The following is a 143,855-nucleotide window of genomic DNA, read 5'->3' as shown; positions in this document are numbered from 1 at the left end:
TCTAACTAAAACCTGTTTTTTTCATGAATGCCGCGTATACTAGTACTCTAAAATTAAAAATGAACATTAACTAATCTTTTAAATTGGCTTAGAGATTTAGCTTCTCTCACATCACAGGGTACGCTGTTCCAAAGAACTGCTCCACTATAAATGAAAATAAGTTCGCGGAAACGGGAGAAATAGTTTGTTAACAGAGTCCCTCAGGGTTAATTGTCAAATAAATATTTTTTTTTAGGTGTTAATTAATGATAATTAATTATTAGGTTTTCTTAACTTTACTTAATCTTAGTTGAATAGATTTTAATTCATATTTTTTTCTTAGTCTCCCCAATTAGTAGGACACTTGTGCTCGGCTATCCAGATTTGAGACTTAAATAAAGTTGTTATTTAGTAACGCGTTTCATTTCGTTTAACAAATTTAGAGGATAAATATTCAGGAACAAGACCATGTAAAGACTTGTATACCATTAAACCTTTATGTATTCGAACTGATTGAGTGCTCAAGTCTTTCCAATTGAGTTGTCTAATTAAACGTTAGAAATAACGTTTAAATAGTTAGAAATGGTTAAAATTCTGTAGCCTGTCAAATGATGTTAGTTTCAGTGCCGTGAACGCTTTTAGACCGAGAATAGCTGGCCCTGGAGTATCTGTGACGTAAAAAATGCAGTTTATCTTCTTCTCTTTGTACTTGCAAGGGATGTCTATAGTGCCAAGCTGCTTGATTATAGACCCCCCGTATGCTGAAAGGACGGCTTTGTTCTTTAACAGTGCTTCTGATTTGGGATTTCCTTCGTCGTCAAACTTCTCTGGGGCGATTATGCGCAGTAGCCTTACGGGTAAAACATTGCTCTGTTCGCCCATATCTACTTTACATTGAAGATTAATTTTCCGCTTCTTTTCTGGCTGAGTTATCTCAAGTGTTGCAAAGGCTTCGTCGCGCATATCCTCAATCGTCTGGATAACTTTTTTGACGACCGACTTCGTTCCTTCGTTAAGTTGTTTCCGTTTGCCGGATCGGTAAACAGATTGCCAATGATTAACTTTGCCACATTTTCGACATGATGTACCGTAGGCTGGACATTTGTTCCTCGGGTGTTGTTTTCCACAGTTGTTACAGGACTCCCTTTCTTGTTCCCTACGAATGGCATTAATACTCCTGTCTTTTTGAAAGTTTCTGCTACTTCCTGCTAGTGTCTTCATGTGTTTACTTGTTGCCTCGTGGCTCCTTGCAATCTCAATAGCGGCCGCAAGGGTTAGTGATTTGTCTCGACTTATGAGAGACTTTTGAACATCAGGATTTCTTGATCCCCAAATAAGCTGATCTAGGACTCTACCTTCAATTTTGGCGTTGTCGCGAAATTGGCACTTCGCTGCTAGATATTTCAATCTTGAAATAAAATCCTCCACTGGCTCGCCTTGCTCTTGTCGTATTCCTTGAAGCATGTATCTATGAATTCGATGACTCGTTTTTGGCTCCAATTGATTTTCGAACCGTTCGAAAATTATGTCCGGCTTTTTCCTGTCTTCCTCCTATGTGAATGCCCAGCTGTTGTATATATCCAAACCTTTTTCTACCGACCAGAGTAGGATGTAGCTCACTTTTTCTTCGTCGTCGGTGTCTTTGAGAACGCTTGAAAACATAAGCTGGCAATTTTTCTTGAATCTTGCGAATGCAGTTATTGGGTCAGGGGCGTCCCAGTCCATCTGCGGCGATGTGAAAGACGTTGCTGCTGTCATCATTCGCTTGTGTTGACCTCTCTCGATTTAACTTTAAGGATTATTCTTGTAAAACGCTGCCAACATGTAATATGTTGTCGAAGACTTATTTCATCCGACTCCTGCCCACAGGCCGCGTGTGCTTTCTGCATTTACATAAATGTGTTAGCCTACTTAAATATGCGTATACAAAATATAACATATAATAGATGCTGTCGAGATGCTGTTCATGTTCATGGTGGAACTTGTACACGGCAGCTGCTGAAATGGACTTCTTGTAGGTGTACTTTGCTGAACGGCAGGTGGTTGTAATCCTGCATCTCTTTAAAAAGCCACTGTCAAAACGTGATTTACTGATGGCTGATTTTGATATCTTCGTAAGCTCGCTTCATTGCGGTGGCCAGATATTGCTACCACCTCTCGATCTTTTACTCCAGCGTTGGCCCACATGGTTATGGCTGTCGCTGTCACAGAATGGTTGGTGTAGGTACGGTACAGACCTGCTTCGGCACTGATTTCTTTCATTAATGAAGACAACTTGTTCTTTCCGAATGGCCGATTTTCATACCACACTTCATCTGAAGGGCGCCAATTTCTCTTCGGATACTGAAATAGTGCATCGCATTGTGGATTGAGCTTTGTGAGGAAGACTTCCAGAGCAGAATAGCCGTCGGTTGGACAGCTGGTTTTGTACATTCGGCCATTTTTTTCGAAGCTCTCCACTTCTGAAATTCCCCCTAGATGGTTCTTTGTCGTTTCGTCGTGCGTCATGGTAACGAAAGGGCAGCCCCTTTCATCTGTCTCAAACGCAAAGCTTGTTTTCTTGAGGTTTCTCTGGCCTTCAAACCCACGACGACACCAAAAAAGAGAAACATAAAACCAGACGTTTCTCAAGAGAGACAGCGGCTTGGTGAGTGAAAAAATTACACTTTTTTTTAGCTTGGCCAGGTCTTCTTTTTCTATTGCTGGTTTGTTTGGTTTAAGAGGACAAAACGTGGGCCGGTCGTGAGTAAACCTTATTCCTAAACTGTGTGGTGGTGTTCCGGTTTAGATATCTCTCAATGCCATTTCTTAGGACAAGAGTCGCGCGGCTGTGATTTTCCCCTTCTATATCTCTTGCTTCGGCGTAGAATTGCCTAAGATTCATGTCCATCCTTTTGACCGCCATTTCCGCCAGACTTACGTCAATAGCCTTTTGTTTACTCCACTCTAGCTGAACAGAGAAAGGGGAATTGTGATTTGAGCAGTTAATATCAAATGCCTTGTACTTGGGTTGAAATTAGTTTTAACTGTTTTAAACGCTTCAAGTTATTTGTAAACAACTTGACTTTGGCATGACCTTTAATAAATGACAAATTTTGCACTGTTTATATCAATACTGTTTGAGCCGTTTATTTTATAAAATAACAGTTTCAGTGAAAAGCTAGACTAAAAGATTATTCATGTAATGAAAACCAACCTGTGAATACGGAAACTGCCCACTGTGTTTTGTATGGAGCCAATTTGCATGAATTCAGTTTTAGCAGTGTTCAAAGTAAATTTATTGGAAATAAGCCGTTTGTTTAGGTTGTTTAAATCGTGATTCAGATTTGACTGTATTGAATTCATATCAACTCCAGCATAAGTGATGTGGGTATCATCAGCATACATCCTAGGCTGGCACGAAGTTAGGCAGTTTGGCAAGTCACTGAGCTAACATTGAGTCCAGCACAGTTAATTTCTCCTCATGTGGCAACTTCAATAATAATCGAAAGGACCCTTATAAGATTACTGTTTATCTTATACAACAATAGAATCAAAATCTTCGGACAAAAATTATTTAATGCTGTGGGCTGCCGGCTGTAACTGTTCGACTGTTGCGCCGCGATGCTTAAAGGAAGGAATGCAGAAAAACGAACCAAAACCTCGAATTTCGTTTCGCCGAAAATTTTACATAAAGGAGTACAAAGAACTCGAGCGCTTTGGAGAGTAAAGCAGAGATCAAAATAAATTGGAGCAACTGAAACGAAATCAATCAGTCCGATTTGCCTGGTCTGATGTATTTTGAATACGCCAGGACTTTCATTCCAGCGTGAATATTCTGTTAAACTAATCAGATCGCAAGACTAAACAATAGAAGCGCCTGTAAACAATAACACATGGCCGCAAAGCTGAATGGGTGAAACGGGGCCTTTAACAAACAACTTAAAAATGTTTATTTAACATTCTTATTATAATTTTCATCAACCTTGTTTGAAATAGTCTTCTAAATTCAAACTTCGTGTCGTTGTTTTGAAATGGCTTATCGTTTTCTTTTTATATGACCAGGTACTCTTTCAACTTACCCCGCTGGTTATCGTGCATGCAGATGTCTCCACAGATTTTACCGCCTGGATCGTTTTGGTCCTTGCTCAGAATGTCCGGCCCAAGGAATAAATTGCGTCAACGACACAGCGTTACTAGCGCCCGAATATTACTGGAAATGGCCGAACGAAACTAACAAGGAAATTTATAAGAATTTCGTTAAAAACATTAACGCTGTCGATAGTAAATACGACAACAATTTTAACAGATTTCCAGGACCGCTGCCAAAGCCACTACAATGTCCCTATACTGGTTCTTGTACTGGTGGAATCAACTCATCATGTCACGTCGGATACAAAGGAACCTTGTGTGCAATGTGCTCTAATAATCACTACTTTCGATTTAACACATGCCTGGAATGCCCAAAAATGGTTGTTACTATCATTTCATGTGTTGTGGTAGTTTTCGCCTTTGTTGCTGTGTTTCTACTGGTTCTCTGGGGAGACTCAAGACGCACAGAAGACAATCGCACCGTTGCAGATGTTGTCATGTCTTGTTGCAAAATTGTAATTGGATTTTACCAAGTTATTTCTGGTATCTTCTCAGCACTGGTGCGTGTTCAGTGGCCAATAGTATTGATCTCTATGGAAAAATATTTGAAGTTTGTTGAAGGAAATATTTTCCAATTTGCACCATTAAGCTGCATTCAAACTGGATTAAGACCAGATCCATTCTTAGAATTTGTATTAGCCATAAGCACTAACATTTTAGTTGTTTTACTGGTTTTCCTGTACCTCTTCCTAAAGAAACACTATATAAACAAGAAGGAAATTTTTATGAGCCAAAAGATAAGGAAAATATCGCATTTAAAGAAATCATGCTATCGCAATATATTATTATTTCTTCTGTTATCATACCCAATGACAAGCAAGAAGATTATCCACATTCTCCCTTTGCCTGGAGTATGTGTCAACATCTGCTTTAACCAAAAAAATACCGATTGTGTTTCCCTTCTGAGGGCTGATCACTCCATCCATTGCTTCACCGCTCGACATAATGTCTTCTGGAAAATCGCTGCTGCATTTTCACTCTATCCCATAGCGTTCCCTCTACTTATTCTATTCCTCGTTTACAAGTACCGGCATTCGGAAACAGAAGAAGAAGTTGTTTTTGGCTTCAGAGTGTTTTTCGAAAACTACAAAGAGAGATATTGGTTTTGGGAGACAATTGAAATGTACAGAAAGCTTATTCTTATTTCATTGATCCCTCTTTTCGGATCGGAGAGTCGCTCGCAGATTGCCCTAACCTTGGTGACAGCAAGTGCATCAGGAATTTCCTACACGCTCTTTCGACCAATTAAAGGGAAACTTGAAGATCGCCTCCAAACATTTGTGTTATGGATAATATTCTTCAACGTTTGCCTTGGTGCAATATATTCTGAGAATAACGTCCACGGAAATCACAACAGAGAAAGGGGATCCGTCTTTATAAATGTCTTGTTCGTGATCCTTAACGGTTCCGTGCTGATTTTTGCTCTTGGTAAGTCTCATCTTACAAAGATTTTAAGGTTTTAGTCATCATAACCCTTCTAAGTTGCAATGGCATTTATGGAACGTTACTTATAATGTCTGTTTATTAGTTTCGTGCAACTCTAATGACTCACCAGTCGTGTGTGATTTAACGTTCTATGTCATTAAGTCACTAAGAGTATCGGTGCACTTTTACAGCATTATTATGCTCTTTGTGTGTGCAATAGTTGGGGGTTAGTTTGCAAGGATCTTCGAAAGTTCTGTTTCTTTCCCCCGCCACACCATAGTTAATTGAAGGCAATGGTCATGAAACCTGACAAACGTCTTTGTTTTATGTTTTTGTTTGCCTATTTGGCCTTGACCCTGCAGAAACAACGATAGAATTTGGAATGTCTTGGAGCAACTGACCAATCGAAATGTTTTAATTAAGATATTCAACTGTGGTGTGAACGTTAAAACAAAGGATTGTGCAGGGTCGCAGCCCTTCCAACATAAACTGCAGCACACTTAGTGACGAACTTGACTAAATTAATTAAATTAACAATGTTTATGCAAGAAACAGCTCAACGGCTAAAAACTGGGTGTTGCTGAGTTGCAAGGCAAGTTCAAGAAAACGGTTTACACTTTGCAAAGTTCAAAAATTGGTTGCCACGTTTCCGCAATTGTTGCAAATTGTAGCACCAAAAGGCAAACTGATAGACAGCCTTTATTCTCGCGCAATGAAAGTTGAAGCTGCAATATCTGTAGAGCGCTTTACACATACGTTTGGCCAAAGCTTACTTTTAACGATGCTATAACGTTTGTCAATTTTCCTGCTCTAAGACATCCTTGGACTGGTGTCCTTAGGCAGCGTACAATGTCTCCGTAGTGTAGTATTTCCAAGGAGGCAAAAAGGATCAATTTAAGAACGAGCCCAAGCAAATCTGCGTTATCGGGCCCATACAGAAGCCTTTGCTTATCACCATGGCTTCAATGCTCCACTGTACTGTCTTAGTCATGATCATCCAACAAGATTGGCAAAGCAGTGAAGAATGTTCCAAAGCATGCCACATTGTCTTGCAGTGCCAACTCATAGATTTTAGCCGTTAGCTACACGAGATAGAACAAGTGCAATCAGGAGTGTATCTTTTGAGCGTAAAAAATGTATTCTTTATTAAGTAATCTACATATTCCCCATTTATAAATAAATTAAAGAGTATAATTATAATGGCGATGATAAAGATCAAGAGAGGATGAAGGTAAGAGAGGTAATGCCCCATATAGGCCCTATTCCCATCGTAATCCCTCTAAAGTTATTTTTAGATTTTCCGCGAGATCCAGTGTCCCAAGAGGGCTAGGTGATAGCCAATCATATCTCATGAATTTTACCCACGTTGACAGCTTAGTCGATTCCCACGCAATGCTACGCGTCTTTCGCGAATTGATCTAAAAACAAAATGGCGGAACATGCATACAGAAAGCGGTGCCTGGATATGTTTTATGGACGAATGCGAGTTTAAAGTGGTTGTATTTGGACAACGCAAATTGGAAAAGAATCGCTCCGGCATGATTTGTTTTAGAGCCCAGCTGTGCGGAAATTATGCAAGAATATTACAATACAATTAGCTGGCGAAAATTGAAAGCCGTGATTGAACAGACAAATACAAACATCTCAACCTAGGCACGAATTTCGATATTTTACCGCAGTGAGTACAAAATCCCTACAGTAATTGAAATCTACGTTTTATTTACTTTCTAATCACGTATGTAGTTAAGAGATTCGTTGGAAGAAACGCGAGAACAAATCTTTTTTCATGCAAGAGTATTACATTTAGCTCTCGAAACATTGACACCCGCAATTGAACAGACGAGTATAAACATCACAACCCCCGGCAGAAATTTTGACATTTTTATCTCAGTGAGTTCAAAATCCCTTTGGTCATTGAATTCTACATTCCACTAGCTTTTTAATTACGCTGTAGTTAAGCGATTGGCCGGAAGAAACGCGAGAAACAAATCTTTTTTCATGCAAGAGTGTTACATTATAATAGCTGTCAAAACATTGAAAGCCGCGATTGAACAGACGAGTATAAACATCACAACCTCCGGCAAGAATTTTGATATTTTTATCGCAGTGAGTCCAAAATTCCGTCAGTCATTGAAATTTACGTTCTATTTACTTTTAAATCACGTATGTAGTTAAGAGATTCGTTGGAAGAAACGCGAGAAATAAACCTTTTTTACATTTAGCTGTCAAAACCGCGATTGAACAGACGAGTATAAACATCACAACCTTGGCACGAATTTTGAAATTTTTATCCCACTGAGTTCACATCCCTTTGGTCATTGAAATGTACATTCCATTAGCTTTCTAATCACGCATGTAGCCAAGAGATTCATTAAAAGAAAGGCGAGAAACAAATTTTAGCTTTTTTATGCAAGAGTGTTACATTATATTTGAATTGAAGCCGCGATTGAACAGACGAGTATAAAGATCACAACCGCGGCACGAAAATTTTGATATTTTTGTCACAGTGAGTTTAAAATCTCTTCGGACATTCAAATCTTCATTTTATTAGCTTTCAAATCACGTGTATTTCTTAGAGATTCGTTGGAAGTAACGCGAGAAACAATTTCTTTTATGGAAGTGTATGATTGTGATTAGCCGTTGTAAAATTAAAAACGGTGAAAGACACGTAACGCGCGAGGTAACATTATCCGCGAGAAAATCGATACCTTCTAAAAATAACTTCAGAGGGATTACGATGGGGATAGGGCCTATATGGGGGATTACCTCTCTTACCTTCATCCTCTCTTGTAAAGATATAGTATGGCATAGATTCAGAACAAAGTGTAACGGGAAGGATAAGGATACGGCTTGAGTGTCCATTGTTCAACACGGGAAGGGGACAACAAATTGCAAGTGATTTTTTTATTTCCTTTATTGCAAAAAAAAAATTATAATTAAAAATGATTTTTTTGTCTTGTTAGGTAAAGGAATCCTTTACCTAAAATCTACATGGAGAAAGGTGTCTTCTTGCCCAAGGCGTGGCTTCCAACTGATCGCCCGTGGTTGTTTGGGCTGTTGTAGAAGAGAAAGTCGACTGGTTTCTATGGAAAATTTTCCTCAGTGGGGCATTGGAGAAGAGTTATACATTGCAGACTAATGACTCATAAGCTGTATAAACATCGTCTGCACATATCATGCTAGGCCCGATTTCGTCCGCTCCCTAGGTCCGGCTTTCCTCCCCGAGAAGAGACGGCTGGACGCGTGAGCGGTCGATCATGTATGTACGTGCCGTAAATTTAATTTATGTGGAACTACTTATCACCGAAAAGGACGTCCCATGCCAATCACATGCCAGACAAGATCAACAAACGTAAGCAGAGAGACGCCAAAACTGTTAAGACTGAAAGTATAATTTCGCGCAATCTGAGCCGCTGAGATAGTTTCTTCTAGCGCGACTAGCGGGTAATGTTGAAGAAAACTTCACTTTTCTTCGGGTGTTTGCTTTGTGATACAGAGCAAAGTGAAAGTCAAAAGAGAACTAGTCTCAAATGTAAAGTTAAGATATCACGAGCGGCCGATGCTTTGGACTTTGCGCTGATACTTGTGTATCGATCGCTGCTAGAAAAACATCGAACACCTTGAATAATGTCAAGAGGAAGTGAGAGTACTCAAGAATGAAATCAAGAGCAGTTTCGCTTCGGAAAACCGGGGTTTAAACATGTCGTGCCGTCTGATTCTTATATTTCGCCTAACATTGTTGCACCGAACAAGTTGTCGTCATTTTACAAACCCGAGACCAAAGATATCTGAGAGGAATAGAGTATAAATTTTACAAGCCATTACAAGGACAGCTTGCGCTGCTAGACCTGTGGCATTTTTTTAGATTTGTGGGCTCGGATTATTTGACGGTGACCCCAATAGATTTCAAATATTTGACTTGATCCATACATCAGCGACGTTAACGACGAAAAAACGACAGCTCATAAAGCAACGGCGAGGTACGTGTAAGTTTTTTCCCCACAATTAAAAAAAAGCTCCTTACATTGTCAAATACCATTTGCGCCTGAAAGCCTAGCCGTCATAAGATGGGGATGTCTATTAGGAGAAAATGAAATCATTGCAGAGGCAATCTGTTGAAATTTAAATGTGTCTCAAAAAACATTCTTCAAATGAAATTCATACTGGAATGGGAAACCTAAACGGTAGTCACAGTTGTATCCACATCAACCTATTTCAAAGTAATAACTATTTGGTCCAGTCTCAGAATATTAAGTGTCACAGGAAAGTAATAGAAAGAGAATAGTATTTTATCGTTTCTCTAAAGATCAAGTCTATACAAGTATATATGTGTGTAATTGACCACTCTCCTAGGGGCTTTTCAGGGTCAATGAACAACACTTTGTGGGGAACTTTGCCAGACTACTTTATTGCCGGATTTCATATCGTAGGGAACTGGGTATGAGTCTGTGTATTATGGGATATGGGACATAACACTCCCACAGCCAGAAAGACCACACCGAATTTTATAAAATCCTCAAGTTTGGTGGGATTTGGGCCAATATTGAACGAGATACAGCCGTTCAAAAATATTAAAATTTTACTAAGGAGTGTATGGATAGCCGGACGCGACGGACAATTTGTCCGGCGTCCGTATGTGTTTCATAATAAAATTTGGATTCTTTTGAACGGCTGTATCTCGTCTAATATTGGCTTGATTAACACCAAACTTGATGATGTTGTAAAGTTTGGTGTGTTCTTTCTGGCTATGTGGGTGTTAGTCTCATATCCCATAATACATAGACTCATACCCAGTCCCCCACGATATGAAATCCGGCAATGGCGCAAATGGCAGCCGTGTAGTTTACAATCTTAACTGAAACGGAAAAGTAATTTACACAGGTGCCCCCAGAACAGAATGGCTAATGAGTAAGGCTAGACCACAACACGGGGAACTTCGTCACATAAGACGCTCTTGGAAAAAAAATTGCATTGTGTCCAATACGTTGCCTAACGCTGTGTCGTCTAGGTTTTGTGTCTCTCGGCTGACGACATCGACTGGCTGGATGGAGAAGACGAAGCTCGGTTGATGCAGAATTACTCTCGTTTTAATCTTAGCAATAGAACTTTACTCTCTGTTTTGTGTTTTTGTATTCTTTTTAAAACAGCGCCTTCAGACAGATTCCTTATTACAACATGAAGCAGCTGAAAAATAAATATATATATTTAGCCAAGCCGAAAAGCGAAACTTCAAAATTCCTATTTTATAGAATTTATCTAAGTCTGCTTATTGTATGAATGTAATAACCTTACAAATTCCTTATCCTTTCTGAAGTTATAAATGTATATATTTCAATGCATATACAAACTGATTATGCGTCGGCGGAAAATGTTTTGAACAAGCTGTTCCTGTCGATCGTGCGAGTTCACAGTGCTGAATTCCGATGACATTTGAGACTATATAGTCGTGGATGAAGTAATTAAGTTCTTAACTTTGTACGTGTGTAAAGCTTGAAATAGGCATCCTAAGTGATACTAAAGAAGGAAATAACAGTTCATAGAGCAGCCACGTGACTTTTACAGGGGTCTCCCACAAGGCATTACAGGGTGGAGGATATTTTGTATATATGCATTAATGAAACGACAAAATTCAGAGCAGTTGATCCAGAGAGGCCGAAGACTAGAGGGAGACCGCCCAGACATCACCATCCACTTCTTCAAAAGGAGAAAGAGCTAGAATCTATTGTCCGCAGAATATTACCCAAAGTGATTGCAGATTTCGTGCGCCCCACAGGCTCACGGCTAGCAGACCTGTACGGTTTGCCTAAGACGCACAAAGAACATCTGGCTATGCGACCCATCTTATCTGCCACACAAACGTATAGTTATAGGTTAGCAAAATGGTTAGAGGAGAAGCTACAGCCATTGTCCTATAACAAATACACAATAACTAACACCTTTGATTTTGCGAGCGAGATTCGGGAACTACAGATCAACAGTGGCGATATTCTTGTGTCATATGATGTTTCCTCGCTATTTACCAACGTGCCCCTAGAGGAAACCATACAGATACTTGCTGATAAAGCTTTCACAGATAACTGGTTCAGCAAAACCCACCAATTGAACCTTAGCAGAATGGACCTTGTAGATCTTCTCAGAGCATCCACCAAAGATCAGCTGTTTCAATTCAACGGCCAACTTTACGAACAAACCGATGGCGTCGCCATGGGTTCGCCACTCGGGCCACTCCCTGCCAATGTCTTCATGGGATCCATTGAAGAAACCCTAGAGCTTGCAGGAAAAATGCCTCCTTTTTACAAGAGGTACGTCGACGATACTCTGACAATAATGCCGGACACAAAATCAGCGGCTAATTTTCTCCAGGTTCTTAACAACTGCCACACATCTGTGAAGTTCACCATGGAAACAGAGGTTAATGGTCTGCTACCCTTTCTTGGAATGCAGCTCGTTAACAGAGCTCCCCAAATTGAGACCAAGGTCTACATAAAACCTACTAACACGAGTCTTTTGCTTCACTACCAAAGTCACGTCGATATGCGCTATAAACGAGGGCTTTGAGAACCATGCTTGATCGTGCGTATCGCTTATCATCGTGTTGGTCGTACTTCTCTGAAGAATGTGACCGTTTGAAAGCTGTGTTCACCCGGTTGAAATACCCACAACAACTTATCAACACCACCGTTAGGAGTTTTGTAGCCTCTAAGGCTGAAGGTACTCAACCAATACCTGCCCCAAGAGACAGTCCAACTGTCCGAATAGTCCTGCCTTTCAAAGATCAGGCTTCTGCTGAACAGCTCAAAGATCTTAGCCAGAAGATTGACACAGTCATCCAACCGATTTTTGTTGGTAACAAAATCCAACAAGAACTAAAGATAAAGGAGAGAAAACCATCTATTGTAAATCAGAATTGTGTTGTTTATAAATATCAATGTGACTTGTGTGATGCAAGTTATGTAGGGTTTACACTTCGGCATTTACACCAGCGCGTGGTCGAGCATAAATACCAATCTTCTTCCATTGGCAAGCACTTTCTTAATGAACACCGTAATGTCCCTAAAGACCTTGACAGAAATTTTTCTGTCCTTAAGAAGTGCATGAATAAGTTCGATTGCTTAGTTTACGAAATGTTGCTAATTAGAGAGTTAACACCATCTCTCAATGTCCAATCGGACTCAATTCAAGCTAAACTATTTACGTGACATTATATATTCAGACATTATGTTAATTTTTTGGTGAACTATTTCTGACATTGACTTCAATTATTTCTATCACTTCGAACTTGATAATGGCGTCATGACGACCCCGAAACGTTGTTCCTTTTTATCGTTTATCTTTACTTGTCTATGATCAATATAATGAAGCTTTTAATTAATGTTTGTATACAGCTATTTCAATTAACGTTGTCGGATCAAAGCATAAAACTACAGGACAAGACCGCAAGGTTATATGGGATTTTTTTATGAATAAATTTCATCAAAATCAGCTATGCATCGCCCGTACAGTGAAGATCTACGGTGGCGAGCCTTTTGGATGAAAGAAATTAAAGGATATCAAGTGGATGAAGTGGCAGCTGCTTTGAGGATGCCACCAAGAACTTTCGAGCGATATGTCTCAAAAGTTTTAAATTTCGGAGAAGCGAAAGCAAATACCATCGGAAGACCGATAAACAGTGTGGCCAGGCATCCGCACGTGGAATTTTTGATTATGGAAGCAATGCTTAAATGCTCTGCAAAGCCACTACGGAACTTAAGCAACGACGACCCCGACGACAACGACAACGCCGCAAAACAATAGGTTTAATGAGCAAAAACAATCGCTCTGCATGTGAGCTTTAAATTTTGATACATTTCTATGCAAAACAACAACGTGAAATGACCAAATTCAACGTTCTGTGGAGAACGTAAACACCAGACGGTGAATTTTTAATTCTCTTTCTTAACTCGAATGCTACGCGTGCCAATTTGTTTCCTGGGTAGTTCGCAATTTTTTGTTGGAGGGGTTGAAATAATCGCGAAGTAGAACAAACGAAATGAAGTTATACTTTCAAGTTACTTTTTTGTTGATGTCGCCGTTGTCGTTGCTTAAGTTTCCTACTGTCAGAAATTACCGGCAACGAAGTGTACACTGCGAGGTTTTGTTTTTCGCTTTTAAAACACGCAAACAAACGTTTAATTACAGTGTTTCCTTTCCTCCTACTTGACTCAACTCCGAAAATACTACCCATATTACCTTTCGGTCTTGTCTTTAAGCTTGAAGCTTTCATCCGACAACGTTAATTGAAATAGCTGTAAAACTATCAGTAAAAAGGTAGCAACTATTTGAATTTTGGCATTTTTAACTATATTTTGGGATTCTAAACAGCAAAATTTTCAGCATTTTTAAAGCACGATCGGGACAGGCCTACTTAAAATATGACTTAGAATTTCAAGCTAGGCTTCCGTAACAGAATTAAAAAAAAAACAGACCCATTAAACATGTTTCCTTTCGTATATTTTTAAATAACTCGAGAGCACTGCTACTGTCTTTGCTTACTGTACACTGATTTGAATGCGTAGCTTTTGATTATGTGTAACCTAATTTGTTTTTTAAACGACTGTATAAACCCGAAAAGCATTCTGAGCGTTTAGGAAAACAACATTGATCTATTAGTAGTGCGGCTTTAAGCTAAATTTCGAGCGTTTACATCAGAGTGTTAATCACTCGGCGGACACTTTCCGACAACATTAAAACAAATCATAGAAAGCAAGGGGAGGTAGTTTATTGGCATTTATTTTTATGGTAAGTCGGTATACAACTTTCTTTGCTGAACTAATTAAATTCAGTTGGCTAGAAACACACGTATCAAAATAAACCTGTTTAACCAGGTGTTTAACCTTTTAGTATTAGAGTAAATCAAGTCACTGTTCTCCTAACTGGACTATTGCTGTGGAGGACAGCCACTCCCTGTATTCCACATTGAAGGTGTAATATAGAATTAATTAATGTATCCTTGCCACAACATCAACGCAGAAGAATACGTACTGCTCTTCATTGTACAGTTTCCATGTCCCTTTGACCGTCATCTATTATTTTAAGAAAAAAAATGCAATGCATTATGGTCAGAAATAAACAGCTGATTGTTCTGCAAATTTTTCTCCTAGGTAATCAACGAGCGATATAATAAATTAGTCCCAAAAATGTTCTGAGTTCTTTCTCCCTGTAGGTTTTGTGATATTTGAATAGATTAATTTTACTCGCACCTAATTCAATTCAGTTTTATAGATGAAAGTCTGACCTGCACTCTGTTTGACTGTTAGGGCATTCTCCACTCAAAACAAAGTGTATTAGTTTGTGCTTGTGTACCGGGTTAGTTTGCATCAACAATGTTTTTCGTTTTGTTTTATTTTGGTTTTTGTCGTTGTTGTCGTTTTTGTGTTTTTGCTACTTAAGGGGCGGGTTTCAATTACAGTAGAATGGGAGTGGGGGGACCGTCAGATACGCCATAGCAGTCCGTACTCTCATCTATATCAGGCTCATAGTCGGGCCGAGACCTTCACCGAGGCAATAAAAAAACCCTGTACACCATATTTATTTCCGTGAGCGATTTCACTTATTTGGCCTATCTTTCGAATAGAACCTCTCATGATCCAAAGCTGGAAGACCTGTTTACTCATACGTTTTTCCGTGTTGCCTAAAAACGTTTAAGGTCAACATTAAAAACTTAAAAATAACTTTTACATAAACGTGAAAACGCAAATATGTACTTGCTCGCCACATACTGATCTTGCTCAGGTTTGGCAGTAGTACATATTGACGTAATGAGTGTCAGCAAGCTGTGGAGTGGATTTTTCCATTCCGGATCTTACATTAACAACCACCATGGATAGCTATCTTTCTTGACTTGCTTCAAAACTATTCTATTTTTCTTAAGTCTCAGTCTCCATTAAAAGGTCTTAGCATTCATTCAACAAAATTTCGAGCACCTCGAAGGTGCCGAACTTAGAAATTTCCACAGAGGCCGTTGATTTTCTTTATGCTGGCTACGGACCTGTAACACTTGCAAACTCTCTGAAAACAGGCAGCCCAAGTTCGCGTCACTAGAGAGCGTAAAATAATTAATCATTAGTGGGCATGATGACCTTTGAGTGCAAGCAGCCATTGAGAATTTAAATGCATTATAAGACTTTGTATGGGAAATAAAATACTGTCGATTATGAAGTTTAAAAAACGCTAAATTTAACTTTCATTCAAAACGAATAAAACTGCCAAGTTCGCGGCGTTACTAGAGCTGAGAGCGTGTGATAATTAATAACTAGTGAGACGATGACCTTTGAGTGCAAGCGGTATTGGGTTACGGGCAGCCGTTGAGAAGACTTTGTATGGGAAATAAAATACCGACAATTCTGACGCTTGAAAAAAAGCTAAATTTAACTTTCATTCAATAAAATGAATAAAACTGACTCACCTCTGGTGTATTCTTGTGCGTTTTCGGGTTTATTTTGCCGTTTCGGGCATTCTTTGAAATCACTGTCATTCCCCTCATAAGACGGAGTCAAGGCAGCACACTAAAATTTCGATCGTAAGCTCACGTAGTCCGCTCAGAGGCGGTTTGCGCCTCGAAAATCTATCCCAGCCGCGATTTTTTCACGCAAAGCTAAAGCCCCATCATTCACAAACCTCGGTGAATGTTTTGTCGTCATAAATCCCCACGCTCTTTGCTGGAAATGAGCATTTTCTGCTTCCGATTCCACGATACCGTCGTTTCTCCAACAGCTGATGATTTTGAAAATGGTCACGAAGCTTAGGTCCGAGGTCAAATTAACTCCACCCGATGGGGTAGAGTCATTTCATGTACAGCACTTAGCCCATCCCCACAGCGGCATCTCTGACCGCTTCATAATTCATTGTAAAGGTAAGGCTATCCTCTGAGTACTCGTAATTGGATAAAAGCCTGTGAGAAAAAACTTCGAATAAGCATTTCCCGACACGCAATTTCAAGATTCAAAATGTGGGGATGGGCTAAGTGCTGTACATGAAATGACTGTACCCCATCGGGTGGAGTTAATTTGACCTCGGACCCAAGCTCCGTGACCATTTTCAAAATCATCAGCTGTTGGAGGAACGACGCTATCGGGGAATCGGAAGCAGAAAATGCTCATGTCCAGCCAAGTGAGTGGGGATTTTTGACGATGAAACATTCACCGAGGTTTGCGAATGATGGGGCTTTAGCTTTGCGTGAAAAAATCGCGGCTGGGGTGGAAATTGGAGGAGCAAACCGCCTCTGAGCGGACTACGTGAGCTTACGATCGAAATTTTAGTGTGCTGCCTTGACTCCGTCTTATGAGGGGAATGACAGTGATTTCAAGGAACGCTCGAAACGGTGAAATAGGCTACAAAATTCACAAGGATACACCAGAGGTGAGTCAGTTTTATTCTTTTTATTGAATGAAAGTTAAATTTAGCGTTTTTTAAGGGTAAAAATCGTCGGTATTTTATTTCCCATACAAAGTCTTATTATGCGTTCAAATTCTCAACGGCTGCCCGTAATCCAATACCGCTTGCATTCAAAGGTCGTCGTCTCATTAGTTATTAATTATCACTCGCTCTCAGCTCTAGTAACGCCGCGAACTTGGCAGTTTTATTGAATGAAAGTTAAATTTAGCGTTTTTTAAACTTCATAATCGACAGTATTTTATTTTCCATACAAAGTCTTGTAACGCGTTTTAATTCTCAATGGCTGCTTGCACTCAAAGGTCATCATGCCCACTAGTAAATAATTATTACACGCTCTCTAGTGACGCGAACTTGGGCTGCCTGTGCTCTGAAGGGACATGAAGGGCCTTTGTTAAAAATATATATATTCTTTCCAAACGATTAAATTACAGTTACTGAAAGGAGCAAACTAACTGACTACACAGTGGGATACTGCGGGAAGACTTCTTCCATACTTCTTTCAGTCTTTCGTCCTTTCGGCAACGAGGACGAAATCACGAGACGAACACATCATATAGACTCGGCCTAATCCTGCCCGGTCTGCTCATGATTGTTCACCAGCGTTGCTATAAATTTGTTTGCCTTTCATTTACAAAACCTTTCCTGTCCTTTTTATTCACTGAGTAAACAACATTCTCGTGAAAGAACCTTCAGGCTGGACCATCCAGCAACTAAGATAAAACATTTGCTATGCTTACCTGGAAACCAGGAGAAGATTCTCTCATGATATCTGCGTACTTCAACACAAATGTTTCTAGAGAAGGGTGTAAACTGACTGATCAGTCTTAGATGATGAAAAAAAGAGAAAAATAAATACGATCGTTGCAAACGGCCGCTATAAACTACGAGGACAAAATCAGCTACATGCTGTGATCACTTCAGCTATCAGGATAATTGATATTACACTTCAACAAAAGGGACAAATTAACTGAGTCCCATCAAGGCACATAGAGCATATTTGACGTATTTATTGAATTGGTTGTATTGAACGCGAAAAGAAAGCTATAATTTACCGCTTGCATACGAACTAATACTGCACTGCAAAAGTCTCTGCTGTTAGGCAAATGAAATTGGAGAGATCGTTTTTATCCGTCTAGTTTTAAGTTCTATGTTCCTGAGATGATATTGGCTTTTAACCTAAGGGAGTGAGGGTTACTCCTCTATCTAAGCTATATAGGTAGGTGCGGTGCCAAAGGGAATGGTTTTGAGCCGTTTTGGTCGAAATAGGGTGAAGATTTTAATCATTTTGTAAGGGTGCTTGAAATCTGGATTGAACGGATTCCCTAATAAAACAAGAAATCGAAAACGGGAATTCGTTTTGTTTCTCGGCGCCAAGAAATCCTTCCTCGAGGTGGATTCAATTAAGAAATCCAACTCTGGGGTTTTACTGGATTTCCTTCTTTTAGGTTCTTTTGGGAATTAAATCCAAACAAGGTGCTGCAAAACTGTTCTCGTGAACTGCGGTCTTTTATCTGCTGAATATGCATTTTACCCTACTCCTTCTCGAGCAACCAAACATTTGCCACGAACGTTTCTTAAAACTGGGTCGAAATTAAAAAAGAGTACGTTTAAACACTCTCTCAGCTCATCCGAAAATGACTACGAAAACAATCCGGACTATAACTCCGTACCATCATCTCGATTTTTTAATCGATTCAGGGGACATGCACCTACTCTTTCCAAGCAGAGCAAGCAGCAGAGCATCATCTGCTACATTATTGCCCCTTTTCTTGCAGTTCGCTTTGAATAGTTTTATGAAACAACTCTTCAAAAAATAACATCATCATAGGCAGTGCCCTCTACCTTTGGTCCGCCATGTTCATCACAAGACCACTGCCCATGAGAACAATTTTGCAAATCCTTATCCTGATTTCCCAAACAGAACCAAAAGAAGTAAATCCATGAAATCCGGAGTAGGGTTTCTTAATTGAAGTCCACTACTACTTGGTTTTCATGTGTTATTGTTTTAGGTTCAGGATTTGGAGAGTTGAGCCCCACAGCCAAACAAAAATATATGATAAGACCTTCCTCCCCCACCCTTCTTCCCATCCTCCCCACCCCCTCCCCCACGTCCTTCTGTGTCTTTATTTCGTTGATTAGCTCTCTTACCCCCTGCCGGTATGCTACAAATGTTTTTGATCTTGTGGCACATGTCATCCCTGCCTCCGAGTATGTTTCGGCCTCCAGGTTCAGACACTTCAAATTGTGATGATACGGCAAAAATGTCCTCAGCTGTTCGAGAAGGGTAAATAAATATTACTAAGTTAAGGGAATTGCAAAGTATGGTTCACTTTATTGGCTACTAGTCATGATGAGCTGGCTCTCGAAGGCCTGAAAACTACATAGCTTGCCTCATGCATGCTTCAATTCCATACATTGAATAGCACCAAGAGCGGATTATACCCTCTCTTGATTGCGCATACTCGAAGGGTCGACTCCAGTTGTTTTTGATCCCCTATGGTTAGTTTCCCAAAGACATTTTTTATTTTTTTATTTTGCAAAAGTCAAAAATGGAATTTTTTTTGTTTCAGTCTTATGGCTACTAGGAGTGGAAATGAAGCAGTAGATATTATATAATTTCTGCGTTACCTTCATATCTTGTTAGAAACTAATAACACAGGAATGGGAACCTAAGTGAACGCCGGGCGTGTTCGCCTTAGAGTCAGCACGACTACAAACTATAAATAATATAAAAATAAAACTTTTGAGTATAAATGGGGAACTTCAATTGGTTTTGGTGACTACTCAGACTTAGAGTGTTTTTCATTTGAGTATGGTAAGACCAAAATCAAAGTAATTACTCTGGCCAATTACGAGAGATGTGAATAGGACAATGAACCAATCAAAACTCGACGCAAATACATGCAACCAGCGCCAAGTGCAGGAAAACACGTGCAAGCAAGTCACGATTGGTTTTAGTTGAGCTCTTCATTGGTTGAGAAAGTAGCACGAGTGTTGCAAGCCAAACAGGGAGCGAAGCAAAGCAAAACAAAAGAAATTACCAATTTAATTTCGACAAACAATTTACAACCGCTCTAGTTTTAACCTTAATTGCATCATTTGACGCATGCCAAAACGATGGATAACAGCTGACAGTCTATCAGTAAGGAACAGATATGCAGCGTGCTGCTGCTTATATCGCTTGATTTACTTTACCGGGGGTGAACGTAATAGTAACGTTGAAGGGTTTTCCAGATGGAATGAAGGGCCGTGGATAGATCTTGATCGCTGCAGTCTTGTCCGTATGAGGACCTGTAAAGAGGTTTAATGTCATTAGAGCTTTAACCTAACCTGCCGTCCACGTATTATTATTATTATTATTATTATTATTATTATTATTATTATTATTATTATTATTATTATTATTATTATTATTATTATTATATAGATGCCTCGCCAAAATCTAGGTCCTATGATTTTTATACATACTTTTTCTTGATTCTTTTTTTTATGATATAGTTTGATGGGTTCTTTTTAGGTAAAAATCAATGAATAATAATAATATTGTTGTAATTCGATGAGATTTTTTTCCCCTTTTCTTCAAAAAAAAAATGTGCTTAAAATAGTCTTTTTTTTGTTGAAAAGAATTGTAAATAAGTTTTAATAGTTACTTTTAACCTGTAAATAACATTTTACTTGGAATATTTTAATAAAGAGATTTTTTATTATTTTTATTATTTTTATTATTATTATTATTATTATTATTATTAATATTATTACTATTTATAATATATACTCTTGTAATTGCGAGTGATTTTCTCTCTCGACACCCTAGTCTAACCCGTGGACTTTGGTGTATTTTGTTAATGTCCTTTTGATGGTCTCACGGGGTCTTTCTGTGAGAATTCATAGCCTAGCCTACGAAGCTATAGTTTCCTTTCCAAACAAACACAAGAAAAGAACTAAAGCTACTCGCCCTCCCCTCCCATTTTTCTTTTACTTCTTTTCTTGCTCTCCTATTTTTTTTAACTTCTTTTGTCCCTCGATCCATGCCTTCACTCGCCTCAAGTGTGGAGGTGTCATTGTTGATGACTGATTTAAAGCAATTTAGCTGCGCTTGTCACACAATACAAACAATTTAAACAATGTTCATTTTTGCAACACATGAGCAGTGGTAGCGTTTGGTTCCCTTACGTACTTTCCTTTAATGATCAACCTCCTGCTGTCTATTAAAGGGAGGGAGTTTTGATTCATTTAAAAATCGAAATTCTTGTGTGCGATTGTTTTGAGGAAACAACACATACATACAAGCTCCAACCTTGATACAGAAGAGCAACCAAGTTTCATTTCTAAAAGTATTTGACGCATTTCAAAACGATGGATTACAGCTCACAGTCTGTCAGTAGGGAATCGATTGTAGCGCGCTCCTGCTCATGTCACTTGATTTACCTTACTAGGGGTGAAAGTGACAGTAACGCTTAAAGAATCAAATTGAAGTAACTAGCACCCTGAACTAGTATAAGAAGTATGAAATCACGTGAAGCCATGGGGAGAAACCTCCTTTTATGATTGGCTCTCTTATCATGAAATGAAAATGAAAATGGGAATGAAAGCTACAAAGAGCATTCAGGAGTAATGACAACTATACTTCAACAAAGTATAATTATACGAAGAAGACCAACAGCGCGAATTGACTTCCCGGTGGAACTTGACACTTTTTCTATGAACAAGAACATGTAACATGAAAATGAACTCAAAGCTGATATCCAATGCATCTTATTATCAATGCGATAAAGAGCTGAGTTTCTAACACGTCTAAAGAAGCAATGGTGCTGCATCGCTGCGGAAGTGGGAAGGAATATTTGGTTTTATGGAGTGAGTTAATTGCGTTCGACGAAGGAAGAACGCTTCCTAATCTTCTGGGCTGCCTGTGATCGCGTAGGAACCCTGTGCATGCAAGCGAAAGCTAACCCGTGTTTTTTCGTTCGATCGGCCGGCCGTTCACTTTTTCAGAGCCATTTTGAATGACGTCACAATTTCGTTACGCAAAGCATCACCATCAGACAGTACTTTGGAGATTAAACCAAAATTTTCTTCTTCTCGTCTAGCTTTTCTATTCTGTGCATTTCTCTTATTTTCTTTTTTTTTTTTTTTTTGAACGTTTTTTTGATTTAAACTTCAGAATGTGTCCACGAAACATATCCTTAAAGTGCTATTCAACTACAGAATCAAATTGTCAGTTCTTTTTCAAGAAATCGTATCTTACATATGTTGCCAAAGATTCTGTTCCTGGATACCACTACTTTAAGAAGATATGTTCATTTATGGACATGAGCCACTGTATCACTGGAGAGATGTTCCTTGAATATTTAAAAGGAGCCTGTAAAGAAAATGGTGAAAGTGGCACACTCCGCGACTACTGAAGCACACTGAAGAGAACAATGCTGTGAGAAGATTGAAGTACATGTTGCGAGGCCATTTCCTGACAACGAAAGTGATGGACATCATTACCTTCCTTTGTCTAAAACCCCAGCAAACAATAGGCTTGTCGATGATTACGTGCTAAGGGTACCGCTGAAAGCAGCATACGCATCAGGGCAGTGCTCCTTGGATGATCCCACCAGTAACTTGAAATTTGTTGTGGCTGAGGGATGCATGAAAGACTATTTGGAGCATTTGACATTACTCGATCTTAAGAAAGACAAAAGAAAGAAGGAAAAGACTGGTTAAAAAGTCAGCTGAGGCAAGCAAGACATACCAAGAGTATGATTGGAATGCGATGTTTAAAGATGGCTCCCTTAGTAAGCAGACAATAGCAGTTATCGATAAATACGTGATGTCACGGGCTTCGCACTGCATCAAACAAGCATGCAAAGCTAATGGAGGTGCAAAGGCACATTATTCAACAACAGATACAGAGTTTTACACAAGAAGATGAAAGTCCACTCTGCAGTAGTGAAAATGAAGAGGAATACTTATCTTCTGATGATAAAAGCGTTCAAACAGACTATGTCCTTGCCGAGATTGGCCCGAGCTCAGAGGATGATGATGATGAAGGGGATGATATTCAGATCACAGTAACAACTACTACATCTGGGAGGAGGGCTACTCGCTATTTGCTATAAATAATTCAGTGAGTTTTATTCGGTTGTATTAAAACTGTTTCTGTAGTTGAGGGTGGGTCATCTTATTTCATGCACAGACTTGAAGGGGGGCCACTTATGTTATGCAGTGGCAAGAACAGGCCCACGAGAAATTATGTATAAGAAAATTAAAATGCACCAGCCCCCCCCCCCCCCCCCCTCCCTTAACCTCTAATAAATGACCGGTCCCTTAGAGGTTTTGCTCTTTCACTCTCCGACGAACAAGGACATACACGGGATCATTTGCGATGAACAATACGGTAGCACACAGTTTTTCTCTCTCTGAATTCATGAGGTCTCTATAATAATTTTTTATGCTTGTACAAGGCTTTCAATATGCTAATTAGATCGGAACATTCAAAATGTTTATCGCTTCATAGTGGTTGGATTTTCGCGTACATCAAGCTTACATCCAAAATGTTTATTGCTTCATAGCAGCGAAATTTTCGCGTAGAGTATCAAAAATATATTTCTTGTTGCAAGTAAAGAGTAGTAGCAATTAAAGCAAGTAGTGTAACGTCTCAGTAACATTTTCATCTCTCTGTATTCTTGAGGTGTCGAGCAATAGATTTTTATACTTGTGTCTTAGACAGTCAATATGCTAATTAGATCCCAATCTGAAAAATGTTTATCGCTTCTTAGAGGCGGAAATTTCGCGTAAAGTATAAAAAAGTACCTTTCTCGTAGCAAATAGAAATATATAGTCTATCGCCTGTGGTAGTATTTTTATTTCTGTGTTAGATTTTTATGCTTGTTAACACGCGCATTTGGTTATCTGAGATCAAGACTTTCAATATGCTAATTAGATCTCCACATTCAAAAAGTTTATCGCTTCATAGCAGCGGGATGTTCGCGTAGCGTATAAGAAATACCTTGAAATCTTGTTGTTAGTAAATAGTAGTAGCAAGTAGAAATAAAAGTATACCGTGTTGTGTTAAAGTACGTTCTTCAATGATTAAAGACGTTACGAAAATAATTTGCAAATATCATGCAACCTTAATTATAATTTTTCTCTGTCAAATCTGTCACGCACTCGGGTTTGCCCCTGATCTCGTAGCTTCAGGGTGGAAGAGTGAAATAATCCCTCATGCTCCAGATGTTTCTTCACCCTCAAAGTTAAGATTTTTATTTGCCCATTAATTTTGCCTTATTCAGGCTGGGTAACCAGCAGTAAAACTGTGGTTATTAATTTGGAAAGGAAACTTCAAATATTCTGTGAAGATGATGATTATTGCAATAAAGAAAAGTTGCACAAAGAGTAAAACGAACGAAATAAGTCAAATTAAAACGAACAGGAAAGCGCCCACCATACCTAAGTTTTGTCCTATGTAAGGAATCGAACGCACTCCAATAATCTGTGATTACTACTAGTAACTAAAGGTAATTTGGCAAATGCAAAGAGATCTTTTAACCGCTAGTCCATCGGCAGAGAGATGATCAATAAGTCTGTTGACTAATCAGTCAGTGCATCAGTCGGCTGTTACTGTCAGTCAGTTTGTCTTTCTGTCGGTGACAGAGTTAACCGGTGGATCGCTTGCTCCTTCCCTCTACCCGTCCGTTTAACCGTCGTGATGAAACAAAACACAAAAACTAATGATGATTGTGATGTCAAAATGGGGAGTCAAGATAGTACGAAACAACGCAGTTCAGAAAAAGACCATTATATAACCGCTCTTAAAGAAGGGCCCTTGAAAACTTTTCTTCAGATTAACATTCACAGTTTCCACTAGGAGAATCTTACCGCACAGTTTCAGGCTAATGATTTCCAGTCCTGGGGGCAAATCCTTACCACTTGTGATGGAGAATCTAAGCAGTACCCCAAGTGTTATGGTAAGAAGCAGGTAATGGCAGTATACAGACATTCTCTTTCTTTCTTGATACTCAGCTGAAAGAACATAATACAGTCAGTAAAAATTGGGTTACATGAGCCATCAAGTATTGAGAGGAATCGACGTAACAGGAAATCGTCACTGAAATAACTAATGAGAAAGCAAAACACTGTCATTTCAAAATGCACATTTAAAATTGAACACATCTTTCAGGAAGCTTAGGCCTGGTCGAGACGCCGCGGCACTCATGTGCCGAACCTTATTCATTTAAGTTCGACTCTGGAGCGACTCTGGAGCGACTTAAGGGCGGCGACTGAATCAGACGGCGTACTCTCTGCCGCACCAAATTCGTAAAACCTTTTAGAAAAGAAGTAAACAGTTTTCACTGAGACAGAAAGACAGGAATTCTGTAAAAACATACGGCTGATCTGGTTTAGTAATCGCTACATAACAATACAGACTAAACTTTATCGGTTTTATCGGTGATTCTCAATGACTTTTTCCGATAGTTTTAGCTTTAAATTCTACATTTCGAGGATGAAAACAGCAGGTAAAACAGATTTATGGCAAAGCAATTCTCTCTAAATAAATCACAAAGCCTACCGAAATGAAAGCCAAACCGGACGAGACGCAAGAGAGTCAAGCGACAGTCACGCTTGTACTTACTTCACGGTTAAAAATGCATGTGTGACTTGTCACGATATGGAGCTTTGGGACAATCGCAATCACCGGCAAACAATTGGTAATTTATGCATTAGGTTCGGCACATGAGAGGAGCGGCGCCCCAGTGTCGCATAATGCGGTAGACTCCGTCGAACTCAACGATGTTGGCCGTACCAAACTTATTCAGACGCCGCTCTTTTGCCGGACTTAATTCATCATATATACTATTTACAACTAGTGATTTCAATATGAAAGTGGGTGCTGGCGAAGTGGGATAAAGTTGTGGGGATTTAATTAAACAGTGAATGGGTTTGGAAAAGGCGGTCGACTTTGAGGGTAGGGAGAGTAGGTTTCAGTTGGATGAGTTGTAAAAATCATGACTACAGCAAGCATTGGTTTTGAAAATGGGTCATGGTAGGTTTAGTGATTTGTATAACCCACATTGGGGAAGAAATGTTGAAAACGCTTCTTTTTTGTGGGATGGGGGTGTTGGTGAAGTGGACGGATCAGCCGCCCCGAACGGCACAGATTTGGAATTATTTGCCTCCACGAGCAAAGAACTCGAGTGAAGCGTTTGATTTCAGAGTGAAGCAATCATCTGATTTCACAGTTACACAGTTCGCTTCGACGAGCGATCGACATGTTTTCAATTCTTTTGCCTCAACGGACAAACTTACGGACCGAAAGAGCATGACTCAACGGTCGAATTATCCTGCACAAACTCCACAGATTTTGAATGATTGGGCTCCACGGGTAAAGAACTCGTGTGAAAGTACAACGAGTCAATTCAATTTCAATTCAATTCAATTTATTTGCCATTAACAAAAAAATACAACATAAATACATTATAGACGACACGCAATATTCTTACTATTACAATATTCATACATGACTATTTACAATATTAAATGTGTTAAAGGCTAGGAAGCCTATATAGAAGCCGGGGGCTTATTAACTATAGGCTTCCTAGAACTATTGGATAAACCATAGAAGTTAAGGGTACTGATTGAAATTTCCAATTAAATTTTTTTTTTAAAAGAAGAAAAAAAAAAAAGGAAAGGAAGAAAAAAAAGAAAAGGTAAAGAAAAGGTGTGTAGCTCAACAAAGAGTCAATTTAACTTAGAAGGAATTTTTTAAGTCTTTTGCCAAACAAACTGATAGTTTCACTGTTTTGAATTTCACGACTTAGCGAGTTGAAAAACGAAGGACCTTGAAACCGAATTGAGAATTTTCGAAGATTAGTTCGACAATAAGGTATATAGAAAAGGTTGGAATTTCTTGTTTTATAAGAATGTATTTGACTTGCAAGAGTAAACATATCACGAAAATAATTTGGAAGTAAGCTTCTTTTAAAAAGATACATAAATTTACCTATTTGGTATAAATAAATGTCAGAGAATTTTAAAATCTCCTGTTCTTTAAAAAGAACACCGGTATGAGCATCAAAAGAAACTTTTGATATTATTCTAATTATCTTCTTTTGCAGAACAATAATCCGATTTAAATTAGACTGATACGTCGATCCCCACACAGAAACGCAATAAATTAAGTAAGGGTAAACTAGACTATAGTACAAGGAACGTAAGGAGGTTTTGGGGAGGCAAAAAACTAGACTTATAAATAATACCTATTGATTTTGATATTTTTCTAGAAACACTAAGAATGTGAGGCTTCCATGACAAATGCTCATCGAGGATAACACCTAAAAATACTGTTTCTTTCACACGTTTAATTGCATTGTTGTCAATTTGAATAGATATATCAAGTGTTTGCCTCCTTTGGGGTGGTCTAAAAACCATAAAATTTGATTTTTTAAAGTTAATGGACAGTTTGTTTGCTCGACACCAATGAGTTAATTTAAGCATTTCAGAATTCAAGATTCCAGGAAGCAAGTTAAAATCTTTGTGGGAGAAAAATATGTTTGTATCATCTGCAAAAAGAATAAAGTCCACGACCTTCGACACGTTACACAGATCATTTATATAGAGTAGGAAAAGTAGGGGACCTAGTATAGAACCCTGAGGCACCCCGCACTTAATTTCGCAAGACTCCGACCTAACGCCATTAAATTCCACATATTGTTGTCTATTGCTTAGATAGCTTTCGAACCATCTAAGTGGAGTGCCACGAACACCATAATGCTCTAATTTCGAAATCAAAATGTTATGATCAACGGTGTCAAAGGCCTTGGACAAGTCTATAAAAATACCAACTGTGCATTCCTTATTGTCAATGGCGGAAGAGATTTTGTCATATAAACAAGCAAGAGCATAAGCGGTGGAGTGATGCTTGCGAAAACCATACTGATTGTCAGAGAGAATGTTATGATTATTAAGAAACATTAAAAGACGATTGTACATTACTCTCTCTAGGATTTTAGAGAATGCTGGTAAAACAGACACCGGTCGGTAGTTCGTAAATATATCCTGCTCACCAGATTTAAATAAAGGAATAACTCGAGCAATTTTTAATTGTTTTGGTACAATTCCAGAAGTGATGGATAAGTTAATTATGCATGTAAGAGGTGAAATAATTAAATCGATAGATTCTTTAATTAGGTTCATAGAAATGTTGTCATAACCTATAGCAGTACCTGAACGACAAGTGCTACATATTTCAATAATTTCTTGCTCATTTACAGCATCTAGAAATATTGAATTAACTAGTTTTGGAGGTAAAAAAGAATTGTGCGACTTTTCTGATACAGGAATTTTGCTAGCTAAATTGGGGCCAATATTAGTAAAATATTTACAAAAGAAATTAGCTATATCTTTTGGATTGGAAATTTCTCGAGAATCTGCCCTAAATATAGATGGCAAGCTACGCTTTCCTTTATTTCTATTAAGGATTTCATTTAGAACTTTCCAGGTAGCCTTGACATTTGATTTTAATTTTTCAATTTGTTTTTCATAATATAAACGTTTAGCAACTCGAAGAGAATGAGTAAGTTTGTTTTTGTACGACTTATATGCATTTTCATTGGAAGAGTTAGGGTTATTAAGAAAAGAATGATATAACATATTTTTCTTCCTTATGGATTTAGCCAGTCCTTTAGTAAACCAAGGCTTACAAAGATTGAACCGTTTCGCTTTCATTTTTTTGAGTGGAAAACATTTATCATAAACTGTAGTATACTTTCCAACAAAGAGTTCATAAGCGCAGGAAGGATCATTTAAACCAGGCATTTCAGTCCAGTTTATCTTACCTAACTCGTCTTTAAATACACTTAGATTATGCGCATTTTTTTCACGAAAAAATACGCATTTATTCTTATCACTGGTAGTATTATTATACAAAATAAGTGAAAATATCGGTAAATGGTCAGATATGTCATTGAGAAAAAGACCGCTTATTGAGGGACGAAGTGGATCGTTCGTGAAAATATTATCTATTAACGAAGCTTTGTTCGCCGTAATTCTAGTGGGACGTGTTGTTAGTGGAAAAAACATCCTAGAGTACAACAAATCTAAGAAATCACTTGTCGCTTTATGACAATGATGGTTAATTAGATTTAAATTCCAGTCACCCATTAAAAATACAAGCTTATTTTCCTTGGAAATTTTCCCAAGTACTAGATCCAAGTCAGACAGAAATTCATGTAACTTCGAGTCGGGTGGTCGATAGATAATGCCGACAATTATGTTCTTTACTTTTGTCCTATTAATTTCAACAAACAAGGATTCAGCAGATTTGTCCCCAGGGAATGCTAGATCATGACGTTCTTTGTAATTTAAATGCTCACAAATGTAAAGGCCAACACCTCCACCAATGCGATCAACTCTAGGTTTATGCAAAAAATTGTAACCCGCTATATCGGAAAAATGATAACAATCATCAAGCCAAGTCTCAGAAATCCCAATGATAGGAAATTTCACTACAAGTTGGCCTAGAAAATTTGTAAGCTTATCAAATTTATTATTTAAACTACGAATGTTCATATGAAGGAACGAAAGGCTAGATTCAAGGGTACTGCATTTTAAATTTAGGCGACTTTGGTTTTCGGCTAACATGTTTTTGAAGCTATCTTCAGTATAGTATTCACAGCTATTGTTTTTTAAATAAAAATTCATATCTGGATCATTGTCTTTACAAAGACTGAAATTTTTATAGGATTCACATAACAAGGGATTAAACTTTAACTGAGCTAATCTATCAGGATCAAAATTGATGGTACCGCCATTCATAAATTCAATGAGAGTTAGCCGAAATTCATCATCGTCCAAATTATAAAATGGCATGGATGATAAACTAGTCATCTGATTTATCGCGAATGACTAAGCGATCGAGTACAAAATAGGCAATTTTACCCGCCTGCTTAGCAGCTTTAAACTTCTCAAGGTGAGCCTCCCGCTTTTTCAGAGTTGCGAACGCGATATCCTCACTGATGTGTAATCCAACGGGCTTTTCTTTCCGAGCTTTTCTTAGAACTTGCTCACGTTGCTTCCAGTCGCGAAGACGGCACACTATTGTGCGTGGCTCATTTGCCTTTGATTTCACAGTTGAGTGGTTCGCAGATTTTGAATTATTAGCCTCCACGGTATTTTTTCTATTTGCTGTCTTTATTTGCTTCTGTAATCATTCATCAAGGTCACGAACGGAAAGAGATCCGATTTGTGTTTGGCTGCTTTTATAGATCCACCGCTTGAGAATTGAGATCACTTTCCACGGGAAAATTTTATCACGATCTTACTCACAGAGTCCACAGACGGTTTCGAGGCGCAGTTGACTTTGCCATAAAACAAATAGGTAAGTATTCCTAAATATTTTTATTTCCTAGATGTCTTCATTTGCTTGTGAATATTCATCAAGGTCAAGAAACGGATCAATGATGAATCCCGTGGAAAGTGATATCTTTCCGTTCGTGACCTTCTGATGAATGATTACAAAAGCAAACGTCAACTGCACCTCCTAACCGAAAGCGTCTGACAGCGTGCGATTCTCAAGTGCAAAGTGAGGTGTGCATCCCGGATTATATGTCAGCCATGTGATTTGCGCATGATTGTCGTCTCAACCATCCCGGATAATGCTCTACTGCGCAAGCTTCGAGTCTTACATCCGACAAAATTTTGGATTTTTTTTCCCTATTGACAAGAATAGTGTGCTGTCTCGCTAACGCTCGCCAGCAATAATAACACTATATCTTCACTACCAACTTTTTTACAATATTATAACTGACATTATTTACATTACAGTTCAAAAGCCACTTACATTGCACTACTAAAAAGGTATCTAGATAACAACCCATCCACACACTCCTCTAGTTTTTGTTTTTATTGTTAATTATTTACAATATTGCAGTATGAACAGGTAAGCGAAAAAGAAACGATCGAAAGAAAAAAGACAAAAATAGAACAACAAAAAAAAGTAGTGGAAAGCGATTCAAGGGGTCCCTCAAATGACTGACTACGTCTTCGATGAATTTGTTGCGATAAGTGGTTCCCATTTAATCTTGAAGTTCTTTAGATAACCTTATTCCTTGGCAATATCATATTCGATGCGAGCTTTTTCGTGTAATTCCGTTTCAAAGATGGGGAAGAGAAGGGGTGCCTCGTCTAGACTGCAACGATATATATCAAATTTGGCAACTTTGAATTGTCTATCACACCGTATAGAACATTAGCGGGTGTAAGGTTGAATTCAATCTGGGTGTTTCGAAGCCACCATTCCCGAAAAGCTACTGTAATTGGACAGTGAAAGAGCAGATGTAGAAGTGTCTCAGGATTTTCTTTACAAAAAAAACATTTATCGTCTTGTACACATGCTAGCGAGGCCAGGAAGGCTAATTTAAATGCATACAAAAGAATAACAATTAAGCCCTCCACTATGAAAGAGGTCAATGGAAAACGTGTCTCATAAGTAATGATTAAGGTTTATTAAAGTGCCTATCACCCTTACCCAATTCCTTTCATTCTCAAAAGTAGACGTAGAAAGGAAGCCAAAACAAACAAACTAATGAGATTTGAAGTTATTGTCGATTTTTAAAATGATCGAAGTCACAATTTCCGAAGTTAAAACCGTGCCATTAGAGGACTGGCACTAATGAGTTGTGACGTCGACCCGGTATCTTGATAACAAGCACGCAACAAAACGGCAGTGAATCGGAGTTAATTATACGCCAGTTGTTTGGGTTTCTGACCGATTTTTTTTTATCACAAAAGCCGAACACTGACTCCGAATCCGAGCAAAGCTACAACTCAGATGATTCAGAATTTAACTACAACCCCGGCTACGTGATTGACACGACGATCAAGCAGGGGCACCCAATGGGAGTTTTCTCTCAGATCCTTTGAAACGCTATTTTAGGCTATCTGGAGTGCCTTTAAAGCTCTATAGATTCATTTAAAGCTGCGCTATAATATTTTTATCTGTTCGGTCATTCTAGGGGAACTTAAGTCTTTTCGAAATTACTAGGGCATTTTTGTCCATTTCCCAAAAAACTTAGGTCTTATTTCCTTTCCGAAAATCTTAGCTGACCTTTTTTCGGTACCCGAAACGACATTTTTATCAATCCGAAAACACCAGGCCTTAAATTTCCCATATCACGAAAGTTCGAGGCGAAAATTATTTTTAGAAAATTGTAGGGGATTAAGGGCCTTCCGAACAGATAATTTACCGAAATGATCCGTTGGGTGCCCCTGATCAAGCACGTAAAATAGGAATGGAAGGCCTACAAAACTCCTACTCGCATGTTTAGCGCTTCTGTCTCAGTCTTTTGATCAATTTAGCTTCTTATATGCTTACAGCGGGTTGGCATGACGATTTGAAGGATTTGTATGATAATCATTGAATAAAACCATGTCCTTACATGTTTTGTATTTTGATCTCAAAGGACATTTCTGGGTTTTGAGTTCTGCGCTTAGCGCCCGCCGTTTATTTCACCCCTTTTGTTTCTGTTTAGCGACTGTCGTTCTTATGTCATTTCATTTTACGGGTATTTAGGTTTAGTTTGGCTCGTTTCGCGGTCCGGTGACAGTACAGCTTCTAGTTAGGATTTGAACCGTGTTATAATCTTGAACCTCCGAAAGCGACCGCTTTTGTTGTTATCTATGTTAGGATTTGAACTGTGTAATTACATCTTTATCTTACAGTTTTTGTATTGTCGGGCCCGGCCGTTTGTTTTGTGGCAAGGGGTTATGTCTCTGACCATTGCTATTTGTCTTTTGCTCCGTGTTTAAGTATTGTAGATTTCTTCGAGAGCTATGCAATGCGTGAAATTGAGGGCTTAAGTTTGTTTAGTTACGGTTTTGTTTTTTCATCGCCTCGCTTCGCACCGCTCTGAGGTTTGTGTTGCGGGAGCTTGCTATTTTCTAAATATCTGAAATCTTTCGGTTTTAAAAAATGTTTTACTGGGGCTGAGGGAAGTGAAAATAAGCAAGGTTTCTTCTATGAACTAGAGGCTTACCTTTTGTCAACGAAACCACCACATCGTGGTGCAAAAATTTTAGTTCGCGACAACATGCGGACCGCTGCGGAAACTGCTCTTAGTAGTGCATTTTTCGTGGCGTAAATACAAGCTTGTTCTGTTGATATTTTTGTCATTTTTAAGCTGTTTATCAGCTGAAATTAGTCTGGTAGTAAGAGAAATAAAACCGCACAACGATTGGAAAACCGTTGCGTGTGTTATTTTTCAAAATATTTCGATTTCGATTAAGAAGAGCCAACCTTTTGAAGCAGTATTTCAAACATGTCAATCGACCGACATGTTCGATTAACTCTTAACTTCGTTCTTCACAGACAAATTCAAGACTGAAGCTTTTTTAAAATAATGATGCGTTCTTCTTGGAAAGCCTACTCCCAGATTTATACACGTGGAATTGAGAGAGAAGAAGTACTAGCTTTATCATGTCACTGTGGCCCTTCATCCACTCGCCAAAACGTACAGACAGCAGTCTCAGAAGCAAAAGACTCAATTTGCCTCTTCGCATTCTTGAGACTCTAGACCAATTATAAATTAAGATCAGTTTACTATTTCAGTAGGTTTGTTTTGGCTGTACCTAAAGGTTTAAATAAAAAAAAAAGGAAACATTTTTTACCGCTCGTTCGCGGCGATGTTTGGCACTAGTTGAAATCAGTACACCTGGACTTGTGGTCACCGCTTTAGCATGGACAGTTGGTGTCACATTTATACCGTAATTATATTGCTACTCAGAAATCCCATTCAAACAACCATTGTATTATTTGTAAATTTTCAATATTTATACCGAAGATACCGAAGATATTTGTTTTTCATATACAAAACTCGACTGTCCAAATCACCAATTAATAGTTTTGGACAGCTCATTCTCGACCAATTAAAATGCGCGAAAAACAATAAAATCAAAATTGAACCAATCAGAATCCAGCACGGATTCGCTGTAGCAGCGCGAAGAAAAATCGCTGGTAAACACTTTCCAAAATGGCGAGTGATTTGCCAAATTTTGGGGTTTCCTTCGAGCTTTTTGATGAAGCTGTTCAACAAGAAATAGAACAAATAGGCGGCAGGTTTCCAAACATAGAGGGAGATGATTTAGAGAAAATGAGACTCGCAAACCAGAACAAAAACACCCAGAAAAGCACGTCGACGTGGTTGAATGTTTTCAACTCATGGAAAATCGCTGGCGGGGAAGAATGACCTTTAAAGGATTTTCCGTTCGAAGAACTAGACGCAGTTCTATGCAAGTTCTTTGCCGAAGTACGAAAAAAAGGATGGAGAAGAGTATGAGCCGGAGAGCTTGGCGGTAATGCAAGCCTCGCTCGACCGACATTTCAAAAACCTTGGCCGCCCATACAGCATTTTGCGTGACCGGCAATTCCAGCTTTTCGGACAACAACTCGAAGCGAAAGCAAGATACCTGAGGCAAAAAGGAATGGGAAAACGAAAACACGCAGCAAATGCACTCAGTGAAGATGACGAAGAACATCTCTGGGAAACGGGACATATTGGAAAGCATTCTGCACAAGCCCTGGTGAATGCAAACTTCAAAAATTTAACGGAGCATTTCGGTTTACGTGGGCGGCAAGAACACTATTCAATGCAAGTGGAGGATTTTAGCCTGATAACAAACCCTGATAAATCAGTGCGGTACGTGGCTTTCAAAGAGGGACCTACCAAAACTAGACAAGGAGGTCTTCGAGTCACTCACAGAGCTGCTCAGCCTAAAATGTTTGCAACTGGCGGTGAACGTTGCCCAGTAATGTTATTTGAAGAGCTATTGCAGCGAAGAACTCCTGATCTAAGAACCACCGGTCCGTTCTTTCTGGGAGTCATTCCAAAGCCAAAGACCGATGTCTGGTTCCGTAGACGGCGAATCGGAGAACACAAAATTGGAAACATTATGAAAGTTATGAGTGAGAGGTCTGGTTTGTCAGCAGCGACTGGAAAAAAGATCTCCAATCATTCAAGCAGAAAAACCTGTGTACAGAAGCTGAAAAGTGCTGGCGTCCCAAGAGATAAAATCATGGATGTGACGGGACACAGGAACATTCAAAGCCTGAATTCTTATGAAGGAGATAATGAAAACCAGTCCAGAGAATTGTCCAATATTATCAGCGGTATAAAACCAAATAATGGAAAGCTGCCCCTTCAGCCCTCAAAAATAAACCAGAGTCAGCAACAGTCATTAACCATTAAGAATACCTTCACAGGCACCGTAAAAAAAAAAAAAAGGATGAGTAGACCTCTTTGATTTTATCATTGGAACCCATGCTATGACATTCTGATTACCATGATGTAATATTTGTAGAATTGATTTGCTACCTTTTAAATTTGCATATTAATTGAAGTCATTGTTTTGGTTAATTTTTTTTGTGATGCCTCTTCGAGTCATCCCTCAAAATTGATATTTGAGATACAATTGCAGTCATTGCATATTAAAAATGCTTTCATAAGACATTATCATGGTAATTTTCATACAGAGTTGTTGTGAATTCATATTGAAATCATTGAATTGTATTGCAATATTCTTTAACAATAAAAATCAATTCTGTGCATTATTGTCTATGTTTTGAAATAATATATTCCTGACAAAATCAGCATTATTTTTTACCCTTAAATAATACACAATATAATTAATAGGTAATACATATACATATACATATCATCTCGTTTCAGCCTTGGGATGATTGGCTTGTTACCCACTTCATCATTAAATCAGAATTGACGCATGAAACCGTCGTTCGTGAAGTGCTTAGAGCATATTGACGAGTCTCCGTTTCAACTCCCATTTATCCGGCTTTTGTTTCATGAAATCGATCTACTTCTTTCTGCATTTCCTTGCTTCATCATTATCTAACGGTATAGAGTGCAGAACTATACCCTTCTACATATCTGAGAAGGCAGCACATTCACCTACCACATACCTTCTTGCCACATTCCAAATTCAGTACAGAGAATGTAGTGACCAATGAGAAATTCGCCTTGGTCGAGATACCAGGTCGACGTCACAAGCTTGTTAGTTCCCAGCCTCTCAACTGCTCGCAGAAAATGGCCTATTTTGGGGGATTTTGTCGTCTAATAAACACAAAACGAAACATGGAATACGATTTATTTCTTCGCAAAACGTCTTAGACATGCATAAATTTTCGAAATTCATTAAAACTGAGTTGGGGCGATAGGCCCTTTAAAAGGAGTCCCTTCAATGTTGGTTATTCCCTATAAATGAGAGGCATTCTTGCTTGGCGCTGGTTTGTTATTACTACAGTTTTTTATCCCCTCGCATAGTTCTCAAAGCATATACTCTTACAGTACAGTTAAATTTCATTTTTCAACGCAAATTAGCTCACTTCTATGTCGTAGATAAAAGGGTGCCTCGTCGGGAGAAGAAACGAACAGAGTAAATTTAGCCACTGGAAAAGAGATTCGAGTGCTGAAGTTTCGAGCGTTAGCCCTTCGTTAGAACGAAGTAATTATTTCTTGACAAAGGGTTAACTTGACAAAGGGTTAACCTGACAAAGGGTTAACCTCGAAACGTCAGCAATCGATCGAATTACTTTACGATGGCCAAATTATCTTGTCAACTCTGCTGATGAAACCAAACGTCCCCTTGATTTGGCCAGAGTCTTAAATAAACTTCCTTGGGAAATTTAAGAAAGTAACTCTTGTAGCCTATGATCTTTTTTAGGTGGTAGGGATCGTCATAGATCGTAGTCATGATTGCCCTTTTAATGTATTTTCTATTTGCAGTCGAGAAAGGTTAGTTTTAGCCAAAAAGATTCGCTTCTACTTTATTTTAATTTCCACCATTCTAGCCTGTCAAGAGAGGATGAAGGTAAGAGAGGTAATGCCCCATATAGGCCCTATGCCCATCGTAATCCCTCTAAAGTTATTTTTAGATTTTCCGCGAGATCCAGTGTCCCAAGAGGGCTAGGTGATAGCCAATCATATCTCATGAATTTTACCCACGTTGACAGCTTAGTCGATTCCCACGCAATGCTACGCGTCTTTCGCGAATTGATCTAAAAACAAAATGGCGGAACATGCATACAGAAAGCGGTGCCTGGATATGTTTTATGGACGAATGCGAGTTTAAAGTGGTTGTATTTGGACAACGCAAATTGGAAAAGAATCGCTCCGGCATGATTTGTTTTAGAGCCCAGCTGTGCGGAAATTATGCAAGAATATTACAATACAATTAGCTGGCGAAAATTGAAAGCCGTGATTGAACAGACAAATACAAACATCTCAACCTAGGCACGAATTTCGATATTTTACCGCAGTGAGTACAAAATCCCTACAGTAATTGAAATCTACGTTTTATTTACTTTCTAATCACGTATGTAGTTAAGAGATTCGTTGGAAGAAACGCGAGAACAAATCTTTTTTCATGCAAGAGTATTACATTTAGCTCTCGAAACATTGACACCCGCAATTGAACAGACGAGTATAAACATCACAACCCCCGGCAGAAATTTTGACATTTTTATCTCAGTGAGTTCAAGATCCCTTTGGTCATTGAATTCTACATTCCACTAGCTTTTTAATTACGCTGTAGTTAAGCGATTGGCCGGAAGAAACGCGAGAAACAAATCTTTTTTCATGCAAGAGTGTTACATTATAATAGCTGTCAAAACATTGAAAGCCGCGATTGAACAGACGAGTATAAACATCACAACCTCCGGCAAGAATTTTGATATTTTTATCGCAGTGAGTCCAAAATTCCGTCAGTCATTGAAATTTACGTTCTATTTACTTTTAAATCACGTATGTAGTTAAGAGATTCGTTGGAAGAAACGCGAGAAATAAACCTTTTTTACATTTAGCTGTCAAAACCGCGATTGAACAGACGAGTATAAACATCACAACCTTGGCACGAATTTTGAAATTTTTATCCCACTGAGTTCACATCCCTTTGGTCATTGAAATGTACATTCCATTAGCTTTCTAATCACGCATGTAGCCAAGAGATTCATTAAAAGAAAGGCGAGAAACAAATTTTAGCTTTTTTATGCAAGAGTGTTACATTATATTTGAATTGAAGCCGCGATTGAACAGACGAGTATAAAGATCACAACCGCGGCACGAAAATTTTGATATTTTTGTCACAGTGAGTTTAAAATCTCTTCGGACATTCAAATCTTCATTTTATTAGCTTTCAACTCACGTGTATTTCTTAGAGATTCGTTGGAAGTAACGCGAGAAACAATTTCTTTTATGGAAGTGTATGATTGTGATTAGCCGTTGTAAAATTAAAAACGGTGAAAGACACGTAACGCGCGAGGTAACATTATCCGCGAGAAAATCGATACCTTCTAAAAATAACTTCAGAGGGATTACGATGGGGATAGGGCCTATATGGGGGATTACCTCTCTTACCTTCATCCTCTCTTGAGCCTGTCAAATACACGTCATAAAAGGGAGAATCATAATAATCGAGTCTATACGGCTTCGAAGTTTAAGATCTTCCTGTAAATTTTCGCAAAGTTTACAGCTTGTTCATGCAAATTGAGCTTGCAGCTGCTTGAGTAAACGGTTCGATACCAGAAGCGGTAAAATGATTCGTGGACACGAAACTCATAGAAAGTATACTATTCTAGATATTTATGCCTTAAGATTTAATGTTTCAAATAATTCGAAATAAAGTCTACATTATTAACACAAATTTGGGCCAATTATTTAAGCAAAGACTAACTTAGGCCACGGCTTAAGACAATCAGTGGGTCCCCAAATCTGATTATAGGTGGTTTATTTTAAGAAGATACATAGCTTTCTAGTCTGGGATCGAAGCCTTATTGTTACCTTGAGTGGCAGACGATGTTTAGATATGACTGTTGGCAAAATTGAAAATGGCTTAAAACGCGTTTTTGTTAAACACAGTCTAAACTGTCTTTTAACAACTGACCCTTTTTAAAAAGTGTTTCCTTATATCATAAAAGCAACGCCAGTTACTCAATTTTGTTTCCATTAACTCAGGCGATGTTTCATTGTTGATGCCTGATTTAAAGAAATTTAGCTGAGCTTGTCCCACAATATCAACGATTTAAGCAATGTTCATTTTTGTATCACACTAACTGTTGGTAGCCTTTGGTTCCCTTATGTATTTGCTTTTAATGATTTACCTGCTGCTGTGTATTCGTTTAAAGATCGAAATCCTTGTGGGCGGTTGTTTGAGGAAACAAACACATGCATACAAGCTCGAAACTTGATAGAGCGTCGAAGTTTCATGTCATACACTGAAGGAAAGTCATTTTCCCTCATGCTTTTTCATGTACTCTTTGGTAAAGAGAATATTCGACGTTGACAACGATACTGTCCGTTTGCTAAATCAGGTCATGATTCATACGTTACTTCTGTGCCCCCCTTGGAAAACATGTGTCAGTACCTTCAATGTTTTTAATTCCCTAAACATGAGAGGCAATCTTGCTTGGCTCTGCTTTGTTATTACTACAGGCTTTATCCTTACGGATAGTTCGCTTGAATTTAAACAAGCAAAACAAATACGCATGCAGTACGTTTAAACCTTAAGCCGGCAAATCGGTAAACCGGAAAAAAGAAAACTGTGTTGTTTCGTCGGTCTGGGAGTAGAAACGATTGCTTGGTTCTACCAGGAGAGTTGGTATGGGAATTTGGCCACCGGGAAGGGATTCAAGCGCTGACGCTCCGAGCGCTAGCCCTTCGTCAGAATGAATTAATTATTTCTTGATTCACTCTGACTAAGTGTTAACCTCGAAACTTTAGCAATCGATCGAATCTCTTTACGATAGCCAAATTACCTTGTCAACTCTGTGATGAAACCAAACATTTCCATGATTTAGCCAAAGCTTTGGATAAACTTGCTTGGGAAAGTCAAGATCATGGAAGTAAATCTTATAGCCTTTTCACTTATAATAATATCTAGGGGTAAGATTTCATATCTCAGTTATATCTCCGAGTAAAAGACTAATGACAGTAACATTCACTGAAGGTTTTAAAAGTGGAAAACGAAAAATGCTTACCTTTCCTCGGTCGCCAATTCGCTAGCTTGTCTTTACTCGCTACCAACTAATTCAATATGTTTCTGAGATGCCTCATTCATATGATTAAATTCTCGACAGTTCGAACCAGAAAATTATCAAGCATATTAAGTTGTGGCTTAAATAAAAGTTTGTTTGCATAAGAAAACCAATCATATCTTCACGGATTTGGCATCCATACGAAAATACAATTGTGTCATTTCGAGTCTCCTCAGACAAAACAATATTTTTTCTAAAGATGGGTTTCTAGAACGAGGTATCATTTTCAAAGCAAAACACTTCTAACTCAACCGTGGTCTAGATTTGGATTCCTCAGGGCACACACACCCAAAACCTACTCGAGGAGTTCATTTGGCAAAAAGAAAAATCAAACTTTGCAGCCATATACAGTCAACTCTCGCCTTGGGGGCAGCTCGCTATCACGATCACGGACACTCCGATAATATGGACAGCAACTAAAACTCCGGCAAAAATGAAGTACAGACGTTTCACTGAAAAAAAAAATCCCCTTTATTACGGACTCTCGCTATTATAAAGGACACTACTTCACGGTCCCCAAGGTGTTTGCAACAAAGGGAGTTGACTGCACATCAGGCCAGTTTTGCTGTTATGTCGCGTGTCTTTGTGAATGATCTTTTTTAGGTCGCATTCTCGCAGTCATATATATATATTCATAGTCATTTATTTATAGATACCGTCATTATTTCCCTCTCACTTTGGTAGTTTTTATTCACGTTGCAAAGGTCCGTTTTAAACAAAAAGATTTACTTCCCTTTTATATTAATTTCCACTTTTACAGAGTATCAACTACACGTTAGCCAGTCAAAATAACCGAGATTATACGGCTTCCAAGTTTAAGACGTTTCGGTAAATCTTCGCTAAGTTTACATCTTTTTCATGTAAATTGAGCTTCAAGTTGTGTCTTTGCTTGAGTAAACGGTACGATACCAGTAGCGGTAAAATGATTCGTGGACTCGAAACTCATAGAAAGTAAATGTTTTTAGATGTTAATGCCCAAAAGATTACATTTCTTTTTTCTTTTTTTTTTAATAATTCAAAAGTCACAATACTAACACAAAGTGTTTTCTTTTAACGTAAAAACAACATCAGTTACTCAGTGTTTTGCTAAAATAGCTCAGGCGATGTTTCATTGCTGATGACTCATTTAAAGCAATTTAGCAGAGCTTGTCACACAAGGCAAATAATTTAAACAGTGTTCATTTTTGCAACACACAAGCTGTGGTAAGGTAGCCTTTGGTTCTCTTACATATTTGCCTTTAATGATTTACCTCCTGCTGTCCGTTAAATGGAGCGGGTTTTCGTTCATATAAAAATTGTTTTCATTTCCAACATTAAGGGGAAGTCGTTTACGATCATGCTTTTTTTTTTTCTGCATCTATGGTTTCGAAAATAAAATATTTGGCGTTTTCAACGAGTTAGCAGAGAGGTCCGGTGCTGCAGAAACTCGAAATTCAGCCCTAGCTTCAGTTAGAACTTCCCTTTACTTGTTCGTTCACCAGAAATCTTGGTTTTAGAAATCTGACCGAGCTTTGAGTCGCTTTACCTCCGTGTAAGTTGGTTTTGCTATCTATGAATATCTTAACCTTTGGAACTGTGTTCAATCTATTTAATATATCAATTAAATATATCGGTATATAGATTTTCACATCCTTGGAACTTAGATCCGTAAAATCCGTCAACCCATCATCCTGTTATGTGACGGAAAATATCTGCAAACTCTGGCCTTAAGGCCTGCAAGGCCCTTGGACTGGACGCTTAAAAATCCTAAAAAGAGGTTTGAATTCTAAGTGCACAATCCAGAATACCCAGGTTTCGAACATCCCCTTGTATAAAAAGACTATCGAACTGACAAGACATCTTGAATAATCTTAACCGTAACTTAAAAACTTTCAACTCGAGAGCTAATAATAATAATTTAATATCTATATTGCGCAAAATACCTGTAAATATGATCAAATGCGCAACGATTCATTTGCGTTTGGCCAATTCTCGATCCAGTTATCGCTTATAACCGTCGGCAATACGTCGGTACCAATGTATACTGGTATTAGTCTTATCTTCTTAAGCCTGTGGCTTGTACATGTATGCATAACGTCAGTTCAAACAATTTATTGGCCACTGCCAAACGTCTGTAACTGCACCGCTTTTGGCAAGATGAGATTTAATGTGAAATGTATCAGTTTTGGAAAAGTGCCCGACGGCATACCATCAAACACTTCCTTCCTGTAAGTGTAGATGTTTTGAAACATTTTCTGCACAATTTATAGGTGCCATTTACCCACAAAGTGAAGTGAAATGTTTGTGTATTTTTTGGGATCGTTTACTTGAAGTTTTTTCAAATTTTCAAGGCCTTGAATTATAAACGAGATGGCGAAACACAACCTAGAAATTCTTTTTTAATTCTGATCGATGTTATATATATTTTTTGCAGAAATCCTTCAGGGAATCATTTGATAGCGATTCATGAAGGTTCTTTTGGGAATCTTAATTTGCTACACAAACTGTAAATATTCGTCTATTTGTGTCTTATTGCCTAGCAGAACTTCTAGCTTCCGTAGATGCCTTAAACACACTGAATTTGCTAAAGTATATATGAAAGTATAGACGTAAGTTTCTATACTGTCAAAAATAACAAATACTCTTAGCTGACTTTGGTGAACGATAGGTTGTTTTCACAGGAATCTCTCTAGGAACCGATTGAAGTTTATTGCAAAGAATGCCTTTCAGAATCGGACGTCACTCAAAGTAATGTAAGGATATTCTCACACGTAATGACGATATTAAGTCAATGTCGAGTTTCAATAACTTCAAAGAAAACGTAATTCACAGAATGATTTTAACCTGCCATTTGCTCAGGACAATAGGTTTAGGTTTATATGACGTGGTATGACGTATTAGGCCCGTATATTGGGATCATTATTTGTCAGGGTACGTCAAAAAATATGAGGATCTTATAGACTTATACCAGGATTCCGTATACAGAACATATAAGGAATCAGACATACACTGGTCATTGTATAGTCTTTATACACCAACGCCATTTATATTTCAGTATATCTTTCCGTGCACATGATGTACAGTCGACGGGATCATTATTTGTCAGGGTACGCCAAAAAATATGAGGATCTTATAGACTTATACCAGGATTCCGTATACAGAACGTATGAGGAATCAGACATACACTGGTCATTGTATAGTCTTTATACACCAACGCCATTTATATTTCAGTATATCTTTCCGTGCACATGATGTACAGTCGACTCCTGATAACTCGAACCTTCAAGGGAAATTGAAAAAGGTTCGAGTTATCGGGAGTTTGAGTTATCGAGGGTAAAATTATATAGAAAATGACCTGAAAGGACAGGAAAATTGGTTCGCGTTAGCGCAAAGTTCGAGTTGGCGAGGGTTCGAGTTATCGGGAGTCGACTGTATTCCAACTTACTTGGCGATTTTTTTTTTTTTAATAGCGTGATTGCTCTAATCGCAGTCGCGTTAATCATATCTTTGATTAATGAGAAGTAATAAATAAATGAATAAATACACCACTGACTAACCTTATTTTTAGCCGTGCGTCCTTCGTAATTACCTCAGTGAACTTTGGGTTTCAATGTTTGAATATATTGCACTTGTATTTGACGATGGAAAAAAACCCTATGTATTGCGCCAGTTAAAAAATAATATCATCAGTTTACGGTGGTAATTTTTATAGCTTCGTGATTTAATTGAATTATTCTGTAAAAATTGCCAAATGTAAAATAAATTTTTGTTAATTTTGTAACATTATTATTGTCTCAGAAATCTTCGGGAAAAACTTTATTACAGGAGGATTTTATCTGCCGGAAAGCGTGCTCATCATGTGAGTTCTATCGTTCAACATTAAACCTTTTCATCCATTCCAACGCTATATGGCTTGGCCAAAACAGGCTAAGATTACTGCTTGCTAGACATTTGTTGGATTTCGACACAAAAAGAAAACTGATTCAAGATGGCAGATCCAATATGGCTTCCGTTTATAAATCATGTCGTACTGGTAATTGATCCCTTCAAGGGCCTTCAAGGGCTTCAAAAGAAACATCTAAGGACGTACTATCCACCTTCCGAGTCAGGGTTGGAGGGAAGGGAAGAAGCCCGCCCCGGGCCAAAGGAGACGAAAAAATCCGGTGTAAAATAGGGAAATGGGGTAAAGGACAATACCGAACAATAAGCCCTTCGTATTCAAAAAAAATATTGCGTGAAGACTTAACTCAATGGACTGTCTACTCAAACTTAGTAGAAACAACGAAAAAAAGACACTAGATTAATTGACTATTTTATTTAGTCGACATGCATCTTTCCTTTACCCATGCATAAAACAACCAACTACATGCGCCTTTCAATCATGGAGACCCTAATTATGCAACAATTAGTCACTTTCTTCAAGTGCGACTCGTTAGTTGGACTGTTTCGGCTTAAACCATGTTTCCAGGCTTTGACACATTTATCAGTATAAACTATATATCGTTAATGATACAAACGTCACATTTAGGTCATATCAGATAGCTAATTATTCGACTCTATTGATACAGTAGTTCATCCAGTTTGTTCTCTTTTTTTAGAAACCTACAAAGTAACGAAATCTCTTTTCGTGACTTAAAAGTGATTTTAAGAGGACATAAAAAAATACGTTCGTTGTAAGTGTTTTGCTTAAAATGGCAGGCGAATGAAACGTCACACAATGCCATCTAAGTTAGAGTTAGAAGTAGTTTGGACATATTTGTTTTTCCTTTCCTGTTTGTTTTTGTCTGTGATCAGCAATATTTTGGTGCTATCTGGCATCTATCTTCTCCGACAAAACCTATTTCAAGCCTCCTTACTTATCACTTCCAAATTTTTCATTTTTCATAGAAATGTTGATGAGAATCCAAGGATTGGCCCTGTTCTCACCTCAGACGTTTTTGCTAGCTTGTTAAAGATGGATTATCAGTAAGTTCTGAAAATGCCGCAAAAAGTTACAGCTTGTCACAAACTAACTGTTAATATGATTGTTTCTGAATTTTGTTATTCCTTTGTTATCTTCTAAGTCAATGACATACTGCAGCATTGAATTTATCGAAAGAGGATCATTGAGATCAATGCAGAATTTATCTTACATGCGAGTAGCCATGTCATACAACAAAATGAACGTCTTTTGCGTTTACCTCACCCTCAACGACAAAACAACAACAACAAACAAAACAAAACTCGTAAAAGAAATCCGAAATAATAATCGAGATAAGTACATTTGCTACGGTAACGCAGGTAGAATAGATTGGTGTTGCCACCGTAACAACAAGATTTCCCCGATATTCACTACTTATTGATACCTTAAAGGAATTCCAAATAACATAAAGAAGCAGATTCCTTTTCCTGTTCTTCACTCTAATTCAATGGTTTCATCTAAGTTGTAAAATGTTCGCAAGATCAGGCCCAATAATGCCTAACTAATAAAATCATGATATTCATATTTAGCTAAACCTAAAAGCGGAGCTCCAAAATTACTTTTTAATACCATTTCTGCTTATGGTTTCAGTATGAAGTAATAACCTTACAAATTCCTTATCCTTTCTGGACTTATATTTATTTTTAGTGCATATGCAGCAAACTATTTAGCAACAATAACAATTAAAATGTGAACTGTTATACTGTTCACATTTTAAATCCAAAAGAACCATTTTAATAGATCTAACATTCTAAGCTACATGATTATGTGGAGCTGGGTGTCTAAAAAAATATCAAAACATTGCGTACACTGTGGGTAAACATTCAGGAGGGTATGGGTTATTTATCGAGTTACGATAATTTTCTTCACGCTCAAGTCGAACTTAAAGCTATGGTGAGCCTTGAAAATAGCTTTACGTGGTCAGCGGCTGTTGATGAGATGGAAGAGCTTTTTTGCTAAAATAATGAAGACAGGCCAAACACGGCAACTATTGGTCGAGATAGGAAGAATATGACCTTCAAAGCTAATTTGCTCTTACGAGTACGTCTTTCAAAGATCTCCCTTTTCTGTACGAAAGTAGGGAAGGGTCTTTGTAGATGTCTCTTAGCAAAGGCTGATTTTCTATCAATTACGTGCCATTTACTCATCTGAATTGTTTTAGGTTAGGCACAAAAGGGCGATATTCCGTAACAAACGGCAAAATGTTTTTGCGCATTTTTTGTTTGTTTTGTAGTGCCGACATTCTTTGGCAGAAATTGACTGCTGAAAGAGTTTTATATATAAGGTTATCAAGGTAACTTCTGTAGCGTAATCTCTGCTTCAATAGAGTAATGTTTTTGCTTCAAATGTTATTTTTGTAAATTTTGTTCGGAGAAGTCTTGAGGATTCGCCTTCGATATGGCCTGTATTGGAAAGTTTCTGTCGGTTTGAAGTGCGTGTGCACATCAAGAATAGATTTTTTTTTTTTTTTTAACTTTTCGCATCGCAGGCAAGTATATTAAGTTGCTTCGAAAAAAAAAAAAAAAAAAGCACATTCCTCTTTTCCCGCCATATGGAAACCCGAATGACGCTAACGGGTTGTACACCATATATTTGATTCTGTACCAGAAATTTAGGTTGAATAGATTGCGCCCTTTAAATTTGGAAAACACGTCCGGTAGTAATTTTGATTGGTCGATGGAAACAATGGTACCTTGACGGTCTTGACAAAAAAGACACGAGGAGACCCCGCGAACAAATCTGTTTGCCCGTGGACAACTGGCCGATGGCCACCCGTGCCAGGGAACTTTTGTTACCCAGCGTACTATTCGAACGTTCAATATGGCGTTTTGGCCGCGGGTCTTTCGAAATTTCAGAAGCGAGCTGACTTGAAGATAATCTTTCTGGAGCAAACGTGATACGGCTTCAATTGAGTCGGAAATGGGCTGGAAGGATAGTTATTCATCTTTACTTTGATCCTATGAAGGAATTGGGACACTAGGGATGATTTCAACGGATTTATTCTGTTTCACGCTTCGGGCATGGCTGAGACTGTGTTCGGCCTTTCGTTATGCTTAGCAGTGGAAACCCGAATGACGCTAACTCACCGAAATCGCTTCGAATCGGCTTGAAAAGCTGGTAAATGACAAAGAATACAAAAAGAAACAGGGTAAGTTGACTTTTTATTGACAAAACAATGTTAGTTTCTGCCATTTTACACAAATCTTTTGTATTCCCATACAAATCCTTATAATTCAACGGTTCTCCGATATTGAGCTTGGGCTTCCTGTCATCAGAGCGCTGAGGGCACACAGCCACCAGCTTCGATCTGACAATAAACAGTCGTAGTTATGATAAGGATGAATCACGGAAACACAACGTCGTAAATTCTTTAGATGGTGCCACCCAATACTAGTATGATCATGACAAATGATCGTGTGATGAAATTCAAATACACCGAGATACTTCATACTATAGGCCAATTAGCTTAATCACAGCACAGAGAGCCATATCCTAAGACATTTTCAATCTACAAATTTGCAATGTATATTTAGCTTTAATTTCTTTATTCCTCAAGCTCAATTTAAGTTTTTTGTTGAATTGGATAAATAAAAGACTGTAGAAATTAAATTGACGAATTATTTGGTTTTTGAATTGTTGCTGAGTACACAAATATACCTGCCTGTCTTGGACTTCTTCCAGAGTCGCTTTTCTTCGCTTATTCCTTTCGTTAGATCTTATCAGGACTTCTTTTCATATTGTGGAAGAAAAGAGGAATGGGAAAAAGGCAACAAAAAATAACTCGCTCTGATCACAGGTCAACGTTCCTTAAATTTCTCTCGCAAATTAAAACAAAGACGCAAGTCTCCTTTAAACGGAAATCATAAACTGTGCAGTACAAATAATGTTTAAAGTCAATCTTGGCTCCAAAATGATCCTGCATCAAATGGTTCCAGTCTCGGGGTGGAAAACGCCAAGCCACGGAAAATCCATTCGGCTTTTTGCTTGATGGAGACAACTCCATGCCAAAAGAAATGGAAGCATTGTCTCACGCACAAAGATATCTTGTTCCAGAAGAACTTCACGTGGATAATTCCCTTACCTATAAAAAAGTAAGAAAACATGTGTGCATGCTCGTTTTTAGTTACGAAACTTAAAGGAGCTGTGGACGGTTTATAGGGATTTTAAGCTTCCCGGTTAACATTGCGAATTAAAACTAAGCACTATATCTTGTACATAAAATGCATGATATACTCTAAAAAAAAACAATTAAAGAGAAGGCTGTAATAAAAAAAAGAATTACAGTTTTTTTTTTTTTTTCAATTTCCAATCCATTTTCATTTTGTCCATCTTTAAACAAAGACACTCGTTATAATTTCAGGGAACACGTGTACTTTTCGCCTTATAATCATTAGGTTGTCATTGGCGTAAATGTTATTCTTGGCTCGGGGACAATATAAAATAATTAATACAAGCATCAAATATTCAAAATAAATGTTTTGAAACTACAGTTCCTTATTGGTTTTATAGTACAGTCTCAAATGCAACATTTTCTGGCCAAAAAAAGGAAAAATTTAAAAGTAAATTATACCATACTCGATAACGCAGTAAAACAAGCAAAGCGTCCTGCATTCTTTATTTTAGTCCGGGATTTCGGAAACAAATTGCAATAGGAGTGGAAAGTTTACTGCCATTTGCAATATATAGAGGGGTTAAAGTAGACAAGCTTCCGTGTTGATATTTAAAACGTTGCTTGTTATTCTTATACTACCTTATTGTACATTATTAGTACATTATGAGTCCATAGAAAAATGCCTTCTTCTTGTAAGTCTTACCCAATGCAACTAGCAACACCAAACTGTTGAGGGCCACGAACAAGATGTTAACCATCAAAGAGTCGTTTTCTTTGTCACTTTGAGTGGCATCACACGTGGTGTACATTGCTCCAAGGCACACGTCAAAAAAGATGACCCATAGTACAATGGTTTGGAGTCGATCTTCAAACTTGTTTTTAATTGGGCGGAAGAAGGTGTAGGCCACTCCAAACGCACTTACGGTGAAGACAGTGAAGCCAATCTGTGAAACACTCTCAGAATCAAAGATAAAGATTAAAGAGATTAGTATCAGTTTACGATACATCTCTGTTATCTCCCAAAACCAAAATTTGTTCTTATAATTTTCAAAAAAGACTTTCAATCCAAACGCCAATTCATTTTCAGTCCATGCATTGCGGTATTTGTAAACGAGAAACAGCATCAGTAGAGGAAATCCCACAGGATACAAGGCAAACACTGCTGCAATGGACCAGTACAACTTGTGTCGGGCAGTGAAACATTCGATGGAGTAATCGGCTTTCAGGAGGGAGATGGATTGATTCTTGTGATCTGTAAACCATTGTGTGACACATGCGCCTGGAAGGGGAAGAATTTGGATAATCGTCTTGCTTGTTACTGGATATGAAGCCAGCAGAAATAGGAACATGTTCCGGTAGCAGGACTTCTTTAAACAAGACACCGCCCGACGTTTTTCGCTGCAAGGAAAATCCTGATTTCGTTTAATATAGTGCTTCTTAACAAAGAGATAGCTTAAAACAAATAATACGACTACGACATTCACCGAAATAGCAAGGACGAATTTTAAGAACTGATCGAATCGCAGTTCTGAATGAATGCAGCTTAATGGAGCAAACTGAAAAATATTTCCGTCAAACAATTTTAAATATTTTTCCATTGAAATCAAAGCTACTGGCCACTTAACCCTAGCTAATGCCGAAAAAATACCAACAATAACTTGAAAAAATCCAATCACAATTTTGAAACACGACATGATGACATCTGCGACGGTACGATTATCCTCTGTTTTCTTTGAGTCGCCCCACAGAACCATCAGAAACACCACAACAAAGATTGCAAACACTACGATGAATGTAGTGATGGTAACAGTTAAACGTGGACATTTCAAGCAAGTGTTAAATCGTAGGTAGTAGCCATTCGTACAAGTAGCGCACAGGTCTCCTTCGTATCCTTCTTGGCATTCTGAGGCTATTCCACCCTTGCAGGAACCGGAATAAGGACATTTTACTGGTTTGGGTAGTGACACAGCACATTTGGAGAACTGTTCTTGGTAGTTAGGCCCAAAATAGTGGATGTTGCGGACAAAATTTGTATAAAACTTATGGTTACTTTGATTAGTCCATTTCCAGTAATAGTTAGGCGCCAGAATAGCTGTATCGTTTACACAGTTTATGCCGTGAGGTGGACAAGGTGCACAAGAGCCGAAACGATCCAGGCGGTAAAATCCGTGAAGACATCTGCATGCACGATAACCAGCGGTCTCATTAGAAAGGGTGCCTGTTGGTATAACAACAGAATCATGTTAAATAGTTACTGAAAAAAGTGCTTTAAAAAAGTGGCTTTGATCATTCCAATAACTATTTTTTACAGCTTTAAAATTCTGCATTAATGAGAAAGCCTGGGGGAGATGGTGGAAAATGATTGACATTATTATGATGGCAGTGACCACCAAGAAGAACAAGAACAAGACGGTGGCGGTGACAGTTAAATCCCGTTTAAAAGGTTTCAATATTTGCTTCAACACGTGTTCAACATAGTGGTTTAAAATCCCATTTATTATTTATATTTATTTATTTATGTAGATACCAACGGAGTGGTGGTAACGATGCTTACCGTATGGACACGCCCAACAGTCAGCTGGACTTTTACCAGGATGGCGTTCCACTGAGACGTAGGTCCCTGTGCTGCATCGCTTGCATTCAAGCTGTCCCATTTGGTCCTGATAAAAACCTCCTGAGAATTTAAAAGGGACAACGAACCTAAATCAAGTCTGGAAAATCATCGTCATCATCATCATCATCATCATCATCATCAGTTATTTTTCTTATTCTACAGGCGAAGACCATCAGTATATACCGAAAGATAATCGAGGCAGGTAGAAAAAGATAGATTCCACTATTTCATACACTACAGGATAGTTAAAAAATAAAAGCAACTGATTCTATAGCAAATTTGACGGAAGCCAATAAACAGCTAAATAATTAAATAATTAAAACTAGCCAATAAAAAAGTAAAGAAAGTTACTTACAAAAAGGGGGGAGTGCAACCATTCAGTCGTTTCTCAGTATACCTACCTACTGAAGCTTTGCTAAAAAAACACTGTGATTTGTAAAAGTGCCTCATTATGTTAATCACATCTTCCTTTTATTTTCATTCCTGAGAAAAGCTAATCCCCATAGTAAAATATTTTTAATTGCTGTCCTAATGATACAGAAGATAATTAATGAATGGAGAACGTGCTCCAAGGTCTAGTTCCTGAGAGCCCCATTAGGAAATCAAAAAGGGGAATACAAGAATAAAAAATACGAAGAGGTGAAAATGCAAAACAAAAATAATTAACAAAGGCGCGCATTGGAATTAATCTCTCAGTATAACATGATAAGGGAATAGGGATTTGTAGTTGTTGCTGTTGTTGTTGTTGTTGTTGTTGTTGTTGTTTTCTTTTTCTTCCTTTATTGTTTTGGGAACTCACCCGGGTGTTTGCTCTATGGGGGCCCATAACCGATCTAATTCTATCTTCTAATATTACCTGCAGGACACGCTTGACAAGAACCTATTTTGGTTTTAAGGTCGCTGAAATCATGAATATGAGAACCAACTGGGCAAAAGCTGCATTTACACTGTCTGTTCTCTCCTGCGCCTCTCCAGTGAGTACAACCGTTGCAGACAAACCCTGAATGTAGAAGGCCGCTACGGTAATTCAGTTCGTGTGGGGCAAGGGTGATATAAAAAGTTGCTGAAGGAGCGCACTGACTAAAAGGATGAAGAAAAAGGAATGTCAATATCAAAACAACAAAAAGGTTGTTCCGGAGACGGTGGGCGCTTCAGAGTAGTTTCCACCTCGAAATTGCGATTAATTCAAAAGGTTACGCTCTCAGAATTGGGAGATACCAATTATAAAATTGTAAAATCGTGCGCTGCGACCCATGCCGTATTTCGGACCTGACAAAGTCACACTGAGAGAGCCATGTGTTATTTGATGACCAAGCAAAACTCAGAAGATTAAGAGGTTATTGACGGCAATAGAAAAGTACGTAAATATGAGACATGGCACAGTGGAAACTCATACGACCATTAATCACTCAGACATACATACATACATACATACATACATACATACACTTTATTTAGACACGGTAAAAACATCAGTTACAAGATAAAAAGTTAACATTAAAACTGATTTACATGTTTAGCGTTTGGGAGTACGAGGAGGACAATTGGCGATCTACCTCAGTTCTAAAATTAGTAAAAGATCTTATGGCTCTGACGTTAGATGGAAGGCTGTTCCACAAATGTGCCCCATTGTAGCAGAAACTACGTTTCAAAAAATCGGTACGAGGCTTAGGCAGAGCTAATTTATTATCACTATTCCTAAGTCCATAGTCCGTGCTGAAGGGCTTGAATAGGCCTTTCAGGTACTCCGGAGACTGATCATTTAAAGTTTTAAACATCAATTTCATTTTTTGCTTTTTCCTTCTGGTACAGAGATTATCCCATCCCAGCTTACCGCGTAGGGCGGTAGCGCTAGAATAGTAATCAGACTTTGTCATGACCCGAATGGCGCAATTTTGTAGTTTTTGTAATTTGTCAGATAACTCGTTGCTGAAACTTGGCTTGGGAAAGCAATCATCATAGTTATCCCAATACACTTTATTTTTTTGGCTGCTTTGTCAAAATTTAACAAGGTCTGTCTAAATGAAAAACACCTCTCTCACGTACCAAAACAGCTGCTTACGGCGCTCAAAGAGAGTGATCATTTTCCGGAATCATCTAGTTAATTTTAGAAATAAAGAAACACAACCATGACAGTCCTGATATATAGGGTTCCAGATGCAGGAATCCTTAGAGAATATTAAAATAATAGGGATAAACTGGAAAAACAAGGATGAGACAGACCATACAAGGAGGCACATAATATCCAGTCAGTGTTACAAGATATCCTCGTGTTTCCCGGACTCAGGAGGTAGTATAGAAGCGAGTCTATGTTATGCAGCACCAATCGGAGTAGATCGTAGATCAAGTTGGATGGGCTAGGAAAACTAAGATATCTTCTTCACTGAGGTAGAAGAAAATTTCTTGCCCAAACGTTTGAACAACACTCTGTAATTAGGATAAGCAGTGAACAAACTGTTAGATGCACAAAGAAGTTAACCCAGATTCATCAGCCGGGTGAATGCAACATTACCATGAATGCAACTGAAAATATTCGGCCAGATAACCCAAGACGGGGCGCCGACCGTAGACACAAAAATTGCGATAGACCAGCATGGCCAAAGTCAGTAAACCAGATATACTTACATACTTGTAGAGTATCTCCCATGAGGAATTTCGCGAAGATTTTGGCATGCAATAGACCTGAAAGGAATTTAACTACCACTTTACATTGGAATACAAATGTCGCAGTGTGTTAACTGGATGTGATTGAAAGCAAACAAAAAAACTTAAATTAGGATAAAGAAGAAGATTCCAGGAAGTGTTAACCCTGTCGTTGCTGCTTATTTTATGCGTTCTGCCTGTATTTTGCTTTTATGCTATCTTATTTTGCTTCATCAGTAGCATCTTAAGCCGATAAAACTGTGAGAAATGTATGTCATTATGGAGAGCAAACTAGCCCTAAAATTGCAAGTGTAGTAGTACTAGATAAATACATTTGGAAAGTTTTTATATTGCTAGAGTTGTTATTACCATATATAATGATGGTACTTACACTTTGGTCTTTGGAGTAATTTCATCAAATATACCATCTGGTAATGAGGTTAGTGGATTATCAAAAAGAGTTCTGTGAGAAAGACAATCAACGAACCATGATCACTTCGCCCCGCAATAACAAGGGTACTCCGAACTTCAAAGTACAAACAATGATTGCGCTTTCACAGGCACCAGTCATAATTACGCATGCACTCCAGAAACTGTGAGAAGAAGAGTGGTACGAGAGCCTTTCCTATTTTAGGAGAAAATGAACGATAAAATACAACAAGAGTCGTTTCTCATACTGGAAGTACCGTCAAAAGCACAATTTTTTTTTAAGATTGTTATTGTCCTCCATTTGACTTAATTCTCGGCTAAAATGATAGAAAAGACCTTCAACTACAAAAAGCCGCCCTACCATCTCGAGAAAACCATCTTTTATTACTCTGAGTCAATCAGCCTTGAGACGCTTTGATTGAACTTTCAAGTTCGAATAGTCCGTCGTCATAAAAGTGTCTGGGCATTCTGTCCGATGTTGTGGCCTCGACACCTAACCTCGCTGTCACAGCCTAAACTCGCAAATTAGGAGGCATCTAAAAGTTCTAACTAGATGTAAGCCTGGAAAAAAATCTATTCCGCATAGGAAATCGTTTATACTTACAGTGAATTAAGATCACGGAGTCCGTTAAAGGCTTTTTCCCCAATGCGCTTGACTGCGTTGCTATGAAGAAACCTGAAACAGTAACATATACTATTATTAAGAAAGCGGCACCGAACTCGGCACATTAACCTCCTATGGAATTATTCATTGCATACCGGGTGTGTTATATTTAACCGTTAATGTGGTGTTTCTTACCAATAACCCATTTTACAGTTGTGTACTTGGTGACCTGGCCTTTGAGAAGAAGGAATACAGGGGTTGACGTTCATCGGTGATAGTCTTTATTTTCCCAGCCAAAGAGCAAATTTAAGTAAATTGCGAGATGATCTTTACTTGAATGTTTGAATGTTCACTACGATGACATTACGAGGTGAGTTATCAAGGAATCTTAAATCTATAGTTCTCCTTTACATATTTTACTCACAAAGATCGCAGACTCGGTACTTCAGCGAAAGCATCTTTGGGAATAACCGCCAGACTATTCTTAATCATCATTCTATTAAAAAGAAAATGGAACTTGAAACTAAGATATGTACAACATTGCTAATGTGTATACGTTATTTTACTGTATGGCGATGTTTACTGTCACAAACATTGTTTTTGTTATTCAAACGTGCCAAACATTTCTCGAATTCATTAATAATTCATGAAGAGGAAACAAAGGAAATCAGTACCGTGAAGGAGGTTTGGAAATGTCATCTTAATCATTATAAAATTTTGTGAACTTTTGCTTCGAATTTCTCCAAGAATTAGCAATAGTCTGAGAAGCTATGTCAAACACTCGAAAGAGTGTTTTCTCCTATTTCCAAACACCTCGAAGTTGGTTAAAAAAAAAAAAAGCGGCTGCGCCTCGTTTTTCCCACCTACTTCTCGGTGTTTGGAAATCGGAGGAAAAACTCTTCCTCGTGTTTGATCTATTACATCAAAGCATGACATAACGCAAAACTTCGCCATAAGCACTCGAGTTCACTCAAAAAGTCATTTTAGAGAGTATTCACTCTATAAGAGCGTATTGCACTGTACGTTGACCTGATTGGAATGGTTTTCATAATAGCATAATTGAATAATAAACTCTTCTTCGTTGCTTTGTAGATATTACTCGTCGACATTACATTTCACACATTGTCGTATTTTTCCTCGTCTGACAATAATGTTCATGATTATGATAAGGCAATGACAAGAGTAATGTCATAAGCCTTAAATAATCTGTCGATAATGATAATGACAGCGATAATAATCATGATATAATGATCGTGATATGATAAGCGGTATTAATAATACTCACACTGAGGTAATGAAATAAACTTACAATGTGATCAGATTTTTAAGTCCGGCAAAAGTGCGACGGCTGATATGGCTGATGTTGTTGAAGTTTAGATTCCTTTGAAAGAGTAAAAAACCGCAGAAAATGGAAGTAAAACAAAAGCTCAACACGAATTGAAGATGATACAAATGGCCTTTGTGTAGTGAGAAGGAATATTAAGGAGATCACTAGGCTTTACAATGCAGTTACTTTATTCATGATAGACGGGGCCAGTAGGCTGTTTTCATGTTCCTTGTGTAAACAATTCACAGCGTTTCGTGCGGAAATGTTAAAAAAGTTGTCTCGACTAAGGTAGCTCAAGTAGGCGGGTGACCCTTCTACCACAGACAACCTTACTTCATATAAATTGGCTTTAGTAAGAGTAGCTCACTGCCATTAAACTTGGACTCTGTCACTATTTCTAGCTTGTCCTTTGAGGGCTATGTGTTTCAGAGTTTTCAAAAACAATCTCTTAGACGTGGTGGTGGCACACGGATGTTGCACCGCGATTCATTAAAATGCGTGTTACTTGATGGCAGAGAACTGAAATCATTTGAATATTCTGAATGGTCTGTGAAACTACAGTGTAAAACTTTGAAGGTGGTAATTGTATATCGTCCCCCTTGCTCGCCACAGCATCAAGTCTCTTCCTCTGTGTTTTTTGAAGAGTTTTCCACCCTTCTGGAGAATACAGTTTTGTGTTTGGAACCTCTGCTTATTGTGGGTGACTTTAACTTCCACCTTTATGACCATCAGAATGCTGATACAAGAAGATTCTGCCAAATTTTGACAACTTTTGGTCTACAGCAGCATGTTTCTGCTCCTACTCATGTGTCTGGCCATACACTTGATCTCTTGATTAGTAGATCGGTTGCCGATTTTAGTCTTGGAGTTCCAATGGTCACATGTCTTATTTCGGATCACTATTCAGTTATTACCCACATTGGTTTTCCTAAACCTGCTTTAACATCTAAGCACCTATCCTATTGAAAGCTAAAAGATATAAATATCACTGATTTTCAATCTGATCTAATTTCATCATTGAAACTGCCACTTGCTTCGGATGGCCTGAATGAACTAGTACATGAATTTTGCAACGCCCTCATAACTACACTGGATCTTCATGCCCCTATGATATCCAAGGAAATTGTTGCTCGACCAAAAGCTCCCTGGTTTACTAATGAACTTAGAAATCTCAAAAGGAGACGCAGAAGATTGGAAAGATCAATGAGAAAATCTGGCCTTGAATCCGACAAACAAGCTTTTCGTGTAATCTGTCAGGAGTATTCTTCTCTTTCCAAGGCCTCTCGGTCTGCCTATTATTCTGGCCGTGTTTCTGAGTGCACTGGTGATACGCGAAAATTGTTTCAAATCGTCAAATCACTGTGTAAAAAAAGCTGTGGAAATACCCTTCCTCAGTTTACTAATCCTGTCTGTTTGGCAAATGAGTTTGGGGAATTTTATATCAAGAATCTTTATTTAATTTTGGAAAACATTGATGCTATCAATGTGGAGCCTCCTCTTCTGGACTGTCGCTGCGGTGATGTGAAATTAAGTCAATTTTCAGAATTGTCTGAAACCAATGTACGTCAGTTAATTAAAAGTTCTTCGAACGCTACATGTCAACTAGATCCTTTACCAACATGGCTATTCAAACTTTGCATTGATGCTCGGGCTTGTAAAGTCACTGATCTTGTAAATAACTCATTGACCAAAGGCTATGTACCTGATCAGTGGAAAACTGCACTAGTTACTCCTTTACAAAAGAAGGATGGAAGCGATACTGATTTCAAGGACTATAGACCAGTTAGTAACCTTCCATTTATTTCGAAAATTGTTGAAAAAGCTGTTGTCGATCAACTTCTACGTCATTGCGAAGAAAATGCTCTACTACCGGATTGTCAGTCAGCCTATCGTCGTTTTTCTTCCACTGAGACTGCCCTTCTTAAAGTCCAGAATGACATTTTGCTTAATATGGATAAGCAAGAAGTTACTCTTTCGGTTCTTTTGGACCTTAGTGCAGCATGTGATACATTTGACCACTCTTTACTGCTGAATACTTTAGAAAACGACTTTGGTGTAACGGACACTGCTCTTATGTCGTTTCAGTCTTACTTATCGGAAAGGAAGCAATGCATTGTTATAGAGAACAATCTCTCTGATGAATTCAACTTGTCTCGTGGAATACCTCAGGGAAGCTGTCTGGGCCCAGTCCTTTATTTATCTCTATGGATCTAAATTGTTTGAAGTCATAAGAAAACACTTTCCATCTGCTCATGCCTTTGCAGACGATACCCAGATTTACTTTTCTTTTAAACCGGAATCACAGCTGGCCCAGGATAATGCAGTTAGTGCGATTGAAAAGTGTGTCGCTTATATCCGTGCCTGGATGGTCTCTTATCGTCTTATGATAAATGACTCTAAAACTGAATTTCTGATTATCGGCTCCCGTGGTCAGCTGTCCAAAATAAATATCAATTCTATCATGGTTGGGGACTCCATCATTGAACCTGTAAAGAGTACCAGAAATCTGGGATCTTGGTTTAATGAGCACATGGCAATGGACATTCACATTGGAAACATTTGTAACAAAGCCTTGAAGGGTCTTTACAAGATTAGACAAATAAGAAAATTTCTTTCCACTGAGGCCACCAAGATATTAATTCATGCTTTTGTGACATCTCACTTGGATTATTGCAACTCTCTCCTTTCTGGACTTACAAAATATCAACTGGATCGGCTCCAAAAAGTCCTCAATGCTGCAGCTAGAGTCGTCTGTCTAGTACCCAAATTTAATCACATTTCACCCTATCTAAAAGATCTTCACTGGTTACCCGTAGAGTTTCGGATTAAATTCAAAATATTACTACTTATTTTCGAAGCGTTAAATGGTATCGCTCCACGTTATATCTGTGATCTCATCAGGGAAAAGGCATCAATCAGAAGCTCTTTGAGATCTAATGACCTCACTTTGTTAGAGGTGCCTCGAACCAAATGTAAGACTTTTGGTGATCGAGCATGCGCTTTTGCTGGTCCATCCAAGTGGAAAAGGCTTCCTCTGGCAATTAGCACTGCCGAGAACTTAAATACTTTCAAGAAACACTTGAAGACATTTTTGTTTAAAAAAGCATATGACATCTGATTATTTCCTACTTTGTTTATTTTATTTCTTACTTTTTTGTTTGATTGATTATTCTTAAATTTTATATTTTATTGATTTGACTAAATTTTTCGTTTTTATATTGTAAGCGCTTTTGAATATCATATAAAAAGCGCTATTTAAATTGATTATTATTATTATGATTATTATTAACTTGTAAATATCAATTTTGCTTGGAATATTATTATTATTATTATTATTATTATTATTATTATTATTATTATTATTATTATGCGCAGTAAAACTATCTTATGCACAGTATAAGAAGCACCACAGGGCGCGTAGCGTAACCTGTGAGCCAAGCGAAACTTAAAATATCACGTAAATTAATCAGTAAAATATATATACATATATTATTATTACTATTATTATTATTATTATTATTATTATTATTATTGTTATTATTATTATTATTATTATTATTATTATTATTATTATTATTATTATTATTATTATTATTATTAGACGCTTCTGTCATGGTTCAATATAAACACGGAATTCTGAATGGGATTAAAAGTAACCTGTGATTTCACTTACAAAAGGGCTAGAGTTTTGTATCCAAGGAACATGTCTTCTGGTATGGCTTCTATTTTGTTGAAGGATAAATCACTGCGATAAAATGATAAACTAATTTTAGGGCCCGTTTTTCTTTCTTCCTATTCTATTTTTTTAGGCGGGTGGGGGGACATCTCCTTATATTCCAAAATCAGAAAAAAATATAAATATAGTTGTCTTCCAAAAAAATTAATAAGATATTCGAGTCTTTAAATCTGGCCATTTTTATATATTTCGTTACTGGGCAACAGATACAACACAGTTTTTTTTTTCAGTGTATTGCTTTGTCAGAATACACAGAATATGCCCCCCCCCCCACCCCCCCAAAAAAAACCGCGCCTTTAATTAACAATCTGAATTAAATAAACCAGTATGAAGCTAAACAAATCCTGTATGTCAAAATGGACGGGAATCTTTGTCAATATGCTTATTAGACTACTCTAATTGTCCAAAGGGCGCTTCGTTTTTGGGGTATGTAAATCCAAATGGACCTTGTGACAGTGAACGACAACATCTTGGATGGGCAGAAAAGAAATCAAAGGCTTGGTTACCAATTCCCATACTTTTTCCCGTTGACACTTGTTTCCACATCTCAAACTGACCTTGGACACTTAATGAGGTTTACACGGTGTAGTATTCCTTATAGTCATAGGAATGATTTTCACGGGAATAGAAGACATTTATCAGGCAGAAAACTAAGTCAATATATAGAAATCAAGCTAGGCAAGGGGCATCGCTTTGGGGTTTGCAAGATACCTACAGTATTTAGGGTTAAACCGGAAGGTCTGGTATAAAAGGGGCATGGCCTGGCCGTTCTCACCTTCAGTTGACAGTCAACCATCAAAGCGTATACAACTGACAAACTGTATGTGTCTTTTTCTACGGCCCTTGTCAATAAAATTGGCTTACCTTTAGAACTTGATATCTCATGCTTATGTGGTGATATATATTATAAAATTTTAAGGTATATAATTTTTTCAGAGGACGCTTGAGTAAACAACTTGCCTCGACTTAACGGTGGCTAAATTTGCATCTCGCCCCTTCAATGCAAATGTGTGGAATGAAGGAAGGGCTTGTAATTTTATAGAGGAACTTCTTTTTTAAGTACTGATTCTAAAATAATTAGTTTTCGTTATTGTGATGGGTAACTCTATATTAAAAATTACTATCCTCGGGAGTTAGTCCAAGTTGTTGGTGTAGTGATTACGAATAAAAGAAATTAAACTAACGACGCAGGTTCGAAGCTTATATTGATGTATTTTCCCTCTTTTTCTCTTACGTTTGAAATAAGTTTTACTTAATATAATTTTAAGTGAATGTCCAAGGTCAGTTTCAGAGATGGAAACGAGTGTTAACTTACCCTAACATGCAATTATTTTGCGAGTTTGTAGTATGTTATGTTTCGTCCGCATTTCTGAGTAATCGCGACCTTGGGCCAAAGCAAACAGGTTTTTGCTCCTAAAAGGTGACTGTTTTTTTTTTTTTTTTTTCTGATCCTGGTAGCGTTTCTGTTTGTAGAAGGAAGCCGCGTTGGGTTTTCCAATAAAATACGGCCACCCACAAATTGAAATTTTACTCCCTTTCGATTTGTTAGATTTGAGGGACGAAGTCTTGCCTTACAAAACAATTATAAGGAAATGTATGTGAACTGAAAATCTCGCCTGTTAATCTGGTTTTGAACAATTGGCCCCAGAAGAATAATTCGATTGTGAAGTTGAATTCCAGCAAAACATTCGAATTGATGACAGTGCTACTACTATTACCGGGGTCACTTAGAACTGGCCAATCAGGTCACATTATGATACGAACAGTAGTTTTGAACTGTTGTTTTTCGTCTACTCGTGATTGGTTCAATTGACTTTGGTTGAAATTCATTGTTCTTGTCCTGCAATCTGATTGGCTAGTCTCGTTTAAGTGACCCCGTTTACAGTAGTCGCACTGTAAGACCGTAACACAAACTTCGCGCACAGTCATGGGCTAGTTATGTCCAACTTACATTAACCCGAGTACAGAAATGTTCCGAAATACATCCTTTGGCAGATAGGTAATCTGATTATTAGCCAATGACCTAAAAAAATTGAATTATCAGTTACAAAAGTCAAACCGTCGTACAATTTCATTGTCATGCAAGGGGGCATTACAACTAATAGCTGACTATTCTAATAGCTGATTATCCTCATTTTAAAACAGAGACAAAGAGCTCCAAACCTGATTTTTTTTATTTTACTTTTTATTATTATTTTAAGGGGAAAGTGATGGGGCCGCCAGACGACTTCTTGAGTTCATAAAGTACATTTGAAACATACCTCCACCTCGAGGGTCTAAATTCTGCTTTGACGAGACACCAACAACCAAATTTACAATTAAGTTATGGAGATAAATACAACATGCATAAATAAATTTTTGCATCATTATTCTGTTTATTTTTAACCTGCGTTTCCTTTCCAAGCAAGCACATTACCTGTTCATTATTCTAAACACAGCCAATAGCCTTGCTTATAGGCCCATGTTCAACCAAGAGGCATTGCGCACCGAGCTGAACTTTGCACAGTCGAAAATTCAGAAAAGTATCAGCGGGCACTAAATAGCAAAAGTAATCCACATTCATTGAGCTCATTTCCAGGAATATCACTAGTTTTCTTGTCATTAAGCTTTGTATAATATCCTCTCGCTTTATTTATGTGGATATTTTCAAGAACAGTCTTCCTGTGGAAAGGAAAATCAGAAAATCGTCGGTTGCTTCTAAGTAACATCTTGCGGTTGACAATGTAGTTGTACAGCTGTTATTCCGAAGGAATATATTCGTCTCAGAAACTCTTTGCATAGTTTTTAGTCTGAAACAAAGAAGCGGGAGGATTTCATGTCTCCATGCATGCATCTGTTGTAGCGATGTTCCTGATTTCTACCTTTGAAATTGATTTATACCGCTCAGGGTAGCCCCTTCAGATGTAAAAAGCTGTCTGTTATCAATGGGAGCCCCTCGCTATATCATCAAAGGTAGAAATAATTTCATGATAGTACCGATAGACCAGTTCGGCGTAGTGCGCTATAATTTTGAAAGCGATATTAACTGATCTAACATTGAGTCTAGCACTCTTAATTTCTTTTAATTTCAACTTCAATAATAATCGACAGGACCCTTTCAGTGACTGTCTATCTTATACAACAATAAAATAAAAATCTTCGGACAAAAATTATTTAATGTTGAGGGCTGCCGGCTGTAACAGTTCGACTGTTCCGCCGCGTCGCTCAAAGAAACGAATGCAGAAAAACGAACCAAACCCTCGACTTTCGTTCGCCGAGAAATTTTCACAAAGGAGTACAGAGAACTCGAGCGCTTTGGAGAGTAAATATTTCTTTTTGGTGCAGAGATTAAAATAAATCGGAGCGACTGAAACGAAATCAACCAGTCCGATTTGAATGGTCTGATTTATTTTGAATACGCCAAGACTTTCATACCAGCGTGAATATTCTTGTAAACCAATCAGATCCCACGACTAAACAATACAAGCGCTTGTAAACAGTAACAAACGGCCGCAAAGCCAAATGGGTGAAACTGGGCCTTTAAACAAAACGAGGAAATGAAACACACAATACTAAAAGAAATCGACGCAATGTGATGACAAAGCACAGCTGTGATTTAAGCAGGCACAGGCAACAAGAACATGTGACTTGTTGTCCTGGTTATACATAAATTGCAAGATAAAGCTTACTACATGCACGGTCCATACTATGATTCGCTTCCTATTACACACATAAGTAGACAAACAAGGTTGTAGGAAAAATCATGCATTTCAGTGAGCCAGACCAGACCTAGCTACAATTTCCTTAAATAGTTAAAAGAAGGTCAAAGATGGACAGGCTCTCTATTCAGTCAGTATTAAAACTTGCAAATCACGATGAGCCTACTATTAATACCCAGGAGGCTTCACTTTTCGAAAGACCGAGACTTTAAGGGGGTAGTATGTGATAGAATAGGCCATTTCCGAGTTGCTGTAAGCCTCATTATGAAAGCGAGGCTAAGTGCAAAGTTTTAATTATGAAAATTAGTTTTCATTCATATGCAAACAAAACTGATTTTAATATCAAAAGCTTTGCACTTAGCTTCGCTTCGATAACGAGGTTCACAGCAACTCGGAAATGGCCTATTCGTGCTGACTTTCCGATCCATTTTTAACCGTAAACAATCTTGCCACATTGTTCTACACGTGAAAGCGAGTGTCCCAAAGGAGAAGAACCACTAGCAGAATTTTGGGGGATGTTTGGCAAAATTTCTGCGATCAGTGGAAGGCATGCATTGCCTTTCCATACTCTCCCCTCCCGAGCCTCCCGTGCTCTCGAAAAGGAAACACTGCTACACAGACTGATAAATAAACATTATTGATTTAATGCCTGTGAACATATTTGGAGATTTTTTTCTTACAGGTTAGGAAAGTTTCTTACAACAATGGCTGCACTTACAGTGATGCAAAACATCGACGTCTTGGTTTTACGAGTCGTGATAAATCCGTTATACGATTATTTTCCAGATGACTAAAAGGAAAAAACGAAAATGAATAAATGAATGATTGAATGAATTAATAAATGAATGAATAAATGAATGAATGAATGAATGAATGAATGAATGAATGAATGAATGAATGAATGAATGAATGAATGAATGAATGAATGAATGAATGAATGAATGGATGGATGGATGGATGGATGAATGAATGAATGAATGAAGGAAGAAGAATTACCCCGTGTCAGCACTTCATTGCCTCGAGGATCGGTGAAATCGCAGAGCAGTCGAACTTCCAAGTTAAGTGCAGCAAGCTCGAGACTTCGCGAAGCAAAAATCGCGGCAGAAAAAGCGGCTTTAATCGAGAAACAAACCGAGCAGAAACGATTGAGGACAACTGCAATGAAAGTCAAGTTATTGGAACTTGAAATGAAACAAAAGCAATTCGAATTTCAACACCAACTGGAATAAGCGAAGCTCGACGCCGAGGCAGACAAAGCTAAGGAAAGGACAGAGTTGGCAGATTTGGAGTTCAAGTTAGCAGAACGCGAGTTTTCTTGTTTGCAGTTTGAGGAAAATCCACCTAAGCGCCATAGTTTTAACAGAAATATTGACATTGATGGAAACTTTACAAGCGTAACCGACGCTAGTCCTCAAGTTGTTTTCCCTCAAGCTGTTTCCACGCAATTAGGGTCCATCCCGCGGGATGGCACGCATCCTGCTCTGTCCACACGTAGCGCTGTGCACCCCACCTGGTCCACATCATTTCACGCGTCTCCATCCACGTGTTCCGTCTCATCCAAGAGAGTCTCGACCTGCCACGTCACGTCTTCGCGTGTCTCTGTTCTTCCCGACACGTCCTCGCGTGAATCAACGTTACCTGCGCCCTCTTCACGTTTTCCTGAGTTTTCATCCACGTCCTTTCAAGCCCCTCCAGTCTAAGTGGTGTCCTCGCACGTTTCCACGTTGCCTACGAACTTTACTCGTGTTCCCGCTTCTCCACCCATGCCTACGTGTGCTTCCTTGCAAGCCTCTGCAGTTCCCGTGGTGTCCTCGCGCGTATCCTCGTTACCTGCGTACTCTACGCGTCTTACAGATTTTCCACCCATGCCTACGTGTGCTTCCTTGCGAACCTCTTCAGTTCCTGTGGTGTCCTCGCGCGTCTCCACGTTACCTCCGTACCCCACGTGTGTTCCTGATTTCCCACCGATGCCTACGCGTGCTTCTGTGGTTCCGGTTATGTCTGCCTCAACGTTGCCGTCCTCGTATTCACGCGCTAGCTCGTGTGCTCAAGCCTATGGTCCAGTTCTCCTGCCTTATCACCCAATTTCAGGACACCTTCCACCTTCTCTTCAGCCAATGGGTGAAAGCTTCCTTGCAACTATTGCTACCACAATAGAAAGACTTAGTGCCGACTAAGGTCTACCTCCACTACAGGTGCTTAAGTTTGATGGCTCCCCACTATTTAGACAGAGATTTCGCCAGATGGTAGAATCGAAGGCATTGGATGAACAGACTAAGATGGCTCGCCGGCTGCAGTTTCTCGAGGGTTCTGCTCTTAGAGCTGTGCAAAGGTACGAGGCCTTGCCAGGAGGTTTAACCAAGGCGTTAGAAGTCCTGCAAAGTCGTTTTGGCCAACCATTTAAGATCGTAAGAGCTTGCGTCGACACTCTGACTAAAGGTCCCCCCATCGCATCTCAAGACAAAGAAGGTCTCCAACGCTATGCAGATATGGCACAAGTTATGTATGATACCCTGGGAACAATGAACTGGTTAGGAGAAATGAACACTGACAATCTCGAGAAAGTGATACTAAGGTTGCCCAAATGGCTCCAAGACAAGTTTCGAGAACATTTGAAGAAGCCTTAACGCCAAGGAAGAATTATCCCCACATTCAAAGACATTGTTGAGTTCCTGAATGACCGAGCTGATTTGGCTAATCATCCGCTTTTTATAACTTCTTCTGAGGTGAAGCCACACAAACGAATTGAAGATCGAGACAAGTCTCATCTGCGTCACCTTACCACTTTTACCACAAGTACCTCTAGGGAGGCCAGCAAACTTGCGATCAATAAAGTCACTAAAGCCATCAATTGCCCCTTGTGTGTCCAGTGCCACCCACTCTATCGCTGCGGGGTATTCAAGTCCAAGCCCGTCGAGGAGAGGAGGGCCTTAGTCAATAGAAAACGGATTTGCTGCAACTGCATTAACTCTACGGAACACAAGGCCAATTCGTGCAAGTCGCCAATGCGTTGTAAGGTACCTGGTTGTGGAAGGTCTCACAACACTTTGCTTCACCTGTCAGGTCCATCCCGAGAAAATGCTGATCATCATACTAACAACACTGAAGTCACAGTCATCCCAATCATGCCTACTGTTCTGCCAAGCGACCAAGATGCTCCCTCGAGCACGTGCGCTACTGCAACCTTGGTTGAATCCTCTGAGATTTACCTGCAGATCATGCCCCTCAAGGTCATCGCCAACGATGGACGATATACAACCACTTACGGCTTGATCGACTCCGGCTCCGACGTCACCATGATTGACCCATCTTTCGTCGACCAGCTTAGTATTGAAGGCGAAGTGGGACAACTCCTCCTTTCCACAGTAAGCCAAAGAGACAAACAGGAGAATGGAGTAAAGGTTGACTTCAAAATAGCGCTCGTTGATGATCAACACTCACACCAGATTACTGTGCGCAATGCATGGGCGGTACGAGACCTTACCATCCCACTTAAGCATGTAACAGCTTGCAAGAAGATGGAGCAATGGTCGCATTTGTGTCAAGTTCATTTTCCCGAAGTAGAAAGAAAGAAGGTTTCTATTCTTATTGGAACGAACATCCGGGAAGCCTTTATTCCGTTAAAAGTTAGAAAAGGAAGACCTAATGAGCCCTTCGCGATACGATCCTGCCTTGGCTGGAGTGTCCTTGGAAGTTCCAGCAGTGTAGGTGGTAGGCATCAGTTCAACCTGCATCACGCTTCTTTTGAAGATGTTTCTCTCAATCGACAGTTGGAGGAATTCTGGCGAATTGAGTCCCACGGAACCATGAAAGAAGCCTTTAGGCCAATGTCTGTTGAGGATCGAAAGGCGCTGAAGATAATAGAGAACACAATCTCTAAGGTTGACGGCCATTACCAGATGGGCCTTCTCTGGAGGCAGGAAGTACCCTACCTTCCATTTAACAGAGCCTTGGCAGAAGGTCGTCTTCAAGCTCTGAAAAGGAGATTTAACCGGGATCCTGGCCTAGAGGAAAAGTACCGTTCCGTCATTGATGACTACGTTAGTAAAGGATATGCAAGACAGCTAAACGAAGAAGAGGCCTCTAAGAGATAGAAGATCACTTGGTACTTACCACACCACCCGGTGCTGAACGTTAACAAGCCCAAAAAAGTACGCGTGGTATTTGATGCTGCCGCTAAATTTGATGGCACTTCCCTGAACGATCGGTTGTACCATGGCCCAGATCTCACAAATAACCTGGTTGGCGTACTTATTCGCTTTCGAGAAGAAGAAACTGCGTTCACAGCTGACGTAGAGTCGATGTTCCATCAAGTCAAAGTTCTTCCAGAGGATGCAGACGCCCTAGGGTTCTTGTGGTGGAATGCTTCTTCAAATCTTCCCCCTAAGGAATATTAGATGCTTGTTCACATATTTGGAGCAACTTCATCCCCTTGCTGTGCCAACAAGGTACTTCGACAGACGGCAGACGATACTAAAGGCCGGTATAGCCCTGAAGTCATCACGACCGTACACAGAAATTTCTGCGTTGATGATGTACTGAAATCTGCGCCGACAACAGAGAAGGCGATTTGGCTTGCAGACCAGCTGACCAGGCTACTGAGTGAGGGCGGCTTCCACCTAACGATGTTCACAAGCAACAGTAGGCTGGTGTTAAAGGCCCTCCCACAAGAGGAACGAGGGAATCCTTCGATCAATCTCGAACTCAACCAACTTCCCATCAGCCGTGCACTTGGATTACACTGGGATGCAGTTTCGGATACCTTGCAATTCAAGGTTGTTCCCGCGAACAAACCTCCAACTAAACGTGGCATTCATTCGACTTTTAGTTCCCTATTTGATCCACTTGGTTTTTTGAGCCCGTTTCTCCTCCCAGTCAAAGTCATTCTTCAAGAACTATGGAGAATGGACGTCCAGTGGGATGACCCTATTCCAGAGCCTTTACTAACACAGTGGAATGGATGGGTAGAGTCTCTGCCTCTTGTTGCGAACATCAAGATTCTGCGATGCTTCAAATCATTTTCTCGCACCTGAGTCATCACCGATGTCTAAATGCACTATTTTTCTGACGCATCCAACAAAGGGTACGCTGCAGTTGGCTACTTAAGGCTCTTTGATGATACGGGAAAGGTCCATTGCGCTTTTGTTATGGGAAAGACCTGCAATTCCCCGCTGAAACAGTGGTCCATACCGCGTTTAGAGTTACAGTCAGCAGTGGTAGCTACACGCTTGCATCTACTGATACGCGACGAGCTTGACATACTCCTTTCATGGTGTTACGTTCTGGACAGACTCTTTGACGACCTTGCAGTACATTACAAACGAGAAGAGGCGTTTCAAGCCATTCGTTGCTAATCGAGTGAACGAAATTCATGAAGCCTCAACTCCTCAGCAATGGCAACATGTGCCAACATCACTGAACCCAGCTGACGATGGTTCCAGAGGAATGAAGCTACATGATGTTGACCCAAATTGCCGCTGGCTCTCTGGCCCAAGTTTCCTCCTGAAGCCCGAAGAACATTGGCCAGTTAGAAGGATTGGCAATATTCTAGAAGACGGCAGTGAAGTTCAAGTTGAAAGAACCGTCATGGTGATTGACCGTGGATCATCACTGGACCTGCTTCTGCGTCGCTATTCACCTTGGCCTCGCCTCTTAACTCTTGTCGCCTGGTTGTTACGTTTTGTTAACCATATTCAGAACAAAGGAACTTCTACTGAGAGAGGTGGAATATCCCTTTCAGAGATACGGTGCTCTTCCAAGAAAATTGTACAGTTGGTGCAACGCCAAGCCTTTGCCGAAGAGATTGATTCCTTAATCGATGGTCGTCTAGTTAAATGTCAAAGCAAGCTTGCAACTCTTCTTCCTGTACTCGTAGAAGGAACTGTGCGCGTCGGAGGAAGAATTCGTCACGCTCCTATTGCCTTCGAAGCTGCCCATCCGATGATGCTTCCTAAAGATCATCCAGTTTCCACCCTGATCGTGCGCTACTACGACGAAATCCTGGGGCACGCCGGTCGAGAGCACGTACTTTCCTTCATACGACAACATTTCTGGATTATTCAAACAAGGTCACTCGTGCGCCATGTTCTACGAAGATGCATCGATTGTCGCAAGCGTAATAAATTCCCCATGACTCAATTGATGGCCGACCTGCCGAAGGAACGTCTCACCCCCTATGATCGGCTGTTCACCTACACAGGAATCGACTTCTTTGGCCCATTCTACGTGAAGCGTGGTCGGAGTTCAGAAAAGGTGTACGGTTGCCTCTTCACCTGCCTTACCAGTTGCACCGTGCATATATAAGACGTGAGTTCATTAGAGTCCGATGCCTTTATTCAAGCCCTCCGCAGATTTATCTCGAATAGTGGGTGTCCCAAAGAAATCTGGAGTGATACCGGAACAAATTTCGTCGGAGCGGACAAGGAAATTCGCCGCAACTCTATTCGTCAGTGGAATCAGGATGATCTAAACAAGCAACTAATTAAGGACGGGATTAATTGCTCCCAGTGCCCAATGTTCCAGTGGAAATTTCAGCCTCCAGCCGCGAGCCATATGAATGGGGTCTGGGAACGGTTAATTCGAAGTGTGCGTAAGACCATGAAGGCGATCCTTGGCAATCCAGATGCGTTGGTTGGACTGGAAGCCTTACGCACGGTCTTCGCAGAGGTTGTTACCATTCTTAACAGTCGCCCGCTTACTCCCAGCAGCGATGATCCAAGCGACCTGGAACCACTCACTCCGAACCACCTTTTGCTGCAACAGAAAAATCTCGCTCTGCCTCCAGGTCTGTTTGTTCGCGAAGATCTTTACAGCAGAAAACAATGGAGGAGAGCCCAATTCCCTGCTGGCTGCTTTTGGAAACGGTGGCTAAGAGAATACGTTCCAGCTTTACAGTAACGTCAAAAATGGGTTCGCGAGAAAGGAAACTTGAAGGTCAATGATCTCGTAATGCTTGTGGATGAAAATTCCCCTCGCGGAAGGTGGCTCCTTGGCAGAGTTTTGAAGATCTTCCCTGGCCACGACCAACGCGTTCGAGTTGGAGAAGTCAAAACGAAGAATTCAACGCTCGTGGGACCGATTTCAAAATTTGTACTGCTGGAAGAAGAAGATTAGTAACTTTGACATTTGCCTACAATTTTTCTCAGAATCCTCTTGGACATTTTTAATGCGCTAGTCCTAAGAACTTTCAGTGACAGATTAATTGATTCGCTTTCATTGCTGAATTTCCGCAAATTTAGCGAAGCTCCCCAGGATGTTGCGGTTTTTGTTAATTAACACTTTTCCATGTATTTTTTATTTTCCGTATCTTTATCCGTGTTAATTGTGTCCTGCACCTTCATTCCTTCTTGAACAATTTTCGCACCATATGTAAAGTCAGTCGTATATAAAATTTTCTACACTTTCATTTTATCACTCACCCACCTAAATCCAGCAATTGGTTTTTTACTAAACCCCCTGGTTCGAGTGTAATAAATTGCGGATTGAAACCTGTGAGTCTCTTCATGGCCCTCGCCACTTCACCCCTCCGAGCTGGAAACGGTCGAAAACCCGGGTGTGCTGCCTTGACTCCGTCTTATGAAGGGGAGAACAGTGGTGGCATAAAAAGCCCAAAACAAGAGCCGCTTGAACTGACGACAAACTAGTTTTCAGATTATAAAAAACTACCGTCTTTTCACCTCACTGAAACGTAAACTTATTCCTTTTTTCATCTCGTTTATTTCCATTTTTTCAAAATCTGCCTTAAATTCGTTTTGTTGGTGAAACCATTCTGTTAAATAAAGAAAATTTTGTGCAAATTTAATTTGTTGTTTTCATATGCAGTTATAAGCTTACTGCTACCGACATCGACAACATTTCCATTGCAATTTACACGTTTTTTTTTTATTACAATTAGCAAAACTTTCATATCTTGCCTTTGAAAAGTGTCATCCCGGTCTAAGCTGCATGTAAGCTTTTCCTGGACTAAGCTGCTGTGCCTTTCGGAATTGCATTTTCTTTCGTCGTATCTACTTTATCCTCAGAAACATCAAAAAATCGCTTAGCGGCCATTTTGAAAATCAATGCTCCGCAATAATCACCTCGCGCGAGGTGATTACGGCAGGATATGTCGCAATTTTCGACCAATGAGATCAACAGAATCTCTATAATCACCTGAGTAATTATACTAATGACTAATATTAACCGCATGAATTTTTAATAAGAGTTGTTTCTTTTTTAAGTGTGTAAGGCTTCCAGACTTTAATTATCTTTTTAACAATTTTTAGTTGCCTTACATGACACGTCACTTACTATACTGAACACTACTAACATTACTTACAATAGTCACAATGCTAACTACAATAACTATATCTACGTTGTTAACAATATTTACTATACTTACAAAACTAAAAGTACTTACAATGTCTACACTACTTACAGAAATAATGTTATGTCTTCTAGTAAACACTTACTGCTTCGTCCAAGGACATTTAAATTCAAGAGTCTAATTATAATTTTCTAATTGTTTTAGGTTTCTCAAATTTGAACAGAAACTTGTTTTTAAAAAAGAGGTGGATTCACAGTTAAACATGTTAGTCAAACACGTGTGTCTCGGGATTTCTACTCTGAATTCTTGCTGGATGATTTTCTGGCATAGTTATAAGTATTATTATTATTATTATTATTATTATTATTATTATTATTATTATTATTGTTATTATTATTATTATTATTATTATTATTATTATAATTATTATAATTATTATTATTATTATTGTTATCATTATCATTATTATTATTATTATTATTATTATTATTATTATGCACAGTAAAACTATCTGTATGCACGGTATCAGAAAGCAACGCAGTGCGCAGAGCGTACTGTGAGCCAAGCGAAACTTAAAATTGCGCGTCAATAAATCAATAAAATATATATACATATATAAAAGTCATAGCCTAAATGTCTGAAAGTCTAATACTCATACAAATAACCATTCATGGCTGATCTATCAATCTTGGAGAGAGAGAGAGAGAGAGAGAGAGAGAGAGAGAGAGAGAGAGAGAGAGAGAGAGAGAGAGAGAGAGAGAGAGAGAGGTTTGGTAGTATCGAAGAGGCGAGTTCGTTTTGGAGAGGATTGTGGGTAGGAGAGGGAACTGGGAATAGTCAGGCTGCATGCCTGGACGAGGTGAGGCATGCGATTTTTAGCAAAGTCCCGCCACCAACGAATGAGGCCTACAAACTAGAAACCGCTGAATATTATTACTATTATTATTATTATTATTATTATTATTATTATTATTATTATCATTATTATTATTATTATTATTATTTACACCCTGAATAAATACTTACAGATGTGCAAACAAGGTAGGGCCTATCAAATTTGGCACCGACATCAACAGATTCGATTCTAAATATCTGTGGAGACAAAATAATATTGAGACCATTAATCAGTGGTGTTTATTGTATCATCAAATGGTCATATTAAAAACAGCTATTATATATTCTTTTCTCGTTTTACTTTCAACTTAGTAGATGATGGTTCACCCCCCTTCCCTCCCCTCCGAAAAAAAATACATTTTTAGTACACTCTTCTGTAACAGATCTGGTGAGTGCTCGAATGTATCCCTGCCATGCACCAAAAGCTCAGGGCAGCGAAAGTCCACCAGAGCGGTTGAAGTGTCCACCATAAAGGGAATTAATAAAGAAAAGTTGTAAGAGATTTAAGTGTTGTGTTTGTTACGAAGTACTGCACCATATGACTGCAATTCATGACTAAAAAGTGTGGTTTACAATATATAAATTTGGATATATGCAATTTCACCCTTTAAATCACGTTCTTCTTGTTGAAATGGTACTCCAGAAGCCATCCTCGTGCCCGGAGTCGCAATCCATTAAGCAACCACCACGGTTCCCGCTAGCCAACAGGAAATTTGTATTTTTTAATTAATTAATTTATTTATTTATTTATTTATTTATTTATTTATTTACCTCAGGGGGTCCTTGCTCCCTTGTTCCTGCTGTTATTTCGACGTTGTTCCCTCCTTTACTACTGTTTGCACCTTGCTACCGTCCACTTTCCCCCCCCCCCCCCCCGCCCCCCTTCATAGCCCTTCATAGCCTTAATGCTGTCCGAAATCTTCAACTTCAATTTTATAAATAATACATTTTTGCATCTAATAGGACAAACTTTGGAGTAAGTTGTCTGTTAAATCAGTTTATCGTTGACATAACTGTTTCAATGGCCGAAAATGGCTAACTACTGGCTAACGCGTGTATATCAACTTACATTCTGCCGAGATTGTTGAATTTTTCAAATGTGCCATCGGCTATCGTCGACATCTCGTTATGTCCCAGGTACCTATCGTGAGTAAAAAATGTCAGGAGGAAAACACTAGAACAAACAAACACTAAGTGGCAAAGAAATGTCTAATCCAGCAACTTTGCCATGCAATCCCGCAGGGTAAGTCTGAAATGAAAATAAGCAATGAATAAAAATGAATATTCACCAACAGTAATTGAAAAAATGGGATAGCTATCTATTATCCAACATAAACTAATGCCAGGATGTTGATGATAACAAACAATTGACTCGACTAAAACTAAATATGCGACAGGTAGCAAGTCTTGAAGCCAACTGGTTTTATGCTCAGTCCTAATAATTGGCATTTTTTGCTTTACAAACGACAAATTGTCTAAATATTGGGGTATATCTTTACCTTTTTTGTGCTTTACTCAAACAATACTAAGTTGAGTTGGATAATTTAAGTAATTTGAATTTCGCCTTAATATAGCTATAGCTTATCTTCTCGTTTCGTTTCGCTTCTCACTTTTTTCGGATCCATCATTAGTGCTGAAAAAAATTCAGCTATAAAAATAATCTACCACTGCAGCAACTTAACGTTAAAAGTCTGAACCTTATGTGAAAAAAAAGTATCTTGGCCTACCTTTCGGGAACACAAGCCTCCTACAATCTACAAAAAGGGCCAGATCATCGGCCAATCATCGGCCGAGTTTTGGAAAAAGCCCCACGTTTGTGACATTATAAAGCCAATGTTACACCACATTCAGCCAGTGTTGCACCGATTAGAAACAAATTTCGTTTCTTACTAAACTTTTCTGGAACAAAAACCTTGTGAGGGATGTTCATTTCACTACGCAACGTTTCGTCAACATGTGTCGTAATAGTACGACGCAGTGGACACAATTGAGACAAGTTGCACGAATAGCTTCCTATCGTAACAGTTCCTGAAGAGTCATCCTGGTGAGAGCAAACCATTTGTTACTGCTTTTCCTTGTCGTGGAAAAGTTTAAATTGAGGTCTCCATTATAGGAATTGTTTTAGGTTAAGTGACTTACAAAGTAATCAGTTTTTCACCAGGTCCTTCCAATGCTCCCGGTTGTAAGCGAGACAACTGGTTGTAACTAAGGTCACTGCAAAGAAACGTTTCTTTAAGGAAATATGTAATAAATTCAATTTGCATGAACCAAAACCATTGTACACAAACGCTGTGGGAGAATTTCAGGCGCCATTGAAATCTTAAGAAAACGATCATGATCCTTTTTTCATTTTTTTTTTAGGTAATTAGTTATCAATTTTGCTGATTGAGTTACTTACGATAGTAAAGGCGCACTCATACACACAGAATAGGAGTTACATCAACCTATGTATCTTTTGTTCAAGAATTAGCACAAGCGCAGTCACAGTGTTACGGACGTGTATCAAAAGATGTGAAACCCAGAAATTCAATCACTACCAATATTTTTACATTAAGACAACAACTGATGAAACTTACAATGGTAGCGATTACTGGTCACAAAGTCTACACAATCTATTCTTGCTTTATAATTTATCTCGTCCGCTGGCATAGCTTTATCCTTGTCTTGACAAAACTCTTGATCAAACATTCTCAAACTCATTAATAATTCATGCTGTCAAAAGCCAATAAATGACCTCCATTTCGGTCAGGTGGATGAATCTTGATACCCCAATGAAACACCAGATGAAACACCACCAGGTTTTCATCTGAGATGAAACATGTTTTTCATCTGAGATCAAACATTTGCATTTTAATGAGATTAATTTCTTATTGTTTCATTTGAGAAGACATGTCAAAAACTCGGGCTTCGTGCTTTATCGCGGGTTCCAAATACCGAGAAACAGATGAAAGCACGAGGCCGCAGGCCGAGTGCTTTCATCTGTTTCTCGGTATTTGGAACCCGTGATAAAGCACTCGCCCTCGTTTTTGACATATTACCTCCAACACTGGTCACAAGCCACCACTACCGAAAATCCCGCCTCCAGTCGCCACAATAATTGCAACTTACAATCACTAGGGAAATCACTTCTCTTATCACTTGTCACGGAATGCCACTTTCGAAATCACAGGGAACTGAGGACTCTAATCACACACACCCCACGATACTGGCTAGAGACTGACTACTTATGTATAGTTATCAGAGGAATTCCAGAAGTTTCTAGGCACAGCTGTTCTTGGATATTACAATAACTCTATTTTTAACAATGCTTAGTCATGCAATTCTACATTATTCTAACACCGCGTGACTAAGAACATTCTCGCACTTTCTCCATACTCGTGACTGGTCTAATAGCCTCAGAACACTCAGTAAATTTCTAGTAATTACAGATACTCCTAACATCTCCTTAAGCTTGATTGCTCGGTAGATTCCGACAGAAAAGCAGTGTCTTTGTTCCTGTTATGTTCATGCTGAATGCTTGCATTACTGTGATTTTGTTAGAACGTCTTGATGCTATCTTTTTTTTAGCTTGCGCAAGTGCTTTAGTTGATAGTGAGAGCTAGGGCTCAGGAAAAGATCCACAAGCCACTCCGATACTAATACGGCTCTTTGCAAGCTATTTGCAACACAGAAAGGTAATCTAATCAAAAATACTGAGTTCGAATATCTTCGTGACCAAGGAAATGGTTAAGCACTTGTTGTTGTTGTTTCTGTTGTTCTTTGTTTTTTTTTTTTTAATATTTAAATATAATATCGGCGCCAAATTTACTTTCAAGGACTTCATGTTCAGAGGGATTTCAAGGGCTTCAATGTTCACTGCCCATAACGAATTGTACTTTACAATTTCATTCCCCTAAGAAATCCTGAGGGAAGAAAACAAAATTTAAGCCGCTAAAACTTGCTCTGGTTTGTTATTAAATAATCTACTTACAGCTGTTTCAGATGCTTCATCGCTCTAAATGCCCCACTCTCGATGTACTTTAGGCCGCAGTCTCCCAGGGATCTAGATAAGTATAAATTAAATCGTCAGGAGCGGTGAGAATGAAGGCACACGCTGGTCTATCACGACGAATTTTAAAAAGATATATTGCCCAATTTTCATGGAGGAATTATCAATTGTGCATTGCATGAATTTTCGTATAACTGATTAAAACGAAAGACAAACGTTAAAATCAAATATACTAAGGGACGGACTATTATTTTTGTGGAAGGGGGTATGAGAAATATGGAAAAAATTGTTTGCAGGGTCTGAAAAGACAAAATAAATTGTTTGCAAACATGATAGGGTAAAAAAAATGTTTGCAGAGAAGTCAGGTAAGATATTAAAAAAAAACATTATTACCAAAACTGAAATAAAAAAAATAAAGTAACAAATTGAAGCATTAGTATACAAATTAACACAATTTGGGCACTACAAAAGTAGTCACTGCGTATAAAGCAAATGACAAATCTGAAAATAGCTAAATATCATTCTTGAAAACATGGGAATTTATTGTGGCAATTAAATCTTAACGTTACTTGTCAACATTTTGCTCTGTACAAAACTTCATATATCAGGTGTTTTTCACGAAACTGTATTAAACAGATAATATTCTTTAATCTTGGCTATATTTATCATTGCTAGTTAAAACATATTTGAGAAGTCAATGAATTACATGGACGACATAAACGAATAAAATCTAAAAAAATGACGATAGACAAAATGGTTCAAGCAGCTGTTTTGTCATGCATTACACACTCGTTGACAAATGAAAAACGTTTTTGTAGTAGTTGTTTATTCTATAAAATAAACGAGAACTCTATTTTTTCAATAATAATTAAAGTGCCTTTGAACTTTTTTAACCAGACAGGACAGTATATCGACAAAATAAGTGGCTATAATTCAAAAAAAGCCCGCTACTCCCTTTGCCTATTTCCTGTCGTATGCCCCTTATTTGCGTCAGTAGCTGCCAAAAAATTGAAAAGGTGAGCTGAGTGGACAGTATATCGACAAAATAAGTGGCTATAATCTATTGATTACGTCCTTCATAAAATAGTTCAATAAGGCAGTGATAACATTTAGCACAAATAAAAAGAACACTGCAAAAAAAAATGGAAAAAAAAATTTTTGCACGAAGATGATGTTGGAAAACATGTTTGCGGAGACGTATGTGTTAAAAAAAATGTTTGCAGGAAAAACTTTCTCATACTCCCCCCCCCCCCCCCCCCCCCCTTCCAGAAAAATAATGGCCCGTCCCTAATTTAACATAATTCGGGAAAAGTGAACAAATATTTCATAAGCCATATTGAAAAATGAGTCTTAAAGAATTTTCCAAAACAGTGGACAGTCTCAAGCGTTTCTTTTCTTCTGTGTCGCGCTCAGTCGAAATCTAAGTACATCTGAACTCCCAATCTGCTTCCGCGTCTTTCCATAAAAGCATTGAGCTTAACAGTGTTCTCCACATCCGCATCCTTTGGGACGAGTTGGGGGTCGGGTTTTAGAAGCAGAATGTTGAAAAAAAAAAAAAACAATTTAATGCAGGGAGAATCAAATTTATGCTGTTGTGGACATCCCTGCAACTGTACATTCAACATTTTAGTAAATGACATGTTGCGGCCGCATTCTTTTGAAACGAACTCCTTTGTTTTTTTTAGGAATATTTGTTGTGTCACGCTTGTATGTCGTTTTGAAATTCATTATTATTCTGTTCGTTTTTTTCTGCATAACTTCGTCTATTGTTCCGTAGTTCATTAGTATAAATTTGCGTCTTTGCTTTTTTATTTATTCTCGTTTTGTGCTTTGTGCTTTAAGTTTTTGGCGCTTTCTACATCGCTTCCTTTGTCCGTTTTTAAAGGCCATTTAACGTCTGTAAGTGTTACTTTAGCTGTTCCTTTCTGCTTATTTTGTTATCTCTACGTTCTTTTCTTATTTTTTGTTTGCCCTTTTTACTTGGTTCAATTTTCTAGCAATCGCATCCGATTGATTGTCGCAACGTTTACTGCATCGTTTTCTTTCTGTAATTTACGGATATTTGGCATTAGAGAACAAGAAAAAATACCGCTTTTTGGCCCCTTCATGACAGTACTCGCATTGTATATTCATCCCCACCTTTATCTTCTACGCGACTTACAGAAATACCATTCTTTCAAAGCCATCAAAGATGTCTGACTTAAGAACAGGTCCAATGCGTCTATTGGAATCAGCTTTCCTGTGGGGAATAAAATAGAGTTTATTAAGTTTATCGTAGCTTAAGTCAAATTGTTATGAGCATCGAAAATTAGATATTGAAAATCCAATGTTTTGATAAGAAGGTTTGGGGAGTAGAATTGTACTTTATACTCCAAATTAGTAACTTCAAAATAGAGTAGTCATGTCAGACTTTCTTCAAACATCCTGATCAAGTTGTGTAAAAACTTTTATATTCACGACTTCTTTAATCTAAGAACCTACTTTCAGTGTCGAAAAATAAAAGAAGGCTGGACACTACCTTATTCAATTTTCTCCATTAAGTTTTGTTAACTGAGCTTATCTTATTTTAGGCTGGCTTCCACTATGAACAAAAATGCTCCAATATCCTGACATTTCGAGGACATTTTTGCTTCAATAAAAATGTCTGAGATATGTCGGAAAATTAAAGGAGGCTGGACACCTTATGGTGTGTTGTTTTCTTTGGCGGAATGAGATCATTTGACAACAGTGTAACTCAACAAAATTCCTTAATATTATGGCGACTAAGAAATTGGTAGCCAAGTGTGGTCACTCTTTCCACGATAATAGGTGCACAAATGAAATGCCGAAATGATTTTCATTGCTTAGGGAATCCTTTTTTGTTGTTGTTGCTTCTTTGTTTGTTTGTTTTGTTTGTTTTTAACTTTGTGGTCCCATTATCATAGCTAACTGAAAAAACACATTACAGTTTTAACCTTGCATTAATAATGAATGTCATCAGTAATAGGAAAAACTCACTTACAAGAAAGACAGCTTCTTTAAGCCTCTCAAAATCACTTTAAGGTCGTCAAATGACAGTGCATTTTCTTGTAGATTGCTAGAAGATAAGAGGTGATAGCTCTTACAGTACTTATTTGTGTGAGTGTTTTTCTAAGAGGCTAGAAACATTGCTCAAGACCTGAAAAGGCACATCAACGCTTTTATTTAATGTGTATCTCTTTTAATACGGACATCGGTGAGCGATAAAACCTTGGTCGTATTACCGGGATGACAGGATTGAGGTTCGATAAGGGGGTTCTTATCAGTGCGTTGGTGGAGGAGTCGAAACTGATGAGCTGGGATAACCCTGGAAACGTTAGCTTTCGAATCCCTTTACGATGATCAACTGAGATGATAAGTTAATTTGGCCAGTCAGATCAAATATATAATCACGATAGCCTACAATGATTATCGAGAAATAAAAAGGAAACAACAGAGGACGACAGCATGAATAGGGAGGGGAGGGGAAGTAATATATCAAACACGAGAAGGTGCGTTTGATCAGACATCTAAACACTGAGAAATAGGTTGAAAAAACGAGCTGCAGCCGAGATTTTTTTAAACGGCTTAGAAGTGCTTGGATATATGATGAAACACACTTTCGAGTGTCTGATATGGCTTCTTAAATGATCGATAATTCTCGGAGAAATTCGATGCTAAAGTTGGCAAAATTTTGTGGTAATTAGGAACACATATCCAAACCACGGTCACAGTAGTGATTTTCTTTGCTGTTGATGAATTATTAATGAGTTTGAGGAACCTGTTTCCAAATACAGAACAGCTGAACATTCCGCCAAAAATAACATGCAAGTTGACAGATGCTGCTGTCCAATTTCTTTTCCCGCTCAAGCTTCAATAATTAACTGACACGGTCCAGGTAGAACTTTGAGATCAACAGTTGTATGACTAATCGCTATTCTTCTGTGTTATATTAATGCATTTAATCAAAACTCACATCTGCTTAACACTTTTGGGGAGATAAAATCCTCCTTCAATTTTGTTGTTATGAAGGTCACTGCATTGGACAAAAGTGAAAGTCAAGTTAGTAACTGCTACACTTAAGCAGGGTTCTTGTATATGTGCCGCTGGAGTAGCCAGCAGACCTAGTCACCAAGCGAACTTCCAGACGTCCCTGCGACATAACGCTGATGAAAGTGATAAGATTTCCAGTCAAATTCATACGAATGCTTCATGCTGGCCACACCATCTTGCAATGTAATGAATGCTGGGATAGATATAGTTGCTAATTAAATATGTTATCGCCAGTATGCCTCGAGAATCTTCGATGCGTCAGCGAAGTCGAGCTCAAGTCAACTTAAAGTAAAGCTCTGGAATGTCTAATTACGTCCATGGCCCATGCTCACAGGCCAGAACGATCGAGACTTTAAGGTACAAAAACTACTGCTTTTTTAGCAAAGACGGACTAGGGAAACAGCGGTATTTTTTTTTTTTTTTTTTTTTCACGCCAAACGCAGATTATCAAAATTTTGTTATACGGAAACAATTGAACATTTTTACAAAATAAACAAACTTATTGACGCTTAACTCAAGGACACTAGGAGCTTCATTCACCTCTAACATTATTTGATATTAATCAGAAGGTCTTAGGTTCGAATCCTAATAGGAGCACTCGGAGTTTGCCTGTGTCATTACTGAATAATTCATAATTCTCTTATAGAAAAATTGATGTCAGCTGGTAGCACCACAGGTTACGTCGCAGGAACGTAGGGTGCCAAATGAGAACCAGGCCTTTGAGCGGTCTTCAACAAAGTGGCGCATTTGAAAACTATTCTGAATTTACATGTTTAAGTGTCCTCGTCACGCGTACTAGTAAAATGTAGTAACAGACTGAGTAGAAATAGCATTGAATTACATAAAGATGTCTTTAAAACGGATACAAACTTTAAATGTTCTTACATGACTGAGAGTGACTTTAAATTCCTGAAGGTATTCTGTGGAATGAATTTTAGGAGGTTGCTTGAAAGATCTCTGAAAACAACAAAATAAAGCACATATAAGGTTAACGTATCTTTTGTGTAAAATATTGCTTGGTGTTTGACATCTGCCACGGCAACAGTCTCAAACGATCGTTGTGTATACCAGGGATTCGTTCCATGAAGTTCTACGCTAGAGATTGAACAGACTACTGCAGTAACTGTTTTTGTTAAGTAAAGACGGAGCATTTTCTTGTTAGCTGAAATATTTTCCATCTTTATTCGTTTTCCAATGCACATACGCTTTGAAAACTGCTGATCCCAGCATTATACAGAAAAAAATGTCACACACGAACTTGGTAAATGGCCCTGCTTGTTTGGAGTCTCCCAGTAACTCAGTACTTAGAACACGTGACAGAATAGCCTGAGTAGCAGTCGTTTCCGTTTCCTTCAAGCCAAACGGGGTAATCGCGCGAGGGCATTGGGCAAAAAGGAGCAAAAAAGTAAGAGCGGCGGGGAGGGGCGCGGAAGAAAAGGAAACGCCTGCCGCTGAGCCCAGACATTCTACCGAACGCCCCCAAATGGCTTCGCTCCCTTGGGGCCTACACTGTCACGTCAAATGGCACATGAGAACCAATCATTTTTAACTTATGGTAAATCTCAGCGAAAACAGAATCGCGGTGGGCAACTTGATTACTTCAAGTTGCAATATTTTAGAAGATTTTCTCTAATTTTACGTCGCTTGAACAAAGCGTAGATAAAATTACCAAAGACAATTTTTTTTTTATGTTTTAGAATATCAACTCATTTGCTTACAGCTGGAATTACAGACAGAATGAGCTTGTTCCACATGGCTAAATACTTCCTCGCGTTTCCAGGATAAAATTGTATTTCGCGTAGCGTGAAATACAGAGTCTTTCTAAATGTTGAAAATTTCCTTTTCAGACCGTGGTTAGAACTGAAATTTTCTTACAAAGTATTTACTTGAGGCCTCCCCAATCTATTTATGATTACAAAGTTTGAATAAAAATTTCTTTGTTCGTATGCGAAACAAGCTTTCAGACCAGCCAATTTTGCTTCCAATAGTTTCGTGTCTTTAAGACCGCCGACAGCCAGAACAAATTTTCTTAAATTTTTAAAAAATTCGGCGGGATTTCGAAAAACGAATGACACCAAGTTTGTTGAGACGATAATACCTACCAACAAACCAAAGCGCAATGAAAACTATATTTTGAGCGTGACCGAGAATGCTTGATTTTGCTTGATGTTAATGGACATTCGCTCTTAAAGCAGTCCTTTACTCCGGTTTCAACTGAATTAACGTATCTCCCTGCGAAAGTAGTTTAGTCGTTTCCAAAGCAAAGCAAACTCGAAATCGAAAGGACACTCGAGAGAGTTCTTTTTCGTAGTTTTCCGCCTCGGCCTGTATTTTCATCTTTGATAAACGGTTTACCTGATGTCGTTTTGGTCTATGAGTTTGATTGACAGACGATTGACCAATGGAAATACATCATTGCCTCCCGTTCGCTGACGAACGGCGTTCGGTAAAATGTCTGGGCTCAGCGGCAGGCGTTTCCTTTCCTCCCCCCCCCCCCCCCCCCGCTCCTACTTTTTTGCTCCTTTTTGCCCAACGCTTTCGCGCGATTACCCCGCTTGGCTTGAAGGAAACGGAAACGACTGCTACGCAGGCTAGTGACAGAAGTGCAGAGAGTCATTGACTCGGCTCTTTTCAGGACCTCCGATACCTTCTTAGTCCAACGCTCGAGACAAGCTAAATACCAAATCTTACTCAGTTTCAGTTTTGTTTAGAGGTGAAACCAGAGGAGATTCGCGTTAAGTGATTAGTGCGATAACCGTTCATATTTTTGTGTTTAAATTTTATCCATCCAACTGTAATTTATAGTCCCCTGGCCACCCACCACTCTCCCCCCGCCCCCTCCCTACTCGGGATTCCATTTCTTTAGATGACCCCATTTGCCCCTCCCTAAAACAAAAAGGAAAAGAAAAAATGGGTTATACAAAATGACCATATTACTCAATAGTTATGAGAGGTGTTCGTCATCAAGATGTGGATCGCTAGACACCACCGCCTTTGTAGAAACAGGCACTTTATCTGTATCTTGGGTTTAACCTTCTGTGTAAATTGGCTGGATTGAAAACGCGGCCTTAGGGTGTGGAACGACTGGATTTTGTACATGACTAAACACCAAATAATCACCCTATGTCAGAGGACCCCATATGCTACTTACATTTTCTTAAGTGAAGTAAGATTTGCAAAAACACCTTCATGGACGAACTGTAAAGAATTTCCTGAAAGTTGTCTACGAGACACAACCGACACAGCAATAAGTAAAAGACAACATATCGAGAAAAACCAATAAAAACATTCTTACAGAATCAAAACGCTTGAAGGAATCCCCATCGGTACTTGATCAATACCGCTGCATGTTACTTGAGTATGTTTTCCAAATGGATTACAGGTGCACTTTTTTGGGCAATGAATGCCTTCACAGAATACCACAATCCACAGGAGTAAGACTATTAACTTCAGAAAAACAAACATGGCTTATGTTCCGCCTGTAGATGGAAAAAAACAAACACAACCGTGGATAAACAGACGATTACTTCTTAACCAAAGTGAACATAATTCCAAGGGGCGAGGTCCCAGAATAACTGCTAGTTTAGCGAGTAAGTTTCGTAAATGAACACCGGAAGGAAATATTGTTCGAAAATGAATTAAAATTTTCTGGAGGTTCGAACTTCAAGTTTTTCCATATGATACACGCAAGTTTCATTTTAGCATATTCCTCATTCAGTTATTTCCCTTGAGGTTTATTGGCGAAGCGAACCTTAGGCTCTAGATCTGGTTGCACTATGACCAAAAATGTTCAAATATCCTGCCATTTTTGTTTCTCTCACACTGCGTTGCATGTTGTATTTGAAGACCCAGTAAAACAACATTAAACACAAATTATCATACTGAAAGAAAATAGAAGTTCTTTTTAAACACATCAGCACGAGTACCACTGTACCACGAGTACCACTGAACTAATACCTTTCAGGTGCACTCTAGTTGAGTCTGACATGTTTCGTGATTATTAAGAGATCGAAACAAGGTTAGGTTCGTAACTGACTGAGTTACCTAAAACATGAAAAGTTATATGAAGAAAAACGTGAAAAAAAAACCACAGGATTGAACGGTAATCGAGCTATGTAACCCTTCAAGCCATCCGAGATTGGTCATTTTGTAAGCTCAAAATCTACTTGTGGATGAAAATTAAATATGCGAAACATCATATTTTAACGGCAGATGAAAGTAACCTTTCATCCGTAGTTCACATCTACGAAATAGTGATAAATTTCACTCTCGTGATAAGGTAAGGTTCGTAACTGACCGAGTTAGAAAGACAGCAACCCCCCCAAAAAATATGTGAAAAGAAAGCCCGACAGAAAAAAAAAAAACACTCAGGTTTGAAAGGGATCGAATCATGGGACTCATGTGATATGGGTGCAATGCTTTACAGCAACATCAATACCAGTTCTAATACCTTGAAAAGAATATACCAATGTAAAATCACACTAAATGAATGGAAAGTACAGGCTTTCTAAAATAATTAATAGAGTTGAAGAACGTACCAGGAAGCCAAACATGGAAATAACTTTAAAGTTGCGTGCGAATTACAATGCACAGAAAACAAAAAGTATAACACATATGGGTAATCTACCTGAAAAAATAAATACAACTAACATTCAAAATTAGGCAGCAAAAGGATCATAAGTAAGCAAAAAAAGATAATAGAAGTGTAAGATAGTAGATAATTCTTATAGAATAAGTAACCTTACCTTATCACGAGAGAGAATTAAACACTTGAACAACATTTACATTCGAGTTCTCACTGACGAAAGACAGGGAGACTGAAAAGTTACGAGTTAATTAGCGAGTCACGAAACAAACCCATTTAGTTTACTCAAAATGCCGATTTTCCCTCAGGCCCGGCTGAAACGTAGAACTTCACATGAGACGAAATACATTGAAATTTAGGTCGACCCAAATGGGTAAAGCTCGACCTAATTCGTCGAACCAAATTCAGAGCAGCAAAAACGAATCGATCCAAGTTGAATCCAACAAACTCAATTGAGTCAAACGTCCAACTTATCATGAACTCAATTCGCTCAGTTTATTTCGTCTCATGTGAAGTTTGACGTTTGATGCGAGCCTTGGTGTTATTGAGTGCATGTTTTAGTTATTCGTATAGCCTGCCTTGCTATTGCATGTCAAGGAAATAAGCCAAATGTGAGTTGCTTTAAAAAAGCCGAATCTGGCAAGAGTAAAAACATATTTACAGTGTTCCTTGAAAAAATTCGGCCACAATTATTTCGACCCACAATTTTCTCTGCATTTGAAATTGTTTAGGTGCAATTCAAATTCGTTCTAAAAGCAGGTGTATTTTGAAACGAAGTGAGAACTAGAAGGAATTCCGTGACTCTTTCATGTACACCATTTTTCCATGTCATTGTTTCTCACCACTGCCAGTCGCGAACCCTTAGACATTGCTCGCTATCTTTCAAACTACCACTGAAACAATCCAACTCAACTTGACTTTTGTTCAGAGGTACTTACGTTTAGACGTCTATTATCTAAAGGGTTGTATCACAAAATAAATACATGCCGTAGTAGAGAAAAAGAATATTTCGAACTAGACGGAGACGCATCTACAAAATTGCAGTAAAAGTAAAAGTTCTACGCCTTAACAAAACTATAAAACACACATATTCCAATTGGTTAAGCTGCACATAAATAAAACTTTTGTACTTTTCCATGACTTGGAGACCGCATGAGGAAAACTGAAATTTTAATTAATATTCCACGGCATATTTTACACCTCTGACGATTTTTTTTTCTTTATTCATTTGGTGTACTGGCAAAAGATATCGGCCCGCAGTAATTGGCTCCACGCTGTTGCGGTCACAATGCCAACTTAACATATATCTCCTGCAACTGTTAATATTTTTTCCTTAGGCGAAGCTAATAAGCAATAAAATGTCCCGTGACTCAATCACGTCGTATCCTTCATTTAACCATTTACAGCAATAAAGAAAATGTTGTTCATTTAAAGGCTGTGATCTCTCCCAAAAAAGAAAACGGACAATCGAGGAAAAGCGCTGAAAATTCCTTCTTGTTACTGCGACAATTCATTGGTTATTCAACTATTAGAAAAAGCCATTGTAATAAAGAAAAAAACAGTGTACTGAATTTATGGAATGCTGGGTAGTTCTTATGAAACACTTTTCAGCTTTCTGATTTGTACTTTGGTAAAACCTTCTAACGATATGCGCTGAGATAGAAACGTAACCAAATAAAAAGCGTTATTGTTTCATTGCAAAACATTTTAGCAAATTTCAGTCCAGAGTACTTTGTTAGGTGGCATTTGTACTGTTTCTGATGACTTTGTAAACAAGAAAATCCTTGGGATACATACTAACTTAGGAGGCACTCGTGAATTAGCCCACCGGGTATCCAATTTACGCATGAAGAATTATTAATTTTATGTTTGTTGCTGTTGTTTTCTCAGCTAAGGCGGTTCTTCACATAAGACATTCTTGGAAAACAATCGCATTGTGCCCAATACGTTGCTTAACGCTGTGTCGTCAAGGTTTAGTGTCTCTTGGCCGACGACTGCCTGGTTGGACAATCGCAAGGTCGAGACGAAACTCACTTGATGCAGAATTAGTTCTGTTTTAATCTTAGTAATACAACTTTACTGTTGATTTTGCCTCTTTATATTCTTTTCAAAAGGGCGCCTTCAGTCAGATTCCTTATCACAACATGAAAAAACTGTAAAAAAAAAAAAAACAATTTAAAAATTATTCGCCTTTAAGACAAGTGTTTTCGAGGTTCAAATCTTTTGATTGAACTACGTTTCGAGTAGTTAGACAACTCTTTGTCAGGTTGCAATGTTAGTGTTTTTCTTTACAACCACGCGTTTTTAAAGCCAGCAAGTTTTTCAATGTTAAATTGACATTAGTTGTGAAAGTTTCACAAATATTAAAAAAAAAAAAACAATCTTTAAAATAAAAACGGTGGAAACAGACGGCGTTAATCGTGTTTCACTCAGAATGGTCAGTGTCAGAACATTAAAAATGAGACAATTTCATTTCAACGGTTGTACGCACTGATGTACATATGTTAACACTATAACAATCTGGTCAGGATATTAAATGCCACAGCTTGAGATTTGCTTGACACTTATTGTTGAATGCGTATGATCCATTATATTGATTTTGCTTCGCACAGTATTTTGGTATTTCGGTAAGCGAAACCTTTTTGCATAAATCTTTTAGCATTAAACAAAGCGTTGTTTAAAGCTTAGAGTGGAGGTGGTAACAAAATCAACACAACACCAGAACAGTTCTTTGCCTGTTCTTTGCCACTCGATTCACGATTTGTGTGTTTCACTGTCGTCAACTGAAAACTTACGCCTACAACTGGTTAACATGAACATGAGAAGTACGGCGTCTGAACCGGGCCTCATAGTTATCCGGTTAATACATTGTAGGAAAGAGACAGGGGTTAGGGAGAGAGTGGATCCCATACACATAACTTATTCGAATAAAATCAGTTTGGTCTAAACTAGATTAGACGATCTGAGATTATAGGACTGTTCTTGATTGCAAAAGTGCGGACCGGCGCAAAGAAAATTAAGATGCGAGTAGACTGTAGGCTCGATTTCCGCCGTTTCCTCGGGTCCAGCTTTCTTCTACGAGAAGAACGGGCGAGCCCCGAACAGCGGCTGGTAATCGAGCCTAAGTAAATTGAAGATCAAGAGAAGGCGGGAAAACGCCCGCGCTCACTCTAAGGAAAGCCCTACCGCCCATTTCAGACGGTGGACAGTGGAACGGTAACATGAACGCAGATTGTGTTAGTTGTATTTTTCAGTTGTCAACCAAAACGGTTGTTTTAAAGAACATTCCAGCACAAGTGAAATCTCATTTATATTGTTACATGTAATGAAGGATTTTGAGGAAAAGCTTTAAAAATTACTATTTCGTAATATGACTTTCGTCCCAATGATAGTAATGGATAAAGTTTGCATTCTCAGTCATCTTTATTGCAATTCTAGTTCCATTCTTTCGAGGGATATGTCCAGAAATGCACGGTAATTAGATGTATGAACTGTATGATAGACATTACAAAGTGTCCCCTAACCTTAAATCTTACTAAAACACGAATAATTCTGTCAAACATGAAGTCATATGAGCTCGGTCTTAGGCCCCGTTTATATGGAGAAAAGTTGTCCGGGTAGGAGGAGCTTCCCTGGGCAAGCCAACTTTCCTACATATCCTTACAAAACTTGGCGAACCGTTGACATGAGAAACAAAAACTTGAAGTTGGCTCGGCTGGAAGGGTGACCCGTCTAGCTGGGTCACCCTTTTTCGGTAGTAGGGTCACCCTCCTAGCCGGACCAACTTTTCTCCATGTAAACTCTTTGGCTTGCCTAGCCAGGTCAGCTCCGTCAAGGCGAGACAATCAAAGCATGCGAGAGCGCTGCTGGCTCGGGCAAAGGGGTCAAACTTTTTCTTAATTAAACGCTCGCTGAAGTGTTTTGGCTGGGAGGGTGTCCAGGGCCCCATATAAAAGGGGCCTTATATAAAGTACCCAAATTCAGCGTTAGGTGCATTTCTGGACCGTAAGTGTCATAATATGTTTAAGTGTATTATTTTCGGCCGAATTAAGTTCGGCGTCTGAATCAATTCAGTCGGTGTATTGGAAAGTGGACGAATGAAAGAAACGTGCGAAATGAAAGTCTAGATAAGTATGAGTGAGAGGCTCTCAAGCAAACGCTCTCGCAGTTTTATGTCGAGTCGCTCTAAGATAAGGGGATGACTACGAACCGGAATCCCTCAAAGTGATGCAGGCGGCGATGGAAAGATGTGTAAACTCAAAGTCGTACCCCTAATCCATTATCCGAGAAAGAGAGTTCATTAACTCCAGACAATTAAATTAAGGATTTATATCATTAATTTTACTCAGCCTCATAGGATGACCTATGCTAAATAACGTTTGCATGGAAATATCATGAAAATAAGGCAAGAAGTTTTTGGCATTCTAGAGAGAAATGTTTTAGCATTTCCAAGCACGATCGGGACAGGCCTGCTCAAAATATGACTCAGGATTTCAAGTTTAAGCTTACGCCAACAGCCCCATGGAGACATGTTTCCTTTCCTATATGTTTAAATAACTCAAAAGCATTGCTGCTTACATTGCCTATTTTACACTGACTTTAATACGTAGCTTTTGAATATATGTAAACAAATTTGTTTTTTTAACGTGTATTAACCCAAAAAAAACATAATCATTGTTTTCGAAAAAAAAAAATATTAGTTATATTAGCAGTGTGGCTTAGCACAGGTTCGCATGTTTATGTCAGAGAGCTTTTATCATCACTCGGCAGAAATATTTAGAAAACATGAAAACAAATCATAGAAATCAAGGTGAAATATATTTCAAAAAATAGTTTATTGACATTTTTTTATGATAAGTCGGTATATAACCTTTTTTGTCTAATTAATCCAGTAGCCAGAGAAAACGCTATTACTTGTACTTTCGATTGTATGAAATAAAACTGGTAAATCAGGTGTTTAAACTTTGATTAGTGTTATACTAAATGCTCCTTTCCTTCGATCAAGGATAAGCGAGGAAGAACTGGTGGACGCGCGCGATTTTGTTTACCGCGCGATAGTTTATCACGTGACAGATAAATTTCTCCCGCGTTCACGTATTCTCCTCACTGGACTATTCTGTGGAGGACAGCCACTCCCTGTATACCAATTTCAAGGCATAAGATAGAATTATTTAATGTATCCTCGCCACAAAATCAACGCAGAAGAACTCGTAATGCTCTTCATTGTACAGTTTCCATGTCACTCTGATCGTCATCTGTTATTTCAAGAAAAAGTGAAAATGCATTATGGTAAGAAATAAAAAAAAAAAAAGAAGAAGAACAGTAGATGGTTAAGAATTAAAATAAAAAGTTAAAGTGGAGCAAGTAATTACTTCAACTTTTTTCCTCCCAACTAAAGAAAGAGTAATTTAAATATAATGATAATTTTTTTCGATTTTGGGTTTTGTGATATTTGAAATTGTCCCGGAAGTAATCAAAGCCATCCAAAGCAACGTATTCATTTACATCATCATCAAAGCAGTATTCATTTACGCGCACCTGATACAAATCATTTTGGGGTGATTTGGTGTGCCCTCTGTTTGATTGTGAGGTCATTCGCCACACAAAGTTAAGTGTATTGCTTACTGTTTGTGTGCGGGTTGGTTGACTTTAATTGTGTTTTTCTGTAGTGTGTCGAGGGCGGCCTTGAATTACGTTGGGTGATGGTGAGAGGGGGGGTGGGGTTAAAAGTGACACAAAAGTTTGGATTCTCATCTAAATCTACAGCAGACCCACAGTTGAATTCAAATATTCACTGAGGCGATAGATAATAAAAATCGAGTTTCCTTGAGCGAATTAGCTTGTTTAGACTATCTTTCGCATACAGTAGTAACCTCGCATGATCCAAATCTGGCAGACATGTCTACTCATACTTTTTCGAGTGTCCCTTAAGAAAACTTGACAATTTGAACAGAAGCCATTAGTTTTCTCTACAATGGCTACGGGCCGGCTTGCAAACTCCCTGAACAGACGAGAAGGGCGTCCGGTTAAATAAGAGATATTTCACCGAAATGATTCTATCACAACTACCAAAATGAGCAAACTAACTAACTAAACAATGAAATACTGCGACAGACATCTTCTATAATTCTTTATGTCTTTCTTCCCTTCGGCAACACTTTCATACAGAGGCGGCCGACTCCTGCTTGGACTGCTCATGATTTCTCACGAGCGTTGTTATAAATCAGTTTGTCTTCAATTTAAGAAACTTTCTTTTAAGATAACTTTTTCATTAACTAACTGAACAACATTCTAGTGGAAGAACGTCCAGCATGGACCATCCAGCAACTAATTAAGATAACACATTTCCCATGCTTACCTGGAAGCCAGGAAAAGCTCTCATGATATCTGTGAACTTCCACACGAATGTTTCTAGAGAAGGGAGCAAACTGACCAATTAAATCTTAGAGGATGAAAAGTAAAGAACAATAGACACGCTTGTTGCAAATTTACAGAGATACAAACTATCTGATAAGGAAAAAATTCGGCTACTGTAATTTAAAGACTGGAAATGATCACTTCAACTTTCAGGATTAAATAGAATTTATAGTAACAGTTTCACAAACGGGTGAAATTTAGTGAGTTCAATCAAGGCATACGGAGCGAATTTCACGTAGACCGTAGGAAACCTGTGAATTACAGCTTACCTAAGAATTAATTACCGTAATTCGACAGATCGTTATTATCCGTCTAGTATCAGTTTGCGGAAGCTTATAGTTTTACGTTCCAAATATGAAATTGGTTTTACCCTAGGGGAGGGGTGGGAGGAAGTACTCCCCTTTATAAGCTATATAGGTATGTGCAGTGCCAAGGGTGTAGTTTTTATGCCGTTTTGGTCTGAAATGGGGTGACAGTTGTAATCAAAAAGAAGCAAGGCCAATTTTACGTTCACGAAAATACATTTTTGAAACTTTTCGAAACGCACGGCCTTTCTTCTTCAGGGTAATTTTGAAACTGACCCGATGTCAAAAAACGTTAAGTAATAGATCAAACGTGAGGAAGAGGGTTTCCTCCGATTTCCAAACACCGAGAAGTAGGTGGGAAAAACGAGGCGCAGCCGAGTTTTTTTTTACTAAGCTCGAGGTGTTTGAAAATAAGAGAAAACACTCTTTTGAGTGTTTGATATAGTTTCTCAAACTATTAATAAGTCTTGGAGAAATTCGAAGCAAAAGTTCACAAAATTTTATAATAATTAAGATCACATTTCCAAACCTCCTTCACGGTAGTGATTTCCTTTGTTTTCTCTTCATGAATTATTAATGAGTTTAAGAAAAGTAGACTCCATATCATTTCATCATCTGAACGTCTAAAAACAGGTATGGATTCTAGAAACCAGGTCTGAAAATGAATGTAAACACTGGAGGACTGAGGGCTAAAAAGGGGTACCGAAAAATTACACATTTTGGTCTGAAATAGGGTAAGGGTTGGAGAAATTTGCTGCACAACTCTACCAAAAATTCTCATGAGTACACCCCCCCCCCCCCTCCCCCCTCCAACGTCTTTATTTCGTTGATTAGCTCTCTTACCCCCTGCTGGTATGCTACAAATGTTTTTAATCTGGTGGCACATGTCATCACTGCCTCTGAGTATGTTTCGGCCTCCAGGTTGAGACATAACTTCATATTGTGATGTCGCGGCAAAAATGTCTACAGCTGTCCGAGAAAGGTAAACAAATAGTACTAAACTGAGGGAATTACAACTCAGGGCTACTAGTCATAATGACCTGGCGCTTGAGAAGCATGTTATCTATATACACTGTTTTTTTCTTTTGTTTGAGGTTTTTTTATAAGAATTTTTTTTTTTTTTTTATAAAAACGTCGAGGTTGAGGTTAACCAAAATTTTAAGAAGGTATTAAGAACATTCCCTCGGCTTTAATTTTCTAATCTGTATATAAAATCAAGGCAACAAATGTAAATTAACCATAATACTTAAGGGCAATTTTTGTATAACATTAACAATAGTGACACACATGTCGATTTGTCATAATCAGCAGTTCTTGAAACTATATCTCAGCAGACAACGCACTTTCATTAATAGGTTTCCTGGTCACGTCCGCACTGATTTACTGAAATACATGTAGCGTATACCATGTAATTTAAGAACGTCTTAAGAATGTTTTCAGCTTCAAATCGCAAAAATAGATATAAGAACGGTCAGCCTCAGCTCCAAAATAAGACGTTCTTTAAAAAAAAAAAAAAAAAACAGTGTAGTTTGCCTCGTGCATGCTTCAGCTTCACACATTTAATTGTACATATACACTCACAGGGGCGGATCCAGCGATTTTTTTCTTCTTCTTCTTCTTCTTTTTTTTTAAGGGTTTTCGCAAAGAGTGTTTTTTAAGGGTGTTTGCAAAACTATAACATTAAAAAAAAAGGAAAAAAATTGGCACGGATTACAACCCTCCTCTCAACACTTCTCTTGGATCCCGCATGATTAGTTTCCCCAAGAAAATGTTTATTATAAAAAGTAAAAAATAGAATGTTTTCCTCACTTTGATCTTTAGGGCCGCTAAGAGTGAAAACAAACTTAGCTGTGTTATCTGATAATACAGGAATGGGAACCAGTCAGCACCAGGCGTGTTTACATTGGCGTTAGCATTATATAAGGTTACATCATTAGAATGACTGAGTAAGAACCTTTTGAATAAAACTAGGGAACATCGCCTGGTTTTCGTGAATTTTCACATTTAGTTTTAACATACTGCATCATTTGGTTTACGCCAACATATTTTAACTGCCAATTACAGCGTGCTCCGGCTCAAATTACTTTATTATCTTACCAGGAGTGAACGTAATAGTGATGTTGAAGGGTTTTCCAGATGGAATGAAAGGCGACGGAGAAAACTTTATCGCTGCAGTCTTTTCCGTCTTGGGACCTGCAAAGAGTTTTACTGAGTTATCAGAGCTTAACCGCGTTCTCGAAAATAAGTAATATGCTCATACTGGACCGTATGTAATAAGGTCAAAAATGATTATTTACCCCGATAAACCCCAATGTCAACATGCTCTCTACGGTCCTCTACTAGTCGGCGTATATTTCTAATGGAATTTGATTGAGAGAATTTGAAGATGATGAAGATCCACAGCGTAAGTTAACTTTCTTGTGAAACGAAGGACACCTTTTGTAGTGTCCTTTTACTGTTTTTCTCTTAGTCATTATATCATGCAAAAATTACAGAGAGATTTAGGGCTCGACGTTTCGACGTCGTCTATGTTAATTTTTAGCTCTAGCTTATTTAAATATCCGCGTTCATGAACTGATTTTCTCTTGATAATGGAGTCAAGATGACTCCAAAATTTCGAGCCCTAAATCTCTCTGTTATTTTTGCATAATTGCAGTAATGTATTTTATCCCCCCACGACGGGCGAAGGCTGGTAGATCGATCAGCCACGAAATTTTAAGTTGTTATCCTGCTATTTCACTATCTTTATTGTTGCTGTAAGGATGTTTTCATCGTTTTCGCTGCGGTGCACGAGATGTGTGTTTATTGTATATACTGAGTATTCCGTTCGATAAGTCGAAGAACGTGTAAACGAGCCGATAAATAAAAACTGGAAATACGCTACACCTTTGCCATCGAAACCTTAAGTTCCACTACGGGTTACAACAAGTAACATGAAAGTTGAGCTGATATCCAGTGAGTAATTTTCTGACGGAAACTGTGATACCGCGTCGGTGAGTATTGGAAACGAATCTCTGGTTTGATCAACAGAGTTGATAAAATATATAGTATTTGTACAATAAAGTATTTGTATAGTATTTGGCCCCTGGTTTTTCAACTGCTCAAAACTTTAGCACCCGAATCTCTTAATTTACGGTGACCAAATTACCGTATCAATTCTGTTTATAAAACCAAACATTTGCATGATTGATCACTGAGTCAGTAGTTTAATAAGTCAGTTACTAAGTCAGCTGTTACTGTCAGTCAGACATACTGTCGGTGATCGCTCGATCCTTCTCTGTAATGATGATTTTAATTGTGATGCCAACTTGCTTAAAAGGCCATTAAACCGCTTATAACTGGGGACCCTTACAAAACTCTTCTTCGTTAACATCAATAAGAACGCTTACCGCACATTTTTAGGCTAATGATTTCCAGCCCTGGGGGCAACTCCTTACCACTTGTGTTGGAGAATCTAGGCAGCAGCCAAAGTGTAATAGTAGTAAGCAGACAACGGAAGTATGCTGTATGCATAGTGTGTTACACAGCTGCAATTATAATACAAGACGTGTCAGTAAAAGTAGGGTTAGCTGAGTAAAGCAAACGAAATGTAAAGGAATCTAAAAATCAAATAACATAGCAAAACGCTGTACATTTAAAAATGAAGACACCTATCATAAAGCGCACCTAAAACATCGTGGGAAATATTGCTGAATAAGTATCTCTAGGAATCCTGCAATTGGCCGCGAAGCCCCGAGCTGCTAAACTCTGAATCGAAGTCGATAACAACGAAAGCGAGCAAATAACTTGTTTAGTCTGGCTGTGACCAGTTAGCATAAGTAGACAAAACAAGTTGCAGCGCCATTGCTCAACAAGAACCTTTGCCAAAGCAGGTCAAATGTTTCACAAGTTACTTATATATGCAGCTCTGTAGGAAAACATGTGTCGTAATTTAAGTAAGGTTTCTTGAAACGAGTCCCTTGATTATTCCCTGCACACGAGAGGCATTTTTTCTTGGCCCTGGTTTGATATCACTGTGAGGTTTCTACTCTCGGATAGCCGCTTACTTGACTTCAAACCGGCAAAGCATAAACTTAATACAGTTAAAACTTCCGCAACCATGATTTCTTTGTCATCATAAACCAGCTTCTTCTCCTTATCAATGGCCTTAGATTGACTTCCTTTTGAAGGTCAAGAAATGTATTTTCAATTATCATAATTTCTAGGGTTTAGTTTTCATATCTCAGTTATTTATCCAGGTAAAAGCAAGGTAACTATGCTAATATCGGCAATGTACGTTTTAAAAGTTTACGATTCAGTTTTAATATCTACCATGGATAACGATTAAGGCTCACCTTTTATCGTCGCCAATTCGCTGCTTGTCCTTACTTGTAATCCTACGTACTTATTTTAGAGGTTCTCGAGATGCCGTGCTCTGATATTAATAAGTTCGCGACAGTTCGAAACAAAAAATTATCAAGCGTATTAAGGTTTGGCGTCAAGGTTCATTTTCACATGATCCAAAGGAAACCAAAAAGAAAAGAAAAGATAGCAATCACATCTTAACTTTGCGTATATGATATTCAGACGTAAAAACATCTATGCTGTTTCGAATGTCCTGAGACGAAAAAACAAACAACAATCTTTTATTAAATTGGGTTACGAGACGGAATATCATTTGAAATGCAGAACACTTCTAATTCACATACCCATCCAAAGTCTCTCAAACTTTGCAGCCGCATAAGACTTAATGACCCTACTCCAACGTGAACTGTGTAGACGATCTTTTTTTCTCATAATAAGGTGCTTATTCTTTTACGTCTTAAGTAATCGTCATCACACCATTATTATTACCATTTCAATTTGATATTTGTTTTACACTTTAACTTTAAGGATTAACTTCTATTATATTTTAATTTCCACCATTCTAGGATATCATTTACACGTCAGCTAATCAGCGAGGTTCGAAGTTTAAGATCTTTTCCTTAACTACCGAAAAACAAATCTTCTTTTTTATGCAAACTGAGCTTCAAATTAATCTTTTTGCTTGAGTAAAGGGTTCGATACCAGTAGTGGTAAAATGATTCTTGTGCAAGAAACTCATAGAAAGTAAACGTCTTTTCGATGTTTATGTCCTTTCTTTGTTGATGCCTGATGTAAATCAGTAAAAAAGCATGTCCCACAATATAAAGATTTTACGCAATGTTCATATTTGTAACTTACTGTGGTAGCTTCTGTTCTCTTATGTATTTTTTTTTTTCTGATCGGCATGAGGAACCACTAAAACTCGAAACAGCGTCTCACTTTCATATCTTAACACTGAAGGGAAGTCATTTTTCCTTGCGTTTTTCATTGTAACGGAAATATTCGGCGTTGTTGAGAACTTAGCGGAAAGGTGCTCAGGAAACTAGAAAATCCGCCTAAGCTACCGTTAGAACAACTGAATTGCTTTTACGGCCAAATCTTATTCCTTCATCCGAAAACTTACTTTTTTCATACTGTGACTAACTTTGATTCGCTGTACCTTTCGTAAATTGTTTTTGCTGTCTATGAACGTTTGAACGTTTCGGAGTGTGTTCAATCTATTGAGATATCTATTATCGATTGGCCGTTGATTTCGAACTTCTAAGCGGACAATCTGCCAACCCGTCTTCGTTACATGTCACGGGAAATATTTGCAAAATATGGCCTTAATAGCCTGCAATAAATGCTTCACTGGATGCTCACCTTAACAGCTAGACTTTAGTGATCCGCTTAAATCTCTTCTCGAGGTTTCTTAGAAAAAAGAAGATTTTTTTTAGTATCGGACAGCGGACATCTTAAACAATCTTAAAAACTGTGGACTTTGAAATTCCGTCTTAGATAGAGATTATTCTCTTTCTTTTATCTAATTGTTATAGAAATATATGTTTGTATTTAGCATTAAAATCCCGCAACCGTAGTGTTAATTAAATTATTGTATTGTCTTGTAATTTTTATTCCAAGATCGATACCATTGTTTCAAAGTGCGCATTTGATGTAATTGTTAATATATCTTTCAGAAGTGTTTTCTTTGGATTGGCTTACAGCTTTAATGTCAGGAACATTTACATAAAACTTGAACTCGAGACATCAACAAGTCATTTGTGTTTGGCTGGCTTTGAATACTGTTTTCTCGTATAACTGGTGGCAACACGTTCGCCGAAGCAATGTCTGCCAGTATGAGTCTGACGATCTTAAGCCTGTTGTTTCTTTGTATATCTTCACTTGAAACTATTTATTGTTCACTGCCAAACTTCTGTAACTGCACCGCTTTTGGCAAAATGAGATTTGAAGTAACATGTATCGGTATTGAAAAAGTGCCTGACGAAATACCATCAAACACTTCTATCCTGTAAGTGTACATGTTATGAAACATTTTCGGCATAATTTATGGGTCCCATTTGCTTTCTCCTGATCTTCTGATGAAGAAAGATTTGGAAAAACATTTCAGAATAAAAAGTAGCCGAAACGTCATGTTTTCATCTCGCAACTTTTTTTCTTCTGATCGGTGCTACATTTTTGTGTAGAAATCTTTTAGGGAATTATTTGGAGGCGGTTCATGAAGATTCCTTTGGGAAACTTAATTTCCTGTCGAAACTGTAAGTATTCGTCTATTTTTGTCTTACTGTGCAACTTCCATTTATTTTTTATATATTTATATATTTATGTATTTATTTATTTATTTATTTATTTATTTATTATTAATTGCTGGCAAAGAAGGAAGACTAGAATGCCATTTTATTACAAGGTACATAAAAAAAGAAAAGAAATATATAAGTGTAACACAATTCAGTAGTAATAAACACAAAAATTTTATGGCAAGGAGGCCTCCAGAAACCGCCAGGATGATACTTTTACAGTGTAAATTTGCTCAGCGAAGTAAAGCATGTCTTTACGCTAAAATCGCTATAGTATAAATGAAAGTGAAGAAGTAAGTTTCTATAGAGTGTGTGCACGGCGGCCATGTTGGAGGACTAAAACAAAAGAAGATATTTGCATAAAAAATAGAATATATTTCCCAAAGGAAAACCATTGTATTGTCTCGGTCCTCCAACATGGTCGTCGTGCACACACTCTATACTATCAAAAATAACAACTACTCTAAGCTGATTTGATGAACGATGTTTTTTTGTTTTCACAGGGATCTCTCTAGGAATCGATTGAAGTTTATTGCACAGAATGCTTTTCGAAATGTGACGTCTCTTAAGATAATGTAAGGATATTCTCACACGTGATCACTTCATTAAAAATGTCGAGTGCTAACGTAATTCACTATCCGAAATTATCGCTATATCGTCTTTTACTCAGGTCGTACACAGTCAACATGTAAAGTCGGATGCGGAAAATATAAGAACGTGGCATGATGTATAAGGTCCATTAATAAGGATCAGTTTACGTCTTGGTATAGCAAGAAAGAAATGTTGGACGATGTTGCAGACGATGCATCATAGAAACCAAACTTCGTTTAACATCATTCAACATCATGCTATATCGTGGAACACCGTGGCCAAAGAAGTGCAACATGTTGGATTCAACAATTTTTGGAGGATGTTGCATCAACGTGTTGTATCCGTTTGCCCGGGCCTCAGTCATGCCTTTAAATATAGAGGACAAATAAATAAATAAATTCACCACAGACTAGCCTTATTTTTACCGCCGTGCAACGTTCGTAATTTTTTTGGGTTTCAGTACTTGTATTTGAAGAAGAATAAAAACTGATCCATTACACTAGCAAACAAAATATGATCACTATGGCTATAGTTTTATCGCTTTGCAAATTAATCGAATTTATATTCTGTTAAAAATTGCAAAATTGTAAAATAAAATTTACTGTTTTTGTCTCATTACTGTCTCAGAAATCTTCAGGGAAACTTCATCATGGGAGGATTTTATCTGCCTGAAAGCATGCTTATCATGTGAGTTGAAACGTTTAACAATAAACCTTGTCACGTTTTCTAACGCTATATTGGACTATCTTGGCCAACGGAATTTGTTCAAAGATTTTCAAAATGACGATAGCTTCAAGATGGCGGATCCAAGATGGCTGTAGTTTGGAAATCATGACGTACTAGTAATTCTCACGTCAGACCACGTTGCCTCCAAGTTTTATTGTCAAAGCTTTAATGCTATCGCTGTTAGTTATAGGATTGATCAATCCTATAACTGAACATGAAGTGGGGAGAAGGAGAGAGAGCGGGTTGGAACCCCGTTTAAAATTGGCCAAATAGGGTTAAGAAAAGCAATCTTGAAATAATTGGTATGTATGGCTTTAGCATATTTCTACGTCATATCAGTCATATTAGTTTGTTAATAATTTGACTAATACAGTAATTTATTCAGGTTGTTCTGTTTTCTTTCAGAAACTTACAAAGTAACAAAATATCTTTTGGTGACCTGAAAGTGATTCTAAAAGGACTAAAAAGGCTAAGTTCTTTGTAAGTGATTGGCCTGAAATGACTGGTGAATGAAACGTAATACAGTGTCAACTATGTTACAAGTAGTTTTCCTTTTTTTTTTCCTTTCCTGTATTTTTTTTTTTCGCCTGTTATCAGCAGAATTTGCTGAAAAGTTTTGCTCACCAACGCGTCAACAGTCAGAAAACACACCGAAACGAATCCAGCGCTCGGTACATGTAACTTTTATTCAAAGGCAGAGAGAGAGGGAGAGAGTGAACAATACGCATTCGCTTGTATAACAGGGCAGAACTTTCTAGAATCACAACCAGCAAAAACCTGGTTTAACTGGTAATTTCCCGCCTCACAGTTGGCTGAAAGATAGCTTCTGAAAACTTCTGGAAAATTAGACATTTTATGAATGCGTAAATAGTCTGTAAATATTCTCTAAATCCACTGGTGACATTTCGCTAAGAGCGTACATGTTTTTCCAATACAATTTTGGTACTATCTGGAATCTATCGGGACGTGTACTATTTGCAGTAAGAGTAGTATGCCTCCCCGACAAACTGATTTCAAGCTTCCTTGCTAATCACATCAAAATTTTATTTTTCACAGAAATGTTGATTATAACCTAAGGCTTGGCCCTGTTCTCACCTCAGACGTTTTTGTTAGCTTGTTGAAGATGGATCATCTGTAAGTTCTAACAACTAAAAATGCCACCGAAAGTTTCGGTGTTTATATAAGTGTTTCTGATTTTTGGCATTTCTTTTGTTACGTAGGTCGATGAAAAATTGCGGCATTAAATATATCGAGAGAGGATCATTTAGATCAATGAAGAATTTAGTTCAGATGTGAGTATCCATGCCGGGGAAATACTATGCTTAGAATGTCCTTTACGTTAATCTTATCTCTATCAACAACAACAACAACAACTGAGCAGCAATAAATAAAAAGCAACACAAACAAAAGAAAACTCGAAAAAATACAAAATAATAATCCAAATAAGTATATTTTTTATGAAAACCGTGGCAAAATAGATTCCGTAAGCCGCGGATTGGTGCTGCCACCGTAACAACAAGATTTCTCCTCTATACAATGACTATTACCTTGCAATGATATCCAAAAATGTAAAGAAGCAATTTGTTTTTTCCTGATCTTCACTCTAAATCGTAAATTTTTGTAATATTAGACCTTATATATACCTGATATATATACTTGGGAAATAAATTCACAAATATACGGCATTCAAAATCCGTGGCTGGACACTGATAAGAACTTTGTTTACAATCCTTTGTACCCGAGGAGCAATCGTTTCCTCGTCCGTCCGTAGCTGTATTTGATCAACAATTTGTTGACATAAGCCTTACTTTTATTTTATTCGTATATCTATTTCATCTAAACTTTGCGCAAATCGATTCCAGATTTGACGGGAAATAATTCATCAGAAATATACGGGATTTTAACATGAATTTTTCAGTTCGTTATGCAAACACTCCAGAAAAGAAATCAGAGTGCCAGAAGAATTAATTTTGCAAAAAATCTGGCTTGTAATTTAGTTGTTGTTTACCATTGTACACTCTTTAAAAAAAACGTCTAATTTTGAGGCTGAGGCTTAACGTTCTTATGTCTGAAAAGTTATTATGGTGTTCTTAAGTTATCTTTTATACGGACGTGACCAAGACACCTACTCTGGGGTAATTGGACAATATAGACTGAATTTGTTATCTATTTATTTTTATTTATATATTTATAAACATTGCCAGAGGAGACCCTCTGACAGGAGAGAACTCACAGAACGATAAGTTACAATAACGAGACTCCTTCTACTACTAATCACGAAATAGAACAAAGACCAGACCAGCACACCGGGAACTCCATGCCCTACTCTTTTCGATTAGTGTGTGGGTTCTTTAGCGTCCCACAGGGTTATGAACATTGAAGTGTTGTGAGACGGGGCCCTACGGTTTATCCTCCTTATCCGAGAAGTTCTAACCATTTGCAGATGCCATTACAAAGGCAGCACTTTCTCCTCAGTTATTTTGCATGTATTGTTTTATCCGTATTTATACTGTTCATTTTAAAAGTATTTCGTTGGAATAAAAATGTTCTTTCCTGACTCTCAGACTGGGTAATTTTCTTAGTACGTTCTTAAATTTTAGTTAATCTCAGCCTCAACGTTCTTATGAAAAAGGACCTATAAAAAATAACATCCTATAAAAAAGCAAGACGGTGGTAATCCAATTCAAGAATGTTTGGTTTCTAACACACTTCCACTTCGGATTATACACTCTTAATTTTACACGAACACGACTTCTCTTGTTGACCAAATGATCTTCGCTTGTTGCAGGGACCTTTCCCAAAATTTGCTGTCACATATACAGCTGGGGGCCTTAGAAGGACCTGGTGACCGACTGATTAATTTGTAAGTAATAAAGTTAGAGAATAATCATTGCTAAGGCTGCGTTTTCATGGGGACGTAATGAGTTTTTTTTCCTGTAATGACAGTATTTTGTCTACTACCAGGAGAACTGGACCGTTTTTCAGTTATTGTTTATTTATTTTTTCCAAATTACCATTTGTAATAATTTTAATTATTATTTGCCTTTAATTGAAAATGGTAACAAGTACTCATTTTGGTTGTACGATTCCGTAGGATGTTTCACGGAATCAAGTATATTTGACCAACATCATTCAACTTCGTAGCCAAGCGAATAAAAAGTATTGTGATGGTATCCACCTTGTTTAGATTATGTTGCACGTAAGTGTCATAAAAAAATTTTGAGCAGGAAAATAACACTGACACAAGCACAAGATTGAGCCTGACTGACGTGAAAGAAAGCAGTTTGAAACTTCGTCCGATTTAGTGATCACTTAGTATCTGTGACCTAATGAATGTAACGTTGAGAGTAGGTATCCACAGCTATTAGACGATTCCGCATCTTAATGTTAGATAGAGCAGGCCCGAATTTAAAAAAAAAAAAAAAAAACACCAGACAAATGCAGAAAAAAAATCCTAAGGAAAATAGTAGAATTCACTTATTGTTGTTGTTGCTTTGAATTTGATTTTTTTTGTGCTGTTAACAGGATTATGAATGATAACGGGATCAAAACAATAGCTGATGGAACATTTAAAAAATTCGCACACCTCAGTCGATGGTATGTATTAGTCGGTACCAAATTCAAATTGACCAATTATAACCCTCACAGTAAAAGGAATAGGTCGTTTGCTGCATACTCACTAATTTAAACGTCTAATGAAAGAGGTGAAGGAGGTGAGTAAGGAAATTATACGTTAAGTATCATAATCATGAGTATTACAAATGACCCTCCTCCTCCTTCTCTTCAGCATCATCATCATTACCACTAGCTAGAATGATGATGATGATGATGACAATGAACGTGGCCTACTTTGGTGGAGTTGGGTTAACGTGTTTACACTCATCATTCAAAACAAAAAAAAAAACGGGATGTACGCAAGTAAACAAGAAAACTACACACAGCAAATTCAACAGATATTTGATCAACAGTTTGCTGTCAGCAGCCGTACTTTTATTTTATTTTTATAGCCGTACTTAATCAAAAATTCCTTGACGTAAGTTGTGCTATTATTCTATTCTCATAGCTATTTGAGGGGCAACTTGCTGACATCGGTCCCAGATTTTACAGGTCTTAAAGCTGTCCAGAATTTGTAAGTAGTTCTTAAGGCTATCAGTCAAAAAAGCGATGAGAGCAGTAAGCATTTTGTTTGCTCTTCGTAATCCAAGAAATGCCAAGGATTATTAGTGTTATTTTATTGGTTCTGATTACTTTTTGTGCAATTTTGGAGCTTTGGAGTTTTGGGGAAATCAAGAAATCCAACATGCATATCAAACTTTGGTTAGGATTTTGAGTTCATAATAGAAGACAATTTACACTTCTTCTATGGTCATTTTTATTGTTTAATTGTTTAAATGTTTTATTGCGTCAAGTTAGAAATGAGCAGAAAGCAGTATCCCGTATCACCTTACAAACAAACAATAGGCAATTTCTGACAGCAACCGCCGATTGATCATTCATTATTACCCAAATGACAAGAACTGGCCAGTGAAGCGCTCTTAATAAAAAAAAGTCTCATTCTGTTGTAAATACCATGAAAAAAAATTCAGCGAGTAATATCATTGGAGCAATCTCAGTGATCATCCGTGGGTACGCGCCAGAGCTAATCCAAGATGGCTGCCATTCACTATCGTCATGTGTGCTAATTTTGCATGTATTCCGATCATTTGAAAGGAATTCGCTTAACTTTATGAATACGTTTTGTCACTTTTTGTAGGCATTTATCGAATAACAAGATAACGGATGTATCACGACTCGGAAACTCTGGAATCGAAATTGTTGTAGAGTTGTAAGTATAAATATGTTCGGGGAATGGCTTCGTCGTTAATAAAACTTGATATCGACATCTTAGTGATAAGAGCAAAGGGTCATATAAAAAATGTTTCCTTTGATACCCGACACGAGGAGGGACGTCGTCATATGACGTGGAAATTACGTCGTAATGCCCAAAACAGCGGCCTTCTTGCATCCTCCATTTTGAATTTCTGGATTTCCCTGAAATTTCAGTAATCAAATCCAAGAGCCAGGCATTTAAATCGTCTCATCTAATATCTTGCAATGTAGAACATCAAAGTTATTTGTGTTAATTTAAAACATGAAACACTTTTTTTCTAACAAGAAGGGACTCATCAAAATGTGGTTGTCATGGTAACATCAAATTCAGTGATAACCGATTCACCACACAAAGTTGTCTCCAGACAAATGTCTGAAGAAACTCCCTATGTTTGGCGCCGTCTGCTCAAATATAAACGTTTTAAGTCGGCATATGTAGAATCTGCACCGTACCCCCTGGTCTACATGGGTTAAAATGAGATGAAAAAATGTATTTTATTTGCTGTTTAAAACATTTAATTAATAACACAATGCCTTTTTACCAAGTTTGTACATCGGCTTGGGCTATTGAATGGCCACAGATGTATCAAAAAATGCAAAATTTCATTTCTTTTTTTCAGGGCATTACCTAATAATCAGATCGAGCACCTGCCTGCAGATATGTTTCACAACGTCTCTGTAATTGGACACCTGTAAGTTTAACAAGGGAAAAAGCTGTGTGATATTTACTGTTATGAATATTATATCATCGGCGGACTTCAGGGAAGTCAAGGTACACGTTACTTATTATATGTTCTGACAAACCCTGTCTTTTGAGATTAAAACAGTATCGTTGTTTCTACAGGATCTAGTGTTATAAGGTTCTTTCGTTGACAGTAATTGAAATTCTTCGCCTTAATTTTCCTAAGAGAGCAAGACAAGTAAGATGTTTCATTTTCTGCTGTTTTAGCCTAATTATGGTAAAATAAATACAATAAATGCCTTACGCACATTTATTTACCGGAAGTAACGCCGTGACCACCAATAGCATTTTTCTGTTCTTCTTTCGAGATCGAGATCGATTCGGAAATTAAAATAAATTAATAATAATAAATAATGATAATAATAATAATAATAATAATAATAATAATAATAATAACAATAATAATAATAATAATAACAATAATAATAATAGAAAGTCTACGAGGAAGATTAGTTGAAAGCTGAAAACGTCTCGATTGAAAAAGGACATGTCTTTATGCGCGTTTTAAACCTTGAGACTGACTCTGAACTTGTGAGGTTCTTAATCTCGGTGCATTATTATTACCATAACCTGTTTCTTCCCAGATTCGTTTCGCTTCTTAATTATTAAACGCTGATCCCTTATCTTAAAAGTCAATAATTCCTGAAGAATACTAGTTGTTTTTAGCTTTACCAATTTAAATAAACTCTTAATTCGTAAAGGTCTTAAATATTTAGCAATTCAAGTTTATGACATTCTCATTGACGAACTCGGTATATTTTCCTTTTTTGTATAATCCCATTATATTCAGTATTATAATGTACTTTATACGGCCCCTACTGATAGCAGTACATTTGCTACTGATTGAGTTACCCGTTTAAAAAAAAGGTGCCTTCTTCCTCTTCAAAACATAATTAATCTTGCGTTTTATTGCATGATGGTTCCACATTCTATTTAACAAATAGATTCCATTTTGCCGTGCGTCTGTACTCTGATAACGCAGAGATGACGTCAAAACGTGGTGAGAACGATGTTCTCACCACGTTTTGACGTCCTCTGTGCGTTATCAGAGTACAGACCCACGGCAAAATGGAATCTATTTGTTTCATACAATAACCAAGACATTTCAACACATTTCGTAAGCGAGCATCGCGTTGACTGAGCTGAGTCAAAAACTTTCCAGCAAACTCAGTTTTACACTACTACACACATGCAATTGTGATCTTCTAAATGAGAGTATAATCCGAAAGAATTTCAGTAGCAATATTTTCAAGACTAACCTTTATTCCAGAAGGAAATCCTGACCCCAAAATATTACAGCACGTAAGTCGCTTCACAGCGATTTGTAATCGATTACTAGCCATTACCGGATTTCTATCGGCGACATATTTCGACAAATAATTGCTTCCTTTTTACGTCACAACAAAGTTCTAACTTTTTTGTCTTGGTTGAGATCACTCTTTGATCACTGGTTGAGATCGGTCTTTGTCCAATTTTTAATTGGGCAGTTTTCCTTTTCTGCGAAAATTTGCCTTTCAGCTACTCGCAAAAACAGTTTGCAAAACTTTGTTGACCAGTCACTCTGGTTGGACTCTAGACTCTGATAACGTGCGCCGGTCACACCACTCGATGGCGTCAATCGTGCGTCTATACTCTAATCACACACTCCTCTAGACCAATCAGAACGCGAGTTTTACACAGTTCATTGCATAAATAAGCATAAACGACAGCTGTTTCCTGTAGCCTACTGAAAAAAATTAAGTAACTATAGGAGGCAGAGCTAAATTTTCTTGACTTTTCAAATATCATTGCTTACATTTGTACCTGCATTTATCCCAAATCAAACTCATATAAGAATCCACTTGATTTACAAGGAACACGGCATTTAAATGCTGCGAGTATTATTATTATTATTGTCTCTACTATCACAGTCTTTGCTGTTGTTCATTTTGTGCATCAGCCGGGCGCAAACCATGCACCTGGGCATCAGTCACTCAAGTCAATCATTTTATTTAGATACTAAGCACCTTTCTGAGGATTCGCGCAGAATTTTTGAATCTCTCTCACAGTAGCTCTCTCTGATACTTTCTTGATGTTTTCTACCATCCCCTTCTTTACTGTACCAAGCGCACCAACAACTACAGGGAACACTATGGTTTTCATATGCCACATTCTCTGTATTTCTAGTTCTAGGTCTTTGTATTTGCTTTACTTTTCGATTTCCTTTGATTATTATTATTATTATTATTATTATTATTATTATTATTATTATTATTATTATTATTATTATTATTTTTATATTTTTAGATATAATTGGGAGTCGCCACTTTGTTCTGGCCCCCATTTTAGGGGGATCTGCTTATAACTTGTTTACGAAGGCTTGATACATTATAAACATGGTTGCTTTTCAATTTTATACATTGGACGGAGTTGAGAATTCTTTAAACTGCCGGTTTGCCATCTTTGCTTCTTTCAGGGATTTGTCCTTCAACAAACTACAGTCCATACCAGATGACACATTTTCTAATTTACAAAAACTGTCTGTCCTGTAAGTAATTAATGAATTACAATAAATTTCAAAAATTTAACGCTAAACGTTATCTTCATTGAATGTTTTTTTTTTAACAATGTTATGTTTTAAAATATATATATTTAACAATATCAGTCTTTACTCAAAAGACAGAAAGACAAAGAATCTGAAAAACGCGTGTGCGGGAACCTAACTCCTTGCACAACTAGGGAACAGAACAGATCAGCGTGACATTTGCAACCTATTAAGTCATGCAAGTAAACCTTACTCATCGCCTAAATCACTAAATAAACTATATTCTGCTTTATGCTGTGCTTTGAGACAAAACTGTTTCCATCATCAAGTAGGTGTAGTGACCTTTATAAAAACATTTCTTTGGCCCTTTATGGATTTTTTTTTTGCCAGAGCAAATAAATTTTAAAAATTACAGAAAGATGATAACAAATAGAAACGATCTTAAGATTGCTAGAGGTTTCATAAAACCAAACTGCAGGAATCAAGAATGTAATGCTTTAATATCGTTTCGTCAAAGTAGTAAAAGATGGTAAATAAACAACAAAACAGCGGCAGCCACAACAAAAACAAAAGAGTCTTATTTTAAAATGACAATAGCTCGCTACGAAATGACGGTTCTAAGTGATATATAATCAAAGCCTGCTTGGTATTGTTTGTTGACCAATTTGGCATTGTCTCACCAGTCTCTAATGAGAAGCATTTGTTGGCCGCTTGTATTTTTCTAGCCATGTCCTTTCATGTTGACCAATAAACGATTGGCAAACACGGGTGCAATACGAGACCCCATAGACACACCGTTTATTTGATGATAATAGTTCACATCAAAAGCAAAACGTGTCTGAGCACTGGTAAACACAAATATTACTAAGGCTAGATAACATAAGGATTACCGTCTTCAATGTAATTGCCTGCTAAGTCAACCGATTTTTCAAGTGATCTGTTAGTAGACAAACTTTCCGCATCAAAGGAAACCATAAATTTGCCATGAGTAGATAAATTGGTAATTTCGCCAACAACGGAAAACGTGAACTTCGCTCTATATTGTTGTAGAATAGAGGGAACTAAAAGCAAACATAAGTAATGAGCTTAATTACTTATGTTTACTTATGTTTGCTCAGTTAAATGACCTATGTTTGCAAGATAAGAAAGGTCCGCTTTTAATTCTTTAGATTGTCCTTTAGCAACAATGTTCTTGAATATAGACAGATGAATAAGTTCGAAGCAGGTGTAGAAGTAAGATTTTGCCGATAAAGAAATTTGGCAAATAGTTTTCTCGGTAATGACTTCTGACGTCTTGATATACATATTTTTTAAATTGTACTTTTCTATGTTTGCTTTATGTTTGTGTAGGGTTCTTAACTTCAACCAAATCACTCACATCAACCGCCGTACTTTTTCAGGACTGAAAAATCTGCAGAGTTTGTAAGTAGCCCTCAATGACCCGGCTTCTAGTAGGATAATCACGAGTGCCTTATCCCAGCAACCACTGGTACTATTATCTCGGAATTCCTTTTAAAACAATGATGACCACCAGTATGAGAAACCTTTTCCTCACGGCGTTTACACTGTCGAACTTGTCAAAAAAGAAAGAGACGATTTATCTCTGAGATCAGTGTCATTAATTCTTTACTAGAAACTCAAAATTTGACACATTTATTCATAATTATTTTTTGTGGTTTCAGCTTCTGAAGCTGAAGCCTTCATTGTCGTCGTGTTGTGTAAGTAAGTAAGTAAGTAAGTCCATTTTCCGTAAAGGTTCGGAATGCTGACGGTTCACCACGAGAGGTTACGAGATCTGAGTCGGCTTTACTCGTACGGAAGATTCAAAATGGCTGCCAGGTCTCTCATGCTCACCAAGGGGGCGATTTGTGGTTCTTGGAAGGAAAACACAGGTTTTCAACACTGTAAATCAAAAGAACAACTTCTAAGGAACACTCGGCTGCTTAAACAGTCAGTGAGTTCATAGCGAAAAAATTCCTGTTCGAGATTGTGTGAAGTCGAAAACATGTGCGATCGCAAAGTGAGTCCATTTTCCGTCAAGGTTCGGAATGCCAAAAGCTCACCACGGCAGGTTAGGAGATCTCAGTCGGCTTTATTCGTACGGAAGATCCTTGTATCCAATTCAAAATGGCTGCCGGATCTCTCACGCGTGGATTTTCAAGGTGGCAGTTTGTGGTTTTTGGAAGGAAAACACAGGTTTTCAATACTGTAAATCACAAGATCAACTTCTAAGGAACACTCGGCTGCTTAAAAAGAGGAAATCAGGGAGTTCATAGCGAAAAAATTCCTGTTCGAGAGTGTGTCAAGGCGAAACATGTGCGATCGCAAAACAAGATCTGCAAATCATCACATGAGCTGTAGGCGTTCTCGCCAGTGTGTGCGCCTGGAAATCCACTTTACAAAACACTACAGGTTTGAATGTGAATTTTACCGTTCTTTATGTTAATTGATCGATTTGCCATATTTCAAATAGCCTTGGCGAAATTTTCGAAAAACGTTTTCAGTTTAATAGAGTCAAGAAATTGTGCTTTACAATAGTGACTCGCAATTCGCTTGGATCGCTTCACGTAGCTTCACTCGAGGCGAAAATTGTACGAATTTCCTTTTTAGGCGTGAACACAACAGGTCTGTCTGAATAAATTTTTCAATTAAAAAAGCTTATCGTTTGTTTATCTGTGTGTCTTGATTCACGGAATTTCTTGTGACCATGCGATCTAAAGTAAACAGCGATGTAAACCATGAGAGATCCCAACCATATCTATTTCTGTCCCCTGTGTATTAAAGTGTAAACAAACGATCAAATTACGCTGCACATTTTGGCACTGACTAGAACTGTTCATTAACCCCTCTGAATTTTATATAACATTGCTTTTATACTGCAACTAGACTGTTATATTCTACAAAAATAAGGCAGTAGCCACATGCAGTCATAGACTGCCTTTTATCATTTATTGATCTTTGAAGAGATTCCCTTTCATTTTCTTACAATGACCTTTTTTAGGGTCACTCGAACACAGACAATAACTTTTCATTATGGTAGCTGAAACCACATGCACTCCTTCGAGTGCCTATTTTTATTACTTCTACGAGTTTATTATAATTAACAGCTTTCAGTCCTGCTGCCATATTACTCAGATCACAGTGTCGGTGTTTCTTGGTGTGGTTATTCACCCCTTTCACGCGGAAAAAATAAATAAAAATATTATATTATATATTGATATATACCAAGAGGTCAAACTCTGCTAACTTCAATAAGGCGTAAGCTGGCCAAATCGCTTTATGTGTAAAGCTTTATAGGCCTCTTAATTTCTTCACCGACAAAGCGGTTGGAGTTGTAAAGCAGTAGTTCAACCTCAATTAAAGTGTGACGATCTTTCACAGCACCAATATCTCAAATCATCTTTTCGTATTTTTCAGGTTAATGTTGAAAAACAATCTGACTTTCATTCCTGAGGATGCCTTTGTTGAAACCTCTCTTCAGTTCTCGTAAGCCAAAGTAGAATAATTTTGAATACTCTTCAATCAAGTGTATGGAACGTTTTTGATGTTTTGATAAATGCGAAACATAAGTTACTCCGCTGTGAAATTGAAATTATAGGTACAAGGTAAAAATTACAAAGATTAAAAAGTTGTACAAAATTACAAAGGCAATGGCTATGAAGCCTGACAAACTTCTTTGTTATATGTTTTTGTTAGCATTTTTGGCCTTGACCGTGCACAGACCACAAAGGATTTTGAAATGTGTTGGAGTAACTGGCCAATAGATACGTTCCTTTTAAGATATTGAACTGTACAGTCCGGCACAGTTATCAAATTTGATAACCAGGACCAAAACAAACTATTAGCCAATCAAACCTCAAGTTACAGTTCACGTGACATGTTTTCATAGCAACCATCTTCTTTCAATATGGTGGCCATTTCAATATGAAAACATTTTGATGGGGCTCTAATTCAACATTCGATTTCGGTTGCACAGTGAATTGTACGCAAGAAAAGGTTTAGAATAGTAATTTTGGCCTGACATCAGGAAAATACGAAACAATCTTTGTCCATAATTAACTGACAAAGCTCATTTTGATATCTATCGAAAGCCTCATAGCGTCGTGGTGGACAGAGGAAACCTCGAGCGGCTTTGGCTAAAGAACAGAATTCCTGAGCGATAGCCGATCAAAAAGAAACTCTAATCCCAAGAAAATAACTTCCATCAAAGATGCTTGTTTATTGCATAAATATTAACATGATTTGAACTTCTTGTTGCCTTGCTCCTCTCCTTCTTGTCCTTCGTCAATCTGTATGAATGAAGAAATGAAGAAATTTTGCGTTATAACTAACTTTTAAAATGAGACTTCATATAAATTTTGTCTCGTTCTTGTACCAGGGATTTCGAAAGTGCAGGAGGCGATGATTCGATTGAGTAGCAACGTGTGTAGAGTCGCTTCGATCAGTCCTAGATAATTGAACCGACGTACTGCAATAGAAGTAAAATAAAAAATAAAATAGAAGTGCAACGGCCAAGTCCCGTGTAAATTGTTCTTGAAAGGGCGTATTGAGGTTGTTTGCTGTGGCTCAAATCTCGAACTGTTGTGAGTCTGAGCTTAAATGTGCCACCTAGAAAAATACGAATTATTTCCGTTCGTATCCAGTCATATTAGTAACGATACTGAACAAGACAAAGACACGTAATTGCCAAAGAGGCATTTCCGGAACAAAGCGTTCGATAATTTTCGACTGAGTTGTTTATCAAAATCGTTCCTGGATAACCGTCTTAATTTTGAAATCCTACCCCTCATCACTAGACTTTCCCGCAGTCCATGAGCTCCTTTTTCTCTTTATTGAGAAAGTATTGTACTCGGCCTATTTGCTTGCCAGCAACATCTCTCAACGTACACGCTTTCTTGGGGCTCTTGGACATCAAGATTCCTCCGGTATTTATTCCACCGAGAGCAACTCGCATTGTAAGTTAAAACGAATCCCTGTTTCCAACGGTTAAGTACCTATTTTCTCTCGGTTGAAATCCATATTGCTGCCCTCATTTCTAGTCATCCTAGAAGCACAGGTAATTAACAATGGCGGTCAGTGGCGGAATCAGACCGCAAATCAAAATATCATAGTGCCCTCTTACAATTCTTCATGCCCTCCGACAAATAAGTGTTGAATCGAAAGATATATTAATGAAGATCACGACATTTTTTCTTCGTGTACCACAAAAATTTACAACTACCTTAAAATTGATGGCAAAGACAATAAACATACCTGAAAGGGACTGTCATTTCGTACCACCTCTTCAAATCGCAAGGGAAGATCTCGCATAATTCTTTCCCGATGGTCGCCATTTTTGCAGGGCCTTGAAGTTTATTGTTCTATCGACGTTCAGGCCTGGAATTCTGGGTATGGAACGCGAGCACAACCGAAAAATTACCGAAACTATTGAACGCTCTCCGAAAACTCACCGAGCTCTGAGCTGGCGCCATGTTGTGACGTCACGCGGTTATCAAATTTGATAACTGTGCCGGACTGCTGTAGTGTGATCGTTAAAACAAAGGATTGCGCACGGCTGCAGCCCTTTCAACATAACTAAATGCAGCACCATTGTTGTCATGGCAAGGTTTCATAACCAGTCCCTCAATTAACTATGTCAATAGTAATAAATCATGTCTCCTGCTATTGTTCATTTGGCAAGATACTTACTGTAGAGCAATACTCCAGCGTTGTCACCCACTTTATTGTGCCCTGTCGTGGCAAAGCGTCCAAAGTCCAAGCTTAATTTCTAAGCTCTTTTCCCAGGTGTGGCAGACAAAGAAAGCTGTGCAAATTTGGAACAAACCTCAACTCAACCCACAATTGTTTACATTTGTCTAAAAAACTTAGATGTATTTGTAAGTGTCATGCCTAATTATCATTGTCTTACAGTGTAGAAGGGGAACCGTAAACAAAACAATAAGGAATTTAATTAATTTCCACTGTTTCAACTTTGAATTGTTTTTCTCCAGTGAGTTGAACAGCTAAATCGTCCGGTCAGAGTATATTAAGGGAATGTGGATTATCTGTGGTTTATTCATGAGTAGGGTTGTGACGCTGTTGGGGAAAGCATGGCAGCTTTCAAATCGGCACACTTAGTACCTGCTCACATGGAGGTGGGGGACCCCGGGAAGGTGAGGTACCCCGCCTAGATGGGGTAACCAGTCTCTCCATACAATCTCTCTTTTTTTTCGTGGTCGCGTTCATATGAGAAGTGGGGTACTCCACCGAGGCGGGTTGCCCGGTCAGCCGGGCCGGGTCACTTAGCTGGGGTGAGTTTACTCTAAGTGAACGCTGAAGGCGGGGTAACCCGCATAGCTGGGGTGATGTCCTCCGGGAATTTGTCTTTAATTCTGAATTCCGAATTTCTGAATTCCGCCAAAGCCCGCCAAAACAACATGGCTGCCAACCCCTACAAGCCTAGTGAGCTTTTCCGCAGATTTCATCTTCAACACGTCCCACTCGAGAAAAACATTTTTAGTGAAGAAAATACTTACCACGCGATAGCATTTTAAACCTCACCCTACTGATCTGGGGTTGCATGTGAAGGCTAGCTTTTTTTACTACGGGTAGGCGTGGTGCCTCACCTTCCCGGGCTGCCCGACCTCCATGTGAACAGGCCCTTAATCCCTGTGCACGGTCCAAGTTGTTTCCCCCTTGGAGCAATGATTAAAATATATAAACCCTTTATTCAGATAAACTATTTTTGCTTTATTCCCTTAGGTTTCTTCATGGTAATGACATAAAACGTATCCATAGAAGAGCCCTCTCCGGACTCAAATACCTCATGTCGTTGTAAGTATTTCATTTACTTTTGACGCAAAATAATGCAAAGAAAAAAGGGAAAAGTCATTAGTAATGTTTAGAGTCTCGCCACTGTGACCGTACTCCTGAAAAAATTTCAGGGTTCGGTGATGAGGTGTCAGTGAAATTATTATTTTTTTGGTTACAAAGAACTCTATACAATATTTGCTTTTTAACCATTCTTTCCAATACAGTGAACAATTTTGATGGAGAAAACGGCTGTGCTTCGCTGTAGTAAGAAGTAATATTCCCAGATGAGAACCACCAGTCGCATCGCAAGCACAAACGGATTCACATTTTGATTGGCACAAATATAGATATTTTGTTTAATAGCAGCTATATGTCTGAATCTTTCCTAAATCATTTTTAACCCGTGAATGCGTACATGCGCACTGAGCGAGTTATCGCGATGTGGGGTTTTACCACTCGGTCGGTGGGTTTTAAACTTTATATCAATTTAATTGGAATTTAATCAAAAACATAAATTATGCATTACTCAACCTATATTGCATGTATTCACCAATCCGAAAAACAAGGATGTAAAATCAACTTGACGAATAACTTAATCTTAAAAAAATGAACAGATAGTAGGTATGTTGCCTGCTAACTCCTTCCATTCAACGAAACTTGGGGGCAACTTTCTTTTCAGGACGGATATTTTCCAAAAGTTCGACTTTGATTAACCTCCCACGCGCTCTTTTGGTTCGTCTTGCTTGGGGGGGGGGGGGGGGGGGTGGGGGGAGAGATTGCTTGATGAGCCTAAAGAGCGTCTGCCAGAGCGGCTACACTTCGATAGGCAGAACTGCTCTTTTAAGCAGACATCAAACGCAAACATGAAAATCTGTAAAAGAGTTTACCCTAAAAAAATCTGAGGAAATGACTTGACTGAAAGAATACAAAATTTCACAGAGCGGTAAGTTTTTCTTCGGTTTCAAACGTAATCGATGAGATCAGGACGTAAACACTGAATTTACATACAGCCGAACACAACAGTTCATTCACTTCGCAAATAATATATATAAAAAAACGTTCAAATTACTTGAAAGATTCAAGGCAATTCCGTGAGTGAAAGGCTAAGGGTTAAAAAAGGAAACTAAAACTTACGCTTCGCAATAAATTTCATTCGACGTCCAGTGTGAGCGATAAGATCGATTTACCACAATAAATGTAAACACTGAAAGTTTTCTAATGCAAAGTGATAATCATCATGATTATCACTTTGCATTAGAAAATGATCGCAACGCTTGACATATTTCTTTATATATTTTCACTCGGATAAAGTCAAAGTAGCAACTTTAAAACGATTGAAAGCTTCTTCCGATGTTATAAAACGCTGTCAGAAGCCGTCGTTTGAACGTATGGAATATTTTTACCATGCTGAAAACAGCAAGATTTTGGTCACGTGCTAGGCAACCAAAATCGTTCCCTTGCATCAAGTTTCACTCGGTAAGAATACGACGCAAGGTTCTTGGAAGAAAAACTGGACGCTTTTCTTTTTGTCGACTGGCAACCACGTAAAATCACCAAAAGAACGTGTACGTCCAGCTTTGCGTTACATCGTGTAACCAAAGGAATAAGAGTGCGTGTGTAAAGCCCCGGCTAAACAATCTAGCATTGTTGTACAACATTTGTTAGTTCAACAATGTTGAAAAACCGGCTAAACCTTCAACGTTTGTGAAATGTTGGCCGAAATGTTTCATCGAAAGCAAAACATTCTTTTAACAAAAAATGTTGAACACATGTCATCAAGCATGGGGTACTAAACGTTTCAATATTATTAAACTAACAAATGTTGTACAACAATGTTAGCTCATTTAGCCAAGACTTTTTATTATTTTTTGTGCAAAGCAAATAACACAATGTACATAATGCATTTCCGCAATGCGGCATGGCGTCCACGAGTCCTTGTAGCTTAGTTTGATGCAAGTATCGCTTTTAATACGGTTACCCGGCCCTTCACACATGTATTCATGACTTGCCTCACAGGAGCCTTCGATTCTTTTGTGCTCTCTTGTATGCCTGTATTCCTCAGTTCACGCGGGCGCGTAAAAAAGCAGAATCACATTCACACCAATAGACAATACTTTTACAAACACTAAGCTTCATAGAGAGTTCTAGAATAACGTAAGATGAGTCTGTGCAGTTACTGGAAGCGCCATAGGGTAATGGAATACAACCTTATTAATTGAGAAGTTGTTAAAAAACTTCTGGGTGTTTCAAGAATAAACTCTTTCTCCAGCAGGATAAAGTGTTTTGGCGTCCACTGATGAATTGGTCTCATATGGATCTTTTCTCATAAACGTTATTACCTTAAAAGGAAACTCAAGTATGTGTTCTCAAACTGAACCTTTCCGTTAAGACAAAAAAAATCCGAGAAGATTCAGAATATTGTGTTGGACGGCTTCAAACGAAAAATGAATGTTTAAGAAAGAGTTACGTCGATATCAATTAGTATGGAATCGTTGCCACTTGTTTGCAGGTGATGAATATTTTTGTCATACAGTTTACGACGAAATGCTCTAGCTAACACTCATGGTTTTGATTTTCGCGACACCTGTGTAATTTTAGAGTTAAACAGAATACATTTTGTTTTACTTTTGATGTCATGAAGTGAAGCCTATATATAAATAATGATTTTATAATAAACTTTTACATTTCTCAGAACTTTATTTGACAACCCTTTAACAATACTGCCCGACGGACTCTTCGACAACACATCTTCCAGTATTAAAGTGTAAGTAGACAAGGGAAAGTATTGTAACACGGATAGACTACGTAAAAATTAACACAGATTTTCCTAGATATTCAGAAAACCGCCAAAATTGACCAAAAAAATTAGTGTTAGTATTATTACTCAGGTCATTATAGAGATTCTGTTTATCTCATTGGTCGAGGATTGCGTAATATCCTGCTATATTAATTACCTCGTGCGATGTAAGTATAGCGGGAGCACTAATTTTCAAAATGGCCGCTTAGTGATTTGCTGATGTTTCTGGGGAAGACGTGAACACAATGAAAGAAAATGCAATACCAAAAGGTACTAAAGATGCAGCTAAGTCCGGGGCTGACACTTTTTGAAGGCAAGATATGAAAGTTTTCCTAACTGTACAGTAATAAAAAAAAACCTTGTAAATTGCAGTGGAAATGTTGTCGATATAAGCTTACTTAAATGAAAACAACAAATTAAATTAAATGAATAGAAATGCATGGAAGTAAACAAGACGAATAAATATCTCTCTAACTTTTATAATCTCAAAACTAGTTTGGTTTTGGTTCGAGCGGCTCTCGACCACCATCTTAAAGTCACCGCCTCAACAAAAAAAATTCATCTGCGACAACCATGTACTTGGTTGGTGAAAAGTCCGTTTAATAACAGGCGATGCCATCAACAAGTATTTGCTATCGCTGACACTTGTGATCCTCGAGTTTTACACCAAGCAGCCTGATTTATTTCCATCTATTTTAGTAAAGGAGTCGGAGAAACCTAATATTCATTCACAGAAGTCAATGCTTTGTCTCAATGAAGCGGCAGTTAAAGAATACTGACATATTGAGCTTGTGATTTGAGCACGTAATCGGCAGACTGCGCACCTCTGTTTATTGACGCGTGACAATTTGGAACCAGCAAACAAAATTGACAGTTTTTCGGACCAATTCTTGTTTTTCTCTGATAATCACCTGAGTACGTAATTATACCAAAACAATTATTCGCCTAGCCCAATTATTCCCCTCGACGAATATTCATCGTTAGGACAGGAGTTTTTTTTTATTTTATACTATTATTATTATTATTATTATTATTATTATTATTATTATTATTATTATTATTATTATTATTATTATTATTATTATTATTATTATTTAGTATAATTACTCAGGTGATTATAGAGATTCTGTTGATCTGATTGGTCGAGGATTGCGTCATATCCTGCTATAATCACCTCGCGCGAGGTGATTTTAGCGGGACCAAAGTGGCCGCTTAGCGATTTATTGATGTTTCTGAGAAAGAAGTAAATAGGATGACAGAAAATGCAATTCTGAAAGGCACTAAAGATGCAGGTAAGTCCGAGGTGACACTTTTCGAAGGCAAGATATGAAACTTTTGCTAATTGTAATAAAAAAAAACCTTGTAAATTGCATGTTGTCGATGTCCATGACTTAAAATGAAGACAACAAATTAAGTTAAATTTGAGAAAGATTTTCTTTATTTAACAGAATAATTACACAAACAAAACAAATTTAAGGCAGAATTTAAAAGCATGGAAGTAAACAAGATGAATAAATGTCTCTCTAAGTTTTACGTTTCAGTGACGAGAAAAGAAAACAGTTTTTATAATCTGAAAACTAGTTTGTTGTCGGTTCGTGCGGCTCTCGACCACCATCTAAAGTCACCACCTCACAACAAAACATCTGCGACAACCGTGTACTTGTTTAGTGAAGCCAATAAAGGACTTAAGTCCTACCTGAAGCAGCTTATCTCCGAGGGCAATTTATAAACGTCCGTTAACCGGCGAAGCCATCATGTCAACAAGATATTGTGCAATAAAATGCCATCGCTAACACTTGTGATGCCGGCTCGAGTTTTACACCAAACAGCCTGGTTCATCTTCATCTATTTTGGTAAACGGGTCGGAGAAACCCAACATTCATTCACAGAAGTCAGCACTTGCTTCGTCTCAGTGAAGCGGCAGTTAAAGAATACTGACATTCTGCTTGAGGCCGTGTGCAGTTTATCGATTGCGCATGTGATTTCGATTGAGCATGTGATCGACAGACTGCGCGGCTCTGTTCATTGACGCGTGACAATTTGAAACAAACAAACAAAATCGACGTTTTTCAGACGGTTCTTGTTTTTCTCTGATAATCACCTGAGTAATTATACTAAAACAATTATTCGCCGAAGGCGAATAATTGTTAAATAACTGTTCAAAATCAGTCGTGCAAAATCGTTCTAAATAGGGTTAACCCACTCCTTGGGTAAATCTTATACATCAATATGAAAAAAGAGAGGATGAAGGTAATATGTAATATGAAAGTAACCTCACGAATTTTAGTTGTCATAATATATTTTGTTATGGAGCCATATACGGCATTTTATTTTTAAAAGTAATTGAACTTTAGGATTTAAGACAATAATTACCAATAACCAATTTTGATTGTTATTCGTTTTATTCCAGTTGTCATAATATATTTTGTTAACGAGCCATACACGGCATTTTATTTTCAAAAGCGCTGTAACTTCAGAATTTAAGACAATAATTACGTTTACTTACCAGATCGATAACCTGCAAGAACCTTTGGAAACTTCCTAAGGAGATTCACAGTTCTAATTTGTAAGTAGCATGCGGAAGACTTAGGTTGATGATCTGGCCAATGGGGGAATACAGTGAGTGTATAGGCTCTAACGATCACGTATCTCGAATACGTAACAGTCCCCGGGGGTACTTGGGTTCAGTTTTGCTGGGTATGTGCCGCTGGCCTCTCAGAGCCCCTGCCCCATTATAGTCTATTTTGTGGCCAGTTATAGACCCCATCTTAGTCACTTTTGGGAAAACGTAATTTTCGCGATCCCAACTAAGTCACTTTCTATTTATGCATCTACTTTATCAATCCTTTAAATAGGTCATCCTAAAATGAATTGAAAGAACGGAATGTAATGCGAAGTTATTGTTACATTTAATAAACAACAACTTCTGAACTTTATAACCGAGACCATTTTGAATCCCTACTTAATAGAATTTTCTTACCCCAAAAATCCGAAAATGTGCGACCCCATTCTAGTAACTCTGTTAAAAATGCAACCCCATTGTAGTCAATCCAGTCGTTAAAACGCTTCCCCATCCAGCGGCACATCCCCATTAGCCTCTTATAAGGAAGTACCCCCCCCCCTCCTCCCCCGGGGTGACAGTATTCCAGCCGAAATGAGCAAAAATTTGCATACACGCTCAACTTGTCCCTTAATCTCGTCTTTTTTGCTTCCAGCTTTATTTGCGTGTAAAAGAGAATATTGAGGATTTTTATTCTGTATTACCTTTGGTATCGTCTTCAGTCTCTACCATGGTACTGCTTACTTTTCATTTAGTTCATTATTTATATTCTTTCGATTGAATATGATTCCGATTTTTGTACTTAGCGAATGTGCCCCATCAGCTTCCTCTTTCTACATTGTCCGCAACGTGGTACGGCCTAATTACTTCCAGAGAAGCTTGGCACTTTCCGGTTTTGTCTGTCTTTCTTGTAACTCCAAGGCAATGTATCGCATGAAGTGTCTGAACTGTAGCTTTTGCACAGCCGGTTTCTATCGGAATCTTGAATACTACGACGACTTTTGCCAGCCGTGTCCCGCAGGTAAGTCGCAAAAGAGACTTCAGCTGTGGTTATTAAAGCATTGTTGTTTAACTTACAAAGAACTAATTTCACAGCCTTTAAGGGAAAAAAGAAGATAAACAAACAAACTAACTGACAAATAAAGCACAAGAACCCGGCCTTACCAAGCAGTATTATACCTCTTCCAGTGCGAGGAAATATTATTTGTTCTATTTCAATCTGTAGGAAGTTTTTCATTCGTTCAACCAGCGCTTCATAATGATTTCCCACAGGCTAGAAGATTGTTTTTCTCGAATGCTGAAGGCATGCAACTTATTTAAGATACAATGATGTCACGTCACACAAATATCCAAATACAATTCAGATGGACAAATAATTTTTCATTGATTCAGTTTATTTATTTCGACCACACATATTTTTATTTCCTTATGTACCTTATTTCAGTCCAAACGAGCTGCATTTATCGAGCTGACGATTTCAAAACCTCGCCGAGTTATAACATTTCAAAATGTGTCAGATATTACACTAAGGAAGGCTATCAGAAGTCACTTTAAATTTACGATGTCACAAGCGATGTGCAACTTGGATATATAACAGCCTTTTATGAACTCGTTTGGTCTTTCAAGTCCATCTAATTAACTAATAACACCTTATTACGATCTTCTTCTCTTAGAACGGTTATAAAGTTTCGATTACCAAGTTTTGTTGTACCCATTTTCTAAACATGGTTGTCTTAAATTTACATCCGGCAGAAATAGGCTATCTTCACATTCCAAAGTTATACTGAAGAAGACGGTGTTAGAACAGAGTGGTTACTAGTCATGTATACTGACTAGTGATAGAAACATCAATTGAAATGTGTTTATTATGACCCTCCCTAGCAAAAAAAGGACTAACTTTTTTATCTTGTCTCAATATTTCCGTTCTATTTAAACTAACCATCTTCTCAGGAGGCTTTTATCAGGATGAAATTGGTCAAGCTGGATGCAAAAGATGTAGTGTTGGTACGTTTGTCTCTGTGGAGCGTCACCCTGGTAAAAGTGCAACTGACTGCTGGGCTTGTCCATACGGAAAGAAGCATGCTTTCGTTTTCGTCCCCAGCTGTGGTGCGGATGGATTTTCTAAGTTATATGTCCGGCAAACTTTTACTGGAGTGTTTTTAATGCTTAGTCGAGGTGTACACTACCATAATGTTGCCCTTGAAAAATTTTATGTGCTTATTAAAGTGTGTATGGCAAATGCCGTTATCGTCTCGACAAAAAGAGACCTGTAACGTACGTAAATTCGTCGTGTGCCTGGTTCATTTTATAGTTGCAAAGGAAAATTTGTCGATTGACCTAAGCAAATATCACTTGTGTAGCATAAGCTATCACAAAAAATTGTTCGCCTTTTTCACACCAAAAAGCAAATATTATCAAGGAAACGTGACTTGCTAGATTTTCTCCACTTTCATTTACGTGGGGTCTACTTTAGTCAGGTAGTTAGCCCAAGTTTCAGTAACCTTTCTAGATAGAGGAGAGACCCAATACCTTCGATGGCTGTTCGCAGAGTACTCTGAAAGCTGCACATTTGTCGAGAGGTTATGCCACTATCAGTAACAATTAAAACAAAAGCAACAAGTGTACAGAAAAACGTTTTAAGAAAAATAAAAAGCATTTAGCTTGTTCATAAATTAACAATTTACAATGCCTTTCAACAGGAACTTTATCCAATGAGACTGCTGGCTATCGTGCATGCAGATGCCTCCACAGTTTTTATCGCCATGATCGCTTTGGATCCTGCTCACCATGTCCGGCGTATGGTATCATCTGTGAGAACGACACAGCAATACTGGCACCTAACTATTACTGGAAATGGAGCAACCAATCTAAGAAGGAACTCTATAAACGTTTTGTGAACAGTTTACATGTGTTAGGACCAGAATACGACAAAGCGTTTGGTGCATTTAAAGGAACATTACCAAAACCAGTAAAATGTCCTTATGCTGGCTCATGCAAGGGTGGGATTGATTCAGAATGCCACGAAGGATATAAAGGCAACTTGTGTGCTACTTGTACGAATGGATACTATTTGCGATTTAACAATTGCCTGAAATGTCCCCGCTTAACTGTTTCTATAGTCTCATCCATTGTGGTGGTTGCACTTTTTGTTGTGGTGTTTGTGATGGTACTGTGGGGCGACTCAAAGCAAACAGAGAATGATCGCACCGTCGCAGATGTCATTATGTCATGTTTCAAAATAGTGATCGGATTTTATCAAGTTATTACTGGCATTTTCTCGGCATTAGTCAGGGTACAGTGGCCGGTAGCTTTAATTTCTATGGAAAAATATCTAAAATTGTTAGAGGGAAATATTTTTCAGTTTGCTCCAGTAACCTGCATTTATTCGCAGCTACGACTAGACCAGTTCTTAAAATTCGTCCTAGCTCTTGGTGTGAATGGCTCAGTTGTTTCTCTTATTTTCCTTTACCTCTTCCTTAAAAGGCTCTACATCAAAAATAGACAGGACTGTCCCTGTAGTGAAAAGCTGCGAACAATATCTAATTTGAAAAAGTCCTGCTATCGGAACATCTTCATGTTTCTGCTAGCTTCATATCCAATAACAAGTAAAATGATTATCGAGATTATACCTCTTCCAGGCGCATGTGTCAAACACTGCTTCACACTGTCCAATAACAATAGCGACTGCATCTCCCTTCTGAGGGCTGATTACTCAATCGAATGTTTCACTGCCCGACACAAGTTGTACTGGCCCATTGCTGCAGTGTTTGCTTTGTATCCTGTGGGATTTCCACTCTTGATGCTGCTGCTCATTTACGAATACCGCGAACCCCAGGCTGGTGAAGAAATTGCCTTCGGATTGAAGGTGTTCTTTGAGAACTATAAGAAAAAATATTGGTTTTGGGAGATAACAGAGATGTTTCGGAAACTTATTCTAATCTCACTGATATTTCTGCTTGGATCCGACAGCCTGTCACAGATTGGTCTTACCATCTTCACCGTGAGTACATTCGGAGTGGCCTACACCTTCTTCCGCCCAATAAAAGACAAGTTTGAAGATCGACTTCAAACCTTTGTGCTGTGGGTCATATTCTTTGACGTATGCCTTGGTGCAACATTCAGAAACCATGATACCAATCGAGGCCAAGGAGAAAGCGGCTCCATTGTTGTGAATGTCCTGTTCGTGGTCCTTAATACGTCCGTGTTTCTGTTTGCCTTGGGTGAGTAAAACTCAGTGGTTAGGAACACATTAACAAAGCGGTTTATTTTTAATCTTACACATGAAACTCAGTTCATTTATACTCATTCACTCTTACGTGTTTCCTTTGTTAAATACACCAGGCTAGGTTAGGATAAACGCTTGACGATTTCCATACCACCACACTCCAGTCCTCCGAAAACGCAAACTGAGTAGGGTGTGTATATTTCCTTGCTACAGGAATGTTTGCCTTTCTTTCGGCAGCGATCTCTGTTGTTGAGCTAGTACGATGAGGATTGAGGGATCCCAGAATTGGCCAGAAGCATATCTACATCAGTAACAACTGCTATCGCCTGCTGGTTTTGCCTTTAGTAACTCATGGAGGGATCTTGTACTGACATTATAGAAAAAGTTTGTTCTTGTCTATCGTCCGTTTTACTGGGACGCCAAACCTAAAAGATACTGTCTTGAGGTGGTGTCAGTACGTTTTGTTTCAGGGTAGGGTCTAATGTTATTGTTGTTTGTTCATCGCTCCGCCATTGTTTTTCAGCCAATAGCTGCGTGGTTCCGACATTTTTTTCTTTCTTTCTTTTTTTCCTTTTAGATTCATACGTGTTGCCATGCTACACGAATTGTTACTAGTTGCTGGCTACAGCCGCTGACTGACCCATGATTGACCAGGGGCCAGACTCAAGAAGGCGTCCTAGGTCAAGATAGTCTAAAGTATTGTTTTTTAACAATAGGCCATTGTTATTCCAACAATATACTTTTGTCAAGAAACAATACTTAGGATATATCTTAACTTAGGAGGCTCTCGTGAAAATTTGGCCACAGGGTGTTCAATTAACGCATGAAGAATTATTAATTTTATGTTTCTTGTTGTTTTTTTTCTCAGCTAAGGCGGTTCTTCACATAAGACGCTCTTGGAAAAAAATTGCATTGTGTCCAATACGTTGCCTAACGCTGTGTCGTCTAGGTTTTGTGTCTCTCGGCCGACGACTGGCTGGATGGAGAGGACGAACCTCGCTTGATGCAGAATTACTTTCGTTTTAATCTTAGCAATAGAGCTCGAAATAGGCATCTTAAGTGGTACTAAAGGAGGAAATAACGGTTCATAGAGCAGCCACGTGACTTTTACAAGGGTCTTCCACAATGCATTACAGGGTGGAGGATATTTTGTATAAATGCTTGACGTTTTTGTTTCTGTCTAAGTCAAAAATTTCCACATAGATGCGTTCAAAATCAAAGCAATTTGGAAAATAAGCTTTCACGCGCACGATGGGGTTAAATCTGATTTTATTTTGTAACTAGGGTTTCACATAAACATCTCACAAATACAGTTTCTCTAGCGAGCGGCGACTAAAGCCGATCGCGTTTCCTTCCAACGTCCAAACTGGACGCATATAAGCGGAAGGCTCATGTTGAAGTCTGCATTAGATATTTTCAGTCCTCAAACCTTTTCCTCAAAATTAGGCTTGTCCCGATTGTGCACGGTACATTTTGAGCAGAGTTTGGCGTTTGGATCAACTTTGCGCAGTTTTTTTTGCAACCTCAGTCGAGCAACTTTTGAACAAATTGTAGGTATACAGCATAAATTATCAAACTGAAAAAGTGAACACTTTGATAAAAAAAATCAATTTGTGCCAATTTGTTTACTGTTTTCAACGTTGTGAACAAATAATCTGTCACTTGATAACGTTTTGGAGGCCTATTGCGATCCTTATCTAAGATTTTAATGGCTAATCAGGTCGATTTTTCGTAACCGATATAAGGAATTATTGAGAAAGACGAGTAATATAATAAAGCTTTTAATTAATGTTTGTATAAAACTATCAGTAAAAAAAGGTAGCAACTATTTGAATTTTGGCATTTTTAGCTATTTTTGGGGATTCTAAAGAGCAAAATTTTCAGCATTTTAAAAGCACAATCGGGACAGGCCTACTCAAAATATGACTTAGAATTTCAAGTTAGGCTTGCATAACAGAATTACAAACTACAGACCATTAAACATGTTTCATTTCGTATATTTTTATATAACTCGAGAGCACTGCTACTGCCTTTGCTTACTGTACACTGATTTGAATGCGTATGTGTAACCTAATTTGTTTTTGAATGACTGTATTAACCCGAAAGGCATTCTAAGCGTTTAAGAAAACAACATTGATCTATTAGCAGTGCGGCTTTAAGCTAAGTTTCGAACGGACACATTCCGACAACATTAAAACAAATCAAAGAAAGCGAGGTGAGATAGTTTATTGGCATTTCTTTTTATGGTAAGTCATATATAACTTTTTTTGTTGAATTAATTAAATTTGGCTTGAAACACACCTATTAAAATAAACCTGTTTAACCTTTTAGTATAGGAGTAAATCAAGTAATTGTTCTCGACACTGGACTATTCCTGTGGAGAACAGCCACTCCCTGTTTCCCACTTTCAAGGTATAAAATAGAATTAGTTAATGTATCCTTGCCACAAAATCAACGCAGAAGAACACGTACTGCTCTTCATTGTACAGTTTCCACGTCCCTTTGATCGTCATCTATTATTTCAAAAAAAAAAAGGAAATGTATTATGGTGAGAAATAAACAGTTGATTGTTAGGAATAACAGACAAAGTGGAAAAGTCATTACTGCAAGTTTTTCTTCTAGGTAATCAACGAGCGATATAATAAATTAGTCCCAAAAATGTTTGAGTTCTTTCTTCCTGTAGGTTTTGTGATATTTAAATGCATTCATTTTACTCGCACCTAATTCAATTCAGTTTTATAGATAAAAGTTTGACCTGCACTCTGCTTGATTGTTAGGTCATTCTCCACTCAAAACAAAGTGTATTAGTTTGTGCTTGTGTACCCTTTTTTGTTTTGTTTTGTTTTGTTTTGTTTTGATTGTTGTTGTTTTTGTGTTTTTGCTACTTTGCCTGTGGCGGGCTTCAATTACATTATAATGGGAATGGGGGGACTCAAATACGACAAAGCAGTCTGGACTTTCATCTATATCAGGCTCATAATTGGGCCGACACCTTCACCGAGGCAATAGAAGAAAACACTTTCCACCATATTTATTTCCATGAGCGATTTCACTTATTTAGCCTATCTTTCGAAAAGAACCTCTCATGATCCAAACCTGTTTACTCATACTTCTTACGTGTTCCCTAAAAAAGTTTGAGGTCAATATTAAAAACTTAAAAATAACTTTTACATAAACGTGAAAACGCAAAAACATGATGTACTTGCTCGCCACATACTGATCTAGCTCATATTTGGCAGTAGTGCATATTGATGTAATGAGTGGCAGTCAGCTGTGGAGTGCATTTTTCCACACCGGATCTTACATGTACATTAACAACCACCATGGATGGCTATCTTTCTTGACTTGCTTCGAGACCATTTTTTTTCTTGAGTCTTAGCCTGCGTGGCAGGCGCTAGAAAGGGGAAGGGAGAGCGCGCGAGAAACGCGCGGCGCGAGGGAGAGGGGAAAAGGAAGCGCCTGCAGTGAACCCATTGTTTATATCGTCTTTCTCGTTCGCCGGCGAACGAAAAATCGCCATTGGTTCGTTTTTAATTATACGTCAATCATTGCCTGATACGACCTTCTGATTGGTCCAGATGTTTTGGAAGCCATTTGAGACTGAAAATCAAGATGGCAGGTGCACTCGAAAGAGACAGGGAAGTCAAGTTTGAGCAAATTTTGAAGGAAATCTTGCTGGAGTTAGAAGATAACGGTCGCAAAATAACCCTGAAAGATGAACAGAGGAAAGCGGTGAAACAACTGTATGGAAAGAAAGACTTGGTAGCAGTTTTACCGACGGGTTTCGGAAAGAGTCTTATCTTCCAGTTGCTGGTGTTATTAGAAAATAGAAATCGCAATGGTCACACTCAAACTGCTTCTGTGCTAGTAATTTGCCCTCTTACTAGCATTATTAACGACCAAATTTTTGAAGGCGAGAGTATGGGTTTATCTGCGTGTAATTTGTCGGAAAAGCTCGCTGATTTAACAGTATTTATTTTATTGCACTCGATGAATTTCTGCCAAATAATCGCCTTGTAATCAAAAATCTCACCCATTCGCTGTTGCAGAGTAATCATTGATTTGTGGGACATACAAACGCCCAGGTGGTTTAACCGCCAAAAGTCCTAACTAACTACTAAAAACTAACTCACTGTGAAAAAGAATTATCGAAATCCTGTACGCAATAGCGTAATTCTTTTCGATCGGCCATACCGCCGATATATAGTGTTTATCCATTATTTCGCACACGCTGGGTTCCTGCGTAAGTAAGCAATATTTCTATTGGCTGGCATTTGACAGGCAGACACTTGCAAATGTTGGTCGTTTGCATATTAATGAGGGGGCGACACGAAACAAACAATGGGTTCGCTGCAGGCGCTTCCTTTTCCCCTCTGCTTTGCGCCGCACGTTTCTTGCGCGCCCAATTTTAGCTAATTTTCCCCTCTCCCTTCCCCTTTCTAGCGCCTGCTACGCAGGCTACTTGAGTCGTAGTCTCCACAAAAAGGTCTTAGAATTCATTCAACTAAATTCCGAGCACCTCGAATGTAGCTGAACTTGAAAATTTCCACAGAGGCCGTTGGTTTTGTTTATGCTGGCTACGGACCTGTAGCACTTGTAAACTCCCTGAAGGGACATGAAGGGCCTTTGTTAAAAAAATACATATTCTTTCGAAACGATTCAATCACAGTTACTGAAAGGAGCAAACTAACTGACTACACAGTGGGATGCTGCGGGCAGAGTTCTTCTATAACTCCTTCAGTCTTTCGTCCCTTCGTCGACGACGACGAAAACACGAGACGCGCATATCATAAAGACGAGGCCGATTCATACTGAGTGTACTCATGGTTTTTTTACCAATCAGTTTTCCTTTCATTTACGAAACCTTCTTTAAGTATGTCCTTTCTATTTACTGACGGAACAGCATTCTCGAGGAAGAACCTTCAGGCTGGACCATCCAGCAAATAATTAAGATAAAACATTTGCTATGCGTACCTTGAAGCCAGGAGGAAAACCTCTCGTGATATCTGTGTGGCTCCACGCGAATGTTTCTAGAAAAGAGAGTAAACTGACCAATCAGTTCTTAAATGGTGAAAAGAAGAGAAAAACAGACACGTGTGTTGTAAACAAACAAAGATACAAACTATAAGGAAGAGAAACAGCTTCTGTAGCAGGCTGATCACTTCAACTTACAGGGTGAAATCGAATTTATATTACACCTCAACAAAAGGGACAAAGTTATTAAGTCTCATCTACGGAACAGATTTGACGTTTTTCCTGGTATAACGTGAAAGGAAAGCTTTGATTTACTGTTTACCTACGAACTAATACTGCACTTCAAAAATCTCTGTTGTCATCATCCGTCTAGTTTCAGGTTTGGAAGACCTTTAGTTTTACGTTCCTAATGTGATATTGGCTTTACCAGAAGGGGAGGGCGGAGGGAATACTATAAACTAAATTCGATTTTGACGGCATTACGGCTTTATAATAGAGAGATTAAGCACCACGTTTGCGGCAAACGGCAAAAAGCAGAAATGACAACGTGACCATGTTTATCCTTCATTTGCCGCTCACTGTTTTCAGTTTCTAAGAAAAATTGAGTGTTTTTGCATTAGAATTAAAGGCCAGAATTATCTTGTACTATTTTCATCTACGTACTCATATTTTCAAGAAAACAGAAACGCAAATCTCTGGTTTGCCGTTTGCCGTAAACATGGTGCTTAATCTCTCTAATGACGGCTTCGCGACTCCGCCCAATACGAAATATATTTTCTCCCAACGCCGTCATTATAAAGCCGTACTGCCGTTTCAAAATCGAATTTAGATTTTTATCGCGATACTAACATTTTGTTGGAGAGAGTTAACGGATAAAAAAAGTACAAATCGTGCGCTGGCTGAAAAAGAAATTCTTACTTCAAACAAACCGTAGCCATGGTAATATCCGTGCGCGAAACTTTTTCTAGGGCGGGTTATTTGAATTTTTGGCTTTAATTTTTACGTGAAAACAAAGAAAGGCAAAATGTACAGTCCATAAAGTACCTATCATTGATGAAATAGACGAGCTAGTAGGTTTAAACATTTTACCAGCAAATTTTATTGAAAATTTGTTACCGCCGCGAGATAAACAAGAACATGAAAACAGTGATGAATAAACCTCACAACCAGAAACAAGTCGATAAAAAAGAGCAACCATACTAGTACCCATCAACGAAAAAAGAACATTATTATCCTGGCTTAGATGCCGTGGAGATTTAAAAACTTTTAAAGAAACCAAGCGGCGAAGAATACTGTAAGAAATTAACCGAATCTGCCGTTCGGCGCTACGACAAGAAGATCAATTTGACAGACCTGAGCCATGAAAGAGAACCCAGCAGAGCTCTTGAAACATTTTTTTCTAGAGATAAGAGACATCAGAAAAGAAAGAGATCCTCTTGCTTTAAAAGTGGAATTTAAGCTCATTGTTATTTACCGTGGCCGTTTTTACACTCAAGAAAGTCTTTTAAGTAAATTTCTCTTCGTCAAATTTATAATCACTCTTTTTCGCTTACCTTCAAGAAAAAAGTTGTATCCGCTGTATATGGTACATGTTCACCACAAAAATATATTATAAGTGGTCCTTAAACAGTGTCAGAAGCTTTGTAAACTCAAATGAAAAGAAATAAACAACACTATCCAACGTCGCATGTTCATTCACAGAAGTAAAATTTTGATCTGTGCGCGCCGAACCCATTTAAGTGCCGTGCTGTCATGCTTTGAGCCAATCAGAAATCGTCATTTTGAGACGACATTATCGCAAAGTAACGTCGCCTCAGCGCAATGAGAAGATCCCCCAGGATTGCGATAATGCCCTTTATAAGCTATATAGCTATGTACGAAGCCAAAGGGTATAGCTTTTGAGCCGTTTTGGTCTGTAATCTATAATAACGGTGTAGGTTTTAACCATTCTGAAAGTCTGAAAACGGGTATGGATTTTTTTTTTATTTTTTATTTTTATTTTTAAATATTATGATCAGTAATTCCCCTCTCTCTCTCTCTCTCTCTCTCTCTCTCTCTCTCTCTCTCTCTCTCTCTCTCTCTCTCTCTCTCTCTCTCTCTCTCTCTCTCTCTCTCTCTCTCTCTCTCTCTCTCTCTCTCTCTCTCTCTCTCTCTCTCTCTCTCTCCACGATGTCTTTATCTTGTTGATTAGCTCTCTTACCCCCTGCTGGTATGCTACAAATGCTTTGAAACTGGTGGCACATGTCATCCCTGCCTCTGAGTATGTTTCGGCCTCCAGGTTCAGTCATCACGTCATATTGTCCTGTCGCCGCAAAAATGTCTACAGCTTTTCGAGAGAGATAAACAAATAATACTAGATTGAGGGAAATACAGAGTATAATGGCTCTATTGGCCACTAGGTATGATGAGCTGGCGCTTGAAGGCTTGAAACTACAAAGTTTGCCTTATGCATACTTCAGTTGCATACATTGAATTGCACATATTCGCAGCAGCGGATCCAGGAATTTTAATAGAGGGGCTGGTCAGTCATCGTGAGGTTTAAGGGAAGTTTGCAAGGGGGATGGGGTACTGCCGCAGCGAAACTATTAAAGTTTGAAAAACTTGGTAAAGTTGGTAATGGTAGGGGTTGGAAGCCTTCCCTCAACATTTTTCCTGCATCCCCCATGACTCATTTCCCCAAGACAATGTTTCAGTTAAAAAGTTGTTTTAACATTTTGCATCATTTGGCGCATACCAAAATATTTTAAGTCAATTACAGGGCGCTCCGGTTTATGTTAGTTTATTACCTTACCAGGGGTGAACGTAAGAGTCATGTTGAAGGGTTTTCCAGACGGAATGAAAGGCCATGGATAAAACTTCATCGCTGCAGTCTTGTCCGTATGAGGACCTGTGAAGAAGTTTACTGTGTCATTAAGAGCTTACTCGATATGCCATTCGGGTTTTTCTGGTTCTCCTGGGCCCAGAAGTGATGGCGAATCCATAGCCAGGCCTGCACAGCAATCGTTTCCTTTCCGAGTGAAAGCGAGAAGCCAACGAAAGTTTGATTTTGTAGACCGAGTTGACAAGGTTATTTGGCTACTATATAGGGATTTAGCTGCTCGAAACGTCAGCACTCCACTGAATCTCTTTACGGTGACCAAATTAACGTATCATTTAATTGATCAATCGCTCGGTCCTTCCCTCTACTCATCCGTTCAACCGCCGTAAGAATAAAACTAATGATGATTATAATTAAACCACCATTTACTGAGGACCCTTGACATCAAATAAGGAACTTACCGCACATTTTTAGGCTAATAAATTCCAGTCCTCGCGGCAACTCCTTACCACTTGTGATGGAGAATCTAGGCAGTAGCCAAAGTGTAATAGTAGTAAGCAGATACTGGAAGTATGCTGTACGCATAGTGTGTTACCCAGCTGCAAGATCACAAGACGTGCGAGTAAAAGTAGAGTTAGCTGAGTAGAGAATCGAAGTACAATCGGGAATCTACAAATACAATATAAAAGCAAAACGCTGCACCTTTTAAAATGAAGACATCTATCATTAAGCGCACTTAAAACACAGTGAAAAATATCACTGGATTATTAACAGTCTATCAGATTTAAGTATCTCAAGGAATCCAGCAATTGGCCGCGAAGCCCTGAGCTGCTGAACTCTGAATCGAAGTCGATAACAACGAAAGCGAGCAAATATGTTGTTCAGTCTGGCTGTGACCAGTTGGCATAAGTAGACAAAACACGTTGCAGCGTCATTGATCACCTTTGCCAAAGCAGGTCAAATGTTTCATAAGTTATTTCTGCGCCCCCTTGGACAACGTGAGTCGTTGTCGTGTAGTTATATGGCTTATCGTAAGGAGTCCGTTGTTTATTCCCTTCACAATAGATACATTTTTTGTTACGTCTGGTTTGATATTACTGCAAGGTTTATACTCTCGGATCATGGGCTAAAGGAAACATGGGTTTCGACCAAAGAAAGGTTATATTTATCTCAAATAATAACCTCTTACTAACCGAGCGCGAGGGCCGTTCTGGGGAATATTGGCCCAAGGTTGTGGCAGTACAGACCGAGCGCAGCGAGGTCCGTACAAAAACGACCGCGGGCCAATATTCCCCAGTACGGCTCGAGCAAGCTAGGTTAGTAAGTAGTTTATTATATGGCACTCGGAGCAAACTTGCTTATTTATAAAAACGCACTTTCTGGTCACTTGAATTCAAAGGGTTTCCTTCTTCACGTGTTTTTGATGACGCGAGCAACCCAGAAAGAACAAGCTACGTTACCACGAGTTTGAAAGCAAATTTACTGAACGTTTACATGTAATCATGTAACATGTAACAGCTGCGGTTTGTTTTTGAAACTCACAAAAGGCATTCGTCCATCTTAGAACATTTACTAGCGCATCAAGAAAAGGTTGCTGTGAAAATCATATTCAACTTTGAAAGAAGCAGCATTAAGTCAATCGTCCTCATCGCTCTCATCTCTGGCTCAGAAACCAAAGAGTAGGGATAAAAACCACCACACAGTTCTTTGAAGTGCAACTGGATTGGAGTCGCCGAATTTTCCTGCTTCAAAAAGAGCATCTTTTTCGTTTTCGTCAATCGTCTGAGCGACTTGCGGATTGTTTCCTTTACCGTGCTCGTGAACTAGTGACTTGTGCTTCGCAGCTAGAACTCTTCTCGATTTTTCAAACTCATTCTCCTCCGGTATGTTGAATGGATGGTTCTTCTCAGATAAGTATCCCTGTATATTGCGCTGAAAACTGGAAAATGTTTCTGGCTCGTATTCACTATTTTTCCTGCGTGCGTTCATAAAAAAATAATTGACGAAAGGTGGTCAAGCTCGGACGCAGGTAGGCTTTCAATTGTTTGACTATTCAAGCCATTAGCTTCAGTAAAACGCAGTAGAGTGTTCATATCAGTAGACGTCTTCCTTTTGTGTTTTCACTTTTCTGTTTGTCTAGAAATTATCAATGGCTTCCTCGCTTCCTTTCGCTGATGCCTGCTTCAGAGGTTTCTAGATCTTCGGGATAGTATAATTTGCTTTGTAAATGATATTCTCCTTCGTCCTGTTTGGAATCAGTCTTTTGGGTAGTTTCTTTGCAAAGAATGAAAGTATTTTCAGGTTTTCTTTTCGCAGTTTTAGCTGCAAATTTTCAAATTTGCCGCTTGTCGTAAACAAAAAATACACGGCTTATGACTAGCTGTTTCCATGGAAACTGTCCGTATGGTAAAATCCCGACCAAGAAAGAACCAATCAGAACGCACAGATTTACCTTAAGACTACCTTGCCATATAATAATGTTGAATTAATCACACTGAAGTAGTCTCTTATATTTTCTGGTCATGTTTCCCTATTTATTTCTTGTAGAATAGTCCTAACAACGTGCCGTTGGATTCAGAACTACTTCGCAAGCGTTGGTCAAGTCTTGGTAACCAAGCGTCCTACTCAAATCCCAGGCGCGGGCGCTAAGCGTGCGAGCGTTAACTCATAATCCCCCCTGGGTAGGAACCAAACTCGATCAATCGTGCGAGCCTCGTAGGAAAAAACTATGCTTATCTCCATATAAGGAAGCAAAGGTTGCCCGCTCCTGGGGGTCTAAAAAGGCCCTAGAAGTCTGGTAACGAAGAGGTGTCGGACAAAGTTCGTGAGCGAGAAAACTGGAAACAAGAGTGCTACGAGTTTGAAATATGTGTTTAGTTGGAAGCTGTTTTCACCGGATTATTTCGTTGTTTGTTTTGAATCATGTGCCATGGAGCGACTAACTAACTCCCTTCCAGGTTTGGAAAAAAGTATTATTACTTTAAATACGTATCCTCCAATTCAACGCTTCAAAGACGGTTTTTGGAAGTGTTCGATTTAAATTGTTTTGTTTTGATTGTTTTGTTGCAATTGTTGCAAAGTAACTTGCTTTATCGCTCCAAGCTTATTTTATTAGAGGTGTCAGTAATTGAAATGCCTTAATAGAACAGCAAATTCATCCGATGTTAAAGCCATTCGCTCAAGCTCACTCGAGCTAGCAAGAGACTAAAATGCATCAAGTAATGTTTGAAATAAAATGTTATGAATGCATCCTTTTGCTTCGTTTGCCTTCTGACTTTGAACATCTGTCACTGATTTCAATATACATTTAGGCCCAAATTAAACCAACAAACTAAGCATATTTCAAAGCCAAAGCATATCAATCCAGTCACAAATATGATTAATATTTCAAAATTGTTTTCGACTCCTTTGCTGTGGGGAGAGGCATCTTTTTATCACATTTTGCAACCAGCAGGGGGTGGATGGAGTTTACTTTTGCTCTAACTAGCTGCCGACGAAGTTTAAAAACAATGTCTTTGTATTTTCAGCTCAGTGATTGGCCAGTGGCTGAAATCTCCTAACAACGGTAAAATTGTTTCCCACCCAGTTACTTTTTAGGGTTAACGCTCGCGCGCCTAGCGGCCGCGCCTGGGATTTCACTAGGACGCTCGGTTACCAAGACTTAACGAATGCTTACGATGTAATTCTGAATGCAACGGTGCATTGTTAGGGGTATTCTACGAGAAATAAATAGGGAGAAGCACCAGAAAATATAAGAGGCCACTTCGGTGTGAGTAATTCAACTTTATTTGAGATAAATATAAACTTTTCTGTAGTCGAAAACTATGTTTCCTATAGCCCATGCTTGAATAGCTTACTTAAATTCAAACAAGCAAAGCATAAACTCAGTTATTTTTCAGCATAAACCAACTTCTTCTATTTAAGCCTTGGATTAACTTCCTTTTTGATGATCAAGGTAAATGAAAGTAATTTTTATACCTTATTCATGATCACTTATCATAATATCTAGGGGTTAGTTTTATCTTTCAGTTATGTTATTTGTCCAAGTAAAAGTTTAATGGCAGTAATAGTTTTAATCCACCATGGAAAACAAAAAATGCTTACCTTTCCTTGATCTCCAATTCGCTGCTTGTCTACTTGCAACCAACGTGCTAATTTTATGTTCCGGAGATGCCTGATAAATTAAATTCGCGACGGTTCGAACCAGAAAATTATCAAGCATTTTAAGGTTTGGCTTAAGGGTTAATTTGCATTGTAATTTCTTAAAATGGGTTTTGAAACTTTTTCAAGGACGAGTATCATTTTAAATGCAAACTCTTATAATTCAACCGTAGTCTAGATTTTAAGTCTTCAGGGTATGTATACGTACCGTCGCTCGTCCAAAACCTACTCGAGTGCTCCCCTTGAAAAAAAATCTCAAACTTTGTAGCCGTATAATACTTGATGGCCCTGCCCCAACGTGACCTGTGTAAGTTATCTTTTTTGAGGTGGCATTCTCTAACGTCTTAGGAGATCGTCATAAAACGCCGTTATTATTTAACCCTTTCAATTTAGTATTTGTTGCTCACTTTTTACCAAATAGATCATTCTACTTATATCTTATTTTAATTTCACCATTCTAGGATATCAACGTCAGCGAGTCATGATCATAGAGATTATACACCCTCGAAGTTTAAGGTCTTTCGGTAAATTTCCGCAGAGTCTAAATCTTTTTCATGTAAATTGAGCTTAAAGTTAATCTCTTGCTTGAGCAAAGGGTTCGATACCAATAGCGGTAAAATGATTCGTGGACACGAAACTCATAGAAAGTAAAAATCTTTTCGATGTTAATGCCAAATTTTTTGTGTGTTAATTTTTTTGTTTATTGTTCGAAAGTCCACCGAGCAACGTCAGATACTCGGCACATGACATTAACTCAAGCGAAGTTTCTTTCTTGATTCCTGATCAGTTTAAGCATGTCCCACAATATAAAGAATGTAAGTAATGTTCATTGTTGTAAAAAAAATTAAAAATAAAAAAATAGGGAGAGAGACAAATAACTGTGGTAGCTTTCTCTCATGTATTTATGTATTTGCCTTTTAACAATTTACCTCATGCTCATGCTATCTATTAAATGGAGGGGTTTTTGATTCATTTAAAAATCAAAATCTCTCTGGGCGGTTCTATGAGGAAACAACACAAGCTCGAAACCTCCTACAGAAGAACATCCCAGTTTCATGTCTAACACTGAAGGGAAGTCATTTTTCCTTGCGTTTTCCATGGTAACGGAGATATTTGGCGTTGTCAACAAGTTAGCGGATGGTGCCTGCTAGGGAAGCTAGAACAACTTTAGTTAAAGTAGGGAAACTTACAACAACTTAATTACCTTTACGCTTAAGACTTATTCGTTGATCCGAAAACTTGCTTTTTTCACACCGTGACTAGCTTTTATTCGCTTCACCCCCGGTAAATTGTTCTTGCTGTGAATCAATACTTAAACGTTTCCGAATGTGCTCAATCTGTTATGTTATCTATTATCGATTGACCCTTCCGCATGCTTTCCAGCTTATATGTGGACAATCTGCCAACCCGTCTTCGTTACATGTCACGGGATATTTGCAAAATATGGCCTTAATAGCCTGCAATAAATGTTTCACTGGTTGCGCACCTTCACAGCTAGAGTTTAGAGAGCCGATTAAATCTCTTATCAAGGTCTCTCATGAGGAATTCGCAGGTTTTTAACATCCCCTTCTATAAAAAGAGGACATTTTACATTTTACTGAACAGTGGACATCTTCAACAATTTTAGCCGCATCTTAAGAACTATGGACTTCGAAATTTTATCTTAGATCGAGATTAATGGAGGACTTTTTAAAAAATGACTGATCGAAAGTGTTTTACTATTTTTCTTTAATCTAATTATAATAGAATTTTTTCATTTTTCCTCAACCGGAGTTTTAATTAAAGTATTGTATTGTCTTGTCATTTTATTCCAAGATCGATACCATTGTTTCAAGGTGCACTATTTGATGTAATTGTTAATATATCTTCCAGGAGTGTTTTCTTTGGATTAGCTTACAGCTTTAATGTCAGGAACATTTACATAAAACTTGAACTCGAGACATCAACAAGTCATTTGTGTTTGGCTGGCTTTGAATCCTGTTTTCTCGTATAACTGTTGGCGAAACGGTGGCCGAAGCAATGTCTGCCAGTATGAGTCTGACGATCTTAAGCCTGTTGTTTCTTTGTATATCTTCACTTGAAACTGTTTGTTGTTCACTGCCAAACTTCTGTAACTGCACCGCTTTTGGCAAAATGAGATTTAAAGTAAAATGTATCGGTATTGAAAAAGTGCCTGACGAAATACCATCAAACACTTCCATCCTGTAAGTGTACTTGTTATGAACCATTTGTGTTGTTGTTGTTGGTTTCGTTTACTTGAATGTTTCCAAGTTAACAAGGCCTTGAATTACATACAAGGCCTACAGAAACACGACGTAGAAATTTTTCCTTTCTTCTGACCGGTGCAATACTTTTTGTAGAATTCTTTCAGGGAATTATTTGGACGCGGTTCATGAAGGTTCTTTTGGGAATCTTAATTTCCTGACGAAACTGTAAGTATTCGTTTGTTTGTGTTTGTTACTGTCTTGCTTCCACATATGTCTAGACGGAAATCACAATAGTGTCAGTATAAATGGAACTGTAAATGTAAGTTCTATACTATCAAAAATAACAATTACTCTAAGCTGACTTGGGCGAACGATATTTTTTGTTTTCACAGGGATCTCTCCAGGAACCGATTGAAGTTTATTGCACAGAATGCCTTTCAGAATCTGACGTCACTTAAAGTAATGTAAGTACATTCTCTAACGTGATCACAATATTAAGTGAATGTCAAGTACCAATAACTTCAAAGAAAACGTAATTCAGTCAGTACACAAAGTCGTTAAAGGAAAATATAAGAACATTGCATGACGTATAAGGTATTAGGATCAGCATACGCCAGAGTATGCCAAGAAAATATACGGAACTAACTCCGTATACAGAAAGTATAAGGAATCAAATGTGTACTGGGCCCGATTGATCCAAAGCCACTTAACGCTATATAGTCATGCGACGTTCGTAATTTCCACAGGGTATTTTAAGTTTCAGTGGTCGAATCATCTTCTGTTGAATATATTGCATTTGTATGCGACGATGGATAAAATTACACCGCTTTAAAAAAAATATTATCATTTCAAGGTTATCATTTATTACTTTGATTACATATAGAAACGTACACTTGCACGATGACGAATGTTTGAAATGTTTGATATCTCTGCAAATCATAAATAACTCACAATAAGTTCGATATTCAAATTACTTGCGATATTATATCGCTGGTATGTTTAGCTGATATTACGAAAGCTTTGATTGCCTAATTTGAAGGCAGGATTCTTTCGTGATGCGTGTGGTTATTAATGCTAATGTAAGGCTCCGTTGAAGATGTACGCCCGCATCTAGGATTTAAGCAATAGGAAGATCCTAGAGGGCGGATCAACCTAGCGCCATATGTTTTCTGTATTCACTTTTTCGGCAGAAAGTTGTACTTGTCCCTAGCGCTAGGATCTTCCTAGCTAAGAGATAGAAAGATCCTAGCACTAGGAATATTATAGCACCATGTAAACTACCTTCGCTTGGAAGGTCCTAGTACTAGGAACAAAAAAGAACAAACATGGCGGCAGCCGAACGTTTAACTGCTAAAGGCAGAATATTTTTCCTCTTTTCCTTCTCCACTTGGTAACCACCCCAACCGAAATTTCTGCATGTAAACTAAACGAATGACGAATGATTTCGTTAAAGTCTCTCAACACAGATTTAAATGAATGCTGCCATCTACAAGAGAAACTGAAGTTCAACTATAGCGTTAATCTTGACAGAAATTCATTGCGGCATGTACTTACATTAGTGTCGGGAAAACTTTATCTTCGACTAACACTGGCAAGAAATGCATTTTTTTTCTATTTAATCGCAGCAACCTTCAAAAGAACTTCATCAAGGGAGGTTTTCATCTACCGGAAACTGTTGCCTGGCTGTAGGTCTTGGTTATAATCATGTTAATGAAATGAAAATGTACCTAGGTTATCGTGACAAGTGGTTGACACCTTTTGCCAACCCAATGATAAATGGTTTAAAATCGAGCGGAGGGGTTGGTGGAGGGGGTGCTAGAATCAGGGTCTGGAACCAAGAAGTGGTCCTCTAAAACTTGAAACGCGGTCCATTCATAGTTTTGTCAGAGGTGTTTTGGTGTTTTGCTGGCGAAATTATAACAAATATTTTTATCTTTTAGATGGCCTTTTGTCTCACTTTCAAACGGGAGAATAAACAACTCTTTACATCAATATCCCTCTTTTCCTCCCTCCCTCCCTCCCTCCCTCCCTCCCTCCCTCCGTCCCTCCTTGCCTCCTTGCCTCCTTCCCTCCTTCCCTCCTTCCCTCCTTCCCTCCTTCCCTCCTTCCCTCCTTCCCTCCTTCCCTTCTTCCCTCCTTCCCTCCTTCCCTCCCTCCCTCCTTGCCTTCGGCCGCCATATTTTTCCATGAAAGTTGCGCACACACATATATGACTCCGTTCACAAAAAACCCCGAGATTGCCTTGCAACTTGGAGTTAAAGAGGACGTTTTAGTATGAAAAGGATCTGACCTGGATATTCTCTGAACCAATGGATGAAATTTGTTCAGTTTGAGAATAAACTTCCGTCAAGATAATGAGAAACTAAACATTACAATGTGTGTTTGAAGGTGGTTTGCATTGCCGCCATGCAAGTGGACAGACAAAAGAAAATTTTCTCACATCGTTTGCATAAACATAGCAGTTAACTCCCCAAAAGAAAAAATCTTATTGTTCCTGTGCACCCAATATGGCCGCCATGACGTCACATGTAAACTATCAATTCCTGTTAGGATATTTTGTTTTGTGTTTAGGAAAATTTCAGTGGGCCAAATTTATGTCAAACAATTACTTGCATGATGACAACCGCAACGTTATCTTTCAGTTATCTGCAAAACAACCTACTTTCATTTGCTGATTTGAAAGTCATCCTCAAGGGATTGAAAAGGCTTTATTTTCTGTAAGTCATTACTTTGAATTTGTTTCCTGCCCCACGAACATAGAGATCGATTTTCATTTCGTTCCGAAATCATGTCGATTTTCCATGTCAATAAAAGATTAGACTATTTTTCACTTGAACAATCTTTACCGTTGATATGTATGATCTTCTAATCCCCTTACTGCACATAACATCTTCCTTGTGATGTGCTGCTTACACTGGCCGGTAAGAAATTGGAATAATGCTAAGTCGGTACAAGAAGAAAAAGTCTTACTTCTACAGGTGGAAAGATGCAAATGGTATACCAGCAAGTCGCAGAACGTTTTATTTATTGTATAACTCTCTGATTAATCACTGAAACACGTGCAGTGCGCTTTAATTTGGAAAAGACAAAACATGTGATTGTCTGGAAGTAAATGCAAGCTGATCTGTTTACTTGATTTTCTGATCGTGTTCTCACTGGTTAGATTGGAACTGTTAAAGGGGCTCTGTCACGGCGATTTTGCTGTGTTTTGGTGAAAACTGCTCAAATATTTGACGAAAAGCCTTTTTGCAAAGACGAAATTGCTCTAAGAACATCGGGAAGAAAATATCAAGGGATTTCTCCAAGAAAGAACTAACTATAGACCTCTTTCATAATGGAGGGCATAATTAGTATTCTTTTATGTGCATGCAAATTAAGCCTTCTTGACCTCGCTTTTGAGTGAAAATACTTTTGTTTTTACACATGCTAGCGAGGCCAGGAAGGCTAATTTAAATGCATACAAAAGAATAACAATTAAGCCCTCCATTTATGAAAGAGGTCTATAATCAGTTTCTAACGACTTCTCTAAAATACACCAGAAGAACTTGAAAAAATTGGCCAACTTTTTCAAGTTCCAATCTATTTTAATCCCGGCCATCCGCAGCCACAATTAATACTAGTTTCTGTGCAATAGTAGGGTTATTATTGTTAACAAAACTGAACCATTATCTTAACGATTCCAACGATTCAAGTATGTTTTCTGGCCATTCAAAGTGACAGTAAAATAGGTGACACCGCCCCTTCAAGACCTAAAAATGCGATATTCTCTCTTTGTTGTTCTCTCGTTGAACAAATTGGGCGAAGTACATCAAGTAGGACGGCTAATCTCGTCTAATAACCGCTATCTGCGTGAGTTGTTTGGCCCAATCAAACCGCTCGGAAATTAACTAGAAGGCCATAAACAGGAATCACATATATCTAAATAATTTATGAATCACTTACTAACTTTCATAACAATAATTAACGTTCATCTTAATATAGGTATTAATTATTGTTTAATTTTCAGGAATACTGACGGAAATGAGCTGATTGCACCAGTCCTTACATCAGATATTTTTGAAGGTTTTGACAGAATGTTTCATTTGTAAGTTCCTAATATAAAAGAAGTAAAAAGGAACATATATAAAGTAAGGGGGCATCGAAGTTATGACTCAACTGAAGCGGGTGCGAAAAGTAAGTCTGTAAAAAATTCAGGCTTCAATGGGATTCAAACCCATGATCTCTGCGATGCCGGTGCAGCGATCATACCAACAGGGAGCAGTTGTTGTTGCTGTTGCTCTTTTTTTGTGAATTCATAATATACCCGTAGAGGTGAAGAGATGTAAGTAAAATATATCAAATATATATATTTCAACTGCGGACAAAAGAAGAAATAAATAAGAGACAAACAGTTATGAACACAAATTTATATGTTATGGTCACTAACTTAGACACAGAATAAGAGTACTTTATAGGGGGCTTTTAGGGGTAGTATTTTGTGATACAAGGACCCCGTTGATAACAGTCCTGTGACTGAAGAGATCACCCTGTTTAAATATCAATTATTATTATTATTATTATTATTATTATTATTATTATTATTATTATTATTATTATTATTATTATTATTATGTCTATTTTATTGAATAACTTTTCAGTTTACAATCTGTTCTGAAACCTGCTACGGACAGTGTTTAGGCAACAGTTCCTGGCCTGGGAAAAAACATGTGTTTCATTGTCTTAAACTGTAGAATGTTTTGGTGATTTCACATTTCTGTGATATAATCCACTTCTGACAGTTGGTTACTACTCTAGTGACATCTTTCTTGTGGGCTAGATCAGAGAGTTCTTTCTTTAGGGTGATGTTGAAATCTCCCAGGAAGTTAAACACTACATTCGTTTGCTTGATCTCGTACTCGGGATAGAGTTTTCGGAGACCCGGTCTTAGATCTAGGCACTTTCTCTTCTTCTTCTTCTTCTTCTTCTTCTTCTTCTTCTTCTTCTTCTTCTTCTTCTTCTTCTTCTTCTTCTTCTTCTTCTTCTTCCTCTTCCTCTTCCTCTTCCTCTTCCTCTTCCTCTTCCTCTTCTTCTTCTTCTTCTTCTTCCTCTTCTTCTTCTTCTTCTTCTTCTTCTTCTTCTTCTTCTTCTTCTTCTTCTTCTTCTTATTATTATTATTATTATACTCTTTTTTGCAGTGTTTTGTGACGCTTTATTGGTGAAATGTTAATGAGGGTGAACAATTTAATTTTAAAAGTCATTGTATGCATGTAACTAGTGCCAGTAGTAAGTTTAAGGGATTTTTCTCTCTGCCGCGGGAGAAATTTGCAGAGATATTTCTTTATAACCTCGAGAAAGCATTTACTGATTTTCAAATGGCAGAACTGCTACTGAAAAAAAATTGGATAAACATACGAGCTTATGACGTCATGACCTCTGTAAAAAAATTTCAAATTTCTAAAAAATAATGCGTCGCGTTTGACATTTTGGTGATCTTTAATTATCGGCATAGTTTGAGTTTTTTCTGTTGTGATCAAGTGAATTGCCAAATATGCATGGCG

General features: G+C 38.2%; 9 protein-coding genes, 1 long non-coding RNA gene and 1 pseudogene across 14 annotated transcripts in view; 6 read left to right on the top strand and 5 right to left on the bottom strand.

Annotated features, from left to right (window-relative positions):
- LOC146451822 (uncharacterized) overlaps positions 1-8,973 on the top strand; it is a 137,997-nt gene extending 129,024 nt beyond the window's left edge. Inside the window, exons 21-22 of the mRNA XM_085098578.1 lie at positions 4,024-5,538; positions 8,499-8,973. Coding sequence (XP_084954704.1) covers positions 4,024-5,538; positions 8,499-8,674 — 1,691 coding nt within the window. The 3' untranslated portion in view covers positions 8,675-8,973. The remainder of the gene's footprint in view (positions 1-4,023; positions 5,539-8,498) is intronic.
- Positions 2,041-3,366, bottom strand: LOC146451823 (uncharacterized; annotated as a pseudogene).
- Positions 8,974-11,125: 2,152 nt separating the features above from the next.
- Positions 11,126-13,227, top strand: LOC146451821 (uncharacterized). Its single transcript, XM_085098580.1, has one exon. The coding sequence runs from the start codon at positions 12,099-12,101 to the stop codon at positions 12,732-12,734; it is 636 nt and encodes a 211-aa protein (XP_084954706.1). The 5' UTR covers positions 11,126-12,098; the 3' UTR covers positions 12,735-13,227.
- Positions 13,228-14,273: 1,046 nt separating this feature from the next.
- LOC146451820 (uncharacterized) lies at positions 14,274-40,072 on the bottom strand. Of its 2 annotated transcripts, none has more exons than XM_085098604.1 (6): positions 39,992-40,072; positions 24,832-24,975; positions 20,164-20,259; positions 19,117-19,239; positions 17,706-17,761; positions 14,274-14,597 (listed from the first exon to the last, which is right to left on the bottom strand). In XM_085098604.1, exons 2-6 carry the CDS (start codon positions 24,950-24,952, stop codon positions 14,514-14,516), a joined length of 480 nt encoding a protein of 159 aa, XP_084954730.1. In that variant the 5' UTR covers positions 24,953-24,975; positions 39,992-40,072; the 3' UTR covers positions 14,274-14,513. The 2 variants fall into 2 exon arrangements, with proteins under 2 accessions (XP_084954730.1, XP_084954729.1); XM_085098603.1 differs by lacking the exon at positions 39,992-40,072 and adding an exon at positions 35,921-36,055.
- A 2,074-nt stretch (positions 40,073-42,146) lies between these two features.
- On the top strand, positions 42,147-42,780 carry LOC146451819 (uncharacterized). The gene is made up of 3 exons (XR_014859924.1): positions 42,147-42,255; positions 42,462-42,533; positions 42,709-42,780. It is a non-coding gene; the product is annotated as an uncharacterized LOC146451819 (long non-coding RNA).
- Positions 42,781-47,132: 4,352 nt separating this feature from the next.
- Positions 47,133-83,954, bottom strand: LOC146451818 (uncharacterized). 4 transcript variants are annotated; one of them, XM_085098596.1, is made up of 22 exons: positions 83,683-83,954; positions 83,539-83,610; positions 81,273-81,344; positions 80,311-80,370; positions 79,339-79,413; positions 78,499-78,576; positions 76,320-76,391; positions 74,489-74,563; positions 73,419-73,490; positions 72,482-72,547; positions 63,869-63,940; positions 61,404-61,475; positions 59,390-59,461; positions 55,699-55,770; positions 54,814-54,885; positions 54,390-54,461; positions 53,748-53,819; positions 53,339-53,395; positions 51,570-51,793; positions 50,654-50,773; positions 48,803-50,317; positions 47,133-48,069 (listed from the first exon to the last, which is right to left on the bottom strand). In XM_085098596.1, exons 1-22 carry the CDS (start codon positions 83,850-83,852, stop codon positions 47,882-47,884), a joined length of 3,420 nt encoding a protein of 1,139 aa, XP_084954722.1. In that variant the 5' UTR covers positions 83,853-83,954; the 3' UTR covers positions 47,133-47,881. The 4 variants fall into 4 exon arrangements, with proteins under 4 accessions (XP_084954722.1, XP_084954724.1, XP_084954725.1 ...); XM_085098598.1 differs by lacking the exon at positions 54,390-54,461; XM_085098599.1 differs by lacking the exon at positions 63,869-63,940.
- Positions 83,955-89,835: 5,881 nt separating this feature from the next.
- Positions 89,836-96,324, bottom strand: LOC146451817 (uncharacterized). Its single transcript, XM_085098610.1, has 6 exons — positions 96,029-96,324; positions 95,084-95,221; positions 93,792-93,887; positions 92,538-92,663; positions 91,331-91,383; positions 89,836-90,227 (listed from the first exon to the last, which is right to left on the bottom strand). Exons 2-6 carry the CDS (start codon positions 95,205-95,207, stop codon positions 90,144-90,146), a joined length of 483 nt encoding a protein of 160 aa, XP_084954736.1. The 5' UTR covers positions 95,208-95,221; positions 96,029-96,324; the 3' UTR covers positions 89,836-90,143.
- A 1,498-nt stretch (positions 96,325-97,822) lies between these two features.
- LOC146451816 (tsukushi-like) lies at positions 97,823-102,516 on the top strand. Its single transcript, XM_085098620.1, has 8 exons — positions 97,823-98,046; positions 98,222-98,293; positions 98,836-98,907; positions 99,551-99,610; positions 100,055-100,129; positions 100,706-100,783; positions 100,870-100,941; positions 102,438-102,516. Exons 1-8 carry the CDS (start codon positions 97,862-97,864, stop codon positions 102,514-102,516), a joined length of 693 nt encoding a protein of 230 aa, XP_084954746.1. The 5' UTR covers positions 97,823-97,861.
- Positions 102,517-103,166: 650 nt separating this feature from the next.
- LOC146451815 (uncharacterized) lies at positions 103,167-125,199 on the top strand. Its single transcript, XM_085098619.1, has 14 exons — positions 103,167-103,246; positions 103,713-103,778; positions 104,403-104,474; positions 105,139-105,210; positions 107,716-107,787; positions 109,135-109,206; positions 111,202-111,270; positions 114,526-114,597; positions 117,269-117,340; positions 119,883-119,939; positions 120,740-120,954; positions 121,884-122,162; positions 122,624-124,153; positions 125,027-125,199. Exons 1-14 carry the CDS (start codon positions 103,179-103,181, stop codon positions 125,182-125,184), a joined length of 2,874 nt encoding a protein of 957 aa, XP_084954745.1. The 5' UTR covers positions 103,167-103,178; the 3' UTR covers positions 125,185-125,199.
- Positions 125,200-126,450: 1,251 nt separating this feature from the next.
- On the bottom strand, positions 126,451-136,079 carry LOC146451814 (uncharacterized). Its single transcript, XM_085098613.1, has 6 exons — positions 136,055-136,079; positions 132,412-132,476; positions 131,924-132,019; positions 131,333-131,458; positions 129,133-129,188; positions 126,451-126,671 (listed from the first exon to the last, which is right to left on the bottom strand). Exons 2-6 carry the CDS (start codon positions 132,416-132,418, stop codon positions 126,588-126,590), a joined length of 369 nt encoding a protein of 122 aa, XP_084954739.1. The 5' UTR covers positions 132,419-132,476; positions 136,055-136,079; the 3' UTR covers positions 126,451-126,587.
- A 2,117-nt stretch (positions 136,080-138,196) lies between these two features.
- On the top strand, positions 138,197-139,002 carry LOC146451813 (leucine-rich repeat-containing protein 3-like). Its single transcript, XM_085098614.1, has 3 exons — positions 138,197-138,315; positions 138,472-138,543; positions 138,711-139,002. Exons 1-3 carry the CDS (start codon positions 138,245-138,247, stop codon positions 138,784-138,786), a joined length of 219 nt encoding a protein of 72 aa, XP_084954740.1. The 5' UTR covers positions 138,197-138,244; the 3' UTR covers positions 138,787-139,002.
- The last annotated feature ends 4,853 nt before the right edge of the window (positions 139,003-143,855 follow it).

Source organism: Pavona decussata, unplaced genomic scaffold (genome assembly GCF_977016875.1).
Source record: "Pavona decussata unplaced genomic scaffold, jaPavDecu1.1 SCAFFOLD_383, whole genome shotgun sequence".
In the NCBI taxonomy this organism is placed as follows: Eukaryota; Metazoa; Cnidaria; class Anthozoa; order Scleractinia; family Agariciidae; genus Pavona; species Pavona decussata.
This window is presented reverse-complemented; position numbering and strand designations above follow the sequence as displayed.

Bases quoted from the DNA above. Each gene is read 5' to 3' on its own strand.
- LOC146451818 (XM_085098596.1), bottom strand. From the start codon at position 83,852: ATGTTTGTTTTTCTGAAGTTAATAGTCTTACTCCTGTGGATTGTGGTA. The intron at 81,345-83,538 runs GTAAGTAGCATA...TGTTGTTTTCAG, and splicing joins CTTACTTCACTTAAGAAAAT to AGATCTTTCAAGCAACCTCC. The intron at 53,820-54,389 runs GTAAGTATAAAC...TCTTTCTCACAG, and splicing joins CTCCGTGATCTTAATTCACT to AACTCTTTTTGATAATCCAC.
- LOC146451821 (XM_085098580.1), top strand. From the start codon at position 12,099: ATGCTTGATCGTGCGTATCGCTTATCATCGTGTTGGTCGTACTTCTCT.
- LOC146451816 (XM_085098620.1), top strand. From the start codon at position 97,862: ATGTCTGCCAGTATGAGTCTGACGATCTTAAGCCTGTTGTTTCTTTGT. The intron at 98,908-99,550 runs GTAAGGATATTC...TTACTGTCTCAG, and splicing joins GTGACGTCTCTTAAGATAAT to AAATCTTCAGGGAAACTTCA. The intron at 100,784-100,869 runs GTAAGTTCTAAC...TTTGTTACGTAG, and splicing joins TTGTTGAAGATGGATCATCT to GTCGATGAAAAATTGCGGCA.
- LOC146451813 (XM_085098614.1), top strand. From the start codon at position 138,245: ATGAGATTTAAAGTAAAATGTATCGGTATTGAAAAAGTGCCTGACGAA. The intron at 138,316-138,471 runs GTAAGTGTACTT...TACTTTTTGTAG, and splicing joins CCATCAAACACTTCCATCCT to AATTCTTTCAGGGAATTATT. The intron at 138,544-138,710 runs GTAAGTATTCGT...TTGTTTTCACAG, and splicing joins CTTAATTTCCTGACGAAACT to GGATCTCTCCAGGAACCGAT.
- LOC146451815 (XM_085098619.1), top strand. From the start codon at position 103,179: ATGAATGATAACGGGATCAAAACAATAGCTGATGGAACATTTAAAAAA. The intron at 111,271-114,525 runs GTAAGCCAAAGT...TTATTCCCTTAG, and splicing joins GAAACCTCTCTTCAGTTCTC to GTTTCTTCATGGTAATGACA. The intron at 119,940-120,739 runs GTAAGTAGCATG...TTTTGTACTTAG, and splicing joins GAGATTCACAGTTCTAATTT to CGAATGTGCCCCATCAGCTT.
- LOC146451820 (XM_085098603.1), bottom strand. The intron at 20,260-24,831 runs GTAAGATTCTCC...ACCTCTTTACAG, and splicing joins CATTAGCCTGAAACTGTGCG to GTCCTCATACGGACAAGACT. The intron at 19,240-20,163 runs GTAAAGTAAATC...CTTCTCGAACAG, and splicing joins TACTATTACGTTCACCCCCG to CTGAGGACATTTTTGCCGTA.
- LOC146451817 (XM_085098610.1), bottom strand. From the start codon at position 95,207: ATGCATACAGCATACTTCCGTTGTCTGCTTACTACTATTACACTTTGG. The intron at 93,888-95,083 runs GTAAGCGTTCTT...AACTCTTTGCAG, and splicing joins CATTAGCCTAAAAATGTGCG to GTCCCAAGACGGAAAAGACT. The intron at 91,384-92,537 runs GTAAGAGAGCTA...TCCCTTCTCTAG, and splicing joins TTGTAGCATACCAGCAGGGG to AAACATTCGTGTGGAAGTTC.
- LOC146451814 (XM_085098613.1), bottom strand. The intron at 129,189-131,332 runs GTAAGAGAGCTA...TCTCTTTTCTAG, and splicing joins TTGTAGCATACCAGCAGGGG to AAACATTCGCGTGGAGCCAC. The intron at 126,672-129,132 runs GTACGCATAGCA...TTGAAATAATAG, and splicing joins GTTTTCCTCCTGGCTTCAAG to ATGACGATCAAAGGGACGTG.